At 45.2% G+C, this 126,736-nt stretch overlaps 4 protein-coding genes across 4 annotated transcripts; 2 read left to right on the top strand and 2 right to left on the bottom strand.

Moving 5' to 3' along the window:
- Positions 1-5,599: 5,599 nt before the first annotated feature.
- On the bottom strand, positions 5,600-7,929 carry LOC142467679 (TLR adapter interacting with SLC15A4 on the lysosome-like). Its single transcript, XM_075573607.1, has 2 exons — positions 7,860-7,929; positions 5,600-6,867 (listed from the first exon to the last, which is right to left on the bottom strand). Exon 2 carries the CDS (start codon positions 6,840-6,842, stop codon positions 5,913-5,915), a length of 930 nt encoding a protein of 309 aa, XP_075429722.1. The 5' UTR covers positions 6,843-6,867; positions 7,860-7,929; the 3' UTR covers positions 5,600-5,912.
- A 21,777-nt stretch (positions 7,930-29,706) lies between these two features.
- Positions 29,707-39,636, top strand: LOC142467680 (SH3 domain-binding glutamic acid-rich-like protein 3). Its single transcript, XM_075573609.1, has 3 exons — positions 29,707-29,751; positions 30,696-30,863; positions 39,310-39,636. Exons 1-3 carry the CDS (start codon positions 29,707-29,709, stop codon positions 39,430-39,432), a joined length of 336 nt encoding a protein of 111 aa, XP_075429724.1. The 3' UTR covers positions 39,433-39,636.
- A 4,782-nt stretch (positions 39,637-44,418) lies between these two features.
- SH3BGRL (SH3 domain binding glutamate rich protein like) lies at positions 44,419-90,206 on the bottom strand. The gene is made up of 4 exons (XM_075572892.1): positions 90,086-90,206; positions 50,411-50,596; positions 49,741-49,821; positions 44,419-46,971 (listed from the first exon to the last, which is right to left on the bottom strand). The coding sequence occupies exons 1-4, from the start codon at positions 90,128-90,130 to the stop codon at positions 46,939-46,941; spliced, it is 345 nt and encodes a 114-aa protein (XP_075429007.1). The 5' UTR covers positions 90,131-90,206; the 3' UTR covers positions 44,419-46,938.
- A 24,255-nt stretch (positions 90,207-114,461) lies between these two features.
- LOC142467336 (bromodomain and WD repeat-containing protein 3-like) lies at positions 114,462-124,805 on the top strand. The gene is made up of 8 exons (XM_075572895.1): positions 114,462-114,682; positions 114,797-114,855; positions 116,880-116,909; positions 117,519-117,578; positions 120,493-120,643; positions 121,517-121,615; positions 123,245-123,405; positions 124,472-124,805. The coding sequence occupies exons 1-8, from the start codon at positions 114,673-114,675 to the stop codon at positions 124,769-124,771; spliced, it is 870 nt and encodes a 289-aa protein (XP_075429010.1). The 5' UTR covers positions 114,462-114,672; the 3' UTR covers positions 124,772-124,805.
- Positions 124,806-126,736: the final 1,931 nt, after the last annotated feature.

A 126,736-nucleotide genomic window follows, 5' to 3' on the forward strand; every position in this document is an offset into this window, starting at 1 on the left:
AGCAGGGAAAGGGGACGAGATCAGTAGGAGAGCAGGGAGTGTAGTGTGCACAGAGAGGAGCAGACACAGTAAGGCCTCGACCAGGGTTCCCTCTGGCGTGCTGCTTCGCGCTGGGGCTCAGGGAAAGCGGGTGCTTTCCCTGGCCTTGCAGTTGCTTTCCCTGCGCGCCATCAGGGGGCGGGCCGGGGGAGGGCTTGGGGCAGGCCGTGGGAGGGTTTGGGGCGGGCCGGGGGTGGCCAGTGACGTCACGGAGCTGATTCGCCCTCATTGGGCGAACCGCTCACGTGACCGGCCCTGCACGCCGGCAAGCGGGGAAATTTTACATTCTGGTAAGACCTGCGCTTCCGCGCGCTTGCGGAAGCGTAGGCGAGCCCCCTACTAAAGCCGTTCTAACTGCGGCTGTAGGGGCTCAGTGCTGAGGGTGACCGAGCGTCAGCACGGTTCAGCGAGTAAGCGCTTACCATGGCCGAGGCCTAACGCAGGGAGTGCAAAGAGGAGCAATGCATGAAGGAGGAGAGAGTGGGGTGGGGAAGAGGGGACAAGGGACAGGAAGGCGTTACAGGGAAGGATGAAAACAAAGAGTAATGTTTGATTAATAACCTGTAAGATCAGCTAGTATTGAATAATTACGCCCCATTGGGGTCCTATTGCTACAAGCCTGGTTAGTGACACAAATGTTGTGTTTATTTAGCAATGTTTAGTATAGGTGTGGCCAAATCCAGTCCTCCAGCCCCGGCAACAGGTCAGGTTTTAGAATCTCCCTACTTCAGCACAGGTGGGTCAGTCGAAGACTGAGCCATTGATTGAGCAACCAGTGCTGAAGCAGGGATATCCTAAAAACTTGACCTGCTGCTGGCCCTTGAGGACAGGAGCTGTCCACCCCTGGTTTAGTTAAACTGAGAAATATGATGGGACTTGCCTAGAAAGATACACATTAAATTAGTACTCAACAGCATAGTTACTAGGATTCAATTGTGAAAGGGTAGACTTTCACAGGAATTACTCTTACGCCCTACTCAGCCGACACGTGTTTCGCGTGTATGACACACTTCATCGGGGGGGAGTACTGTACACGCGAAACACGTGTCGGCTGAGAAGGGCGAAGCAGGAGTGACGTCAGGGAGGGAGCTGCAGACTGCCTCACAGCACCCCTTACCCAAACGGCTTGTATACGGACGTGATCTTTTTCTATGCATGGGAGTTATTTTGCTGCCTGGCGGCTGTCCGTCCCAAGGGGATTGTTTCATGTTGCATTGCCATTTGCTACAATAAGTCTTACTTCGCTAGGTAACTTAGTAATACAGTGCCTGGTGATAATGGCTAGCCCTCGTTTGTAGTATACATATGGCTATGATGTTGTGATCCTCTATATACTACAGGAGGTTACCACCTTTGTTTTTATATATATATATATATATATATATATATATATATATATATATATACTACCTCATCTACCCGTGATTTTGTATTGATATGGGACACGAGGGAGACATAGTATGTAATTGTCTGTTGTTTGATACTTATGTACCTCACAGGGGGTTAATATTATATGCTGGTTGCAAATAGATTCAAAGTGTATTGTACCATATGGGATGCGTGGCTAATTTTTTCTATGCCATGCTAACACACTTTTTCTGGCATGGTGACCTACTTTGCTGGTATAATGGAACTCAATGTATTGCCCTAATACAGGCATACCCCGGTTTATGGACACTCACTTTAAGTACACTCGCGAGTAAGTACATCTCGCCCAATAGGCAAAAAGCAGCTCACGCATGCGCCTGGCAGCACATCTTGCACAGTAATACCGGCTCCCTACCTGTACCGAAGCTGTGCGCAAACGGGGAGACTATAGAGCCTGTTACAAATGCCTTATTTCCATCAGTTATGCACGTATATAATGATTGCATTGCAGTACATGCATCGATAAGTGGGAAAAAGGGAGTGCTTCACTTTAAGTACATTTTCACTTTACATACATGCTCCGGTCCCATTGCGTACATTAATGCGGGGTATGCCTGTACTGTGTTACCTCTGGTGAGGCTCAACAATTCACTCACACATACTCTGCCGTTGGCGACGTTGACGTTGCCATGGCGACGCGTCTCCAGATGCCGGCTGAATCCCGGTAAGTATTGTTTACAGAGGCCCTGCAGCTTCCCCCCGGCACGCCTTCGGGAAGCGCGCGGGGGCTCTGTAAACCCCGCGCCTCCGGTGGTAACCTCGCGCCCCCCACTTTGCTGCTCTAGAGGACCCAATACCTATTAAGGAATAATCATTAAACCATCTTGGGTCCTTTCTACTCCACTATGAGGATCTTTTAATGGTTTTTAACATTTGAATGTTTAAGTACATTGATGAAATGAAACTTTTTTGTTTTCAATTTTAAGCTCTTCTCTCTCGTACAACGGTATACCACATAGCAGAATAACCAGTTCAGGCTATTTATGCCGTACACTATATAACTGGCATTGAGTGCATATTTAGGGGGTGCTTTTGACCCTACCTCTTGGAGTTCCTTTTTGTCATATATGTTTTACCCTTTTGCACCTGCATCTTTAAGAACCTTTCACATAGGAGAGCAGTCTGATTCATCAGTTTTTTTTGTTCAAATAAGGAGCAACCCAGATAGCAGGCCATAAAGTAGCTTTATACGCGGACAATGTAATGTTGACACTATCTAAACCTCTCACCTCATTGCCCAACCTATTCAATCTCCTAGGGAAATTCAATAGAATTTCTGGATTCAAATGTAACCTGTCATGGAACCAGAACTACCTTTCTGACTCACCTCCCTCTCTCCTTTGCAGCGTCTGCCTGTCAGAGCTTATTCCCAGCTGCATGGAGCTTGCACACACATACTGTGCCTTTGTAACTTGCAACAATGTTGCATTTCTTGCCTCTGGGCATGGAATCAATGAGCTGCTACTACCGTCTCTGAGATACTCACCAGAATGGGCTAGTCTGCCCCCCCCTCCTGTTTGTTCAGAGATAGTCTGCCCCTAGACTATTCCTTTACCCACACTGCCCCTCACTTCCTTTTCCACCCTGGAGACAGTGAGTACAAGACCCTTCTCTGTTCATCCCCCATGGTGAGGCCATCTCTTTTTACCGGTTGCTAACTAATAATCACCACTACACACCATCCACAAGTATCTGTGTTCTGGTGCTTTTCCCAATAAAGTGGAGGAAATATTACAGGGCTTAGAGTGATTTAAAAGGGAACTGTGTTAATGCTATCGGGAGCCATTCACACATCAAACGTAACCCTGGCTTCAGAAAATAACCAAACTAAATCTGAAGCCCTAAATCTAAATTTACCCAAAGAAGCAGAGAAATTATTAGGATTAAACTTTAATTTTAATTGGCAACCAACAGCAATTAAGAACCTGGAAGTATACATCACAAAAAACTATAAATCTCTATATAAAGCCACATTTCCCAAACTCCTTCATGCCCTCAGAGGCAACATAGGTCTGTGGTCCACATACAATATTCCTTGGATGGGAAAGATTTATTGTATTAAAATGAACCTTGTGCTCCATCTATTATATTTGTTTCAGACTCTTCCATTACCGGTGGTCCGGAAGGACATTCTCTCCATGCAGGCGTTGATTTCAAAGTTTATATGGAGACATAAGCGTCCTAGAATTACGGCGACTGTACTAAAAAGACCAACAGTGGATGGGGGGCTAGCGGTACCTTGCTTGTTGTCATATTATAAGGTGGCCCAATTATGCCAAATTGTACAGTCTCACATGGATCGTGGTTTCAGGAGATGGGTGGAGCTGGAAAGCGAAGTCTGTGCCCCTATGGGGCTACAAAATCTAATCTGCTACCCAAAAAGATGCTTAGGCTAAGGCCCCGGAAACTCCGCTGCAACGCGCGCCCACGAGATTGGCGGCGCGTGCAGCCGATTCCCTGGTCAGCAGCTCACTGCAGGAAGAGACCGGGGGGCGTGGCGGGGGAGCAACGGGGCGCGGCCATAACATCACCCGGCAGATTTGCCCTCATTGCCTGAACCGCCGGGGGGCGTGCCGTATCGCTCGTCGCGAGTCCTGCTCTCAATTCTATTGAGTCCAGGAGCAACTCTCGCCCCAGCGCTGCGGCCCCCCCTCGCAGCGGGCCCGGCGCCATTGAGGGGAGGGCTCTCGTCCGTGCTGTAGTAGGCAGGGGGGTCAAGGTCTTAGGTCAGTTAGAGAGCTGTTACAGGCGATGTCCAACACAATTGCAGTCTGGAAGGCCACTAAATTTAGATGTGCATTAACTACTAAACACACTCTAATGACCCCATTGTTTGACAACTCTGAGTTTGCTCCGGGCCTGGATAGCAAGAACTTTAGAGTCGGGAAGCAAAAACAGTTCGGGAGACTTAAGGATCTGGAGGGTAGATATACCATTAACACATTCGAACAAATTAAGTCGGATAAGGACATCCCTAACACTGAATTTTTTAGATACCTCCAAATTCGGGCATTTTATATCAAACAAACTTTCCGTCCAGCATTGATGAATTTTGAAACGATCTTTGTGTTGGGGAATGACACACGGGGACTAACCTCTCGGATGTACAGAGAAGTGATCTGTTCTGGGGCACACTACCCTAGGAAACCAAGTTACATGTCTCAGTGGGAAAGGGATCTAGGGTCCAGTTTGGACAATGAAGAATGGGGGAAGATAGTCCTAGCAGCAGCCAAAAGCTCTATTTGTACGACGTTAATGGAGAACGCATATAAGGTAATGATGAGGTGGTACCTCACCCCATTAAAACTCTCAAAATGTATACGGGGTTACTCCCCCTTGTGCCCCAAACAATGTGGAGAGCCGGCATATCTGTTACACATGCTGTGGCCCTGCCCTCGGATAGCCCCAATTTGGGAGCAAATTGGAGATTGGCTAAAGAGGATTTTGGGCCTCAAAATTCCCTGGGACCCCTGGCTTTTCCTGCTAAATAAAGCAGCACATGAACTAGCCAGAGTGAAAAAGAAATTAGTTGCACATTTTGCAACAGCAACGAGGTGCGAGATCGCAGCATTATGGAAACAAAATTAAATTCCATCTATTGATAAAATTAGAAATAGAATTTGGTTTGTTTGTCAGATGGAAAAATGAACGAGTTTAGTTAATGACACTGACACAACATTTCAAAAAGTCTGGCTGCCTTGGTTGGCCCAGACCGAGATCCCAGGGGTGCGCAATGCCACCGCTTGGCTATGATAGTGTTAGATGCGTTCTCCTCTTATGGGTGGATAGTTCCTGTGAGGAAGGGATTTAGACCAAGAAAATGGACAGTTGTAGATGAGGGCCTAGCCACACTCCAGACGAGACTTCATGTAAAAAAACTGAAGGAATATCTCAACTCTGTGGCACAGAGTTAAAACACAGACAAGACCTCTGCTACTCTCCTCCTCTCCCCCTCCCTCCCTATCTTACCCTCCCAATGGGATGTTCTATGTTTTATGTTATCGTTGAAAATAGTTTTTGTGCCGTTTAGTCAGGCATTAAGTTGTGGTTAAACGCCGCTGCGTTGGAGTTAAGACGATGCAAAGACCTTGTTGTTTGCTTGACTTTATTAAAACTCAATAAAAAATGTAAGTTGAAAAAAAAATATGTTTATTAAACATTGAAATTTACAATTGATGTTACATTGACCCCAGATAATATAATGGCCTTGTAATGGTATTCTTTCAACTGTCCACAAATGCTGTTATGTAATGGATAAAAGAGTAAATTTCTTTCAACATAAGGCACTTTATTCATATTCTATACTTTTCCCCTTGCATAGTCTTCTTGATAAGAGTGACCTGTTTCCCCACTAATTAAGTACATTAGGGGATACTTTGCAGGGGTAATTACCATAATACCTTCCCAGGTTTTTGTTTTGTAAAGCAGTAATGCATTAATGGAAATTACATTTTTGGAGCAGTCTGCGACTCTTTACGAAGACGGAATGTCTTGTTTGATGATGTTTCGGAGTTCTTTTTGCTTTCTAGATTTGAGATATGTAGAACAGGTGTGACAAATTCAGAGCTGTTTCCGCTGTTTGCACTATACAAGAAGTGCAGAATAGCCTTCCTCGCCTTGGACTGTTCCACTTTTTGTTCGTGTGTTAGTTGCATACTTATTCGATTGACATTGTTCATTAGCATGCTTGAAAATAACAGCGAGGTTGAAGAATCACAGGTCGTCATATTTTCTTCAAGAAACTGTTTATAAAGCTCATGCATCTTACTGTCCACGTAGCCGTTGAGAATGGAGTTGGAGAAGGGAGCATTGCAGAGTGTGATGCTCCTGTCTTGGTTTTCTTCCCCATGTAAAACACTTAGAACTGAAGGTTTCTCCAAAACCTGGTCAGCAGGAGGAGTACCTGTTGCTATATCCACAGAAAGCAAAACTGGACCATCCTGAAATTCACACTCCAGGTCTAGAACACAGCCAGAATCCTTTTTATTGAGAATGTGATCCCCTCCGATGTGCAGATCAGGATAATTTTTATAAATACTTGCATACATGCTTGACCACGATGTATACAAGTCTAATGGGTTGTCATTGTTTTGGTCTCTCTTTGGTATATATAGGGGCTCTGAGGCATGTCCTATTGTATCCCCATGATCTTTTGTACACAACTTTTCCTTAGACCTGACAAAGTGTTGATCCTTATTATGGCTTGTTGCTTCTGCTCTTGGATTTAACGCATTCTGGGCCTCTCTTCCCAGCTGAACTCCCTGTGCATCTTCAAGGTGGTTGTCACGAGAGCCAGTATTCTCATGGGCATTGTTGATTCCTTGGTACATACTTTCCTTATACATAAGTCTACTTAGAGAAGCTTCTGACAACATTTCAATGAATGTAAAAGTTCCTTCTCTGTGGGGACAAAAAAAAAAAGACATTTAGGAATGACATACTGTGTGATAAATCTGAACAAAGAAGTTACACAGCTGTCAACACGTCTTTTATGGAAGCCTTTCATCAGAATTGGTACACAGCAACAAATTCTGAGGAAAGGGTTGTCTCTTAGTATTTATTGTCAGATATTTTCCAATTTGATGAGACCGTTTCTTTGTATAAATGTGTCCAATGCTATAAGAAGAACTAGTAAGGCTCACAATGCTCAGTGCTATATACAGTCACAATATTACACAAGCACTTTCCATCAGTGTCACTTTCCAGGCTTGGAAAGGGGAACTCATTGTGTAAGAGATGTGTCTCATCCATTGTTGCCTACTATTGTGTTGTAATGATAAAAACAGTCACATTACAGGCAAGTTGTATTGAAATTGAGGTGTATGTATAGCTTTATTTTTATAGCAGCATCCCTGTACAGTACATAGCATTTCACAGAAGTAATAGATGCAACAAAATAATATGGGGTGTAATAAATGCTTCAAATGCAAAAGTAAACATTTTCTTTTAAACATTCTCCTTCTCTAACCGTACACCCCAAAACTGGAACAACCTACCGGAGACTCTCACATCCACCACCAGTTTAAGTTCTTTCCAATCTAAGGCTGTCTCACATTTTAATCTGGTCTGTAACTGTTTCATACGCCCATCTATATCTATATTTTTGAAACCATTGTATGTCCGTGTCTAGGGGCAATCTGATTGGTCCGTCAGTCTGTCACTCAGCCTCCGGCCAATCAGATTGCTCCCTTGGCCCGCCTGCCCCCGCACACCTCTCATTGGTCACACTCACCAGCCACTGACACCGCTACCCACAGGCATCGCCGCACGCTCCTCGGTGCCACCGCCTCACCTATCCCCACTCCCCCTCACAGCAAACCCCAGCCTACCCGGCGCCTCCAGCAACACTACCCACGAGCAGAAGCGCCCGCTCCTCGGCGCCGCCACCTCACCTGCACGAGGGACCCCCCACATGCCTTCTGCAGCTCTCCGGGCTCAGCTCTCCGGGCTCAGCTCTCCGTGCAGCTCCCCCCCCTCTCCCTCCACATGCCCTCTGTGCTCTCTGTGCAGCTTCCCCCCCCCCCCCCCCTCTCTCCCTCCACATGCCCTCTGTGCTCTCCGTCCGGCTCCCCCCCTCTCTCCCTCCACATGCCCTCTGTGCTCTCCGTCCGGCTCCCGTCCGATCCACGCCCCTCCCTAGCAGATGACTTGAGCTAGGGTACGACTCCCCCCGGGCTGCAGGAGGAAGCTGCTGCTGGCTGTATGCTGTAAGGTAAGCAGCTCCCCCCCACACACATTCCCTCCTCTCTGGCCTCATCCCTCCGTCCCTCCTCCAACACACACACACACACGTACACACACACGTACACACACATGTACACACACACACACACACATGTACACACACACACGTAGACACACACATGTACACACACACACATGTAGACACACACACACATGTAGACACACACACATGTAGACACACACACACATGTAGACACACACACATGTAGACACACGCACACACATGTAGACACACACACACACACACACATGTAGACACACACACACCACATGTAGACACACACACACGTAGACACACACACACATGTAGACACACACACATGTAGACACACACACGTAGACACACACACGCACATAGACACACACACACACATAGACACACACACACACACACACGTAGACACACACACACACACACACATGTAGACACACACATACACACATATGTAGACACACACACACACATATGTAGACACACACACACTGACTGACTGACACGCGCACACACACCCTGACTGACGCACACACACACACACTGACTGACGCACACATACACTGACTGGCTGACACACACTGCCTGACGCGCACACATACTGACTGCTGCACACACACACACACACACACACTGACTGACGCACACACACACACACACACACACACACACACACACACACACACACACTGACTGACGCACACATACACTGACTGGCTGACACACACTGCCTGACACGCACACACTGACTGCCGCACACACACACCGACTGACGCGCACACACACACACACTCTGACTGACGCGCACACACACACACAGACTGACGTGCACAAACACTCACTGCCTGCCACACACTGCCTGACGCACACACACCCGGACGCGCGCACACACACTGACTGACGCGCGCGCACACACACACTGACTGACGCGTGCACACACACACTGACTGACGCGCGCGCACACACACAGTGACTGGTGCGCGTGCACACACACACACACTGACTGACACACACACTCTGACTGACACACACACACACTGACTGACACACACACTCTGACTGACACACACACACACTGACTGACACACACTGACTGACACACACGCTGACACACACACGCTGACACACACACACGCTTACACACACACACACGCTGACACACACACACACGCACACACACTGACTAACTGACACACACACACACACACTGACTAACTGACGCACACACACACACACACACACACACACACACACACACACACACACACACACTGACTAACTGACACACGCACACAGACTAACTGACGCACACACACACACACACACACACACTGACTAACTGACGCACACACACACACACACACACTGACTAACGGACACACACACACACACACACACACACTGACTGACACACACACACGCGCGCACACACACACTAACTGACGCGTGCACACACACACACTGACTGACGCGCGCACACACACACACACACACACACACACACACACACTGACTGACACACACACGCTGACACACACACGCTGACACACACACACGCTGACACACACACACTGACTGACTGACGCACACACACGCACACACACTGACTGACGCACACACACACACACACTGACTAACTGACGCGCGCACGCACACACACACACACACACACACACACACTGACTAACTGACGCACACACACACACACTGACTAACTGACGCACACACACACACACACACTGACAAACTGACGCACACACACACACACTGACGCACACACACACACACACACTGACTGACTCGCGCACACACACACACTGACTGACTGATGCACACACACACACTGACTGACTGACGCGCACACACACACTGACTGACTGACGCACACACACACACTGACTGACTGACGCACACACACACACTGACTAACTGACGCGCACACACACACACACACTGACTAACTGACTCGCACACACACTGACTGACTGATGCACACACACACACACTGACTGACTGACGCACACACACACTGACTGACTAACGCACACACACACACACTGACTGACTGACGCACACACACACACACACTGACTGACTGACGCACACACTGACTGACTGACGCACACACACACACTGACTGACTGACGCACACACGCACTGACTGACGCACACGCACTGACTGACTGACGCACACACATTGACTGACGCACACGCACACACACTGACTGACGCACACGCACACACACACACACTGACTGACTGATGCACGCACACACACACACACTGACTGCCGCGGGCACACACACACGCACACTGACTGACTGATGCACACACACACACACACACACACACTGACTGACGCGGGCACGCACACACTGACTGACGCGCACACGCACACACTGACAGACGCGCACACACACACTGACTGAAGCGCACACACTGACTGAGGCGCATACGCACGCACACACTGAGGCACGCACACACTGACTGTGTGTGTGTGCGTCAGTCTGTGTGTGTGTGTTTTTGTTTGTGTGTCAGACTGACTGACGCACGCACACACACACTGACTGCCGCGGGCACACACACACACACACACGCACACTGACTGACTGATGCACACACACACACACACACACACACACACTGACTGACGCGGGCACGCACCCACTGACTGACGCGCACACGCACACACTGACTGACGCGCACACACACACTGACTGAAGCGCACACACTGACTGAGGCGCATACGCACGCACACACTGAGGCACGCACACACTGACTGTGTGTGTGTGCGTCAGTCTGTGTGTGTGTTTTTTTGTTTGTGTGTCAGACTGACTGACGCACGCACACACACATACACAGAGACGGACTGACGCACACACAATGACTGACGCACACACACACACACACACACTGCATGAAGCTGTAAAGGGGGGGGAACGGAGCTGTAAAGGAGGGAGGGGGGGGACTGGATTGATGTGAACGGGGGACAAACAGAGAGGGGGGAGACGGGAAGAGAGAGAGGGGGGAGGAGAGAGGAGAGAGAGAGAGAGAGGAGCGGGAACATTACATCCCGGGCAACGCCGGGTCTCTCAGCTAGTAATATATATTATCTGTAACTGTGCATGCAATGTCTTGTATATAATGTATACCCTGCTCATTTATGTAACTGTATTTGTAACCATGTATAATTTATCTTAACTCTGTGCCCAGGACATGCGTGAAAACGAGAGGTAACTCTCAATGTATTACTTCCTGGTAACACATTTTATAAATACATAAACATTAGGAAAAGGAGTCCCTACCCCAAAGAGCTTGCAATCTAAAGGAAGTAGATGGTGTTATGGTGTTATGGAGCTCACATGATGTTACTATAAACATGTCCTTATGAAATCATATATACATATATTTGTATACGGAGGAAAAGATTGAGAATAAATGAATACAACTGTATTTGTGGATGTCCTGTATTAAACCATGCTAGTGTCATGTATTGAACCATGCTAGTGTCATGTATTAAACCATGCTAGTGTCATGTATTAAACCATGCTAGTGTCCTGTATTAAACCATGCTAGTGTCGTGTATTAAACCATGCCAGTGTCATGTATTAAACCATGCTAGTGTCCTGTATTAAACCATGCTAGTGTCATGTATTAAACCATGCCAGTGTCGTGTATTAAACCATGCTAGTGTCCTGTATTTAACCATGCTAGTGTCATGTATTAAACCATGCTAGTGTCCTGTATTAAACCATGCTAGTGTCATGTATTAAACCATGCTAGTGTCCTGTATTAAACCATGCTAGTGTCCTGTATTAAACCATGCTAATGTCATGTATTAAACCATGCCAGTGTCATGTATTAAACCATGCTAGTGTCCTGTATTAAACCATGCTAGTGTCATGTATTAAACCATGCCAGTGTCATGTATTAAACCATGCTAGTGTCCTGTATTAAACCATGCTAGTGTCATGTATTAAACCATGCTAGTGTCCTGTATTAAACCATGCTAGTGTCGTGTATTAAACCATGCCAGTGTCATGTATTAAACCATGCTAGTGTCCTGTATTAAACCATGCTAGTGTCATGTATTAAACCATGCCAGTGTCGTGTATTAAACCATGCTAGTGTCCTGTATTTAACCATGCTAGTGTCATGTATTAAACCATGCTAGTGTCCTGTATTAAACCATGCTAGTGTCATGTATTAAACCATGCTAGTGTCCTGTATTAAACCATGCTAGTGTCCTGTATTAAACCATGCTAATGTCATGTATTAAACCATGCCAGTGTCATGTATTAAACCATGCTAGTGTCCTGTATTAAACCATGCTAGTGTCATGTATTAAACCATGCCAGTGTCATGTATTAAACCATGCTAGTGTCCTGTATTAAACCATGCTAGTGTCATGTATTAAACCATGCTAGTGTCCTGTATTAAACCATGCTAGTGTCCTGTATTAAACCATGCTAGTGTCATGTATTAAACCATGCTAGTGTCATGTATTAAACCATGCTAGTGTCCTGTATTAAACCATGCTAGTGTCCTGTATTAAACCATGCTAGTGTCCTGTATTAAACCATGCTAGTGTCATGTATTAAACCATGCTAGTGTCCTGTATTAAACCATGCTAGTGTCCTGTATTAAACCATGCTAGTGTCCTGTATTAAACCATGCTAGTGTCCTGTATTAAACCATGCTAGTGTCCTGTATTAAACCATGCTAGTGTCCTGTATTAAACCATGCTAGTGTCCTGTATTAAACCATGCTAGTGTCCTGTATTAAACCATGCTAGTGTCCTGTATTAAACCATGCTAGTGTCATGTATTAAACCATGCTAGTGTCATGTATTAAACCATGCTAGTGTCCTGTATTAAACCATGCTAGTGTCCTGTATTAAACCATGCTAGTGTCATGTATTAAACCATGCTAGTGTCCTGTATTAAACCATGCTAGTGTCATGTATTAAACCATGCTAGTGTCCTGTATTAAACCATGCTAGTGTCATGTATTAAACCATGCTAGTGGCGTGTATTAAACCATGCTAGTGTCCTGTATTAAACCATGCTAGTGTCATGTATTAAACCATGCTAGTGTCCTGTATTAAACCATGCTAGTGTCATGTATTAAACCATGCTAGTGTCCTGTATTAAACCATGCTAGTGTCATGTATTAAACCATGCTAGTGTCCTGTATTAAACCATGCTAGTGTCATGTATTAAACCATGCTAGTGTCCTGTATTAAACCATGCTAGTGTCCTGTATTAAACCATGCTAGTGGCGTAACTCTGAGCATCACTGAAGTCCATGGACCTCACGCAGTGAATGAGTGCAAGGCACACAGTACATTTCTTACATGTGGGGAAGCAACATAAATTGCATTTCTATTCTTTTGAAGATTGGATGAAAAGCTCCCTGCTTTCATTTCACTTATACTGCCCATAGAGTCCTTCCCAACAATGGTTTTAGTTCCTCAAATATCATAAGTATCTTAAAATAGTTTTTTTTTTAAATTTAATCGTAAAAGGGCTTCTGCTTTCTTTTCTTATTTGAACTCGTGCTTGTTCTATTGAATCATTAACACCCTGTACAGGAGTCATGTGCATGCATAGAATCAGCAATAAATCATATGATTTTACTGGAGGAACCATATACTCATCATGGAATTATACAGTATGCAGAGTCAAAGTTTGTGATCTCAAGTCAGCCACAGCTGCAGCCATAGGGACGAGTAGCTGGTTGATTACGGCAAGATAAACACACTGACTTATTCAGCCTCTTTCCACACAAGAAAACAGCCTGCATGTTACCTTCTTTTCATCTTGTCAGTAACATCAACATTCATTTTAAAGACATAATGTTTGTTTGCAATGGCAGAGAAAGAACATTGTTTGCTTACTTTAGGCTTTCAAAATAACTGAAGTGAACAAATGTCATGACATTTAGATTCACAAACCTCAAGCTCTGTGTCAGATTGTGCGAAATGTTGGCCTGCCTGTTATCAGCATCCAAAACTCTAATGTAACTCTTCCTGCCTACATTTGATTTCTAATTGCCTTTCAGTTTGCTTGGCATGCTTGAAATTTCTCGGTAACTATACAAATAGTTTTCATTCAATTACACAGTCACAATGACATGCAGTCAGGGGTTTACATCTACTAGCATCTATCGTACAGATATGGTACGCTTCCAGAAAGCGCCTGGGACTGTATAACATCACAATAGAAATAACAAACTTCATTTTCTGCAAAATGCACATTTTGGGACACCTAAGGACATTTAGCGCTGCACAAGCAAAGCTTAAGATCTACAAGATAAACTTAAAATGTACAGCAAGATATATATCTAATATATATATATATATATATATATATATATTTTTTTTACGTTATGGTGGGTGAAAAAGGCAACAAGAAATCTCCACCGTATTGCATATAGCAAATAAAAAGATCACTTGTGAGCACATTCACATGTCTTAGGCAGGTCTTTTGCCTAAGCCTTTTGCTTCAAACCCATATAACATGGATATATATATATATATATATATATATATATATATATATATATATATATATATATATATATATATATACACACACACACACATCCCCCACAAAGATGGGATTTCAGCCTGCAGATACTTTTGGGGACCGCAGGAGCCACTCACAGAGACAGTGACTAAATGCATCAAATTTATTCTGACCCATAACTACTTCACATTTGGAAATGACACATACCTCCAGACAACCGGGACCGCTATGGCACTCGGATGACGCCACAGTATGTCAATCTATTCTGCGCAAAACTGGAAAGTGACTTTCTTTCCACCTGTCACTTGAAACCCCTTACATACCTTCGGTACATCAATGGCATCCTCCTGATTTGGACCTCTGGTGAACAGGACCTCCTACAGTTCCATGAGAACTTCAATATGTTCCACCCGACTATCAACCTCAAACTCATCCATTCCCTGGATGAAATATATTTCCTAGATACCACCATTACAATAAAGAACAACCAACTACAGACTTCTGTATACCGCAAACCTACAGACAGGACGATAGCTTTCACCCCACACACACTAAGCATGCAACCATCTACAGTCAAGCAATACGATACAACCGGATATGCTCCGACACAGCAGATGGAGGCCAGCGGAGTACAGCCTTGAGATCGGATTTCATAAACTGTGGCTATAACCACAGAATTGTAGACCAGCAAATCCACAAAGCCACCAGAATACCAAGAAGTGGTCTCCTTGAATACAGACAGAAAGAGACAAGTGACAGGGTACCTTTGGTGGTCACATATAACCCACACCTAGAAGCCTTACGCAAGATTGCCAGGGAACTACAACCCATTCTTCAGGAAGATACAAGACTGCAACAGGTCTTCCCTGAAACACCCTTATTATCATACCGACATACATACAGAAAATTATTGTGACGAGTAAAGTATTCAACAATACAACTGACTGCGGGACAAGACCATGCCAGGATGCAAGATGCACACAGGAATCTGGAGTACAAAATCAGAGGAAGGTTCACCTGTTCCTCCAGCAATGTTGTGTACCTCATCATGTGCATGAAATGTTCAGGGGGCTGCTACTATATAGGTGAGACGGGACAGGGGCTAAGCAAGAGAATGAATCTGCATCGCCACAGCAACACACGTGGAACAAGAGACAGTCCTGTCGGCGAACATTTCTCTGACTCTGGTCATAAGATGAAAAATCTGAAGGTGGCCATACTCAAAGGTAATCTTAGAACACGAAAGAGACGGTTGCATGGGACAGGAGAACTCTCTTCCCATGAGTTGCTTTATCCATTGTAACATCGCCGGAAGAAGAGAACAGTGTATCTCGAAAGCTCGCACAAATAAAAGCATTTAGGGGCTTATGCAGAGAGGTACGTTAAGTTAAATTTCGCCAGCTTAGAGGCAAAAATGTCCGCATTTAGGCAGTTAGTGGCGAGAACTTGGCGGGCCAATTCAAATTCGCCAGACGTGTGGCGAGAAGCGTGATTTCGCCAATGCGAAAACACGCACGTTTCCAGTAGCTCCGATGCGTATGAATGCGCCAATCGGAGCTACTAAATGGCGCGTTCAGGGGAAATTTTGCCCGCCAACAAAAGTTGGCTGTATTGTGGTCAAATACCGCGCGGCTCTGAATGGCGTGAAACTCGCCTAATTAGCAATTTCATGTACACCGCGCTACCGGAGTACCCTGCATAGCACAACATTAAATGCCAATCCTGCAGCGAATTTAAGCCTTCTTTGAACAGTACCTCTCTGCATAAGCCCCTTAGTTAGCCACAGAACGGTATCGTCTATTCGTTTTTGATTATTAAGCTCGGCTAACACGGTACAGATACCTCTACATCTACATCTCTATATATATATATATACCATACACGTTTTAAGTTATGGTGGGTGAAAAAGGCGACAAGAAACCTCCACCATATAGCAAGGGCAGGGTTGCAGACCTGTCTAAGACATGTGAATGTGCTCACAAGTGATCTTTTTATTTGCTATATATATATATATATAATCCTGATTAGAAGATTGTAACATTGACAATAACATATAATGGTTGTTGTAGCAGGACTGTAACTCTCTTCTATTTTTTTATTTTATTTATTTCTTTACCATTTTCAAGCAATACTGACTCTTCCAGCCCTGAGGGGGTTAAATCTACATAAGTAATATGAAAATCCCCAGATTAACAAGGAAGTGTAATCTTACCTCCTGCGACTATTGTTACTCATGAGTTACTTATGAGCCCTGGCTAAAAAATGCAGCCACATCTTGTGCTGTATTCTGCTTCTCATACCATTGCCCGCCTTGTTCTGTGTGCTCAGTCTCTCCGGCTTGTCTCTCTCCTGCAGACTGAGTGGGCCACACAGAATCGTTCCCTTTTTTTCAACCCTTTGTAAGAAAGGAGAAGTCCGTCAGCCACCGCCTCTTACACAAGACTTAAGTAAGGGTAACAGTGTTTCCCCCACCCAATCGCAGATAGGGGCCATTGCAGGGTGTATGGTGCATATGCCTGCTGGCAACAAGAGGGCTGATCGTCCGCCGATGGTAGTGGGGACACAGAAACAGGCCTCTGGGGTTCATACCCCACATATATCTTTAGCAGTGCAGAGCCTCCATCTGCCGTAGGCTCAAGGAACTGGAGTGCAGTACCAAAAGGAAGGGGGAAAACCCCATACCAACTACTGGCAACCTGATAGTACCAGGGTGTACTGCAAGCCCTAGGGCAGGACAGTAGTCAGGGGTGGCCCTGCTACACTCTCCATCTGGTGGATTCCCAACGACCCCGCTTGGTTCCTAATTTTTCGGGTGCCATTGTTAAATGAACCTGAACAAAAACAAGATAACAGTTCACATGATCATCACATTAGTATGCATGATATACATTTCTCTGTGAAAACAGCACGTCAATGTATTTGAATATACACATACAAACGGCTGTCATAATAACATAGGTTCCTCCAACATGGAGAACCTTTTCTTAGGAGGGTCATCTCATGCCATGATCCACTCTCTCTAAAGCGAGAGCAGAACGATATTCTGGTAACATACTGGGCACCCACATATCTCTTTGTCCCAGAGCAGTTTGGGCATGGTCTATGGGCCATTACATATTTCTGATACCGGGCCAGAAAAGCAAAAGTCAGAACACCCGGCCACACCGAAGGACTATCGGTCTCAGGGGCCAAGGCCGTATCAGCCACGGCTGCGGCTGCTTGTTTACGGGCCAAATGTTCAGTCATGGATTGGATAAATCCTTTCACCAAGAGCTATAGCTGTACTCACTGGGAATCGAAGGCTTCTCATCCGCCCCAGCGACCACCGTAGCAGTGGCTTCATCGTCAGAAGATATCGCAGGATCCGGTTGCAAGGGGGGGTTCTGAGAGCTTGCTGGGTATCTGTGTGTTTTGTTAACTTTGTCCAGCTGGCCTCAGCTGTTTTGGAGGTTAGTGGTTCCTCCCACCCAAGATTTAAGCTCGCCCCTCCCCACTTTCCAAGTAAGCAGGTTTTCTTTTCATGCAGCTGGTTGTGACAGGTTCAATGTCAGGACCATCCTGTCTCTAATTATAGAGGTAAATAAGGATTTTAATCAGTTAGTGTTAGGACCTGCGAACTGGTCATGCCTTGTAAGAGGCTCGCAGGCTTATACACTTTGGCCAAAGGGTTAACTAAATTACCCTTTTTCAAGAGATATATAGGTATTTCACTGTGTATTTTTGTCACATTGGATGTTGCTCTGGACTTCTTTGTTTCTTGTTTTATATAATTAGCCACACCCAGCAGCACTCCTTTTGACACTTTATACATTATATATATAATGTATAATGTATAATGTATATATATATGTATATATATATATATAATGTATAATGGTTATATATATATTGTGGTAATGTTGGGGGCTTTCTGAGAGCTTGCTGGGTATCTGTGTGTTTGTTAACCTCCCTTGTTCTCCAGAGTCATTAGGCAGTGGTCATCAGTGCCCCACCTCCCTCTGGTGGAGGTTAGAGGGGCAACCAGTGACATGGACGGGGCGTGACTCTGACTCAAGCTTGAACCAGTCACATCGCTTGGGTGGGGTCCTGGCTTTCTCGCCAGACCCTTGTAGAACTTTGCGAAAAGTGTACCCCAGGCTAGCAAAGCTCCATCTCGATACGCTGCACACGATTACAGTCCATTACAAGCACTCTGTGGTTCCATAGTCTGGCTACTGGCTAGTAGTACTCTGGGCTTCTTCCCTATTAGTACCCTAACGCCGCCCCACTTGGCTGCCAGCATCACGACCCTCTCCAGAGGTCTTTGGGACTCAGTTAACCAAAAAAAACCTTTAGGCGTCCCGACTACTCACCTCAGGGTGACTTAGAACAGCAATAGCCCTTGTGTCTCCAGACCATTCACCCGATAGGGCCGTTTAGGTCGTTCTTTGTGAGGTTACGAGGATACGTGGTACACCCTCCCAGTGACTACACCTAGGCTTCCTCCGTCTTTCAGCACTTGTTCTGAAAGCATTCCTTGTTACTTCCAGCTTTGCTTCGCTGAAAGCCTGTCCCGTTACAGATCTCAGCAGCGCCTCCAAATGTAACGGTGTTTCCCCCACCCAATTACAGATAGAGGCCATTACAGGGTGTAGGATGCATATACCTGCTGGCAACAGGAGGGCTGAGTCGTCCGCTGATGTAGTGGGGACACAGGAACAGGCCTGTGGGGTTCATACCCCACATATCACTTTAGCAGTGCAGCGCCTCCATCTGCCATAGGCTCCAGGAACTGAAGATGATCTCCCATGGTAGAATTTATTACCTCTCCCCCCAGTAAGGTCACACACCAGGCAGGAGGTATATTGCAAAACAGGAATGGGTTTATTACTACACTCTGCAGTAACAGTTACACAGCAGTCTTCTGCCGGATGCAGTCTGTCAGATCAGCTATGACTGAATATGGTCCCTGGACCGTCACTACAGGTCAAGGGCACCTGCAGCTGTCCTAGCTCTTCCCCATCTCCCTAGCAGAGGGAGAGGTAAGGTATACACTCACTCTCCCCCGGAGGGAAGAGCACATGGGAAGGCCCCAATCTCAGGCTCCCAGTTATGTGACTTGCCTTCCTCAGAGGGGAAGGAACACCTAACTTTAGGGCGGTCCTGCCCTTAAGTACAGCCAGAAGGCGGGCACCCCGTTGTCCCAGCTACAACAGGATGTACCACCCTCTGCTGTCACTCAAGTGCAGTACCAAGGTGAGAGGGAAAACCCTATACCAACTACTGGCAACCTGATAGTACCAGGGTTTACTGCCAGCCCTAGAGCAGAATAGTAGTCAGGGGTGGCCCTGTTACATAAGCAATGCAACTATTTTAGTAATAGCGTCAAAAGGAAGAATTGCTACACTTTAGTAAAGGTCAGTAACAAATAAATTATCAGGTGCATCAACTCTGCAATTAATGCCATGGCCTAACTAAAACTAAACTACTTTGGCTTTTCTGCTGCTGGTAATGTCAGGTCTTGATATGTGTCATGTTTTTTGTATTCATGGACCTCTTAAAATGTTACATTTGATGTAGTATGCATAGTCCCTGCTCCACAAAGGATATTTTACGGAATAGATGTTTATGAAGGATTACGAATAATTGTACAATTAGAACCCGCGATTCTTTAAAACAGTGGCACGTGATCCCAAATTAGGGATAGCATCTCACTGGAAAAAAGCAACGATTCGGTCACTAAGACAAATAAGAGAGAGAGAATCTGGTTTTCATGTCAGATGGAAAAATGAACAGCCCTAGTGAATGACACACTCCCAATCCTGGCAGCCATGGCTCCAGTATTGCAGAAATTCAGGCGCCTCCTGCTCCTAACTACTGAGCCTCTCGATCCCCTCCCACACATAAAGCGAGAGACTAACAACCAAATGTAGTGCTACAGGCCAACTCTGACAGACCTCCAAGATCCAAAGTATGCTCCCCCTCCGCCTCCCCCCCCCCCCCTCAAAAAAAAGTGAGTTCACATACACGGAGGAAGGGACAGAGATATCAACGCCTAACAGTATCCTTAATAAGTGGTAGAAAAATGATGTTGAAATGGAAACACGTAAATAAATGTATTTACTAAACCTGAGTTATTCATTATGTTAAGCCGAAAATCCACAATAAAGTCAATGGAGGTTTTCAGCAGAAATTGGCTCGAACGGCTGCTTTGGAGTACATTTTACCCCCAAGTCATCAGGGCCACAGACAGATTTCCCAAGTTCTAAGAACGCGGCCAAGTTCTGAGCTATGATCCTACGGCGGGTACTCTGCATAGAGGTGCCGGAGCAGCCCAGCTAAGTGGAGGATAAGTGCTGGGAGCAAGTTCTCGTGCCCAAGTTCTCAGGGGCAAGTTCTCGCGTCCAAGTTCTCAGGACCAAGTTCTGAGAATTGGACAGAGCTGAAACCAGGGGGGAGAGCGTGGTGGCTCTCCCGAAAAGAGTACTGTGTGTTCCTGGACGTAGAGCAGACAGGGTAAACCAGCCTGAAGGAGGCGCCCTACACCTAGTTGAGGCTAGTGTCTCCCCCCAGAGCCCCAGTTGGTATGTGTTCTTTGTATTTGTGCAACTTTTGTGTGTCTGCGGGCTTGCCCGAATAAACCCCATTTTATTCAAAAATGTTGTCCTGCCTACTGAATTGATTTCGGAAGGTAAAAGGTATTGAAAGTACTTGTCCCCCATGACACCCTCACCCCCCAAATACATATAACCCCCCAAATACACGTTTTAAAAAATCCCACCCCCCAAATACATAAACAAGAAGCCCCCCCCACCCAAATACTGTACATCTAAAAGAAGACCTTCTCCCCCCAAATACATCTTTAAAAAAAACACCCCTGAAATACAGATAAAAGAAGTCCCCCACCCCCAAAATACATATAAAAGAAGACCCCAACTCCCCAAATATATATAAAAGAACCCTCACCCCCAAAAACATATTCTAAAAACATTCCGCCCCACAAATACAGATAAAAGAGGCCCCCCGCCCTCCCACATACATATAAAAGAACCCCCCACCCCCAAATACATATATCTACCTTGGGGATGACCGGGCCTCGTGGCTGAGGGGGGCCCGTCTGGCACTGCAAGTTGGGCCCGACCCCTCGCCCGCTATTGAGTCCCTGCCAATCAGTAATGGCAATACCATTGGTCACCCTTACTGGTCATCTTGCCTGTAACTACTCTTCGGCATCTATATCTTTCCCCACTAATATGGAGGACATTCAGCAAGTGAGGGGCAAATAATTTCCAAGTAGGGGCATTAAAACATTGTTGTTTTAAAATGTAGTATTTTGCATCCTGAAAAATCCTATACCTACTGTACTGACCTCAGTAATATCTCAGATCATTATTGATTACAGCCAAACACACACAGACCGTATATTAACAAGTAAGCTTTATTTCTGCTAAATAGTGCCAAAGGGTGTCAAAGTCTTCTCCCTTATCAATACATGCTAAACATAAATCACATTATTCATGAAACTGTGATAGTGCTGGCTAGGGCACAACTGTAAGGAAACTTCAATTAAAGTCAGTGAGAGTTGTTGTGCCCCAAATGGCACTATCGCAGATTAATATGAATAATCCACTTAGTCACTTTGAGGCAATTTATTTTCTGCTTCACAAATCCTTAAAGATAAAATAAGTTGTTTCTACTTCTCATTTGTGCTCGGCTTCTGCAGCTTCTCTTCCAACTCACCCCGTGAAACATTTTTTCTGAGCTGGGTATCTCAAGTAACGGGCAAAAGATGCCAAAGGCCTCGGCCAGGTTGGCGCTAAGCGGGCGGGTGCGCTCTCGCTGTCCGCGATGAAACACATTGAGGCAATGTGTGGGGCCAGCGTGAGCGAGCACCTGGGCCTGCTCGGCGCTCAGCCATTTGCAGAGCAAGCAAATTTGAATTTGCCGCCTGCAAGCGCGTCACGTGAGCGGTTCGCCCAATAGGGGCGAACCAGCTCCGTGATTTCGTGGTCGCACCCCCAAATCGCACCCCCTACGTGCGCCCTAATGCCGGCCACAAATCTCCCGGCCGAGCAGGGAGCGTGACGGCACCACGCATGAGCGCCAGCGTGCTCGCTCCCTGCCTGCCCGCAGCCAAACACTTGGTTGAACAGACGGCCTGGCAGTTGGGAAATGTACCAAAAATGTTTCTTTTTTATTGGAGTAGCATAGAGTGCATTGAATGTTTTATTTGCACAAAAGTTTATATTTTAGTGTTGTACCGGTTTTTAGCTTGTGAGGCGTAGTTCCTTCTTTATTCTAAAGAGGAAAGAGATTGAGGAACTGGATGTCAAGAGCATCCTACGGCTTACATAGAGGTCATCTGATTGTCTTGCATTTCGAGTCATGGTTACGTTCCGACTCGACTTGTGATGTTTGTAACACAAACAGACACTATGGAAAGGGATAGTGGGTTTGAGGAAGTTCTCATTTGGGAACGGAACATGCAACATGCTTAATGATGCAACTACTCCCAACTCTATTTCCAGACTATGGGCAAGATAGGTATTCTAAAGGTGAGGATCTCTGTGTGACATCATTATGGAAGGGTGACTATTAAATACCAGATGGGCCCCATTGCAAATATAATTGATATAGTGCTGCCTTCTCTAGTAGGATGTTCGCTAAGCACAATGTATGGCCATATCATTAACCTAATGATATTCTTATGGGAGCAGTAAATGGGGCTCAACAGAGATAGTATTAATGCCATGAGATGACCTTGTGCCACACAGTAAGGAAGGAGACAGGCAGGTTCAGATCTCACTCAGATATCTCAGCCGAATTCCACATTTTCAGATACGAGCCTCAGATTAGTTTTGTTTTTGGTTGTTTTGTTTTAAATGGGGTAACTTTAGAGCTTGCAAGCAGGAAGCTCTCAAGTTCAAATATCCCCCCATTTTAATTAATAATTGTTTGTAAATCTTTTTCTGGCTATTTTGTGGGCGGGGGGTTCATAATGTTTGGGACCAAAACCCCAGAGAAAGTTCCACCCTAACGCTACGACCCCAGTGGGTGCGCTGCACGTGCTGCAGGGGGAAAGACGGGGGTGGGGCATGATGGGTGCGCGGCCATGACGTCACCCGGCAGGGTCGCCCTCATTGGCTGAACCACCTGGGGGTGTGGCCTAGCGATCTGTCGCCTGTGTCCATCTCAATTTTCAGGTCTGGAAGAAAAACTCGCCGCGCAGCACGGCAGCCGCCCCTCGCAGCGGGGCCGGCCCCATTAAGAGGCAGCTCTTGTCCCCGCAGCACCCGCCATAGCGAGCGCTGCAGCAGCCAGTGGGGACCAAGCCTTAGTAAGGATGAGGAGATTTGGTTTGACCAATATAATTGTAGATTGAGGAGCCAGTAGCCTGCAAAAATTACTCAGCTGCCTCCAGCAATCATAATAAAAAGTGGTTGTGAAATATACCATTTGGACAGGAATTGATGTGAAATCAAGTATAACAATCCAAACTAAATCCAATTTGTGAATCCGCGCTCGTGCTGTCTTGAATGAACTCTGGAAACCAATCCCTTTGCTGCTAGGTGCACAGGAGTCACTCCCCGTAATCTCCTAAAAAGAGTCAACCCCTAAGGGAAATCTCCAAACGCACAAAAAGAATACGCACAGCGCACCAGGGATTACAGCAGCTCATTCAATATTTAATCATTAATAACATCACAATGGATCATCTGGTTAAAATACCAGTTAGAATCTCAATAAACAGTGAATATAATAAAACACCAAATGTAAATCACCAATTGTGAAACAAGTGAATAATAAATACAACTGATTAAGATTGCATACAGTGAAAAAGAACCGTGAATTAATACAAAACAGTATATCCTAACATGATGCACTACGCAATGTGTGTAATACATCAATTTTATCTTTCTCAGACTACGGTTTAAGCATTCAGCATTGATACTTACCTCAGTAGATAACAGATATCTCTGCGTATATATTATAGTATCCTTGTAGCAGGCAACCACAGAGGTAAGTACCCACACTTTGATTTCTTCGTCACAGTATTTAAACTGCTAATGGCTACTGACACAACCCTGCATTAATAAAATATTTCTGCATTTTGTATCTAAGGCTGTATAATTGGTTATCTTAGGATCATATGGGACAGGAGAGACACACTAGCCGTTATCTTTACTCCAACGAGGCTATAACTGGATGCGAACCGCACCTCTAGGTTTAATCACACATTGGGTGTGTCTGTGTGTAAGTACACATTGCTAGTGCTGATTGACTCTTACATGTCCGGACCAGATTAGCCATATACAGCTTTCTGCAAACGCGTTCACCATCTAAATATTCCAATGGTCATTTTTGGGACTCTCAATCGCAGAATGATGCAGCGAATTGCTGGCAAGCAGCATAATTCTATGGCTGCCTAACTGGTCAATACAAGACCCCACAGCTGCAATACATTTAGGCTGTGGTTAAGCTCTGCACGTGTTTTACTTTTTTTAATAGTTTTTGTCTGTTCCCATATTGGGGATTTAGTGCTCTGGGTTGAAATTTTCACCCCAGAGTTTTTGAGATAAATGTATTAATTTGATCAATGAATGTATATGGACCTAATGGAGTGTATACCACTGGTTCTATATGTAACATTGGTAAATCCATTCTACCTATCTCTTCGACTGTTATGTAAGTGCAGGGCAGTAACAGGTTAATTCTGTGGGTATTACACCCCCTGTATCCTTCTCTGTGATGGACAGAAGTGAGTTGGTGACTCATGACCTGTGGGGGCCTACAGGTCCTATCAGGATGTGTACAGCAGATCATGAGCCCGTCCCTTCTGGAATAATCCTAATCAGAGGAGTGTCCCAAGTTAGTTTTGCTCTGCCTTCCAAGGTAGGAGCATGGGCTGTCAGACTTTCCCATTGCGATGATGAGCTGGCCCACTTTAGGCCTACGGGCCTAAAGAGCATAAAGACTCAAGGCCCCATACTATCGGGGCAGCACCATCTGAAGTCCTGGGATGTTGCACAGCATCATTTATGCTGTATGTGAGCTGTGCAGCATGTCCAATAAAGCAACCTGTTCCTTCTACCTCTGCCTGGGTGTCAGTTCCTGGGCAGGAGGTGTAAGGAGTGCAGTGGTGGGGACTGACATCCATACACCAAGGATCCCATCACCGCTGGAGGTGCTGACACCAGGAACCAGAACCCAGAGACCACCCAAAAGCCTGTCCAGGTGCCCCTTACCACCGCGGCAGACTCAGCTCTTCTGTACTAGCAGGTATGCCTCAGCACCACACTCAGTTAGTAATTCAGTCCTTATCCCAGAGGGGGGGAGAAACATGGGTTACATACATATTATGACTTTCAGGAATATTCCTACTTTTCATTGAAGGTGTACATATATATATATAATATACCAAGGGTCAGCAACTATTTACACTGCCCCATCTCATCTTATTCTATGTGTTTATGACTAGTTTGTTGCGTATCAAGATTGCTCACGGATTTATCACTACCAATCCTACTATACTCATTTTTAATATTACCATTAAAGGGTTTTAAAATTACAACTTATCATACTATACTGCGAGTGCATTCAAAAGGGATTTCTTCTTTTCTTTTTGTATTAGACATCTGTATGTCCAAAGATAGGGACATGAAAGACAACCTCAGTGTTCATCGCCAAATGTAATCAGTCTGCATATGGTATTAAAACATTCTGAGGGTATTTTAGCCTGCACTCCTAACCTTAAACAATATATCCCCCAACTTCCCAACATCGTTTTCTAAATGCTAAAAGGTAGTAAGAATGTGTTAATAGCTGATTGAAACTGTCAGTGGCTTACTCGTAGACCATTTGGTAGCTTTAAATGTGGCATAAAGGTGTGTGTACGATTTTTATTAAAAATAACCAAAATAATCAATAACATCCTAATTAATACTAATAGGGACACCTTCCAAGCAAAGGGTTTTATTAATTGTAACGGTGGTTTATGTTAACCCAGCGGTGTGCAAACAAGGGGGCGGACCCCCGAACTTTATTGGGGGGAGGCGCGGGCCGCGTGGCAGTTACAGAGGCCCCGCGCTAAGAGCATGAGCCCTCTGTAAATTTACTTACCGGCTTCTTGTCCACGCGTCTCCATGGCAATGTGGCGTCAAATGATGCCTGTTACCATGGAGACATGACTTCAAATGACGCTGTGGGGCACGGGACATCACATGACCTCACAGCGTCATTTGACGCATTATTAGAGGCGAGGGGGGGCACAACCGCGGAGGCAGTAGGTAAGGGGGGCGCAGGTAAGGGGAGTTTGCACACCGCTGTGTTAACCGATGAATGTGGTCGTCAATTTTGGAAGGACCAGCCTGAACCAGCCTGAAAGTCAGATTTAGTGAACATAAAAGAAATATTAAGAGGGGATTTCCGTCCCATGGTGAATCTAAACATATTTTTAATCACCTTCATGCAAAATGATATCCAATCATATTTGAACAACCTAAGGGGCTTGCAAAGCAGCAAAGAACGTTTTTCTCTTGGCACTGAAGATATTGAACATAATCTTTCCTTACTTGAATTGCAAGTGTTTGTTCAAGAAAACTAAACACATTTTGGTAAACATATTCCCACAAATGTGTCTGCAATTCTATCCCCACCAAAAGAGGAAGTCTTCTTTGTGACCACATTATTTTAACACTTTGCACGACCGAAGTTTCCCTTCCCTACCACCTTTGACCATCGGTACCATCGGTAGGGTTTACCAATGTGCCAGAGATCATGAACCAGGTGAAATGTGCTGTTTTTTTAACGGATGATTTGACTCCAACTTTCAAAAGTTTCTGAAACCTTGAAACACATTTTCCAGGTCACAGGACTCTAAATTCAGGTCACATAACCCTTTATATACGGACATTGTCACGAAATTCTCTAGTAGGAATGTTAATTCTCTGCAGTAGGAAGTTCTGCCATCCGATTTATAGCATTGCTGATATTAGTCAGGCTTATCATTCTTTAAAATGCAACGACGGACCCTTCCAGCGATATCGCCTGAAAAGTAATCTCGCCATATTCATTAGGAATCACCTGTATGTGCAAACAGTGCGAAGAGTGTTATTAAGGTACCAAATGTCTGGTCTTTGGAATTGCACGTAATGGGGAAATTTAGTATGCAAATAGGCAAATTAAGCACTGAAATTGTATTCAATTTCTCAACTAAACCCTGCTGGCGACATTGATAATTCTGGTGTGTGTATGTGTATATCCCATCACATTTTAAGTTATCCTGCCTTTCCCCATTATCACCTAGCATACAGCGCATCCACTGCAGCAAGGGATTCTGGGTAACGACATGCATGTATGCTAGATAATAATGGTGAAAGGCAGGGTTGCAAACCTAAGACATGTGAATGTGCTCACAAGTGATCTTTTTATTTGATATACAGGTAGTCCACGCTATCCGACGTTTCACTTTACAACGAATGGCATATCCAACAAATGCAACCCTATGGGCCATTTTTCGACGCCAGAATGTGTTATCCGATGCCTGAATGCGCTATCCAATGCTCACCGCCACTAATTAACACGGGACTCACTTTACAATGGTTTCACTATCCAACGCTACTTCCAGAACGGATTCCGTTGGATAACCGAAGAACGTCTGTATGTATATATATATATATATATATATATATATATATGTATGTATGTGTGTCCAGTCCAAATAGGTTTCCAGTGTTGCTGCTGAGTTAGAGAAACCAAACGAAGGCAAACAATGTAAAACATATTGCATTTTAAATAAATGCTGCACACACGAGTTTGGTAGCAGTGATATTTTTGCATAGATAATTCTTATTAACCATGCACAGAACGTCAGACTCTCTACAAACATTTTTAGGTTTTGTTCGGGTGATTTTGTCTTGATTTTCTCTAGAATATTAAAGCACCAATACCCCAAAATGAAAATCCGTTTCCCGACTTCCAGGGACCCCTTATGCCACAGATATTAGTAGATTGTGTGCTGGCTTCTGACTAAAATAAAGAGAGGGTCACCAACAGAAAGCGGCATCATCATGTTCCAATGACCATCCAATGGCCGGCTGCATGGGGCAGACCTCGGCTTCCATATTGTGTGCACTGGACAAGTATTGTTATCCAGTGGGTGCACTGGTGAATATCTCGGAAACGAGGACCATGGATTGCTACTTTATTTAGTAGGTTCCCAGGCCTAAGGTTTCTCATGGTGTTATTGTGCTTCTTGCAGCTGGTGGGCAAAGTTACATAGTTACATAGTAGATGAGGTTGAAAAAGTTCTTACATTTCTTTTTTTATTGGGTATCATGAAGTAAACTTTTAATAATAGACACATTTTAGACACCTTGTTCAATGTATCCTCTTTGCATAGGTAACGTGAGAACGATGAGAATGGACATTGATTAAAAGAGGAGAGAGAGGGAAATTGCCTCACCCCCCCACCCCCACCATCCTACACAATATTTCCTCCTAAGTGCAGAAGCCCACCCCCCACCCCTCTGCTCTTCCTCATCTCCTACCAAGTCTTCTCTGGCACTGAAAAACAGGGACATGAGAGATGTTATATGGATATAATAGAGGGGCAGGGTATCAGGGACAGAGATGGGGGTAAAGCGAGTGGGACAGGATGGGAAGAATAACACAGGAGAGAGAAAGAGAGAAAGAAATGAAGGACACACAGGGGGAGTACAGAGTTGGACATTGGAGGAATTGTTGGGATATGATTGAAAAGAAGTTGCTCCAACTGTGAATAATCCAGTGACATCCATGTCCGTGTGTATTGCTGGAAGCGGTCATCCATTCCATGGTGAAATGCGTTTCCAAGCAACACAGAAACATTCTGTTGTTTACATCCAGTGTCACAGAGGAAAGTTATACTTTTCACCAGATTGGCCCAGCAATTGATTGATCCTGCACTGCTTTTAGCACCGTCAATACCCACCTTTCACATCAAGTTTAAAAACCATGAATATCAAAGTGTACTACAGCAGTGTTACTGGATCCCGAGATGTAAGTGGGCACATTCCTTCTCATGTTTAACGCTGAGATCTCCCGTTTTGTTGTGGTATATTTCGATTTACAAACCTACTCTACCTCTTCCATTTTTAAAGAGAAATTGCATTTATATTAAAATAGCTCCCTCCTTTTCAGTTGCTAAAGAAAAGTTAGCAGAACTAGTATATAGATCTTTCTAAAATGAGCTCATACTAGTATTTGCCCAGTCTTTAGCTTTTCTTGAAAAAAAAGTTTTCAAATTTGCTTTGCGAGTCAATCTTTAGTTTCACGTTTTTCGCAAAAAGTTCACATTGCTGGAGAATACACAAAAATAGACTTAAATGTGATATTTTCGCCAAATCAATACAAAGTTCCACAAAAATGGCAGGACGTAAAGCGCAATGTGGCCTGCTGAGCTGTGCGAGGGTGTTCTTCAAGAAAAAATATGTTCGAAAATGACATTTGTCAATGGTCGTTCACTAAAGATATATTAATACTAAAAGGTGCAAGAATGAAAATTTGTTTTATTGTGGGAACATTTCCTTTAACATTGCCTTGGTAAACGGACCTCGTGTATACTCTGACCCAGCGCGGCACTATCGGCTAAAGCTTTCAAAACACTGGAAACCAAATTTGGCAAGCGCGATCCGGGGCAGCCAATAGAAAGAAGCAACATTGACATTCCAGCCTTCTATTGGTGACCCGGCGGCCATGTTTGTAGTTTTGTGTGTCAAACACCAGCACAAAAAACTACAAACATCGTGGAAACTGGGGTGTTGGGGGACCACAGATCAGCTCCTGGGGACCCCTGGATCAGGTGTTATGTTGGGGGGGTAGAATTTCTGCTTTATGGTCATACTTGTGAAGTGTCCCCTAAAACTCTGTTATATAATTACACCTCCAACTTCACTAAATATTATGACATGAACTTTGTGCCTTTTTTTTTTTTGCTTGTAAAGGTCAGAAACAGACAGGCAGAAGTCACTCGCATCTTGGATGCAAACCTGATAAAGTATGAACTAGTAGACGTAGCCGTAAGTGAAAGGTTACTTCAAGAAATGAGAGAGAAGGCCACCAATCCAAGTGCCGTACCGCCTCAGATATTCCGTGGAGACGCCTACTGTGGAGTAAGAGATCCTATCCATATAGAAGTTATTGTAGTATATATTGTTATAGTGTGTGTATAGCAAGGTGGGCAACTCCCACCTGATTGATCCACCTGAGCTGAAGCAGGGATATCCTGAAAGCCTGGCCTGGAACTGGTGGCCCTTGAGGACTGGAGTTGCCCACCCCTGGTGTCTAGTCTAGGCTTGTTTAAATCCCTCCTAAAGTGAACTAATTCGAGTGACATGTTAAAGGGTCTCATCTGTGTAGTTGATACTTTTCTACCCACATCTGACACCTATAAGTATTTTTAATTTATATTTTAAAGTTAGATTTGGGAGAGGTATGAGTTTCTCTGGCTGCTCCCTTGTGTGATGTCACTGTGTGATCACGAGCGCTCTTACAGCCAGAGTCCCCCCTCCCTACCTTATCTTGATTGGTTCTCTGATCAATCATGGGGGAAGAGGGAGGAGGCGGAACCACTCTGCCAAAAACTTGTTTTAATATATCAGGGGGTAAGACCTAAATGTGGAAGGGGGGAAGGTGGTCTCGCCATCATCTTTCTACTCAGCCAACTATAAAGAGATAGGAGGTCCTCTCTTTGCTGTTTAGGATCAGGAAATCACCCAGCTCTACACCCATCCAACTCCTCACTTCTCCTTAGGTCCTATCCTCATTAACTAGGGTTAGAAAATATCCTATCTATATGTAAGCCATGGGTCCCATATTTTGTAGTGTGTCTTTGTTGTATGTCTAAGGCTGGGGCCATGGGGCCTTCGCCCGTGCGGAGGCGTGCAAGGCCGTGACATCACCCGCGTGAAGCGGGTGCGTTTTGTGGCCAGTGGAGACGTGCTGCGCCGTGGGGGGCGTGCCTAGGGGCGTCACGGAGCTGGTTCGCCATCATTGGGCAAACCACCCACGTGACCAGCCTATCGCACCAAGAAATCAGTTTCAACTGATTTCTTGCGCAACGTGTGCCCTCTCCCGCTTCTGCCCGCACGCCGACTCAATCACTGCCATAAGGCAATCTGATCGCTCAGCGTGCGCACGGTCTGCGGCACCATGGCCAAAGCCTTAGGCATGCTGTAAGTTCATCCATCTTCATGACCTCGTTTGTCCTTTTTTAAATCGTTTTCGTGGAAGGAGTTTGCACATCTAGCGGCTGTGAGACTGTTGGAGCTAAGTTTGTGTTGCTGTGGTGGTTCAGTGATTTGATTGGTCTGGCTATGAGAAACGCCAAAGGATCCAGGGATATCCTGACCTCCAACATCTCCTCAAGCCAATCTTTTATTCTGGACCACATGTTCGCTATTTTTGGACATGTCCACCAAATATGGATCATATCTCTCACACCTCCACAACCCCTCCAACACAGATCTGGATAACCAGGATAGATCTTGCTTAGGCTTTGTGGGGTCAAGTGCCATCTAAATAGAATCTTATATGCATTTTCCATTGTTCTAGTGCAAATAGATTACTTGACCACTCCTTCCCAAATATCCCCCCATTCTTTGTTCGAGATTTCTGTTTGCAAATCATATTACATATCCCTCCATATAATTAAAAATGATTAATTCGGTCTCTGACACTAACACTTTATATATAGAGGATATGAGGCCTTTCTGACCTTTTCTGTTACTAAATAGCTGTTCAAACCCGGTCAATTCTTTATAAAGCAGATCGGACAAGGATTTTTTTTTTAAAGTGTCTCACTTGGAAATACCGAAATAGATCTTGAGTGGGGATCAAATTTTTGGACTATATCCGCGAACTCCACTATGTCCCCCTTAACTAAAACATCCCCTATTTCTTTTATATCTTTTCCCCCCCCCCCCCCCATTGTTTAAAATTATTATTTCCCATTCCAGGAAGAAAATTTGGGTTTCCCAATAGCGGGGTTAGTCTTGGGGGGTATGATATTAGTGTATATTTAACTTGAGCCAATCTCCATATCTTTAAAGTATATTCTATTGCATTACATGGGCGTCCATAGACAATGTTTTGTTCCTTTGTAAACCAGAGTCTCGCTTGGAGTGAGATATCCCCGGACAAAGCTCTTTCGATCCCTACCCACCTGTGGTGGTCCCTGTCTGAGTGCCACATTATTACTGTATTTGCTTCAAATGAGATGCTAAGTAATATTTCATTATGTTTGGAACCGCTACGCCCCTCTTTCTTTTGGTGACATAAGTATAGCCCTTGCTATTCTTGGTTTCTTGTTCTGCCAGATGAATTCAAAACACGTGTTTTGTATGTCCCTCAGAATCTTATAGGGATCAGGATCGAGAGGGTTTGAAAATAGTAGAGCAGTCGGGGAAGAATAATCGTTTTTAGTGAGCATACTCGGCCCAGCCATGATATTTGGAAATTGTCCCATGAGGTCAGGTCTCTTTTGATCTGTGTAATTAGTTCTGGGAAATTATATTTGTAAAGTGTTCTAGATGAGCTTGTCAGATAAATGCCCAGATATTTTAACCTTTCCTTCCATCTTTAGTTGAAATTCATTTTGATAAGTTGCAATTCGTTACTGGGGAGCATCAGGTTCAAAGCCTCTGATTTGTCTGAGTTTATCTTGTATCCTGAGAAGGAGCGAATTCTGTCAGCGATGAATGTAGATTTGGAAGGGTCGTCAGGGGCTGGGTAACTGTTATTATGATATCGTCGGCAAACAACGACATTTTGTACTCCTTCCCCTCTTTCTTTACAACCTTGATGTCTGGGTTCCTCCTTATGTCACAGGCCATGGGTTCAATTGTCAAAGCAAACAGAACGGCGAAAGAGGGCACCCCTGTCTTGTACCATTTTTAATTTGGAAGACTTTGGATGTTGCTCCCATATGTTTAAGGGAGGTTGAGGGGTTATGGTAAAGGGCCATAATTCCTTTCATGATGGGAACTCTAAACCAGAACCTCTCTAGAGTCTCCCTCAGAAAAGTCAAGTCTATTCTATCTAAGGTTTTTTGGCATCTAGACTCAGGAGCATGGCCTTGTCCCTTGTTTTTTGTACTTGATCAATAATATTAACAATTTTTCTAGTGTTGTCCGAGGCTTGCCTATTGGTTATAAAACCCACCTGGTCTGGGTTTATTACTCTCGGCAACACTATGTTAATTCTGTTTGCCAGGACCTTGCTGTAATTTGTTAGGTCGCAATTTAGTAGAAAAATGGGTCTATAACTCTTGCAGCTGAGAGGGTCTTTCCCTTCTTTGTGTATTGCCACAATATTTGCCGGTGAAATCGTTTTCGGGGCTTCCTCCCCTTTCATAAAGGAATTCATTATATTTACTAAATACGGGGCCAGGATCTTGAAATATTTCTTGTAGTAGATGTTAGATAGCCCACCGGGCCTGGGGCTTTTGATGTTTTGAGATTTTTAACTACCTTTCTGATCTCTTCTATTGTAATTTGTGCATTTAACCCCCCCCCCCAGCTTTTCTTCTGACAGCGCTGGGAGATTACAATTATTCAGGAAATCTATTATTTTGTTTTTATTGGGTTTGTTTTGGCCCTGTTCCTGCTTCAGATTATATAGATCAGTGTTGAAGAATCTAAGGTTTTTTTTTCAATTGATCATTTGTCAGTGTTGGGGGGCTCCCCTGTTGTCAGCTGACCCTCCTCCTGCTGTGTGTTCCTTCTTTCCTGCTGTGTGGATGGTCTCTTCTTGGGCTAACGCCAAGGCTCTCCATTGGCCCTCAGCTTCCTCCAGTGTCCGGAATGTTAGCTGCCTGTCCTCTCGCATTATGATTAGGTGGAAGGGGAACCCCCATCTATAACAGATTCCTTTTCTTCTGAGGGCTGATGTCAGTGGTCTCATTTCCCTCCTTCTTTCAATTGTGATTTGTGCAAGGTCACTGAAGATCTGAGTGGAGGCCCCCTGAAATGTAATATCTGTTCCTCCTCTCTGCCTACAGGCATTCAGGATCAGTTCCTTCGTTGCAAAGTAGTGCATCCTTATAATTACATCCCTGTTTCTCTTCGGGGTGTAACTTTGCGGGTCTAATGCCCTATGGGCCCTGTCATCATTAGTGTATCCTCTTTGAGGTAGGGATTTGAACAACCTGCAGATGTATGGTTGTAAGTCCTCCATTGGTACAGATTCTGGGATATTCCTGATCCTTAGGTTTTGACGTCTTTCCCTGTTCTCAAGGTCTTCTATATTGTCTTTGAACTGGGAGAATTCTGTTGAGATCCTAAAAACCTCTTCCTCCAGGTTGGTTTGTCTTTGGAGGGAATCCACCATTTTAACCTCCAGTTTTCCGGTTCTGGTCCCCAATGCCGCAATTTATTGCTTGAGGTCAGTGAAAGCCTTTTGAATTTCTCTTTGTATATTTAAAGTGTTTTTTTTTTTAAATAATGCTTCTAGGTCAGCTTTTGTTATCCCTGTCTCTTCATTTCTCATGTCTGGATTCGGTGGAGATCCCGAGAGTCTGTTCTGGGAGCCTCAATCTTCTTGATTTTCGCCTGGGATCTTATTCTTTGTGAAACATAAATCGCATATTGCACAGGGGGAGTGATAGGCTTCAGTCAGATACATTCAAAAATGCACTGTTTTTAAGTGAAACGGTACAGATACATATATATATATATACATATATATATATCTATATATATATATATATATAGATATATATATATACATGTAGAGGTATCAGTACCGTGTTAGCCGAGCTTCAATAATCAAAAAATAAATAGATGATACCGTTCTGTGGCTAACGAAATGCTTTTATATATATATATAACACAAGAAACAACCTGCAACAGACCAAAAGTAAGAAGTGCTATAACCAGTAAGGTGAAGTGTAAGATATAAACACTACTGGCGGTGCTAGGGATGATGAATATATGTGAACATGACAAAGAAAAAAGAATCGCAGATTAGCGCTCTAGCATACAAAAGATATCAAAATGTATTAAACACATATAACAAAATATATAATAAAAAGGATCCACAGTGTACCAAGGACTGATTGCTACTGAACACTAATGAATTGAAAATACATGAAGTTACAGACATAAGTATGAACACATTCAACAGATCACAAATAAGCTGGTATAAAAGCTGTAAGCTAATGTGTGAAAAACCAGAAGTAGTGAAGAGGTTCCAGCGCGAAACGTACGTCAGGTGACTCGACAGCATGATGTCACTCTGCGGCACCGGAGGATTCACCGGTGGATACACTCACTCCCCACACCGAAGTCGGAGCTGTACTCTGTAACATACAGGAAGTTCAGCTAGACTATGCCGACACACAGTTAAGTTAACTGTACCATTGTATCCCCTTTTTTAATACAATTGTGTCACCACATTTAGGTGTGGACCAATAGGGGGACCCTGGCTACTTGAAACATATGTTACCAGCAACAGTCACGAACACTGTTGCAGCTTCTCAACCACTGGTATCATTACTATGATTAGTTCAGACCCAGGATATCATACATGTTGTGGGTATTATTAAATTACTGAACTTACCTGACACCAGCATTTGGGTTAGCAGCAATCTTTGATTAACTACTCCCATTAGACAACATTAAACCAAGTGTTCTATATTTAATAATTTTTCGCCAGCCTGTGTGTCGGATTATCTGATTTGTGAGCTACGGCTCACTACAGTTCACCTACTTTGAATCTATCTCTGATCCATGTTTATTGTCAATTACATACTGTTCACAATAGACAGGAGGCTATAACTGGATACGGTCACTGAACTGTGCCTCTTGGCTTTATCTCTGCATATTTTATGCTAGCCCTTTATAGGATCCCTTCCTTTCAGGATGTTTTTCACCTATCTATCAGTTTTGTTATAATTATATATGTAGGTGAATATCTCTCACCGGCCTTAGTTCGCTTAGTGACCATATGTCGCACTACATTTGTACCATTACAACTCACTAGTCTTGTATCATACTGTAGGTCTGCCAATCTTGGTATAAACTTTTTGCAATTGATTATATCCTCTTGGATTCAGTACTGGTATTAGGTACTACAGTACCCTATCAGTTTTTTTAGATAATAGTATCGCGATATTTATTGCAGTTACTATTTCCTCAGGATTTAATCCTTTCATGTGATAGCCTACATATTATGAGGCATCATATAGACTAGTGTTTCCACAGGTTTTTCTTCCTCGTGAATTTTATGCGGAAGTATTAATTGGTGTGTCATAAGGGAGTGGTCTTGGATCATTTTACCACATCCCTCTGTACAAATTATATTTTACCATATGATATTTAATAAATAGTTATTTTAAGTTTCCATTCACCTCCACTTTATCATTCTGAGTGCATTCATTGGGGAATCTTTCTGTTTGTTTTGTGATTAGTTCCTTTAGCCCTATTTGCACATTATGATTTGTTTTATTGTTATTCATTACTTTATTGTTATTGAAGCTGATGCGGGAGCTTTCCCCTCTTTCACCCTTCCCCCCCGTTCTATCTAATGTGTGAAAAAACAGAAGTAGTGAAGAGGTTAATTGTGGCGATTTCACCTATCTGGACTCTCTACCAACTGGATCGCTGGTAGAGTCCAGATAGGTGAAATCGCCACAATGCACATACTCTTTTGTTTGTTCAGGATCCAGCGGTGACCCAGGCTGATTCATCTCTCCATGCTGCAATTTTCAATTTGGCGCTCTCACTGCTCATTTGAGCATGCGCATTGTGGCGATTTCACCTATCTGGACTCTCTACCAGCGCTCCAGTTGCAAACACCCAGCCACTATTAACCCTCACTTGGACCAGTGCTAAGTACTCCATTATACTTATTGTTGACATCTGTCTTTAGCTCTGCTGCTTATCTGTGTGTGCCAATTCAATGTGCAATACTCATACATGTTTGCTATATATTACCAACTGTCTGTGCACACATCAGCATATGCATCTATTCTGAGCTTTTATTATTGGTGATTCTGACCGGCCGGTCCAAGTGCTAGGAGGCAACTTAGTGTCCTTCACACTTTAGGGTTTGGGTCTCTGTGTGTGCATATGGCAGCCTATACATACAGTAGTTACTTCTGACACATTAACCTCTTCACTACTTCTGGTTTTTCACACATTAGCTTACAGCTTTTATACCAGTTTATTTGTGATCTGTTGAATGTGTTCATACTTATGTCTGTAACTTCATGTATGTTCAATTCATTAGTGTTCAGTAGCAATCAGTCCTTGGTACACTGTGGATCCTTTTTATTATATATTTTGTTATGTGTTTAATAAATTTTGATATCTCTTGTATGCTAGAGTGCTAATCTGGGATTCTTCTTTCTTTGTCATGTTTATATATATTATATATATAATATATATATATTTTATATATATGTATGTGTGTGTGTATGTATCTGTTATGGTTGTCACAGGGTGTTCCCCGGGCAGTGAGTAGGGGCAGGATCATTATACAGGAACAGGCTCTTATCACGGCAGGTTAGACCTCTAGTGGTGCTGCACCGTACATTTTCCAGGCATTGTTGTCCCTGGAAGCTGGTGACAGGCAGCCGGTGATAGGTAGCGGTCCTGGGTTCCGTGGGAGCCGGCCACAGCCAGTGCTCATGCGTGCTGATTTATGCACATGCACGGAGGGCTAAGTGTACAAGTATGCTTACGGTGGTAATGCCTTCAGCGCATGCGCACGATCCTACTACGTGCATGTCGTGCGCTCTCCCCAATCTCAAATCGCCCAGCTCCCACAGTGCTGCTGAGAACTTGTGCCTCCCTTCTGCAGCCTCACTCTACACATGCACAGCAGCTACTTCCGTTTCCTAGAAAGTCACAACTGAATTCATTTTACCCTATGAGGTTTTCCAATGAGCCACCGCCAGCTAAAAAGTTTCACTTCAAAATGACAAAACCCCTCGCAGCACGGCGGATGATTTTTGTCACTTTTGTACTTACCGTAACTTATTTTGAGTCTGATACACTATGTACAATACAAATCTCTAGGGAAATGAGGTAGATCCCTAGTAATTGATGTATCAGTCTTCCCTAGCTCCTCCAATCCTTCTATCTTAGAAGTGTCAAGTCGTGTGATACATTGATGCTGGAGAGTGATTATTTATTAAGTTCTGCGGCAAAACCTAAACCGTACTGGTGCCAAAAAACAAACAAGCATGGAAGAAATATAGATTTTCTGAGGAAAACTAACCATCACATTATTATTAATATTTCTTTGTGAAGCACCAACATATTCCGCCACATGGTAGAATGGCGGTACAGAGTTATGTATATTACATCAACAGTTACATACAAGTGACATGTTTCAGCCCAACCCCTAACATTATGAGGGACTCCTCTTCGGGTACAATTTCAGGTTGCTTTTAGAGAGCCAAGATCATGCACGGTCCTAAACGTGAGCCAAGAGGTTATTCAGAGAAAAAGTTACAAATCTGTGTAGTGTTGCAGGACGTTTCCCCCAATGACAGCACGATCTCGGTACACCCAGTGAGTTCGCATGTTGATCTGGTATCTATATTGCCTTTAGGATCATCAGATGCTGTGTGAAGCTGTAGAAAATTCCGATCTGCTCAAGTTCCTGAAGATGGCAAAAGCAGACCAGGGCAAAAAAAAAACCTCAATTCAGATTTCTGTTCCATGTGCTGATTAAATGTGACGTGTGTACAATCTCATCAGTTCAATCGAGACAAATGATGTCAATCAGAAGTATATTGTGCTAATATTGCTATCACTCTTACAGTTTCTGGCAATTCGTGACGGCTGCGGGAGAAGATAACATTAGCCGTGTCCCTGTAAACTACTTTCTATTTGATTTGCACCGTCTTTTTTTTTTTTAATTATTATTATTATTCAATTCAGGGTGATTTGGAATAGAAAACAACAGAGCAAAACATAAAGCAAAAATCAGTAATAAAAATGGTTTCCTAATATTATTAAACGCAGGCACATTCGTGTTTTTAGTTATTTCTTTTATTCTGCTGCCTTTTCTGGGGAATTTACTGTGACCTGGTAAACTCTTGGGCTTTATGATGTGCAAGTAATGGAAAGGCCTCCCTCGTTTTACTAAGGGTCGATCTAGCTGCATACAAAAAAATGTACTATAAAATATTGAGTTCCCAGCCATGCTGTTTGGAAAGTTGGCCGTAATTACAAAGAATGAAGATATTCCATCTAACACTGAGCCCTAACCTTAGCGTTACAACGAAGGGTTACTTCCTAGAAATCAGTGTTACTCGGCATTAGCCTGGCTAGTCCTATCTTGGAATCGGATATTCGGTCGCGGCCGTCTCGCCACGACTAAGTCTCCGAGGGCGTTCTGCCGCAGACGGACCTTCCACCGCCAGGCCACTTCGCCAAGGTAAGGGGATTTAAGGGTTAATTTTGCGGTATGGGTAAGGGATTAGGGTAAGGGGTTAAGGTTTTATGGGTAGGCGGTAGCGTTAGTTTTAGGGTAAAATTAGGGACTTGGTGGCGAAATGTCCCTGCGGCGAGGTGAGCAGCGGCTAAACTCCAGTGGTGATTTGGTTGCCGTGATTAAATGTGCTAGAGCAGTCCTATTTTACCTATAGATACATAGTGATAATTATATACATATGCAAGATCAGTTATTTCTTTACGGGAGCCCCTATATCGCCAGGTATAAAAGTTTAGTGAGTAGCATATGAATAGGTGATTAGCTGTTAGTTCTTCATTTACATGTTCATCCGCAATACTAGCGTTACATGTAACGCCATTGCATATGTAATTAGACAATGAATGCTAATTAGCGGTTCTGCTGTTAAATTTAATCCAAACTTATCTCTGCTATATAATGAGTTATTGCCATATTATTAGTATTATTTGACGTGCGTTGTCATGACGATGCGGCATGTCACATTACCAATAACGACACGTTGTCATGGCATTCATGAGCAGAAGCTGGCTGAATCCCGGTAAGTACAGGTTGCAGACCGCCTGCGACCCCAGTTTGCGTACTGCTGCCGTACGGTGTATAGATAATGATGGTGGGATTACTTTGGGGGTGCAGTACTGTGATTAGATAATATGACGGTGGGATTACTTTGGGGGTGCAGTACTGTGTATAGATAATGATGGTGTGATTACTTTGGGGGTGCAGTACTGTGTATAGATAATATGATGTGATTACTTTGGGGGTGCAGTACTGCGTATAGATAATATGATGGTGGGATTACTTTGGGGGTGCAGTACTGTGTATAGATAATATGATGGTGGGATTACTTTGGGGGTGCAGTGCTGCGTATAGATAATATGATGGTGGGATTACTTTGGGGGTGCAGTACTGTGAGTAGATAATATGATGGTGGGATTACTTTGGGGGTGCAGTACTGTGAATAGATAATATGATGGTGAGATTACTTTGGGGGTGCAGTACTGTGTATAGATAATATGATGGTGGGATTACTTTGGGGGTGCAGTACTGTGTATAGATAATATGATGGTGGGATTACTTTGGGGGTGCAGTACTGTGAATAGATAATATGATGGTGAGATTACTTTGGGGGTGCAGTACTGTGTATAGATAATGATGGTGGGATTACTTTGGGGGTGCAGTACTGTGTATAGATAATATGATGGTGGGATTACTTTGGGGGTGCAGTACTGTGTATAGATAATATGGTGGTGGGATTACTTTGGGGGTGCAGTACTGTGATTAGATAATATGATGGTGTGATTACTTTGGGGGTGGAGTACTGTGATTAGATAATATGATGGTGGGATTACTTTGGGGGTGCAGTACTGTGATTAGATAATATGATGGTGGGATTACTTTGGGGGTGCAGTACTGTGATTAGATAATGATGGTGAGGTTATTTTGGGGGTGCAGTACGGTGTATAGATAATGATGGTGGGATTACTTTGGGGGTGCAGTACTGTGTATAGATAATGATGGTGGGATTACTTTGGGGGTGCAGTACTGTGTATAGATGATGGTGGGATTACTTTGGGGGTGCAGTACTGTGTATAGATAATATGGTGGTGGGATGACTTTGGGGGTGCAGTACTGTGATTAGATAATATGATGGTGGGATTACTTTGGGGGTGCAGTACTGTGTATAGATAATATGATGGTGAGATTACTTTGGGGGTGCAGTATCGTGTATAGATAATATGATGGTGAGATTACTTTGGGGGTGCAGTACTGTGTATAGATAATGATGGTGGGATTACTTTGGGGGTGCAATACTGTGTATAGATAATGATGGTGGGATTACTTTGGGGGTGCAGTACTGTGTATAAATATGATGGTGTGATTACTTTGGGGGTGCAGTACGGTGTATAGATAATGATGGTGGGATGACTTTGGGGTGCACTACTGTGTATAGATAATATGATGGTGGGATTACTTTGGGGGTGCAGTACTGTGATTAGATAATATGATGGTGAGATTACTTTGGGGTGCAGTACTGTGTATAGATAATATGATGGTAAGATTACTTTGGGGGTGCAGTACTGTGTATAGATAATATGATGGTGTGATTACTTTGGGGGTGCAGTACTGTGATTAGATAATATGGTGGGATTATTTTGGGGTGCAGTACTGTGTATAGATAATGATGGTGTGATTACTTTGGGGGTGCAGTACTGTGTATAGATAATATGGTGTGATTACTTTGGGGGTGCAGTACTGTGATTAGATAATATGATGGTGTGATTACTTTGGGGTGCAGTACTGTGTATAGATAATATGATGGTGGGATTACTTTGGGGGTGCAGTACTGTGTATAGATAATATGATAGTGAGATTACTTTGGGGGTGCAGTACTGTGTATAGATAATATGATGGTGAGATTACTTTGGGGGTGCAGTACTGTGATTAGATAATATGATGGTGTGATTACTTTGGGGGTGCAGTACTGTGTATAGATAATATGATGGTGAGATTACTTTGGGGGTGCAGTACTGTGATTAGATAATATGATGGTGAGATTACTTTGAGGGTGCAGTACTGTGTATAGATAATATGATGGTGAGATAACTTTGGGGGTGCAGTACTGTGTATAGATAATGATGGTGTGATTACTTTGGGGGTGCAGTACTGTGTATAGATAATATGATGGTGGGATTACTTTGGGGGTGCAGTACTGTGATTAGATAATATGATGGTGTGATTACTTTGGGGGTGCAGTACTGTGTATAGATAATATGATGGTGGGATTACTTTGGGGGTGCAGTACTGTGTATAGATAATGATGGTGTGATTACTTTGGGGGTGCAGTACTGTGATTAGATAATATGATGGTGAGATTACTTTGGGGGTGCAGTACTGTGTATAGATAATATGATGGTGGGATTACTTTGGGGGTGCAGTACTGTGTATAGATAATGATGGTGAGATTACTTTGGGGGTGCAGTACTGTGATTAGATAATATGATGGTGAGATTACTTTGGGGGTGCAGTACTGTGTATAGATAATATGGTGTGATTACTTTGGGGGTGCAGTACTGTGATTAGATAATATGATGGTGAGATTACTTTGGGGGTGCAGTATTGTGAGTAGATAATATGATGGTGGGATTACTTTGGGGGTGCAGTACTGTGAGTAGATAATATGATGGTGGGATTACTTTGGGGGTGCCGTACTGTGTATAGATAATGATGGTGTGATTACTTTGGGGGTGCAGTACTGTGTATAGATAATATGGTGTGATTACTTTGGGGGTGCAGTACTGTGTATAGATAATGATGGTGTGATTACTTTGGGGGTGCAGTACTGTGTATAGATAATATGGTGGTGGGATTACTTTGGGGGTATAGTACTGTGATTAGATAATATGATGGGATTACTTTGGGGTGCAGTACTGCGTATAGATAATGATGGTGTGATTACTTTGGGGGTGCAGTACTGTGTATAGATAATATGATGTGATTACTTTGGGGGTGCAGTACTGCGTATAGATAATATGGTGGTGGGATTACTTTGGGGGTGCAGTACTGTGATTAGATAATATGATGGTGAGATTACTTTGGGGGTGCAGTACTGTGTATAGATAATATGATGGTGTGATTACTTTGGGGGTGCAGTACTGTGATTAGATAATATGATGGTGAGATTACTTTGGGGGTGCAGTACTGTGTATAGATAATATGATGGTGGGATTACTTTGGGGTGCAGTACTGTGTATAGATAATATGATGGTGTGATTACTTTGGGGGTGCAGTACTGTGATTAGATAATATGATGGTGGGATTACTTTGGGGGTGCAGTACTGTGTATAGATAATATGATGGTGTGATTACTTTGGGGGTGCAGTACTGTGATTAGATAATATGATGGTGGGATTACTTTGGGGGTGCAGTACGGTGAATAGATAATATGATGGTGGGATTACTTTGGGGGTGCAGTACTGTGTATAGATAATGATGGTGAGATTACGTTTTACATCGGTACATCACTGTGCATCCCAAAAATATGAAAGGACACAATTTTTTACACTGAAGGCGGCATGGTGCAGATTGACATTTTTCGCTTGTACAAAGACGCAATGTAAAATGTGTTTTCGGTGCAACAAAAAAGCCATTTGTGATGCTTAGGCCTCCAAAAGCCTGCACAGACTTGTACATTTACTGCGCATACAATGCAGGAGAAAAAACAAAGACAAATGAAAAACCATATTTTTGTAATGGTCGTTTTATTGAAGAATTTGTAAAACTAACATTTTTTATTAATTTTTTTTTTAAGACTGATGAATCTCTAAAATAAAAAAAAAACATTGAGGCAGATTGTAAAAGCGCCGTTCCCGGTTAGCGCGCCCAATTCAACGTTAATTCCTATGGAGTGGAATGTGACTTAACGGCGGATCGCGGGCACTACCTCAGCGGCGCTTGTTAAATCTGCCCCCATTGAATGCATTAGTGACACAGGATCTAGCAGCAATAGCAAGAAAATAACGGGCAGGAAACTGGTGAACGGCTGAGGAGATAAAAGACTGAAGACTTTATTCTACAACAGCGGAAATGTACGGACCACTGAAATGGGTTTGACTTGTTCCTAATAGTTTGTTATTAAACAGGTTTTCATAAATCAGCCTTTAACCCTTAAATTGCCAGAGGGCAGGGTTAATCACTTCTAAGTCTGCAGCAAATTACAGAGCACTGGAGTTCATATACTCAGATTGTAGCCCAGGGGTGGGAAACTCCTGTTCTCAAGGGCTACCAACAGGTCAGGTTTTCAGGATATCACTGCTTCAGCACAGGTGGCACAGTCTTCGACAACCATCTGTGCTGAAGCCAGGATAGAATAAAACCTGACCTGTTGGTGGCCCTTGAGGACCCACCCCTGCTGTAGGCTATAAAAAGTCAACCATATATATATTTTATACTAGTGAATTCATTTATGTTTAATACAACAGTATATAATATTTAGTATAAAGGAAACAACATGATAATTACAGCAAGTTTTTCAGTTCTGGGTTGAGCAGGGCAAATAGTCAAATATTTAACAAAGGCGATGGAATGGTTATTTATTTGGGGCTTATTCCCAGGCCTAAGCCGCTGTTTGAGCAGTTTTCGGACGATATCTCTATTGAAGTCAATGAGGATTTTATTTTTCCACCTTTTCTGCATTTGCCTTAAGAAAGACATAACGGTCATATGAAGTCGTATTTGTAATGTCATCGGGATGTAATTGATCGGCTTTCTTTTTTTTCAGCTTTAGGGCAAAATATTCAGAAAGCTAAAACCAAATCTTTTTTTTTTTCTGGCAGAAAATGGAAAGCTCGAAGTAAGAAAAAAAAAATATCAAATAAAAAGTCAGGGAAGTAAAACAGGAACAAGAACGACAACATATAATACATACTTTTAGACACCAGGGTGTCCCCGGAGCGGCGAGCCTCACGGATCTGCTCTGTGGGGGCACCCTGTCCTCGTAAGGCAAGAGAGAAATATATATGGTTTTCGGTGGATTGCTGCTTGAAGGGAGTTCAGAAATCCCCTGACGCAGACAGGAGTATTGCAATTCGGCAGTGCACATACAGAGCTACTAATATTGCAAATACAAGATTGGCAAGTTACTTGTTTTTTTGTTCCCACAAACGCAGACCCGGAATGCATTTCAACATAAGTTCATTAGCCACAAACGATATTAATGTGTAGGAAGCTTTGTTTGGCATTTACTTGTTCCCAGGAAAATATTGGATTCGCATTGGATGGATTCTCGCTGCATAACACATGATCGCTGTAAACCTTTCTGCCACTCAGGACGGCTTTCTTTGTTACTTCTACACCCGCAAAGCCATACGCATTTAAGAAAACACCCCCGCGGCGTTACATTCTGTGTCCGTTCCTATCTTCATACAAAACAAGCCACGTCACTATCCGTGGACGATTCTTTTGTTGACAACAAAAGATCTGAAAACGATTTGTATTTGTAGTGTTTTTAAAAAGGCGCAGATACACCAGTGCAGGGGTTCACAACTCCGGACCTCGAGACTCCAGTCCTCAGCACAGATAGCTTAATTTGTCCCTGCTTCAGCACAGGTGGCTCAGGCTTCAGTCGAGCCACTGAGTGCGCCACCTGTGCTGAAGCAGGGATATCATTAAAGCCGGACCTGTTAAGGAGGGGGTGGGGGGGGTTCTCGAGCACTGAAGTCGGGAACCCCTGCACTAGGACCATTAACTGTTTCAGTGCAAGGGAAGCATAGCCAAGCATTTCTGTTCCGTGGGTCAATGCAAACTCATCTAGCACTAAAGAGATTAATACAAAAATAACTGTGGGGTGTGACATGGCCAGCTGCCTTTTCTTCTAATAAACAAGGTTTCTACTTAACCCTTTCACCGCCAGAGGGTTAATTAATTCACCGTCAGGTCTCTGGCCGTGAAGGGTTAAAGGAACGCTGCTACAAAACATCTGATTGTTCCAAGTTCTTCTAATTCGTTCTGCGTTTCCCTAGTATTCACCCTAAAATGGTCCTATTTCCATGTCACACGAGACGTCATTTTGGCACACGCTGCGGCAGCGACATCAGTTGCGGAAACGCCAGTAACCCTTACACTGCCAGGGGTGCCGGCGAGACATCGCTGCGTTTCAGAGGGTAAAAAATTGAGAAGCTATTTTTGTTTTGTCGAAGCAGATTCTGAGACGCGTTGAAAAGCTCAGAAGAGTCTCACTGGGTTCAAGAGAAGGCACCTTGGGGTTTACGCACTCAGCTTTGCCAAAGCTAGAGCTTCCTGTGAAAACAACATGAAGATTTATGAGTAAATACACCGATATATTCAGTTACGTGCTACCTAATGATTTCGTCAAGCAACATCAACATCACGGCTCTATGTACCAAAGACAAAATGTAGCTGCAAAGTTGTTATTTTGTCACCACTGGCACTGGTATAAGGCTGCACGGCACTTATGTGCGGTAGTAATATTCGTTGCACCGTGTGGGTGTGTGCCACGAGATGAGGGACTGATGGTGGACGTGGGATGAGTTACATGTGCATATTGGCGCGGGTCTATGGGTTAAGGAACGTGCGGGCTCGCGTTACTTTTCTTGGCGGTTTTCTGCGTTGGTTTCCCAAGTCGTTTCTGTTAGCGCAAAATACTAGCGCGTCATGCAACAAGAACTACAACAGCAGAAATATCAGCAATAGGGCTTGTTTCAGGCTGAAAAAATGCTTTTTTTTTTTCCCCTTACTTTCGGTGTTTACCATATATTTAAGAATTTTTAGTGGGAAACACTTTGCGGGAGGTATTGCGGCAATCTTAGTGACAGTGACGTCGATGTATTAAAGCAGAAATCCCACCATTGTCACCTACCTTTTTTACAGGATTGGAACTGGGGGATGCTTCTGTTCCTAGGATACTTACCAGTGCAGTTACCAATGCTCTCCCTGCACATTTCAAAAGGTTATCCAATAGGAAGTTCAAACGCATGACACTGCAGATTTCTATTGGTCCGTAGGACACACAAGATTTGGCGGCCATGTTAAGCTGCCGAAAGGGTGGGACAAGATTGGTAACTACCCTGGGTATCGCAGGAACTAGGAGGTCCACACAGCTAAAAACCGTGCGGTTTATCCCCGGGGGACCCCTGGTTCAAATCCTGAAAAAATGTTAACAAAAATAAGGTAACACAACAAAAGTATTTCCTGCTGTATGAAGTTCCTCCATTTTGTAATCCATGCGAGTGAAATCCTACTGCCATTTCTTATATCACAACCTGTTCCCTGCATACTTATAGTTTGATATATCCCATTTGGTGAAAGTGATTGGTATCATGTTGGTCCTGTGAATTGGTTAAACATTTGCTTAACGATCTGCATAAAGTGTAAGAAACTTTCACTGGGTGTTTGTTTTAGAAACCGTTTACACTGTGGGCGTGAATACAGGTCTGTGCGAAATTCCACTTCCAAAAAGGCAACTTGTGCCCAGGTTTTTTTTTTTATTGGAAACACCCGGCAGTGATTACAAAGGCAAGCAAGTGTAACCCAGCGCTTTGATATGGATTAAATATTAACATGAGCCAGACACCATACCATTCTGTGACCTTTACACCTTGCTGTAATAATTGGAAAATTATGTTGACTAGTAGGATAAAGTTCACTGAAAACAGATGTTTGAGTGACATCACCCCAAAGGCCTTCCACTTGTCAACTACTTAGAGATAACTCTGCTGCTTAAATATTTGCTGTGACGTTAAGGGGTAAATTGGTATTGTATTATATGTTATGTATATATGTATGTCTTTGCTTGGTTCCAGCACCTCGGGAATCAGGGGTTAATATGTTTGCAGGAGAATTGTTGCAACTTGGTCTGTGACCTTTCCCTGTATCCTGGTTATGTTGCAGTTCTACCCACCAATCAGGGCCTGGGCAAGTAGGCAGCACCTGGCCCGGAGTGTTGCAATATTATGTTTTAAGTGTATAAAAAGGTGGGGAGGGAGACCCCTAGCAGACAGAGCCTGCACAGAGTTACAAAGGTGTGGCTGTGACAGGGAGAAACTGCAGTGTCCACTCCAGTGCTGGTCTCAGGCCTGAAAACCAGTCCTATAGGCACTGGGCAAGAAGACAAAACGGGGGAAATCTCTGCAAGGAGGTCCCTGCAACAAGGTATGCAGGGTATCCCCCAGTTGGGTATGTGTGATGTTTGTGTGTTTTGTATAGTTTTGGATATACTTTTCCAATAACTTAGTTTTGATAAACTCTCATGTTCTGTCTGGCCATATTGATCCCTGGTATTAGTCCTGGTCTCCTGTGACATTTGCCACCCTACACGTGCAGTCCTACATACTGACCTAGTGTTATATATTAAAAAGGGAAGAACTCTTAGTTGGCATTCCCCTTGTCAGCCTTTCTCAACTTCAATCCATCCCAAATGCTGCTGCCAGGCTTAACTACATCACTCACTGCTCCACTTCTACTGCTCCACCATGCATGTCCCTACACTGGCTTCCCATAGCCTCTAGACATTGTCCCCCTTACATTTCAGTCCTCATCCACAAATTTACAGCTGAAACGTTAGTTTCGTTTGGCACATTAAAATTCTATACTGTAGGTCCGTGTGCCTGTATCTCAGCTGGATATTTGTCATGCAATAAATCTGTTCCTTATCAATGGGATGGAGTAAACAAGACTGACAATCACACCCTCCTGCATAGTTCCCGTTGTATGTGAGAACAATCGCACATTTCCAGAATGTAAAAAATTATTTAAAGATACCTACAGTGTCTGATTTATTGAGTTAGTAACTTTCATTTAAATTGCATAATATATGAATAAATGAACATTCTAGAACATTAACAGATGGAATGCCCCAGAAATGCTACTAAAATGTGTCTTTGATAGTCTTTTTGTTCATAAAGATGTTGTTCTCCTAGACGAAACTGCTGATCAAGACATTTCAGCACCACCATGTTTTATGATGGATTGAGAGTACTGAATGAACAAGCAGGTGTGTATGCGCAGAGGTATGGGAAGTGCTCAATAAAATACAACACTATACTGTACCTTTGAACCCGGTGGAGCGGTCAGGCCCAGAAAGGCATAGACTGCATTATCCTCCCTGGCTTCAAAGAAAGCTTCGTAATCCTTTGGAAGAAAAAGAGAATATGATACAGTAACCAACTGCACCTAAAATGGAAACTCCACAAACCGTTAACACCAGGCATGGAAAAATCTTGGCCGACTAGCACCTAAAACTTTACGTCTGACGCATAGGATGTCAGTCATCGCTGCGGGAACAAGGTCTGCCCCTCAATGGGGCCTCAATCTTCCTGAGCGCGCGCGTGTATACATCGCGATGCGCAACCACATTTTATAAAGACAAGTATTTTGTCTTTACTAGTGGTGACGGAGCGCTGGCCACGTCGCAGCGGCAGTTCAGCCAATGAGGGCGGACCAGCCGCGTGACGTCATGGTCACGCCCCTGCCATGCCGCCTCCCCCCTGTTGCGATCTTGTCTTTTCCCTCACAGACCACAGATTGCAGCTTGACAAGGTGCACGCGCCGCCAGGCGCTCCGACCCCAGCGAGCACAGTGTGACTGGGGCCTTAGCCTTACACATAAAGCCGCTGACAGAGAGAGAAGGTGGGGACATCCAGGACAACCCTAGCAGGACCAAAATGGTGGCAGAACGGGAAGCCACACTTGCTGTATACACGTTTTTATGATTTCTTACCCCGCAGTATCGGCAGTCATTGAAGATCTGGGGGGGCAGTGGATTGCCACTTGTTGGCCGGCAATTTTCGGGAACATTTTCCCTCATCCATTTCCGGTTCTCTTCGTTGGCGGCAATATCTTTCTCTTCATATGGAATCTTGACAGCGTCAAAAAAGCCTACGACATCTTGCTGTTTCTTCTTTATCTGGAACAGAAATAGCAACAGTGACACAGAGTTTCACAACTTCCTGAGCTTTTTAAACCAAGTACCGTAAATCTTGGATAACATTTCTGCTCGGGGGAATTGAAGTGTAAAATAAAGTATTATAGGAGCGGTCATGTGATCGCGATTTGCCGGAAGAGATGTGGCCCCTCCGGCAACCAAAGGGTTAAGTGCACTGTAAATTGTTGCATGTGCAATCTTGGTATTAATTGTGAAATGCTATAGAATTGTGTGTGTGTGTGTGTGTGTGTGTGTCAAATAGAATAAAGGACCGCGCCTGGGTCAATTAGCAGTGGAATTAATTATTCTGTCTATTATCTTATAGTGACCCGAATGGTAAGATGTTTTGAAATAACTTAACTAACACTTTATAGGGTCTAAAATAAACTAAATTAACATGTGACAGCCATTTCTACTTTATTGAGACAAACTACACTTAGTCTGGCCTGTTTGATAACTGGTAATTAACACCCATAAATATAATAGTATATTATGTAATTTAAATCTAGCCAAGATGGATGATTTCCAGTTTTCATATAGGCCATATAATAGGAGCTAGATGTATACTGTATGTACACATGCATATCTACATCAATGGATGTGCAACTGTGTATGTACATCTATTTCTTCATGTCTTTGCTGTCCGTTCGAATCTCACCATATAATGGAGTTTGTGTATTTTGTTAAATGATATTTTATTATTCAATGTGTGTGTATGTGTATATATATATTATTTTTTTTGTGTGATGTTGATGTATTCCATTGTAATAATTGTACTAGTATATCCTCTTTACATGCAGCTAGATCCCATAATCTGATATAAATTAGATTAGAACAATATACAGGCATACCCCGCTTTAACATACGCAATGGGACCGGAGCATGTATGTAAAGTGAAAATGTACTTAAAGTGAAGCACTGCCTTTTTCCACTTTACAATGCATATACTGTACTGCAAACATCATATATGTGCATAACTGATGTAAATAATGCATTTGTAACCAAAATAAATACAGTAGGCTTTATTCAAATAAAATGAATGGGAGCAAGCAAGGAGGCGAGAGGGGCACACGCGGGTCAGTGCTGTATAGCAGCTCTCTCCTTCTTGCAGTCTCTCCCTCTCACTCAGCCAGTCTCTCTGTCTCTCTCTCTCACTCAGTCAGTCTCTCACTCAATCACTCAGTCTCTCTCTCTCACTCAGTCACACACACACACGGACTCAGTCACACACACACGCATTCAGTCACACACACACACGCACTCAGTCACACACACACACGCACTCAGTCACACACACTCAGTCACACACTGTCACTCAGTCACACACTGTCACACAGTCACACACACAGTCACTCAGTCACACACTCAGTCACACACTCACTCAGTCACACAGTCACTCAGTCACACACAGTCACACACAGTCACACACACTGTCACACACACTGTCACACACACACACACACACACACACACACACACACAAAGCAAAGATTGCAGCAGAAGATATTCTCCTTCCCCTCACTGTTGCTCCATAATTCACATCACATGCAAAGCTTCGCAGAGCTCTGAGGAGGGAGGGAGGAGGGGGGAGGAGGAGAGTGGAGGAAGCAGAGTCACGGGCGGAATCACTGGTTTAGCTGCTGCTTTATGGAGCGTGAGTGCAGGGGGAACGGAGACAGATGGGAGGGGGAACGCAGACAGATGGGAGGGCAGAGGGAACAGGGAGATCGAGCGCACCATAATGAAGACAAGCATGAAGGAGGTTGCAGGAGTGTTGAGGTGCGCACGCCGCCCCCTGGTGTCCGTACTCGCGAAGCACGCGTACGTACATGGGTATGGTGCAACTAAAAATAAATGTACGTACTTGTGAGTGTACGTAAAGCGGGTGTACGTAAAACGGGGTATGCCTGTACACCTGTTGTCCATCATATCGTCATCAATTGGACTTTGGGACTATATAAATCTTATTCGGACTGGGTAGCCATATCCCCTGATGAAATCAGCTAGCGCTGAAGAAACACGTAGGGCTAATTGCCAGTTGCCGGTTTACTGCACAACGCCAAATCCTACAACGCGGAGAAGGAGGCTGCGGGATGAGTCTGACTGGTTTTTCCGAGGCGGAACCTAGAACAGCAACCGCTTGTTGCCGGAGGACCCTTTTGTTGGGGAGGCACAGTGAGCGGAGGTTTCAAGGAGGTTAGCACAAGTCGGATTCGGCGGAGCAATGCCCGGGAGCATGAGTTTCACTCATACCATGCCTGATTTTAACAGATGTTTGTGAGTGCACATTTGTTGCTTGTCCAGACCATTAAATTATCCTTTTGATAATACACTAGGATTGGGCGCCTTTGCTTCTATTTTTTTCCATGTGTATATATATATATATATATATATTGTTTTCCGTATGACAGTGTACACAGTACTGTGACTGTTTCAGGCACAAAAAGACCTTACACTGTTGAGCTTACAATATCTGAGCAACATTCGAACCAATACAGGAAAGGCTCATCCTCCGATATCAGTGAACATTGAGAAAGAAGGCACAGAAGCGCAGCAAGGGTCAAGATACATGTATTAAACACATAAAACAATTGCAAGTAGTAACTTACATGTATAATAAAATTAATCCAGTAGAAGACAGTGCATGGACATCTGGCACAAGTAGATAGTAGACACAGGGGTAAACGCCGAGGCTCACGGATCAGTCCCGCGCGCTGGGACCAACTGGCTATCAAAAGACGCCTTGTCACCATCCCAAATGACCAAAATATCGTCGCTGTATCTCCTCCACAGTTTTAGCTGTGGAGGAGACACACCAGAATCCCAAATGTGCATTGACTCCCCCCATCCCATATAAAGATTGGCAAAAAATGGTGCAAAACAGCAGTACTCAGAGTGGTACTTCCGGGTTGCGTCCTCTCGCGATACCCGTATGGAGTAGTCCACCGCAATCGCCGTGTCTCTACAGCTACAGCACTACTCCCATTTGGAGTTAGCCGGATGGAAAAGGCTCTTAGTTCCGTGGGGAGGCTTTAAGCTGGACAGCTGAGTGTCTGATGTCTGTCTTTGCACTGAGTGAACTCCGCAACGCGTTTCACACACTCCGGTGCTTCATTAGGCTTGTAGCTTGGGACACCTATAGGGGACCTTAAGTACTATCACTCCACAGTAATTAGAAATGAGATAAATTGCCAATATACACTACTTGAAATTTAATATGGTATAAAAATTATTAAAATATAGGTGGAGATTTAAAATAAGCACTAAGAAAGGCCACCTATATAAGGTGATACAAACGTGCATATTCATTAATAATCAATAAAACAATCAAGCACAAATACAAAAAATCAATCACAGAAAGAAACAAGTGATAGACAAAAATGGGAGAAAAAGGGGGGGACAGGGTATTGGGAGGGAGGGAGTTTGGGGGGGGCAGATTCGTGGGGAATGGATGGGAAGGGAAAAAAGGGGAAAAAGAATAGAGTGGGTGATAACTGCACAATATTAACATTGAACCAGTACCCATCTATCTCAGGAAAGGGGTGAGCTCAATATAGTCATTGAGACCTCCCGGGTATTTGGATTGCAAGGTGTAAATCCAAAATTGATCTCTCTTGGCAATTTGGAGGTCCCGGTCTCCTACTCTAATGTTACTCATAATTCTCTCTATTCCCATATACTGTGTACCTACTGTATTACATTCATGTACATTTTTAAAATGAGCAAGTAGATGAGTATGTAAACTACATACGTGAACAGACAATCAATATAATTCGAGATCTTATACTCAAGCACAGTAACATATGATGTAAAGGTTTTGTGTGTTAACATCTTGGGGCAAATCTTACATCTAGCGCATCTATGGTTGCCCACCACTCCCAGTGTATCCCTCAAATCTTTTTTAGCAGGTTTATTAGTACCCTTTAATAGGCTTGGGGCAAGGATTGTTTTTAGAGTCTGTGATTTTCAAAAACAATGGATGGTTTCTTTGAAAGGAAGTTTTTTAGAATGGGATCCATAAGTAGGATGTGCCAATGTTTCGACAAAACCCTCCTAATGAAATTGTGTGACTTATTAAACTGAGTAATAAAATAAGGTGTCTCTTTTGATGTGTCTGTTTTGATGTGGTAGCACTTCCAAAAGAATTGGGCTCAACTGCAAGATTGTTATTTGCCCGATACCCTGTTTTTGTATGACATTTGGAGTTCTTTATTTTCCTTTTTAAGTAATGATTCCCTATTTTTATTAAATGCTCTTAGGTAGGAATCAATAATAAGCTCCTCTCGATATCCCTTTTGCCTAAAACGTTCAATAAGAACTTTTGACTGTTCCTTATAAATATCAATATTTACACAATTTCGTCTAATACGAAGAAATTGGCTATAGGGGATATTGTCAATGCATTTCCTCTCATGTCCACTTTTAGGGTGCAGATTTTAAAGTTTTTGTTAGAAGTAAATCCCCCTGGATGTAAATGACCAGATCCAGAATGTAATATGATCTTTCTGGATGTCACTTGTAAAAGTGAGATTAAATTCGTTAATATTAATCCGGTTAACAAAGCTATCAAAAGACACCTTGTCACCATCCCAAATGACCAAAATATCGTCGATGTATCTCCTCCACAGTTTTAGCTGTGGAGGAGACACACCAGAATCCCAAATGTGCATTGACTCCCACCATCCCATATAAAGATTGGCAAAAGATGGTGCAAAACGTGTCCCCATAGCAGTGCCACAGTGTTGTAAATAAAACTCATGTTGGAATAGAAAATAGTTGTGTTTGAGAATAAAATCAATGGAATCGTGAATGAAGTGACGTTGACTAAGTGGGAGTGTGTTGTGAAGTGCTAAATAAAAATCTATGGCATCCAATCCACCCTTGTGCGGTATGGAGGTATAGAGTGCATGTACATCTAAAGTAGCTAACTGATAAGTGTTGACCCAAGGAACTCCAGTGAGCAAAGTGAGAACTGAAGTAGTGTCTAATAAATGTGACGGACGTGTGTGCACTAGTGGTTGTAAAAATGTGTCAACATATTGTGAAAGGTTGGCTGTGAGAGAATTAATACCAGAAATAATAAATCTCCCAGGTGGATCCATAAGTGACTTGTGAATTTTAGGTAAGTGATATAGATTAGGGATGGTGGAAGCCGCACAGTAGAGATAATCAAACTTCACCCTGGTCAGTATACCCAGGTGACGTGCCCCCTCCAACAATATTTTTAAGTCCACTTGATACTGAGTAATTGGATCCTTAGATAGTTTACAATATGAATTTTGGTCAGATAACAATCTCATTGCTTCCCTACAGTAATCTGTTCTGTTTTGAAGGACTATTGCCCCGCCTTTGTCTGCCTCACGTACAATGACATCTTGGTTGGTATTTAATTTCCGTAATGCCAGCTTTTCTTGGGTAGATAAATTGTTTATAGATTTGTTATTCCCTTCTTGTGATTGACAGAGTTCCCAAAAATCCTTCTCTACCAATTTATTAAAAATCTCGATGTAATGACCCCGAGAATGGTAGGGATAGAAAACTGATCGGGGTTTGTATTTAGAGTGCATAATGGGCATCTCTTTACTAGGGTCCATATAGCCTTCATCAGCTAGATTTGAAAGGTCAACCAGGACTGCTTGTTCATCAATAGTGAAATCATCAATATTGGAACATACATTGTCAAATGACATTTCTGATTTAATAGGAGCAGTTGAGAAATGTCTGCCCAATGTGAGTTTCCTTGTAAATTTCTGGAGATCCACATATAATTAAAAATTTGGGGCTTTACATGTAGGGGCAAATGAGAGACCCTTGCTTAACAATGTCAAAACCATAGTAAGTGACGATAGATTAAAAATACCGTTATTAATTAATGTGGTGTTGTCTGGGTTGGTTTTTTGGACGGATGTGGTGATTCCTCCTCTCCCCCTTGCCCCTCTCCGGATCCTCTCTTTTTCTTGTTATCTTGTTTTTGATCTCTGGTGGGTGATTGGGATCCCAGGTTGGTTTTGTTTGTCTTGCTTGATTCAACCTGTTTAAAAAATCCTCATTATGTTTCTCTGGCAATTTATTTAAAACCTCATATTTATTTTACAAAGGGATTTGTGAATCTCCTTTACCTTTAATATCCTGTTGGGTTATGTAATCCCTTGGGTCCCTATATGGCTCTCTGGGATTATAATCCCGTGCATTGTGATGTTTAAAATGTTTCTTATTATTTTTGGATTTTTGATATTTCCAATTCGTAGAGGGCCCATCTTGGTGGCCCCATGTTGGTCTATATGAAGTATCTTCCCTATAATGTTGAGGTGTATATCTATTACTCTGTTCATTAGGAGGAAAGTAGTGGGGATTTTTGTGATAATAACTAGGGTCTTTGGGTGTTCTAGGTGGATATCTAAAATGCTTAGTATATTTATTGGGGTTTGTACTTCTATGCTCTGGTATAGCAATGGGAATAGGTGTTTTAGGATTTTGTTGAGGGTCTACCTCCTCATTTGGGTTTTTGATCTCTTAGGGTATCCCACGATCTCTGTTGGTTTAGAGAATAATCAAGTTTGTCCCTCAATAATTTTTTATTTTTGGAGGCCAATAATTGATTTTCAAATTTTTTCAATTTTGAACACATATCTTCTGTAAGTTGTGGTAATTGATCTAAACAAGACATAAGTAAGATCTCAGTTTTGATCTGAGTAATTTGGGAATCTAAGTCTGTCAATTCTTTTTTTCTCTATAAAATTAACAGTCTGATCAACTCAAATGAACAATGATCAAGGACTCTTTCCCACTCTTTAACAAAATCTTCCTTATTAGCACCATAGGTAGGTTTTTTTAGGAATCTCAAACCTCTGGGGATACGACCACACTTGGCATATTCTTCCAGTGTGATCATATCTAACCAGGACCGCAGGACCGAGTCTCTTTTTCTATTAGTTTATAGAGACTGGCCATTTGGGCAGGTAAACTGGGTACATTTTCCTCAATAAGAGGTTCATCAGAAAATAGTTTGCTAAGTATTTCAGTTTTTCTGTATCTATTATTGATACATTGAAGAAATTGACTGGTGTGTGGTTCATCCATTATCCGTCTAATCAGAGCAGGGGAGAGAGGGGGAACAGAAAGGGAGGGGGAGGATGAGGGAAGAGACAAGGGAGAGATGAGTGGCAAGGAAGAAGCCCCAGGAGACTGTTTCAGGCACAATAAGACCTTACACTGCTGAGCTAACAATATCTGAGCGACATTCGAACCAATACAGGAAAGGCTCATCCTCCGATACCAGTGAACATTGAGTTTGAGGTCGGAAACACATTCGTTACATTTTCAAACAATCTTTTTTTTTTTTTTTAAATGACGTTTCTGCTCATTTTAATCATCATTTTTAGAAACAAACCCCAAGCAACGCTGCTCAGGAAACACCAAATAAAGCCGCTCAAAAGGCAACCAGTATAAAAAAATATGCATAAAATAAATCAACATTTTTTTTATCATACTAGTGCTATTTAAAGCTATGTGTTAAAGTACAGTTTAATATGCCCTCTCTTGTCTACCAGAAATCTTTTATAACAGCAATAAATACAGTATCAGTGTAACCTAGTACACAAATACTCTAGTTACTGTAGTGTTTTTGGGGAGGGTAAAAGCCTTTGATACATAGCAGCACTAACTAGCATGTAATCACTGAGGACTTTGCCCATAACGGCCAATACTGCAGACATCCGCCTATACTCACACATATGCTATGCCAGAAGCACTACAGGCATACCCCGGTTTAAGTACACTCACTTTAAGTACACTTGCGAGTAAGTACATCTCGCTCAATAGGCAAACGGCAGCTCACGCATGCGCCTGTCATCACGTCCTGAACAGCAATACCGGCTCCCTACCTGTACCGAAGCTGTGCACAAGCGGGGAGACTATAGAGCCTGTTACAAATGCCTTATTTACATCAGTTATGCACGTATATGACGATTGCAATACAATACATGCATCGATAAGTGGGAAAAAGGTAGTGCTTCACTTTAAGTACATTTTCGCTTTACATACATGCTCCGGTCCCATTGCGTACGTTAATGTGGGGTATGCCTGTATATACTCACTAAGTATATCCGCCTATACTCACTAAGTATATGCTATGCCAGAAGCACTATATACTCACTAAGTATATGCTATGCCAGAATCACTATATACTCACTAAGTATATCCGCCTATACTCACTAAGTATATGCTATGCCAGAAGCACTATATACTCACTAAGTATATCCGCCTATACTCACTAAGTATATGCTATGCCAGAAGCACTATACTCCCTTAGTATATCTGCCTATACTCACTAAGTATATGCTATGCCAGAAGCACTATATACTCACTAAGTATATCCGCCTATACTCACTAAGTATATGCTATGCCAGAAGCACTATACTCCCTTAGTATATCTGCCTATACTCACTAAGTATATGCTATGCCAGAAGCACTATACTCCCTTAGTATATCTGCCTATAATCACTAAGTATAAGCTATGCCAGAAGCACTATACTGTACTCCCTTAATATATCCGCCTATACTCCCTTAGTATATCCGCCTATACTCCCTTAGTATATCCGCCTATACTCCCTTAGTATATCCGCCTATACTCACTAAGTATATCCGCCTATACTCCCTTAGTATATCCGCCTATACTCACTAAGTATAAGCTATGCCAGAAGCACTATACTCACCAAGTATATCTGCCTATACTCACTAAGTATAAGCTATGCCAGAAGCACTATACTCCCCAAGTATATCTGCCTATACTCACTAAGTATATCCGCCTATACTTACTAAGTATAAGCTATGCCAGAAGCACTATACTCACCAAGTATATCTGCCTATACTCACTAAGTATAAGCTATGCCAGAAGCACTATACTCAGTGAGTATAGGCGGATATACTTAGTGAGTATAGGCGGATATACTTAGTAAGTATATCCGCCTATACTCACTAAGTATATCTGCCTATACTCACTAAGTATATCCGCCTATACTCACTAAGTATATGCTATGCCAGAAGCACTATACTCCCTTAGTATATCCGCCTATACTCACTAAGTATATCCGCCTATACTCACTAAGTATATCCACCTATACTCACTAAGTATATGCTATGCCAGAAGCACTATACTCCCTTAGTATATCTGCCTATACTCACTAAGTATATGCTATGCTAGAAGCACTATACTCCCTTAGTATATCTGCCTATACTCACTAAGTATAAGCTATGCCAGAAGCACTATACTCCCTTAGTATATCCGCCTATACTCACTAAGTATAAGCTATGCCAGAAGCACTATACTCCCTTAGTATATCCGCCTATACTCCCTTAGTATATCCGCCTATACTCCCTTAGTATATCCGCCTATACTCACTAAGTATATCCGCCTATACTCCCTTAGTATATCAGCCTATACTCACTAAGTATAAGCTATGCCAGAAACACTATACTCACCAAGTATATCTGCCTATACTCACTAAGTATATCTGCCTATACTCACTAAGTATAAGCTATGCCAGAAGCACTATACTAACTAAGTATATCCGCCTATACTCACTAAGTATATCCGCCTATACTCACTAAGTATAAGCTATGCCAGAAAACCCCTCCTGCCAACTGAAGACCTGTTACAGGGATTTCCTTTCCAATTGTCTGATTTTGCTGCACTTATTGTATAATTATAATTCCCTGTACTGTATTCTTTGTGAAGCGCTGAGTACACTTTTGGCGCTATATAAATAAAGACATACAATACAGCCATCAATTACAATGGGCCCCATAGGTGCCCTACGGAATAGCACTGTGTAGTAAATATGGGCCGTGATCACCCCTGCTGTCGCTGGCAGGTCCATTGTTTCAGCTTTCTATGGCTCTAATGTATATCTATGCAGATCGAACGCAATGTAGCAATATTGTTCAATGTGGCGGGTTGTGTGAACATTCGTCCTGTGGGGCGAGAGATGACGTTTGCCAGATTTGGCTGTTCTGCATATTGAGGAGACACAGTGACAAATGATCTGAATACTCTGTGGGCACAATACAGAGAGCCTTGCAGTGATCTCAATACAGAGAGCCTTACAGTGATCACAGCAGTGGGAGTCTGGCATTTTTATCAAAAGAAACAAGTAGCTCCACAGAGCGCTGAAGAAACGAGTCCAGTGTCTGCACTTTGTGGGCAGCTGCTAAAGGAAAGTAGGTTGGAATGTCAGTTACACTCCTAACTAAAATGTTTATTGTAAAGTCAGCTGGAAAATTCAGGTAACGAGGGCTCTGTATCCTGTCCCCTCCACTTGGACCTGTTGCATGGGCCCCCTCTAAGCCAGGGGCCACCAACAGGTCTTCATGATATCCCTGCTTCAGCACAGGTGGTGCAGTCATTGACTGAGCCCTTGATTGAGCCACCTCTGCTGAAGCAGGGATATCCTGAAAACCTGACCTGTTGGTGGCCCTTGAGAACTGAAAGTTGACCGCTCCCTGCTCTAAGCTAGAGAGATATTAGCTTTTGGGATCAATCAGGCAGATAGACGAACGTAATTAAACAGTTTAGTAGTATTTTATATACAGTATACAGTCGTGTTTTACACTATGGGGGTAATGCTATACTGAGCAGCAGTTCGGGTTGTTTTCGGACAATAAAGAAATTCACCATATAAAATGAAACATGACATAGTTTGTTACTACTGTAAGATGCGCGCCTGCAGTACCTAGCGTCAGTACAAGGGTCATGTCACAGACGTAGATAGCACTCCCACTATCAGGGCGACCTTAACCCCGAGATCTTAGAGAGTGCACATATAGCAATATCCGTGCACATATACTGCAGCAATATCCCTTCGCGTGAAAAATAAAAAGTACATTATTATAAATACATTAGATCTAGAAATAGGCAATTTAAGTGCACATTGTGTAGCAGGAGAGCTAGAGCAGTTGAGAAAACGTTGGCTGAGCAGGGGATTTTCGGCTCGGATATGAAAACAGAGCGCGCTTGTGCACACAATGCAAGGCATAGATAGGGAACCCTAAATAGTGCCGGATTCCAAGTGTAGAGGTTTGAAATGACCAGGTCCCTAAATCTGCACAGCTGTACAATATGAAATCACATTACAATGATACAGAAGGTTGCACGGATGACGGCTTCTTGGTTAATTCACTGTATCCTGGTTATCAGGGCTCAACCTTTAAATGTCTCATACAGTTTGAACAATCAATTTCCTTCCAGCAATCTCTGCCAAGACGTATTATGTGAGTAACACAGCTGTGCAGCATAGGAATATGTCAGCGTTATTAACAGAGGAAAGAAAACTGGGAAATATCAGAGGTCAAAACTATTTCTCTAGCATCATGTACACCTACCTGTACTTGTGATTGAGGGATGATAGGTAAAAAGTAAACGATTTCATAAAAACGGTTCAAATAAATCAACCAAGTCTAAAAAAGGGCCAGATCAGCAAACATTTAGGAGTAGAAGGGCCACTTATTGCGATGGGATTTTAGATACATTTGCAGTGGCGACGTGATCTGCATCTCCCCCACGCCACGCCGCTGGCCTCTTCTCCCCCACGCCACGCCGCCGGCCTCTTCTCCCCCACGCCACGCCGCCGGCCTCTTCTTCTGCCGCCCCACAGCCGGCCTCTTCTCCTGCCGCCCCACAGCCGGCCTCTTCTCCTGCCGCCCCACAGCCGGCCTCTTCTCCTGCCGCCCCACAGCCGGCCTCTTCTCCTGCCGCCCCACAGCCGGCCTCTTCTCCTGCCGCCCCACAGCCGGCCTCTTCTCCTGCCGCCCCACAGCCGGCCTCTTCTCCTGCCGCCCCACAGCCGGCCTCTTCTCCTGCCGCCCCACAGCCGGCCTCTTCTCCTGCCGCCCCACAGCCGGCCTCTTCTCCGGCCGCCCCACAGCCGGCCTCTTCTTCTGCCGCCCCACAGCCGGCCTCTTCTCAACCCGCCCCACAGCCGGCCTCTTCTCAACCCGCCCCACAGCCGGCCTCTTCTCAACCCGCCCCACAGCCGGCCTCTTCTTCTGCCGCCCCACAGCCGGCCTCTTCTCCTGCCGCCACTTGGGCTTTGTGTGCGATGGGAAGAGATTGTGTGTGCTGGAATGGGATTGTGTGTGTGCTGGAATGGGATTGTGTGTGTGCTGGGAAGGGATTGTGTGTGTGCTGGGAAGGGATTGTGTGTGTGCTGGGAAGGGATTGTGTGTGTGCTGGGAAGGGATTGTGTGTGTGCTGGGAAGGGATTGTGTGTGTGATGGGAAGGGATTGTGTGTGCTCGGAAGGGATTGTGTGTGCTGGGAAGGGATTGTGTATGCTGGGAAGGGATTGTGTGTGATGGGGGGGATTGTGTGTGATGGGAAGGGATTGTGTGATGGGGGGATTGTGTGTAATGGGAAGGGATTGTGTGTAATGGGGGGGATTGTGTGTGCTGGGAAGGGATTGTGTGTGTGATGGGAAGGGATTGTGTGTGTGATGGGAAGGGATTGTGTGTGATGGGAAGGGATTGTGTGTGTGCTGGGAAGGGATTGTGTGTGTGCTGGGAAGGGATTGTGTGTGCTGGGAAGGGATTGTGTGTGTGCTGGGAAGGGACTGTGTGTGTGCTGGGAAGGGATTGTGTGTGTGCTGGGAAGGGATTGTGTGTGTGCTGGGAAGGGATTGTGTGTGTGATGGGAAGGGATTGTGTGTGCTGGGAAGGGATTGTGTGTGCTGGGAAGGGATTGTGTATGCTGTGAAGGGATTGTGTGTGATGGGGGGGATTGTGTGTGATGGGAAGGGATTGTGTGATGGGGGGATTGTGTGTAATGGGAAGGGATTGTGTGTAATGGGGGGGATTGTGTGTGCTGGGAAGGGATTGTGTGTGTGATGGGAAGGGATTGTGTGTGTGATGGGAAGGGATTGTGTGTGATGGGAAGGGATTGTGTGTGTGCTGGGAAGGGATTGTGTGTGTGCTGGGAAGGGATTGTGTGTGTGCTGGGAAGGGATTGTGTGTGTGCTGGGAAGGGATTGTGTGTGTGCTGGGAAGGGATTGTGTGTGTGATGGGAAGGGATTGTGTGTGCTGGGAAGGGATTGTGTGTGCTGGGAAGGGATTGTGTGTGATGGGGGGGATTGTGTGTGATGGGAAGGGATTGTGTGATGGGGGGATTGTGTGTAATGGAAAGGGATTGTGTGTGCTGGGAAGGGATTGTGTGATGGGGGGATTGTGTGTAATGGAAAGGGATTGTGTGTGCTGGGAAGGGATTGTGTGATGGGGGGATTGTGTGTAATGGGGGGGATTGTGTGTGTGCTGGGAAGGGATTGTGTGTGTGATGGGAAGGGATTGTGTGTGATGGGAAGGGATTGTGTGTGATGGAAGGGATTGTGTGTGATGGGAAGGGATTGTGTGTGATGGGATTGTGTGTAATGGGGGGGATTGTGTGTGCTGGGAAGGGATTGTGTGTAATGGGGGGGATTGTGTGTGATGGGAAGGGATTGTGTGTGATGGGAAAGGATTGTGTAATGGGAAGGGATTGTGTGTGATGGGGGGGATTGTGTGTAATGGGAAGGGATTGTGTGTGCTGGGAAGGGATTGTGTGTGTGAAGGGATTGTGTGTGTGATGGGAAGGGATTGTGTGTGATGGGAAGGGATTGTGTGTGCTGGGAAGGGATTGTGTGTGCTGGGAAGGGATTGTGTGTGCTGGGAAGGGATTGTGTGTGATGGGAAGGGATTGTGTGTGATGGGAAGGGATTGTGAGTAATGGGAAGGGATTGTGTGCGATGGGAAGGGATTGTGTGTGTGCGATGGGAAGGGATTGTGTGTGCTGGGAAGGGATTATGTGTGTGCGATGGGAAGGGATTATGTGTGTGCTAGGAAAGGATTGTGTGTGTGATGGGAAGGGATTGTGTGTGTAGATTATGTGCGATGGGAAGGGATTGTCTGCGATGGGAAGGGATTGTGTGCGATGGGAAGGGATTGTGTGTGTGCGATGTGAAGGGATTGTGTGTGCTGGGAAGGGATTATGTGTGTGCTAGGAAAGGATTGTGTGTGTGATGGGAAGGGATTGTGTGTGTAGATTATGTGCGATGGGAAGGGATTGTGTGCGATGGGAAGGGATTGTGTGCGATGGGAAGGGATTGTGTGTGATGGGAAGGATTTGTGTGTGATGGGAAGGGATTGTGTGTGCTGGGAAGGGATTGTGTGTGATGCGAAGGGATTGTGTGATGGAAAGGAATTGTGTGTAATGGAAAGGAATTGTGTGTAATGGGAAGGGATTGTGTGTGCTGGGAAGGGATTGTGTGTGTGATGGGAAGGGATTGTGTGTGATGGGAAGGGATTGTGTGTGATGAGAAGGGATTATGTGTGTGATGGGAAGGGATTGTGTGTGATGGGATGGAATTGTGTGTAATGGGGGGGATTGTGTGTGCTGGGAAGGGATTGTGTGTGATGGGAAGGGATTGTGTGTGATGGGAAAGGATTGTGTAATGGGAAGGGATTGTGTGTGATGGGGGGATTGTGTGTAATGGGAAGGGATGGTGTGTGTGAAGGGATTGTGTGTCTGATGGGAAGGGATTGTGTGTGATGGGAAGGGATTGTGTGTGCTGGGAAGGGATTGTGTGTGATGGGAAGGAATTGTGAGTAATGGGAAGGGATTGTGTGCGATGGGAAGGGATTGTGTGTGTGCGATGGGAAGGGATTGTGTGTGCTGGGAAGGGATTATGTGTGTGCTAGGAAGGGAGTGTGTGTGTGATGGGAAGGGATTGTGTGTGTAGATTATGTGCGATGGGAAGGGATTGTGTGTGTGATGGGAAGGGATTGTGAGTGTGATGCGAAGGGATTGTGTGTGATGGGAAGGGATTGTGTGTGCTGGGAAGGGATTGTGTGTGATGGGAAGGGATTGTGTGTGATGGGAAGGGATTGTGTGTGCTGGGAAGGGATTGTGTGTGATGCGAAGGGATTGTGTGTGATGGGGGGATTGTGTGTAATGGGAAGGGATTGTGTGTAATGGGAAGGGATTGTGTGTGCTGGGAAGGGATTGTGTGTGTGAAGGGAAGGGATTGTGTGTGATATGGGAAGGGATTGTGTGTGCTGGGAAGGGATTGTGTGTGCTGGGAAGGGATTGTGTGTGCTGGGAAGGGATTGTGTGTGCTGGGAAGGGATTGTGTGTGCTGGGAAGGGATTGTGTGTGATGGAAAGGGATTGTGTGTGCTGGGAAGGGATTGTGTGTGCTGGGAAGGGATTGTGTGTGATGGGAAGGAATTGTGAGTAATGGGAAGGGATTGTGTGCGATGGGAAGGGATTGTGTGTGTGCGATGGGAAGGGATTGTGTGTGCTGGGAAGGGATTATGTGTGTGCTAGGAAGGGAGTGTGTGTGTGATGGGAAGGGATTGTGTGTGTAGATTATGTGCGATGGGAAGGGATTGTGTGTGTGATGGGAAGGGATTGTGAGTGTGATGCGAAGGGATTGTGTGTGATGGGAAGGGATTGTGTGTGCTGGGAAGGGATTGTGTGTGATGGGAAGGGATTGTGTGTGATGGGAAGGGATTGTGTGTGCTGGGAAGGGATTGTGTGTGATGCGAAGGGATTGTGTGTGATGGGGGGATTGTGTGTAATGGGAAGGGATTGTGTGTAATGGGAAGGGATTGTGTGTGCTGGGAAGGGATTGTGTGTGTGAAGGGAAGGGATTGTGTGTGATATGGGAAGGGATTGTGTGTGATATGGGAAGGGATTGTGTGTGCTGGGAAGGGATTGTGTGTGCTGGGAAGGGATTGTGTGTGCTGGGAAGGGATTGTGTGTGCTGGGAAGGGATTGTGTGTGCTGGGAAGGGATTGTGTGTGCTGGGAAGGGATTGTGTGTGATGGAAAGGGATTGTGTGTGCTGGGAAGGGATTGTGTGTGCTGGGAAGGGATTGTGTGTAATGGGGGGGATTGTGTGTGCTGGGAAGGGATTGTGTGTGCTGGGAAGGGATTGTGTGTAATGGGGGGGATTGTGTGTGCTGGGAAGGGATTGTGTGTGATGGGAAGGGATTGTGTGTGATGGGAAGAGATTGTGTGTGATGGGAAGGGATTGTGTGTGCTGGGAAGGGATTGTGTGTGCTGGGAAGGGATTGTGTGTGCTGGGAAGGGATTGTGTGTGCTGGGAAGGATTGTGTGTAATGGGGGGGATTGTGTGTGATGGGAAGGGATTGTGTGTAATGGGAAGGGATTGTGTGTGCTGGGAAGGGAATGTGTGTGTGATGGGAAGGGATTGTGTGTGATGGGAAGGGATTGTGTGTGCTGGGAAGGGATTGTGTGTGATGGGAAGGGATTGTGTGTGATGGGAAGGTATTGTATGTGATGGGAAGGGATTGTGAGTAATGGGGGGGATTGTGTGTGATGGGAAGGGATTGTGTGTGATTGTGTGTAATGGGAAGGGATTGTGTGTAATGGGGGGATTGTGTGTGCTGGGAAGGGATTGTGTGTGTGTGAAGGGAAGGGATTGTGTGTGTGATGGGAAGGGATTGTGTGTGATGGGAAGGGATTGTGTGTGCTGGGAAGGGATTGTGTGTGCTGGGAAGGGATTGTGTGTGATGGGAAGGGATTGTGTGTGATGGGAAGGGATTGTGAGTAATGGGGGGGTTGTGTGTGATGGGAAGGGATTGTGTGTGATGGGAAGGGATTGTGTATGCCCCCCCTCCCAAATGTTTTCCCCTTTATTCGCACACCTGGAAAAAAAAAAGTTGGCCACCTCTGGTATACGTGCTGGCAAAATGTATCCTCTGTACTATATATATTTACATTACCTTTAGTTACAAGTGAGTTTGTGGGAAAGTTGCACGTTGCTCCTTCTAATTTTATACTGGTTGCTTAGCCAGCTGAGTCAAAGGGCCACCTCAAGGCCCCTTTGCCGGCCACATGTGGCCAGCTGGCTGCCAGTTAACAGCCCGGCAGTGGGATTGAGTGTCAAGTGATTATGATAAATGAAGCCCTTTCTGAAGAGGTGGATTCTAATTCAGGTTGGGAAACAGCTTTTCCCTTATATGGGCAAGTAAAAAACACACAAGTCCTCAAACAAGCCTTCCTGCGGCAAGCAGCACGGCATAGGAGCACCAAATATGGTGCGTGTCTAACCTCCCTGCCTGCAACACATGGTTACAGCCACCACATCCAGCTGCTTTCCAAGAGCGCTGCACAAATGCAGAAAGGAACGCAGTATAAGAATAACATCTATGGGGAGCCTAAAAGTAAACCGCAGTACCACATTTACATGTGTTTTAATGCAGCAATCCCACCTATTATGTACACCGTGCTCATGATAAATGGGACCCCTTTTATTTTGTCATATCTTGCAGAATAATCACTCAATGTTCATGAATATTTGAGCAATTATAGCTCTGTCACAGGAGATTACTACCTTTAAAAATTATTTGATAATCTAATATTCTTTTGAATTGGTGATGGCGTGATGACCTCATCAAGAGCATAGATTCAAAATGTTGTTTAATGAAGAAGATAAGCGCGTTATAAAGTGCTGGGAGACAGAGCAAAAATAAAGGACGGTCGCTAGGAGGACTGAAAAAACGAATGAGTAAAATAACGTGTCGCGCGGGAGTAGGAGCAGCTGGGTCAGCGCGTTATCGATAATGCAATCAGACAGCGTTGTTCTCGTCTTTGGGCGTTTCAGCAGGAGGACATTGTAAACACACTTTGATCTCACACCTTACAGTAATCTTAGTGTTCCAGATTAGATTGCAACAGTTTAACAAATTTACGAGCTCGTTTAATGAACATGAAGCTCTCGCAGTGTACCTGGTGCTTGTTGACAGAATACAGTGTCATCAATTTAGTTAACATCAGTTCTTTGTCTACATTGTGCTTGTTATATAGTGTTAATCTACAGAACAGACCGACAATGGTGTACATTTTCATGGGGATTGAGTGAGAAATATATAGGATATGATGGAAAACACGGTGTATATATTGAAGCGGGGTGCCGACGGTGCTAAACCTCGTTATTTTTAGCTCCGGACACCCACCGTTATTTGCAGATTTAATTCCCGGTGTACCTTCCTGGATTTTTAAAGATGGCACCTGCGGTCATCCAATGGGATGACGTTGTGGCTCCCTATTGGCTAGCAACACTCGCGGGATTTGGCGGCCATTTTGAGTATTCATGTGGGAGCAGAAACGCCTAAATTAGTACCTCAGGAACTGGGGTGTCCCCAGGAGATAAAAATGGCGTATTTTAGGGGGGTGTATGTACATACACATTTATATCAGAACTGGACTGAGGATAGGATAGTGACAAGTACAGTATAATAGGTTCATTGACGCTGATTGTTTAAAAAAAAAAAATGACTTGAAACTTCTCCATGATAAGATAATGTTTAGTAGGGTTTTTACAGTCTTATCGAGTTTGCCGATAGGACCGTTTGTCAATCGTGAAATGTAGAGGTGATTTTGTGCCTTTCCCTGTCCATTGTTCGTATAGTAATTATGGCGCCATTATCAATAAAACCGATAAGCACAAACAGCCGATATCCAATCTTTCCTCGGGTCACTATTTCATGGTTATGAAGCAGGTGGTGCTGCCCGGAGATGGGCTGCGTTAATTTCAGCTCTGGGGACACCCCGCTTCCTGAGATATCTCTGAGTTTAGGCCTAAATCTCCCGCGGTCAATGGGTAGCTGGGACCAACGATATTGCGGCTTCCCATTTGTCCACGTGCCGTGGGAGATTAAACCTCCATTTTGTTTCCCCTGCAGGGCATGGTACTGGGGGCACCTTCTGTGGCAAGTATCTTAATAACCAGAGGGACCCCGGAGCTGAAATTAAAGCGGTTCCGCTCTAGAGCCCTCCTGCTGCCACCTAAGCGCACAAGTGCACCTTTAAATTCAGCGGAGAAAAAGAACGTATATTCATTTTTAGCAGCAAGCCGAAAAGTTAATCTACTAATGTGATTTAATGTGTAAAGAAACGTTTGCGCTTATAACGCGTTCCATTTGCTGCGGACAGCGCCTACAATGTATCGCAAATCAGGGTTACCGGTCATTTGGTCAGATATAGGGTTAAACACATGAAACATTACACATGTAGCAGTGTTACCGAGTCAGAACATGTGTGAGATTGGGGGGAAAGCCCTTGAGAATATGTCACGAACTCCAGATTCAGCAAAACTCCTTTTCCGACCAATCACACGTCCCCTGCCTGCGGTAACCAGCTGTAAAAGAACTCGGAAAGCTGACACAGCAGCCTGTGTACCAAACGCCGCAAATACCATTTTTTGGGCGCACTTTTAAACTGTGTTGGTGCTAACCGGACACTTCTCAATCTGCACCATCCGTGTAAAAAATGGTGTATTTCCATATTTTTGTGCACAGAAATGGGACTGCGCTTGGCGCACAGAATGTTAATGGCATCGTCCCCCGAGTATGAAGCCTTTATACACAGGATACGTTATATGAAGGTTTGTAAGACCTTTTAGTACTAAAGTGTTGATCGTAGTACATGGGCCCAACGAGTTATGAATGACTCAGTTGTTCTATTTATGGCGGAGAGGTTAGCCTCAAAGCTTCCAGATAATTAAACTATGGGCCGCCTTAGCTAAGAAATGACATTTAAATGCAAACGAATTGACCCCTATAAATAAGTCAGTGGGACTGTGGGTTCTGGCTCCATGTCAGATGATAGTGTCTGCTTAACCTTTTGGGTGCCCTAAGTCACTATAGTATGGGGTCTGGCACTCCAGGGGTTACGTCATGCTCAGGGAGTGTTTTGTGTTCAAGCTTGAATCGCATCCTGCGTTGCCATGAAGCATAGGCAAACCGCAGAGGTCTCCTACTCTTCCGCTTCTGGGATAATGGCCTCTGCGGTCATGTGACCCCACGGTGCCATAGCACTCTGGTATTGCGGTCCTTTCAGCACTCAAAGGGTTAACACATAGCATGGTATGTTTTCACCATACAGTAAATCTGAGCGCATACACCAAAGTCAAACTAGCAGTTTTACCTACTTGTTGCCGGTAAGTTAGTGGATGAATGTTTGTGCCCATTACATGTACAGTGCCGGGTGTTTGGCGGCACCTTTATGATACCAGACTTCCTGCAGCAATCACACAATGCCGGAAACAGAAGTGGGGTTTCTCCTCTTCCATTTGGATCAGGGTTGGTCACTGTGGCAGGACGGCCTGTAGGCGAGGTCAGACAATAGTCCACACGTGTAGTTTCAGGTTAAAGCAAATGTTAAGTGGTTTTATTTCTCCACAGTAGAAAGAAACATTTGGGCACATGTCCCTTTAAGGCAACGCAAAACATAGCAGCAAAATAACATCTACTCCACATTGGGAGAACTTACTCACAATCCAAGCCCTATCTATCAGGCTGGCTGGCTATGTCCAGTTACCAAACCTTTAACAGTCAGGAAAACAATAGTAACAGTTCTTACTGTGTTTGTGAATCCATCTGCATAGCAGCTTGTCTAGGATAGCTCTGTAGTATGAGGCAGCCACTTGCTTACAAGCAATGGCTTCCTTATATCTCATCATGCTGGTTGTCAGGTGTGTCTGCTTCCTCCTGATTACCCAACCATTCCTCCTGGGTTAACCCTCTGAGTGCTGGATGAAGTACTCAGACGTATGTCTCCCAGGCATAACTATTAGTAGCTGACCCTGTCACAGTCACTCTGTCAGAGAGGTCAGCTTGACCTGCCCTGAGAAAACTAGCACCTGCCCATAATGTAACCCGGTCAGCACTTTTTGGCTTTGCGTGGTTTTGTAAACCAGTAACATGTGGTGTGAATGTGGCATACAAAAAGGTGAATGAACGAGACTGTAAGGCAGGGGTGGCCAACTCCAGTCCTCAAGGGCCACCACCAGGTCAGGTTTTAAGGATACCCCTGCTTCAGCAGGTGGCTCAATCAGTGCTGAAGCAGGAATAGTCTTAAAACCTGACCTGTTGGTGGCCCTTGAGGACTGGAGTTTGCCAACCCTGCTGTAGGGAGACCAAATATGTGACTCAATAAATAAGAGCCGTCCACAGAGTGTGAGAATTCATGCATGAGTAACACAGCAGGAAATGTGTTCCAAGTAGTGACTTTGTAAATGATTTGTGCAGAAAAAGTAATGCCAATGGTTTGCGAATGAAGTACAGTAGCAGGTGAGTAAACACACGACGATGGATGAGTAAATAAGGAGGAGTTTGTGGCAGCAGGTCTTGGAAAGAAAGAAGGAAGGAAGGAAGGAAAGGACTGTTTGACAGTGAAGAAGTCGGACATGTGCTGATGGGCCAATTACAGTATCAGTACATAGCAAAGACTATGCTGTTAATCAATGGAAGTGAGTGATCGTGTGAATATGAATGGCCGGCAGAATGAGCGGGGAGTAAAGGGATCAATGAGAAGATGAGTGAATGAGATGATGCAAACGGAGTCTCTCACACCTTCTGTCTCTTTACATCAAAAATGTATCAAGGTGTTTGCTGTGATTTCTGTCTCGTGCATCACTGTGAGTGTCCGTGAAAGCAGTTAGGGAGGCGTTACATGGCGCACAGATTGAAATGAGATGGACCACACCCTTCGTCTCACTTTTTTGCTTTTTGTCAAAAAATTCTGCCAAGTCTGAAATGTTGCGTATCGCTGGCTAACGCTTTTATTTCACGCAAATCCCGGCACAAAGTGAAGCATTGAGTCAAAACCAAATCTCTCTCATTACCTCTATTGTTTTATACATTTCTGTCTCAAACCCTTTATTTCAGGCCCATGTTTCAGACGCTTGGAGACCACTTCCCAATGCACGCTAAGGTCCGGGTCATGGTGCCTTCGCCCGCGCGGAGGCTGTGAAGTGACCCGCGTGAAGCGGGTGCTTTCCCTGGCCATGGGGGGCGTGCCTAGGAGCGTCACGGATCTGGTCCGCTCAGGTGACCAGCCTGTCGCATCTAGAAATCAGTTTCAACTGATTTCTTGCGCAACGCGCGCCCCCTCCCACCTCCACCCGCTCACCACATGGATGCAATCACTGCCTTAAGGCAGTCAGTTCACTCAGCGTGCGGACGCCTCCGCGCGGTCTGCAGCACCATGGCCCCAGCCTAAGAGTTCAGCTCTATTGAAATGAGTGGGACTAAAATCACGTTCAACTCCTGAAAGCAGCTTTGCGGCAGAAAGAATAAAGGCCTTTGCACTTGTACGTTATTGTTGTTCCAATACCTCCTGTTGCCCCTGCCAGTCACCAAATATTTTTGGCATCAACTCAGGTCCAATTTAGATTTCTCTGAGTACAATCATGTGAAAGCAAAGAAGGAAAAACAACAAATAAATTATCTGCCTGAAACCCGACTTCTACCAAACATCATGGTCCTTTCGGAAAATGTCACAGGGGTAATGTTTAAAAAGAAGTTGCCTTTTCAGGGAGCAGAGCAACACAAACTATTCCAAGTGTGTGCCAAAACAAATTAATTTACCATTGGGAAGAAAGCCAGCCTGAAATCTTGGCTGCCTGTATGTTATACCCTTGTCCCACATTCCAAAGAATCGTATGAATGTACTCGCAGGTCCTCGTTACTAAGGCATATTCAAAGCAGGCCAACTCCGCACAACTCCTGTGATGAAGAATCTTCTTGTTGAGCAGACCATATTTTAGGATTAACCAGTGTGTCTCATTGACAAGTATGGGCTGAAGAGGTGCAGTTGGTATCCAAAGGCTATTAATCCTGACAGTCAGGTTTAATTTTTTTCCCTAAAATGATCACATTTTGCAAAATAAGGCATAGTATTAAATATAAACATCATTTCATTGTATATATTTTTCCTATAAATGTGACAGATTTGCATCTTTTTGAGAGTCAAAGATTTCTGAAGCCATGCATTTGTCTGCTTCAAAATGTACGAAAGTCAACAGGCTTGGGTTAGCGGGACAGGGATATGTCAGGCTTGGGTTAGCGGGACAGGGATATGTCAGGCTTGGGTTAGCGGGACAGGGATATGTCAGGCTTGTGTTAGCGGAACAGGGATATGTCAGGCTTGGGTTAGCGGCACAGGGATATGACAGGCTTGGGTTAGCGGGACAGGGATATGTCAGCCATGGGTTAGCGGGACAGTGATATGTCAGGCTTGGGTTAGCGGGACAGGGGTATGTCAGGCTTGGGTTAGCGGGACAGGGGTATGTCAGGCTTGGGTTAGCGGGACAGGGATATGACAGGCTTGGGTTAGCGGGACAGGGATCTGTCAGGCTTGGGTTAGCGGCATAGGGATATGTCAGGCTTGGGTTAGCGGGACAGGGATATGTCAGGCTTGGGTTAGCGGGACAGGGATATGTCAGGCTTGGTTTAGCGGGACAGGGATATGTCAGGCTTGGGTTAGCGGGACAGGGATATGTCAGGCTTGGGTTAGCGGGACAGGGATATGTCAGGCTTGGGTTAGCGGGACAGGGATATGTCAGGCTTGGGTTAGCGGGACAGGGATATGTCAGGCTTGGGTTAGCGGGACAGGGATATGTCAGGCTTGGGTTAGCGGGACAGGGATATGTCAGGCTTGGGTTAGCGGGACAGGGATATGTCAGGCTTGGGTTAGCGGGACAGGGATATGTCAGGCTTGGGTTAGCGGGACAGGGATATGTCAGGCTTGGGTTAGCGGGACAGGGATATGTCAGGCATGGGTTAGCGGGACAGGGATATGTCAGGCTTGGGTTAGCGGAACAGGGATATGTCAGGCTTGGGTTAGCGGGACAGGGATATGTCAGGCTTGGGTTAGCGGGACAGGGATATGTCAGGTTTGGGTTAGCGGGACAGGGATATGACAGGCTTGGGTTAGCGGGACAGGGATATGTCAGGCTTGGGTTAGCGGGACAGGGATATGTCAGGCTTGGGTTAGCGGGACAGAGATATGACAGGCTTTGGTTAGCGGGACAGGGATATGACAGGCTTGGGTTAGCGGGACAGGGATATGACAGGCTTGGGTTAGCGGGACAGGGATATGTCAGGCTTGGGTTAGCGGGATAGGGATATGTCAGGCTTTGGTTAGCGGGACAGGGATATGTCAGGCTTGGGTTAGCGGGACAGGGATATGACAGGCTTGGGTTAGTGGGACAGGGATATGTCAGGCTTGGGTTAGCCGGACAGGTATATGACAGGCTTTGGTTAGCAGGACAGGGATATGACAGGCTTGGGTTAGCGGGACAGGGATATGTCAGGCTTGGGTTAGCGGGATAGGGATATGTCAGGCTTGGGTTAGCGGGACAGGGATATGTCAGGCCTGGGTTAGCGGGACAGGGATATGACAGGCTTGGGTTAGCGAGACAGGGATATGTCAGGCTTGTGTTAGCGGGACAGGGATCTGTCAGGCTTGGGTTAGCGGGACAGGGATATGTCAGGCTTGGGTTAGCGGGACAAGGACATGTCAGGCTTGGGTTAGCGGGACAGGGATATGTCAGGCTTGGGTTAGCGGGACAAGGACATGTCAGACTAGACTGATTTATTCACGAACAAAAAAAAAGAGAAAAAAAGTATTTACAACATTTGATATTGTCCACTAATTGCAGGTGCCTCTGTCTGCGGAGTTTTATAAATATATAATCACGGGAAGCATCGACCAATCTAAGGCTGCGCTTATAGTGACGGCGACGCGGCGGCAAAACAAATGTATTGCAGCTGTCGCGTGCGCTTATACTAAGCGCGACGAAGCGACGTGGCGGCGCGAAATTTGGGAGCCAGTCAAATTTGATTTTTCAGAGGCGGTCGCCACATGTGACATCCTCTGAACCAATCAATGGCCAGATCGCTTGCAACGTCGCTGCAAAGCGAAATACAACTTTCGCGGGTGGCGACGGCATCCGTCGCGTCGCCGTCCCGTGCATTATAAGCGCAGCCTAAGACCGCTCCGTTGTCATAACATCACAACTAAAGTTGCAATCCTGATTCCTGTTTGTTAGAATGTAACAATGTATTTGAAAACCTTTTACACATAGAATACAATGCAAGCATCCAACACGGACATCATGCTATATGATCTACTCGTAAACCTATGTTTTTGTTCTTTAACACGGCACTGAATATTAATTACATTATTTATAAATAGGGGCTCTTATGGTTTATAGGGGTAAGATATAGTGTGCCATGATAATATCATGAAATATTAACTATTTTGATCAATCCGACACACGAGGAGTTAATGTGTGTTACAGATTGTCTTAAATTGCTTTTATGCACTGTTTCTGTGCTGATCTAGAAAGGGGGGCTTAGCCTGGGGGTTATCACTGATAACTGAAAGTGAAATGTGCATAGTTTGGAAGCCTGTAAGCCTGTATGTGTAGATGATACACAGATCCTGGTCTGTCGGCCTCAAAGAAAACCTTACATTCTTGAGCTATCCCCTATGCATCACAGAGAGGTGACGAGCAGGTCACCACTTAGTTTGAGGGCTATATTAATTATTGGCCTGACTGCAATTTGCAGAACGAGTAAATATTCGTAAATGTTGCGATTAGACAAATGACATGATGCCAAACATTTCATTATTAAGAGCTGCCATATATTTTGCTCCTGCAAAAATAGACATTATGTGTTCATATTTTATGTTGAGGCGTGTATGTGGAGCGCACAGTGAAGATGGCGTGTCTATGTATTATAGAAACAAATTTATGAAGCTATTTAGATATTGAGGCAAACTTTAAAGAAACAAAACTTCCTGTTGAATCTTTAAAGTCGTAAATGTCAGCCAGAGCTGATTGACAATAGGGGTGGGCTTATGTTGTTTTCAATGGGGAAGAATAGTACATACAGTACATCTTACCAAGGAGTTATGAAATTAGAATACAACTGGGGTGTGTTTTGGGATCAGACGCGTGAATTCTCATCTTTCCTACACCAGTGACCTCTCTGGGAAGAACCTATGACACGTGACGCATGTTCTGTATAGGGATTTCTGCTTATGTTTATCCTGTTATTTTAAGGAACAGTTTGCTTAGATTACAGAAAAATATTATTACAAGAACATACAGTTATAATAAATGCACTGTACTTTTGAATATTAAAGCCAAACTTTGATAAGTAGTCCTTTGGGCTCCGATTGAACTGTTGTATGCTTTATGGAGAGTAAATTACATTTTCAGACACATTCTTGCTACAATAGATGTTAAGTGCATAGTTTTCTTTAGTAAACAGTGACCGGAGACCCTGGCAAATATATATATTTGCGTTTATCTTTGGTGGTGGCAGCAGATATAGATTATAACAATAGTATGGGTAAATATTAACTCATCTGAAGTACCTTGCAAAGGAGAACGGTGGGGCAGCGAGTTGGCTGTGTGTATTAACCCTGATTGCATATACAGGTCACGTGGTCACAGGTGTGCCGTACGTGACACTGAGAATTTTCATATACAGTATGTACAAATGTAGCAACATGCAGTTGCATCTTAGTGGTGATGTCTCTGTCTTCTCAGCAGGTGAACCACGATTTAATCTCTGTGCCAGCTCCTTGGTATTAGAGGCAACTCAAGTTGGACCTGATTTAAAGATCAGAAAGTAGAACAAAGACAGAGTATCCATGAAAGTATCTGTAGGTTTTGAGATGTTGGCTGCACAGCACGAGCAGCAGTCAGGGATTATAGGCAAAGGGATCAGGAAATTCTTTACCCAAACTAAATCTAAATGTCGCTTTGAAATAATCACACTTGTGCACAGTGTGGGTGTAAAGGAGAGCAGGGAGTAACAAAAATGTTAAGAAACTATGCTGGTGCTAATTATGCATTAACGTAATTCTCCTTTTCTTGGTTACAGCAGCATTTCCGGTACAATAGACAAAGAAAAAGGCGGTGAAAGAGATACCTTTAATACAGAAGTGGCCAACTGCAGTCCTCAAGGGACACCAAAAAGGTCAGGTTTTAAGGATATCACTGCTTCAGCACAGGTGGCTCAGTCAATGACTGGAGCTGGCCACCCCTGCTTTAATAGCCAATTCGTGGTTAAAAAGAATGCAAGCTCTCAGGACCACAGATGTCCTTTTTAGGGAGATTTTTTTTTACCCGAAGAATGGATCTTTTGTGGTTCTGGAAGGTTTCACTCCTTGAGTTAGGCTGGGTTCAGACTGGCTACTGCGCGGTCGTGCCTCTGTCTGCTGGGCGATGTGTGCTCATCCCCAGCAAACAGAATGAACCAACTTGGAGGCGGGGCTACTCAGCCATTTAATTTTTTTTAAATGAAACAAAGTGTGTGTGTTTGTGATTGGCTGGCGAAGTGCACGTGACGCGGCTGCCGCTTGAAATCACAACTTCAGTTGTCTCCTTCAAGTGCAGCGGCGTCAACGCTGCACCTCGCCAGCGGGTGTCGTTTTCTGTTTGAAAACTCACGCACACCAAAAGCACAAGAGTGACGAACGTGCACACGCATGTATGCGTGCGCACGTCGCATTCTGATTGATCGCAGCCTTAGGCCGCGCCTATAATGCCGTCGATGGCGACACGACGGGTGACATCACCCGTCACCACCGGCGAAAGTTATATTTCGCCGGGCGAGCGTCGCAGGTTTCTGGGCATTTGATTGGTTCAAGGGCCGTCGCATGAGGCGACAGCCCTTGAAAAATCAAATTTTGCCGGCTACCAGTTTTTTACGACGGCTCAGTCGCCGTCGTGCTTACAATAAGCGCACGCGGCGGCAATGCATTTGTTTTCGGGCGACGTCGCATCACCGGCACAATAAGCGCGGCCTTAGATATTAACGGTATCACTTCTACCTTACTTTTGTGGCAATAGACAATAATAAAGTACAGAACTACATGCATTTGCCACAATTTATAGCGTGTTCATCTGCGGATATCCCCTCGCCCTTCAATAACTGCAGTCACAGCGCTCCTTGGGTGAGCCCAATGACCACTAGCCAATTTCATAAACCAACAGACAAACCAATATGGGGGAAAGATGCTCCATGGAGGTTGTTACTAGAGACAAGCAAAAAAAAAATCACACAATCAGAAATAACTAACAGGAAAGAGTTAACTATAATGAATTGTAGTACCACTATGGAGGCTCAGGGCTGGTGAAAGGAAATAGATGTGGTTATCAAGTTCTGTCTACACCACTACTAGTCATCATTAATATACCATTTGCTGGTCCCCATGGACGACAAGGCTGAAGAAACACTGTTGGAGACAACGAGATGTCCTGACACTCTTTATAGTGCGACTTTAACCCATTTGTGGTTAGTGGGGGAGATACAGTATATCACAAGTCACACTAACGGCAAATACATTGCGTTCTATTTTATGTGAAAAGGAGGAATTTTTGGATCTTGAAGAGATTAATAGTACCACTATATAGTGCAGTATACTTGGATTCAATCATCGGCTTTTATGATAGAACTGCATTTGGATTTTAGATCTTTGGAGGTATAAATTAATTTGTAAAGTTAAGTACTGCACATCTCAAAATAGGTTCTGTTTCAAATCTGGGGTAAAGGAAAAATTGATTATTTGCATTAAAAATGAATTATGATGGTTTTCTGGCAGGAAGCATCCAACAGCTGTTATAAAACTCAAGGGTAAATGACTCAGTATAGCAGCAGAATAACCCATATTAAAGCTTTAGCTCATGCAATAAAATGTAAACAAGTCTGATGAAGTTTCCATTCTGAAATGTGGAAATTCTACAGTGATGTCCTAACTCGTTACTCTAACTGTTATTGCAGAACCAGACACGGGAAACGGGGTTCTTGCAGTTGCCTTATTGCCAATTGTGACATGGTTCCTTTTAATGCCTAAACTTATTTTAGAGGTATGAATTCGAGACAATTCACACTATGAGACCAGCTCTAATTTAATGGCACAATGCATAGTATGAAAAGGTATGTCAATTCCAGAGCAGATGGGGTGACTATATTTTAAGCAACAAACTTCATTGATCCCAAAAAGTAAACCACATTTACATTACTTGTAGCTGTGTAAAATAATGTTTGCAGCTGCCCCTGATGTTTGTCCCCCTCTTCCCTCACTAATATATCACAGGAACGGCTGCAACGTTTTGCACTCTTTTGAAAGTTCAAGTGAAATTGGACACGTTTGCACATCTCTAGTGATCAGTTTGTCCGTGAAAGCAGCGCTGTGTGCATCGCCTCTGGCGATTTCCCATTATCCTTCAATCTTGCATTGTGATTTTTCAATTAGACATAATCCCCCCAACAAAAATAGTATGTAATATTGCTTGTGTTAACTGTTTGAGTGTATTTTGGCACAAAATGAAAAGAGCTACTAAACAGCTTAAATTGTGGAACCAAGGCACCCACACAACTCAGAAGTACTTGGGTAGGATATGAACCCTTTGGCAGAGTAAAGGCCAATAATGAAACAGAACATTAAAACAGCAGTTCCCCGTTGCAGAGGTTAACCGCGGGACCCCCCTGATTCTGGCAGCAGCGCGGATCACAAGCTGTGGCAATGCCGTGGGCAGCCAGGCCAGGCCATCTAGTTATGGATATAAAAGGAAATCTCTCCCAGCGGGGAGCGTATAGGCGGTGCACTGCGTGTCAATACATACGTGATGCGTTCCAAGTCAAGGAAATCTGACGGATGCTGGATCTCAGTATCAAAAAGAAATGTATTGAGCGTTTAACAGCATATGGGTAAAAACAAGAATCCTGAAGGGAACCTCTGACGCGTTTCATGCATTGGGTGCACTTTGTCAAAGTGTTTAGTTATGGATATAATTTAATAAAGCTGAGGCCTTGTTTCCCCAAAGAAGCGTTGTGTGTTTATTTAATTCATAGGAAGGCCGGGGGGACTCGAAGGCCTGCACACGTGGTGTGTATGTACTGTACTAGTATATCAAGAGAGGTGTGTGTGTGTGTATGATATATATATTATATATATCTCAAGAGGTTGGTATGCACGTGTGTATGTATATCAGGAGGTGGGTGTGTATGTATGTTTATCAAGAGGTGTGTGTGTGTATGTATATCAAGAGGTGGGTATGCATGTGTGTATATATATCAGGAGGTGCATATGTATGTATATCAGCAGATGGGTATGTATTTATGCATGTCAGGATGTGGGTATGTTTGTATGTATGTATGTATGTATGTCAGGAGGTATGTATGTATGTATGTAATGAGGTGTGTGTGTATGTATGTATGTATGTATGTATATCAGGAGTTGGTTATGTATGTATGTATATCAAGAGGTGTGTGTACTGTATGTATATCAGGAGGTGGTTATGTATGTATGTATGTATGTCAGTAGGTGCGTCTGTATATCAGGAGGTGTGTGTGTATATCAGGAGGTGTGTATGTATGTTTATATATCAGGGAGGTGTGTATGTATGTGTTTATATATCAGAAGGTGTGTATGTATGTATGTTTATATATCAGGAGGTGTGTATGTATATTAGGAGGTATGTGTATGTATGAATTAATGTATGTATGCATGTATGTATGTCAGGAGGTGTGTATGTATGTATGTATGTCAGGAGGTGTGTATGTATGTATGTATGCATGTATATCAGGAGGTATGTATGCATGTATGTATGTCAGGAGGTGTGTATGTATGTATGTCAGGAGGTGTGTATGTATGTATGTATGTATGTATGTATGTATATCAGGAGGTATGTATGTGTGTATATAAGGACATATGTATGTGTGTATGTATGTCAGGAGGTGTGTATGTATGTATATCAGGAGGTGTGTATGTATGTATGTATGTCAGGAGGTATGTATGTATATATGTCAGGAGGGAAGGTGGTGTGCTGTATACGTGAACAGTGAAAAAAGTGAAATAACTGCGCTCAGTGATAGGTGATGTATATATATAATATACCAATGCCCTGATTAGGTGTAGATATATTGTAATCAGTTAAACAATATAGTGATATCTTAACCAAATAGTGTTACATTTAAAACAGACCAAAGGAATTAATTAAACCTGTTCCGTTCACGGGTGTATAGATGAGGTAACTGCAGCTGTTCAAATAGGATGGCTCCGCAACCATTACTAGAACAAAAAACAAAAGGAGAGAACAGCGCAAGGCCTCATTGTGTAGTATTACAAAAATTGTATTCAATTCATTCAGCAGGTGAGTATTGCACGTACATTAAAATTAAATAATAAATTAAATATTTTAATGTACGTGCAATACTCACCTGCTGAATTAAATTTTTATATTACTACACAATGAGGTCTTGCGCTGTTCTCTCTTTTTGTTTTTTGTACAATATGTGCCTGCTATCGTATCTAGAAATAACTTGTATTTTTTGCCTCAGGCAGGAAAATGGTGCAGACCAACAAATCTAGAAAGCTCATTTGAAAATGGATACTGTCCCAACATACTGTATCTAACATTGTAGGTTAATCACACTGCGTCCAGTTTAACGTATCTTGACTGCTATCTGTGCATTTTTCAGATGTTGATAAAATGCTAAAGTTACACAAACAGTAGTTCACAATAATTCGTTATCCCAGAAATACGGTAAAAAGAAATAGAGCTGCGCTACATCTTGAGGTTATCAGATTTGGCAGATCACACTGAGACTCCTTTCAATAAGAGGCATTACATTTCATAGCGTATAAACAACAAAACATTGCGTTCTAAGCAGCATAATCTCAGTCTTTGTTGTTGTCAGATATATTACGTAACGACATACAAAGAAAACATGCAGACTACTTTTATATAGCAGAAATGCCTTTCGTCTTTTTACATATTGTTTTTTCGGTGCAGAATTTATCAATATGTCCGAGCTGAACAATATGTAGCAAATATTACTGATTATTTTGGGAAGCAGGATTACAGAAAGTGGTCTGTGAGACAACCTAGATTCATTTTTGTGCATGTAACCAGCGTAAAACGGGTCACTTGTGACTCTTTTCAGAACTGACTGTATAATGAAGCGTTTGTAAAAAAAAAAAAAAAAAAAAAAAAAAAAAAAAAAAAAAAAAAACAGAAGGTTAAGGGCTCTGGTTTATTGCTTATTGATAGGCAAACATTTCATTTTACGGATGTCTGTAGAGAGAACCGGAACATTCATAATTGTCTCTGCTTAGAAAGAACCGCATCCTGTATAAATAAAGAATACCCATTAACGTTTTCAAGATCCAGACGCTCTTACAAGTCACTTCTGCAATCAAATCTTCCACATGGCAACAAAATGTCTGTTAATATTTAATCATGTTAAAAAAAAAGTGGGCTTGTGATTGAGGTATTTCCATGGTTACTTCGGATGTTTAGCTCCAGTTCCAGAGGATACAAAGTTACAAAGAAGATGAGGTTAAAAAAAAAAATACATCCATCAAGTTCAACCGATGCTAAATGTAGATGACAGATACTTTATCCTATGTCCGTAATTAGAGTATATTGATCCAGAGACAAGCAAACAAAACACCCCAGAGTCATATCATCCAATGATATCTCATAAGGGGAAAAATAAATTCCTTCCTGACATCAAGAATTGGCAATCAGATTTCTCCCTGGATCAACATCCTTCCCATGTATACTTATTTGGTATATCCCTTTCCTTTCTAAAAAGATGTCCAGCCTTTTTTCTTTTTAACAAATCTATTGTATCTGCCATCACAGTCTCCATGGTTCTTGCCACATCTGTGGCCACGGAACCTCCAGCACAGTACAACCACGTGAACGCTTCCCGTTCCATTAAGACTGCAGCTGGCGCCTCTGTGGAGCGCCGATTGCGAACGCTCCCTAGAAACCCATAAGGGTATTTTCATGATGCCACCCTTCATCACATAAGTTGTACGTCTTTATAGCACTGAACACATCAGTGTTCATTAATGGGGTACTCCCTCCTAGGTGCAAAGTGCACTAATGGCAGAGACATACGGATAACCACAGAAAAAGGGGATATCATTGCACAATGTGATCCAATAATGGATTCACCCATCAATAGAGATATAGATACATGGCCCAGAAGTGTCCAGGAATTAACTCAGGACGACCCGCTTCGAAACGAGATACTGTAGCATCAGCTGCAAGAAAAAGTCAGAATCCCTGGGAAACGTGCCACGTCTGTGAAGGCTCTCCGTGGTTTGTTTAAAGACGGTGAGCAGAGATGTGGGAAGGGTTGGGTTTCCTCTGGCTCTACCCTTCTGCATTCAACAAACTTTTGCACAGACCAGCCTCCCTCCTCTTATTTTTACGGGCTGTCTGATAAGGGCACGGGGAGGCTTCCCTAAAAGGAAACAAATGACAAACACTCCCCCATTCAGGGGCCCCTAAAATATGCAATTTGTAAATCATTTCCAGATAAACAAAACAAGCCAAATTGTTTTTTGTTGTTGTTTTTTTTTTACCATCGTTACATGCTCAATTATTTACGCGAGATCGCACCTTTAACTCTATGAGTGCTGGAGGGTTCGTGGTGCCTGAGTAACACGACCCCTCCGGCACAATACGGTCCTGGAGCCCCCCGGAGTGCCACTCCGCATAGTGTAGCGATTATGTCTGGGGGCACTCTGTATGGGTTCCGGTCCTGGCTTTGGCTGAAACTGACGCTTAGGCTAAGGCCCCGCTCCCTCAGTCAGCGCGGCCGCACTGCAGACAGGCGGCGCGCTGACAGACACAGACCGCGATATGCGGTCTGTAGGGAGCCGGGCGGGAGTAGGAAGGGGGGCGTGATTTGAGCGGAGGGACCCGCTAATCCCCCCCCTCCCTCCACGGGCTGCAGGAGGGAGCTGCTGCTGAAAGGTAAGCAGCTCCCGCTCCCTCCCACTTCCCCCACAAATGCCCTCCTCACACACGCTGATACACACACACCACCCCCTACCTTGTGGAGGAAGCTGTCTCACAGCTCCCGCTCCCGCCCCTGATAGGCTCATCAGCGCACCACGTGATGCGTCACCGCTCGGGATCACAATTTTCTTGCATCCCCTGGCGGGTGACGCGTCACAGCGCGTAGTGAGCCGTGCAGCGAGGGGGGACTGGGACCGGTTAGGAAAGGATACCCCTGCTGGTGAGGAACGCGCGCGCCTCCGGACGCAGCGGGACCAAAGCCTTACAGGGCTATAGAGCTTCCAGGCAAAGCCCTCCCTGTACTGGGCAATTGGAGTCACCTTGTTCTGAACTCACACTGGTCTGCTTCACGCAGCTCTATCCCTATTGGCTGCCCGTGCTATTTAGGTTCAGCCCTTCCATCAGGAAGTGGCTAAGCATAATTTTGTAATCGCTGTATTCCTGGTAACCTGTGCTTGCTACAAACATCTGCCTGGCCTACCTGCTCCTGTGCTGAAGCGCTGGATCCCCAGCACCAAAGCATCAGTGTTTTTGTGGCCTGTCTGCATACTCTGCTTCCAGAGGCCTTCAACACTTCCTGCCCTGTATCTGTGCTTGTCACAAGCACCCCAGCTTGGCCCGTCTGACCTTCTTGTGCTGAAGCGCCTACGCTGAAGCTTCCAGTCTCCTTGTTTCCTGTTCCACAGGTCCTCCCGTGCTGGAGCATCGGCGCTGGATCCCCTGCGCTGTAGCTGCTCTGTTCACTTTCCTTTGCGCTGAAGCGCCTATGCTGAAGCTCTACACTGAAGTCTTCCTGATGCCGAACCCAGCCTGTGACCTCGACCATCGCTCCTGTGCCGCCTGCCTTGACCCCAGCCTGAATAACGTTTACCCTGCCTTCTCCAACCCCGACGACGGAATCCGCAGTCCGGACCCGGGTTTGTGGTCTCAGGTCGGGGCTTTCATATCCCCACCTCAGCCCTGCGGACCGGTCCTGGTTTGTGGCGAGCACGCCCGTTACACACTCAAAAGGGTTAAACCAGGCCAAAACATGAATGCAAATCGCCCCCCAGGAGCCTATGAGTTTAACGGCTACAATGTTAGTATTTTGTCCGCTGAGCAAGTCCTTTTTTTTTAATAAGGTTAAAAGTCAACATTTTTGTCGTCTGTAGTATCTGGTTACCACGGTAACCTTTGGACTGCGCTGGGCTCTGGGGAGAGCTCCGTTTTAACCTCCTGGACACTTCATATTTCAAACGCTTATTTCTCCTGAACGGAGCACCGGATTTTAAAAATAAAACCGCGTTGGAAAGAAAGAGATCTCTTCAAATCAGTAAACAATGCAAATAAAAACCTTGTTCACTATGGGCAACAGCGTCAAAGACTTCACGACCCGAGCCACAAAGACCTAATCCAAGGATTGAACACCATATTTATTGGCAAATAATTTGAGAGCAATTCAAATCTTTCGTTCTTATACGGCTAATATAATATTTTATAGGGCAATATTATATCACAAAGACAACTAACTTGCTAAAACCTCTTATTTGTACACATTATAATATTGACCTAATAACAAACAATTGGCATCAGCTTGTTACAGAAAACTGTCTCTATGCGTCTCTACTTTATAAGATAAATGCATGTACAGTATATGCATGTATCTAAATAAAGCAGGCAGAATGTATGCTTTTAGAAATGTAAAGAATCAATACAAAATGACACATTAAAGCAACGTTATATTGCTACCTAAATGATACAAACCACTATTCATTGCTGCTGTACTCAAAGAATATATATTTGCTGACATTTGCATTAATATACACTGAATGATTGGTTTCCAAACACCTGGCTTCCATTATTTGCACATGGTGTGTGTGATTATGCCACAACGAAGGCACTGGCATGTGACACATAAAAGTATTATAAGCGATTCCACTCTGCGTGGTAAAGGAAGTTGGAATGACATGTGGCCAGGACACGGTTACTGGTTAGAACTCACAGAACACTGCTTGGAATTAGAATGCTCTCCCACTAATGGAAGTTCAGAAGACAAGAACCTTTTGTGTCGAACAAATAAATAAAAAACCCAAGTCAAACAACTCACTTCCCTAAATAATCACAGTTTGAGGAAGATGAATCTCAACGCTTCAACGTGCCACGTGATATGTTTATACTGTAGTGTCCAGATGTTTTACCTTTTTGACGTTCTATTATACAACACAGAAATTCATTCTCATTAATAAAGCCCCCACCCCCAGGAAGCAAATTTATGCTCTGTTACCCATGCATGTAAACATCAATAAACCCTTAAAACGAATTAATACACAGGAAAATGATACAGTGATTAATTCAACAGAATACTGCGATTAGCAAATGCTAGAAATGCCGGTTTCCTTTGCCAGTGAAATCTTAAATATATTTAGGTATAATATAAATGCTATAGGGATTTTTGTCCTAAAACAGCTGATTTGGAGTACATAGAACTTGGAAAAACCTATTTCGTGTCGCCCTCTCGGATTTCATCATTTTAGAACGAATAACATAATACAGAGCTTTAGATGGTGGTAAAAATCCTAGTTATTTCAACCTAAAGTCACACAACAAATATTATTGGAAAGGAAATCCTTTTATCTATACAAAAGCGTAGAAGATTTATACGCAACAGGCTGCTGAATCTGCCCGTACCCGCACACAGCATCATCGCTAAAGTCCTCCGCTGGTGGGAACAGTTTATTATATCTGCACAATGACCCATACAGGCAAGGTAGGCCTGAAACTGAACCCTGACATGAGACGGGACCATAACACTCCTCTCTACACAGGACGGTCTTGGATAGGAAAATGGCATGCATGTTTCCTGTAGGTCGGGAGAAGAAGTGTAAGAGCGAGATGCAAGAGACAACCACTCTGTGTAAGTAGTGTGCAGTTTATGGTATATTTTCTGTAACTGTATACCAAGAAAACATGGACAATGCATTTCCAGTTCTATTCCCACCAGAGTGCAGCTGGGCGCAAGGCAGATATAAAGCACAGCACAGTTCCTGTGTGTGTGTGGTGATGTGTAATAGTGGGGCCTGGATTGTCAGATAAATCAATTACAGATGTTACCTAATACAACGCGACTCACCTTACCTGCACTCGCAGGTAGAACAGCTGTATGGTTTATACTCATCTTATAAGTGCCCTGCGGAGAGACAGCATTACTGGTTCAATCCACTTCTAGAGCAAAACAGCCTCTACTTTTCTTTATTTGTTTTTACCATGGGATCCCCAGCAAGGAAGCACAATATTTACAGCTCGTGACCGCCTGACTCCAGAGATACAGAACTTACCGGGTAAACCAGTGGGGGGGGGGGGGGGGGGGGGGAGGGGGGTAAAGACACCTTGCAATTAACCAGGGTGTTTGTTAGAAACCTCGGTAAATATATTTTTCAGAGATCTTTGCCAACTCATTGCATGTTCCATTCATTTCAAACAAAGTCACAGTGCTGCAATTTCAAAATCTACATTTTGAACAATTTGGGCTATTTCACTAGAATTTTGAGTGCCAAAAGTTCCATGTGCATTTTCTGCAGGCTTTTCCAACTTCTTGGAAAGTTCGATGGAAATAGTGAATTTTGGCCGCTTCGCACATTTTAAATCCCAATACGTGCTTTTTAAGAATGACATTTAAAAACGGTATAAATGAGTGAAACAGTGCAATTAATTGTATTGCTTGTAGTCACAAAGATGACCTAGTACAGTCTATACATACACACACGCGTTACAGCCAGACATGCAGTATGCAAAGTGAATAATGAGTCCTGCAATACTGTACAGCATAAAGGAAACCACTTTGTGTCTATATGTATAAGGGGAAAATGCACGTCTGAGCAAGCAGGCGTCTGGAGTAATCCCCGCGGTGTGGTCAGTTTACATTACTTGTCAATGGTTTGCAGGCTCCTCTGAGAGCAAAACATTCCAACACAGACTTCCAAATCAGCTGCACGTGTATTAGGCAGTATTCTGCAATAAGGCACCTTCCACAACGGCCTGTAATGTGTCCTCCAGGGGAGACGGGACTGTGTGCCTGTACACTGCTAAATGAATATGGCCCATAATGTGTTGGCAGCTTGTCTGGCAATAAATGGGTTAAAAACAACCTAGTGAGACTGTACCGTGCTCTAAATGACGGAGACTCCTTTTGAATAGTGGGGGAAAGCGGAGATCATTGAAAAAATGTATACATTATTATAAAAATATAATGGGAGGTGTCATTTGTTTAAAAAAAAGTCTTCTGTAAAAATAGAAAAAGTTGTACTACATACAGTAACCCCTCCATGTCATCACATTCCCGTTTTCATGAGATGGATATATAATTTATATATGCAGCTATATCAACATATCATGCTATGTGTGGTGTATCTAAATTTGTGCACATACAACACACATATATATATATATATACATATATATATATATATATATATATATATATACACACATACACATATATACATACACACACACACACATCAGTATATTTAGATTTAATGTCTATAGATATATACATGTGTATTATATTATCATAAATTGTTATTATAAGGCCACCACAAAATATTGGCACTCACATCACTAATACATCTGCTATACAACACACAGATCTTCTGCTGCAAACCAACATTCCTTAAATGGTTTGCAATTGTGCAAGTCAGCCCTTTCATCTACAGGACCCCCAGAGCACACGCTGCATGACCCCCATAATACAGGGTACAGGACCCCCAGAGCACACGATGCAGGACACCCATAATACAGGGTACAGGACCCCCAGAGCGACACTGCAGGAGCCCAAGAGCACAAGTTGCAGGACCCCCGTCATACAAGGTACAGGACCTCCATCATACAAAGTTGCACGACCCCACAATACAGGGTACAGGACCCCAGAGCGCACATTGCAGGAGCCCAAGAGCACAAGTTGCAGGACCCTCATAATAATACAAGTTGCAGGACCCTCATAATAAAAGTTGCAGGACCCTCATAATAATACAAGTTGCAGGACCCCCATAACACAAGTTGCAGGACCCCCATAATACAAGTTGCAGGACCCTCATAATAATACAAGTTGCAGGACCCTCATAATACAAGTTGCAGGACCCCCATAATAATACAAGTTGCAGGACCCCCATAATACAAGTTGCAGGACCCTCATAATACAAGTTGCAGGACCCCCATAATAATACAAGTTGCAGGACCCCCATAATAATACAAGTTGCAGGACCCCCATAATAATACAAGTTGCAGGACCCTCATAATACAAGTTGCAGGACTCTCATAATAATACAAGTTGCAGGACCCACATAATAATACAAGTTGCAGGACCCTCATAATACAAGTTGCAGGACCCTCATAATAATACAAGTTGCAGGACCCTCATAATACAAGTAGCAGAACCCCCATAACACAAGTTGCAGGACCCCCATAATAATACATGTTGCAGGACCCCCATAATACAAGTTGCAGGACCCTCATAACACAAGTTGCAGGATCCCCATAACACAAGTTGCAGGACCCCCATAATAATACAAGTTGCAGGACCCCCATAACACAAGTTGCAGGACCCCCATAATAATACAAGTTGCAGGACCCCCATAATACAAGTTGCAGGACCCTCACAACACAAGTTGCAGGACCCCATAATACAAGTTGCACGACCCTCATAATAATACAAGTTGCAGGACCCCCATAATACAAGTTGCAGGACCCCCATAATACAAGTTGCAGGACCCCCAGAGAGCAGAATGCATTACCCCCCATCACTGCCCCAATCCTTACCGATGTAGACCCAGAGGAGGTTGCAATATACACTTTGATAACCATCCTGCACAGCTGGACTGTTACTGCTGCTGCTCCCTGCACTGTAGCTTTCCACTGGGGAGGTGCTCTCTCTTTTTTCTTCTTCTTTTTTTTTTATCAACAAACTTTATTCAATGTACAAAACAAACTTAGAATTGTACCATGCACATGCAGGCTATCACAGGACAAACCTCTTGCATCTATTTTCCTACATTATCTCTTTTACCATTTTAAAGCGTTTCAATGAATTTGGTTATTTAGTACATTTGTTTTTCGGGGAAAGCATGAATATTTGCATACACAAAACGATTAGTAAATGCAAATACCACATATTTGTCACGCACCGCACACCGCTGAGCATATGACCTGCATATGAGACAAAGGTTAATACCCACAGCTACTTTGCTGCCCCAATCTTCTCCCGCCATTAGGCTGCGTCCATAGAGGGGGGAGTCGCGCTCCTCCGCGCTGACGCTGAGGCTCGTCTGCGCACTCAGGAGCGATTGCATGAACTAGCAGACGAGCCAGCGTGCGCGATCGGGAGGCGGGGCCCTGACATCACTGGGCCAATAGCCCGCGAAGCGCCGACGTCAAGGCGCCATGACGTTGACGCTGCTTCGCTCTGATTGGAAGTTTTCAGCCGACAGCGCGCTCAGAAACAGGTTCTGCTGTCGGCTGAAAATCCCTGCGCCTCAGCACGCCTGCGGACGCTCGCGGGAGCCCCCTCTCAGGACATCTTCACTGAGGATGACGGGGCTCATCGCGGAGCGTCCGCACGGCTCAGCGCTGACTGTCCTTCCATGGACTCAGCCTTAGTGATATCTCCCCTCAATCCATCACCATGTATATCTATAATCGCTGCCATCACCAAAGACAAAACAAGAATTATAATCGCCATGGTTACTAAAATAACGCACACATCTGTTGTAGCAAAAGATGTCAGAAAATTTCATTTACTCTCTACAAAGCGTGAAACAGTTCAATCAGAGCCCAAAGTGGTTGCTTATTAAAGTTAGCTTTAATATACAAAAAGTACAGTGCTTAGGTTACAGAAAAATATTATTTTCAAGAACATACCGTATAAAATGCACACCGTTTCTTCAAATAATAAGGATAAAATAGATAAAATGACAACAGAGGGTTGTCATAAATGGAACTTTTTCAGGTTGGGCTAAAGTTGTGAGTGGAGTACCTCAGGGATCGGTACTGGGACCCCTGCTTTTTAACTTGTTTATTAATGACCTTGAGGTTGGCATAGAGAGCAAAGTCTCCATCTTTGCTGATGACACTAAATTGCGTAAGGTAGTAGAATAAGAGCAGGGTGTAATTTCTCTCCAGAAAGACTTGGAGAGACTGGAAACGTGGGCAGGTACGTGGCAGATGAGGTTTAATACAGATAAATGTAAGGTTATGCATTTGGGAAGCAAAAATAAACAGGCGACTTACAAATTAAATGGGGATAAATTAGGGGAATCCTTGATGGAGAAGGATTTAGGAGTGCTTGTAGACAGCAGGCTTAGGCTAAGGCCCCGCTCCCAGAGTCAGCGCGCCCGCACTGCAGACAGGCGGTGCGCTGACACTACACAGACCGCGATATGCGGTCTGTAGGGAGCGGGAGCCGGAGCGGGAGGTGGGCGGGAGTGGGAGGATTGACAGGGAGGGGGGCGTGGCTTGAGCGGAGGGACCCGCTACTCTCCCCCCCCCCCTCCCTCCCTCCACGGGCTGCAGGAGGGAGCTGCTGATGGTAAGTAAAACACACACACACGCAGGCACTCATACATACACACACACATACGCAGGCACTCACGCACTCATACACACACACACACACGCGCGCACACACAGGCAGGCACTCACGCACTCATACACATACACACACACACACACACACACACACACACAGACAGAGGCAGGCACTCACGCACTCAGGCACACACATACACACACACAGACAGGCACGCACGCACTCAGACACACACACAGACAGGCACTCACGCTTTCACTCCACACTCCTCCCCGCTCCCCGAAGCCTCCCCTCCCCATTGGCTCACAGCCACACCATGTGACGCGTCAACGCTAGACATCACCATTTTCTTGTGTCCCCTAGCGGCTGACGCGCCACAGCGTGTAGTAAGCCGTGCCGCCAGGGGGGACCGGGACCAGCTCGTGAGGATTCCCCTGCTGGTGGGGAACTCGCGTGTGGCCGCCCACGCCAACGAGCGCAGCGGGACCGAGGCCTTAGCAATAGTGCCCAAAGTCATGCAGTAGCTGCAAAGGCAAACAAGATCTTATCTTGCATTAAACGGGCAATAGATGGGAGGAAAGTAAACATAATTATGCCCCTTTATAAAGCATTAGTAAGACCACACCTTGAATATGGAGTACAATTTTGGGCACCACTCCTTAGAAAAGACATTATGGAACTAGAGAGAGTGCAGAGTAGAGCCACCAAATTAATAAAGGGGATGGACAATCTAACTTATGAGGAGAGGCTAGCTAAATTAGATTTATTTACATTAGAAAATAGACATCTAAGAAGGGATAGGGGAGCAGGGGAGGAGAGCAGGCAGGGGGGCACAGGGGGGGAAACTTTGCACACCCATGCCTTAGATGATATTTCACAGGGGTTTTGATTTTTCCTTCCTCTGAATCAATATACTGTAAGTACGGCTATAAGATAAAGTATTTGATGGACGTGTGTCTTTTCAACCTCATCTACTATGTAACTATGTAATATGTAACTATGTTAACTGGTTTAGAATGTTATTAAATCTGCCAGATTGCCACTAATTTAAGGCATAATTAACACTGTTACAATATAAGGTTATAAACGTCCTATAGTTTTATCTGAATTGTTTTTTTTTTACAACAATGACTGCTGCTCTTTTAGGTTGTTTTACCCTGACCCCTCCGGCATTCAAAGGGTTAAGAGAATTCTTCTTCCCTTTCCGATGCTGTTTTTATTCTTAACCATCGGAACTATTAAATGCCGGGGAGGTTGAAATGAAGCCCACTGCAGTGTATAGGTTTTTGTTTTATTTTAAAGATCAGGATACACACATTATATACGTTAACCGTATTTAGGCTTCTTGGGGGGGATTGCTACTTTAAACCTTTGAGTGGCAGTGGGTCTCACAACGTGTTGCAGATACAGAGCAATGTATTGAAGGGCCCTCTGGCACTCAAAGAGTTAACACAAAATCCTTAAATTAATGTTAAGAATGTTAATAGTTTGCAACAGCACTGTATGATCGCTACCCTGTGGCACTACACCAGAAGTGCAGGGACAATATCTTATGTAGGAGTGCTGTACATACAGAATCAGTAACATACATACATTACCCTCATGGGAAGATGTATAAACCCAGGAGGGCTGCAGCACCACAACTTCCAGACCACTACACCCAAACATCCAGTCCCCTACACCCAGGCCCGCACCCCTACTTCCAATCCCCCTCCCGCACCCCTACTCCCAGTGCCCCTGCATCCCTTCTCCCAGTCCCCCCCCCAACCCTACTCCCAGCCCCCCCCCCACACCCCTACTCCCAGCCCCCCCCCACACCCTACTCCCAGCCCCCCCCACACCCCTACTCCCAGCTACCTCCACACCCTTACTCCCAGCCCCCACACCCTTACTCCTAGCAGCAACCCTACTCCCCCACACCCCAACTCCCAGATCCCCCTGCACCCCTACTACCCTACTACCAGCTCCCCCCTGCACCCCTACTCCCAGCTCCCCTACTCCCAGCCCCCCATGACCCTTACTTTCAGCTACCTGCACACCCCTTCTTCCAGCCCCCCACAACCTAACATCCAGCCCCCCACATGCCTACTACCAGCTCCCCCCCTACTCCCAGCTCCCCCACACCCCTACTCCCTGTGCTGAACAGGTGGCTCAATCAGTGGCTCAGTCTTCAACTGCACCACCTGTGCTGAAGCAGGGATATCCTGAAAACCTGACCTATTGAAAGGTCTTGAGGACTGGAGTTGCTGCCCCTGCTTTAATGTACAGTAATGTTTCTCACTTATGACTCTCCCCTGAAATTCATTCGGCCACTGAATAAATCTAGCTGCTCCCAGGGGAAATCCAATCAAATGCGCAGTTGTTTTGGAAGTAGCCGCCAAAAGTGGGAGATAGTGTCGCCACTTTATAGTATTGTAAGACCAAACCTGGTGTAATAAAGGACTTCAGCGTGTATGGGGTTAAAGACAGGAGGGAGACAGGGGATACAGTATGAGGATCTTTCAGGGAAAGATGAAGTCCGAGGTTGGTAAACTCCGGGATTGATACATGTAGAGGGTCTTTAGAGGAGGGGCCAGATGTGGAAGATTGATGGAGATCCAATAGGGGTTTTCAAGACCCTGAAAATGTATTAAAAATCTATAGATTCACATTGTGTTCTAATACTATAGAAATGAAGGTTTATGGCACGGAGAGACGTGAATGTGTTAAAATTCCAGAGCTGCAGATTCTTCGCGGGTTTTTATAACACAATTCTATGAGCAGACGGATATTTGTATTATCCTATTTCCTCAATTCTAAGACGCACCTTTTTTTCAATTTTCACATGTCTGAAATCGGGGTGCGTCTTAGAATCGATGTATTCCAGATGGTTGAAGGACAGGTTGGCGGCGGCAGGACAGGTTCCAAGTCTGCAGGTGAATGAAGATAAGAAGACAGCGGGCGGGCGTGCGGTGGCGGAGGCGGTTAATAGATCATAATAGCAGGAGCAGAGCGGTGTAGGGGAATGGCTTGGGAGGTGCACACTGTAACACCGGAAGTTGACAGGTGTCTGACTTCCGGTTACAGTGTGCACCTCCCAAGCCGTTCCCCTATGCCGCTCTGCTCCTGCTCAGCTTTCCTGCTATTATGATTTCCTGCCGCCACACCCCACCGCATTCCCGCTGTCTTCTTATCTTCATTCACCTGCAGACTTTGGACCTGTCCTGCTGCAGCACACCCACCCGCTGTCCATCTTCAACCATCTGCAGACATGGGACCTCTCCTGCCGCTGCTGCCCGCTTCATCCTCCACTGACATGGGACCTCTCCTGAAACATGGTAAGTGAAAAAGTTATTTTCCTGGATTGTAAGGGCCAAATCGATGGTGCGTCTTACAATCGAAGGCGTCTTACAATCGAGGAAATACGGTATTTGCTATTTATATAATTGTCATGTGTATTACAGCTGTGAAGCGCTATGTACATTAATGGCACTATACAGCAGGGCCCCGCTTTTCGGCGATCCGCCGATACGGCGGCACCGAGAAGTGGGCCGGCATGTTGAATACTAAATAGCACATGTGCAGAACGGGCGGGTGCGCCCAGCGCGCATGCGCAGAACGGACGGTTGCGTGCGCAGACCCGGTCCCGCAGAACGGCAAAAATGCCGGTATGCGCATGCGCAGAACTGAAAATAGCCAGATCCGCTTTCCGCCGATTTTCACTATACGGCGGGCCCCTGGAACGGAACCCGCCGTATACCAAGGCCCTACTGTATAAATAAAGACATACATACATACATACCCGTAAAGCTGGGGCCGTAGCCTTACAATGCCATTTTGGTACCTGGGGATACAAATAGGGAGATTACAGATGAATATGGTCTAGTTTGTACACCCCACACTCTATGTAAGATTACACTACTGGTTAGTACACCATTGCATTTAGCAAGAACTAACATACTTCAGCCAACATGTGTTAGGTTGTCACCCTTGTGAGTACACAGCATGCTTTTATACACAACCTATTCTGTCTTCTGCATGGCAGAACGGGTTTCTGCAGCTACCGGGTTTGTGCACAAGAAAAGCAAGGTCCTTTTTTTTGTTCTGTGCGATTTTATTTCAGTCAGTTGAACAAAGTAACCTTAAAGTTGGAAGAAAAGACGGGCGGTAAGGACTCGTTTTAACCATCTGCGGTTTTTCTTTCTTTCTGGGGAAAGGATTTCAAATATTACAACTAATATCCCCCGAATTTTGTGAAGCACGAAATGTAGGATAGAATATTATGGTACAGGAAAGTGGTGGGGATAAAAAGGAGGAGGTATTCTATTTCTAATGAACATGTGTTATATATTTCTAACTCCAGCATGGACCATGATGTAACTGATTCTGTAGAGGAGACTAATTAAAGTGCAAGTAAAGAAAATGAAGTTTCATCCTTATGGTCTGTTCATTGCATTCCAATTAAAGCTTTTTTTTTAAACTAAAATACCAGTGGTTAGCAGCTCATTTCCCATAGTAAGAGCTTTATAGTAAGTATCCAGAAAATACATTTAATAATAAAACAAACCAGAAATAAATCAAATGTGTTTGCAGAAACCAGTACCACAAATGGGCATGTCACAAAGTGAGGGGTGGGGGAAAGGGGAAAAAACATGAAACACAAGGAATATACACAAAAAACAGAGAACGGAAAGTATGCTAGGGGCCCCCCTAGCATACCTTCCGTTCTCTGTTTTTTGTGTATATTCCTTGTGTTTCATGTTTTTCCCCTATTCCTTTCCCCCCTCCCCCCCCCCCCCCCACCCCTCACTTTGTGACATGCCCATTTGTGATACTGGTTTCTGCAAACACATTTGATTTATTTCTGGTTTGTTTTATTATTAAATGTATTTTCTGCATTACAACTGTTTTCATCATTTAGCTATTAGATAGTGAGTGCTGGTACTTACGTAGATTTGTTAGTACTATACAGGGGAATAAGGGTCCCCTTTTGTTCCGTGCACCCTGCAATTGCATAAATTTAACACTATCAGAGTGCTGTCTATCGTCCCCTTTTACCCTGAGCTTTATAGTGTGTGCATATGAATTGTTCCTACAAGCGTGTAAAACACCAATGCTCTCTTCACACCACCTCGCTTTTGCAAACTATGGGTATGAAACATTTGAAATGACTGGCTTTCCTATTAGCTATAAAAGGAAGTGAAAAACAAACAAACATATTATTACTACTATGTGAGTTATAGTTCCTGAAATGTTTAAATTATACTCGTTTCTCTTTCATTCTGTATAGGACAGGAACGTCCAAGAAAGGGTGTCACTTCAGTCTAGTCCAGCGGTGCGCAAACTGGGGGGCGCGAGATTACCGGCGGGGGGCGTGGGGTTTACAGAGGCCCCGCGCGCTTCCTGAAGGCACTTAAATTAAGTGCTAGGGGAGCTGCAGGGCCTCTATAAACAATTCTTACCTTGATTCAGCCGGCATCTGGAGATGCGTCGCCATGGCAACGTGGCGTCAAATGACGCCGCGAGGTCATGTGACGTCACGTTGCTATGGCCACGTGACGTCATGATGCCCAGACGCCGGGAATCAAGGTAAGGAGGAAGGGGGGCGCACGGAGAGGAGGACATCCGGCAGGGGGCGCAGGGGAAAAAGCTTGCGCCCCCCCGGTCTGGTCTATTAAGGCAGATCTGGAGAAGCCTTTTTCATCTTGTGTCTCTTTGGTCACTGTATCGCTATACTTTGCCTCTGTGTGACAGCTTGCTATTTGGGGACCATCAATAGCAGGAGATTGTTCAAGGGTAGGTAACTCCAGTCCTCAAGGGCCAACAACAGGTCAGCTTTTCAGACTCGAAGACTGAGCCACTGATTGAGCCACCTGTGCTGAAACAGGGATATCCTGAAAACCTGACCTGTTGGTGGCCCTTGAGAACTGGAGTTGCCCACTTCTGAGCTACTTACTAACAGGTTAGGGAGGAGTGGGTGCTATGCTGCCTGTTATCGAACCTTGCCCAGAAAGCACATGAGCTCACAAGTCAGATGAAACAAAAATCATTCGATGTGACTTACTGCATGTGTCAGATGTGCTCTCTGGGTACCCTTCTTTGCAAGCTTGTGATAGCTTGGCCAGTGGATAACTTACAGGGTTCTGCATAACGTATGGTAGAAGTACAGAAATATAATGCATGTATACAGTATTGTAGAGAAATGGTATCTAGTTACACTGGAGGATGTGAGATATGACTGGGGGGATGCTGGCAGAATAGTGTGAAAATGAACAGGAGGACGCTTAGAAGTCTATTCTATTGTAATGTAATACAAATAAAAAATACCACTTGTGAGCAGAGCCGCCGACAGGGGGAAGTGTAAGGATTCTTCTCGATCCGTGACGGGTTTTGCTGCGGTTCGGGTTTTCCAACTCACCTGCCCTTTCTGCTCACTGTGGCCATTTTGGGTACTGGCAGCCTGCTATATAAGGCTGCAGTTCCTAGTAGGAGTCGCCGAGCAAAGTTCTAACGTTTGCAGCTCTTCTTGGTCTTTGCAGTCATGCTTTACCCTTTTGCCTGTTTTGATCCCCCTGTTAATGACCCCGGACCGTGACCCCGACCTCGCTGCTTTCTGCCTGTCCTGACCTCTGTCTCCTGGACTTTGCAACACTGCTGCCAGCCCTGACCCCTGTCTGCTTACCGACTACGGATACTCTTACAGGACTCTGTCCCTGGGATCTGGTCGGTTTATTTGCATCCCTACCTCAGCCCTGCAGGTCCGCTTCCTGATTTGAGACGAGCACCGCCACATTTTGCTCGGCCCAACTTGGACACCGCTGAGGTAGTGCGAGCCGTATCTCTCCAAGAGGAACTACTCGGAGATCATGAGACATGCCTTGTCCAGCAAAACCAACAGATGCCACTCATTTCTAGCCTACTTCAGGACATTATCATCCAACTGGATACACTCCGGGGGGGTTCTACCCCTGCACTGCCATTGCTGGCAGCATCTCCAGCACCAGCTCCGTCAGCCCCTACACCCAGGGAACCACGAATCCTGACGCCTCTACGTGATGGAGGGGACCCTATGACTTGTAGAGGATTTTGACCTAATGTTCGATTCAGTTCGAACTCCAGCCCTCCATGTTCTGCACTCATTGATCAAGGGTAGCCTATGTCATTTCCCTACTGACAGATGAGGCTTTGGCCTGGGCCTCCCCTCTCTGGGAAAAGGAATCCCCACTGGTTAACGACGCCGCTGCCTTTCTCCAAGCATTCAAAAGAGTTTTTGATGCTCCCGGTCGCGGGTCTTCTGCTTCGCTCCTTCGAACCCAGCAAGGAACCGGTACTGTTGGCCAGTATGCCATTTCAATTCCGAGCCCTTGCTGCAGAGACAGACTGGAACAATGAAGCAGCATTTTGGCAGGGGCTTTCTGAGGGTTTAAAAGGACAAACTGACTTGCCGGGACACCCCCAAGGATCTGGAGGAATTCATTGATCTCAAATGGATCTCCGGATGCAAGAACAACAGACCAAGCGAGCCAGGCCCTCAAAACCCCAATAATCCGTCTTGCCCCCCACTTTCAGACCCCAATTTCTACACCTCTCTCTGTGGAGGAACCAATGCAATTAGGTGATATCAAATCACCTGAGCAGGAGAGAACTAGGAGACGTGTCTGTACTGTGGACTCAAAGGTAATCTTGTCCGAAATTGTCAGAAAATCGGGAAACCCCAGTGCCCAGTGAAGATAGAGGAATATTCTCTGGGCATTTCTTCTATTCCTTCTCCGTCACAATCTTCACGACCCTCCTGCCAGTTTCACTCTCCTGGGGACAGCCTCCATCTTCATTGACCATGCTTTACGGAACTTCACTCCATTCCTCTCCGTACTAGGGAGATTCCGTTAGCAGTAGTGACCATTGATGGAAGACCCCTGATACCTGGGAACATCACACTCAAGACTAATACGTTGCTGGTTTCAGTTGGGGCACTTCACAAGGAGACACTTTCCTTCTATGTCATTTGCTCTTCCTCGACTCCAGTGGTCCTAGAACTTCCTTGGTTGTGGCACCACAACCCCAAGATCGATTGGGCGACCAATCAAGTGACAGCCTGGGGACAACATTGCCATGGATCTTGCCTTCCGGTGTCTCGCACCATCTCCGAGGTTTGGCTACCTACAGAGACTTCCTCGTCATGCCTTCCATTTTTTTACCAGGATTTTGACGTTGTATTCGACAAACAGACAGAAGAATTACCGCCACACGGACCTTATGATTGTGCCATCGATTTTCTCCCAGGGCCCATCCCTCCTCTAGGCCGCACTTACTCCCTTTCGGAACCAGAAACCAAGGCAATGCGGGAATAAATTTCGCAGATCCTCCAGCAAGGATTTATTCGCAAATCAAGTTCCCTCGCTGGTGCAAGTTTCTTCTTTGTTTCCAAAAAAGACGGGTCTTTCAGGTCATGTATCGATTACAGAGGCCTAAATAAAATCACCGTAAAAAAATCGGTATCCTCTACCCCTCATTCCTGAACTTTTCGACCGCTTACACAAGGCTACGATCTTCACCAAACTGGATCTTCGTGGAGCTTACAATTTAATTTGGATCAGAGAGGGTGATGAGTGAAAAACCGCCTTTAATACCTGTAATGGTCACTATGAATACCTGGTCATGCCATTCGAGTTATGCAACGCACCAGCCATATTTCAAAATTTCATCAATGAGATTTTCCGGGATCTACTTGACCAATTTCCTGTGGTCTATCTGGACGATATCCTTATCTTTTCCCATTCTTTGTCCGAACATCGGGCACAGGTTAGACTGGTCCTCCAGAGACATCGGGACAACTCCCTCTCTGCCAAGCTCGATGTGCCCATTCGAACAGAAGAAGATTTCTTTCCTTGAGTATTTCATCTCTTCCCTTGGGTTTGAGATGGATTGTGTGAAAGTATCGGCAGTGCTGGATTGGCCCTTACTGTTAGGCCTCAAACCGACACAACAATTTCTTGGGTTCGCCAAGTACTCCCAACGATTTATCAGGAATTTCTCCAAGGTGGTTGCACCCATTACGGCTCTTACAAAGAATGGGGCGAATCCTGAGATATGGCCCTCTGAGGCTCTTCTGGCTTTCGAGAAGCTCAAGTCCGCCTTTTCTTCCGCACTTGTGCTGGTCCATCCATATCGTACGAAACCCTTTGTGCTTGAAGTGGACACATCTGATCTGGCAGCCGGAGCCGTTCTTTCTCAAAGGAAGGATTTTCATGGGAAACTCCACCCCTGTGCCTTCTTTTCTAAAAAAATTCTGGCGCGTAAAGGAATTATGATGTTGGAAATGGGAACCTTTGGCTATGAAAATAGCCCTAGAAGAACATTTTCTTGAGGGCAAAACTTCTCCGATTACAATCCTTACAGACCACAAGAACCTCAAATACATTGAAGGAGCAAAGAGACTCGGGACGGCTCAGGCGAGGTAGGCTCTCGTCTTCACTCGGTTCAACTTTGTGATCTCGTATCGTCCAGGATCCAAGAACATCAAAGCAGATGCTCTATCCCGACAATTCTCTCCTTCCGAAGAGGTGGAGCAGGGACCCATCATTCCATCTTCACAGATCATCTCTGCCGTATCATCATCACTTCTGCAACAGATTTCACAGGCTCAGGTAGAGGTTTCTAGGTCAACGTCCACACGTTTGTCTAAATTATTTGTTCTCCCCCTCAATTCCGAAGTGAGGTGTTGCAATGGGGTCATAACTCCAAGACGGCTGGCAACCCGGGGGTAGGAAGACTTGCGATTTCCTCGAACGGATCTTTTGGTGGCCTGAGAGCCGCAAAGACGTGATGGAGTTTTTGGCAGCCTGCGTTGTATGCGCTCAGATGAAGGTGCCAAGGACGTTACCCTGTGGGTTGCTCCAACCCTTACCATTCCCACCCGCCCGTGGACCCACTTATCCTTGGATTTTATAGTGGAACTGCCTCCCTCCAGGGGTATGACTACCATACTGGTAGTAGTCGATCACTTTACTCGTCAAGCTCATTTTGTTCCTCTCAAGAAACTACCTACAGCGTCGGAACTATCTGAAATCTTTTTTAAGGAAATATTTTGCCCTCATGGAGTCCCGACGGATATAGTCTCGGACCGCGGATTCCAATTTGTTTTAAGATTTTGGAAGGCCTGCTGCCAAAGAATGGGAATCTCTCTTCACTTGTCTTCTTCCTACCATCCCCAGTCCAATGGACTCACGTAAAGGGCCAAAGTGTAGTCCTGGCCCCAAGGAAAGCTGTCTGCGGACCTGCTTGTGGGTGCATTCACATGTCTCAGACAGGTCTGCAACCCTGTCTTTCCCCATTATCTCTTAGAATGCCGTCCTTCCACTGCAGCCAGGGATTCTGGGTAATGACATGCAAATGAGCACTCACAGTATGTCAGTTTTTGCTTCTTGTCCATTTTAACATGGACCCCTGTAAGCTTAGGCCTGCCGCATTACACAGCTTCTCCACATTGCATGAATGTCAAATAATAGTGAGCATATTAAAGCTGCAGTTCAGGCAATATCCTGCATGTGTGGGTTTTTTTTTAATAAATCAGTTCTGTAGTAAGAAAAAATACTTTTAGCATTTTATGTTTTAAAAAAAACAACTTTGAAAGACCAATTTTCTTGTATTCTATTTTAACAAGCCTGCTTGTTCCTATAGCAACGATTTACATTCCCCGTATTTAAAGATGTCGCCAAACTTTGCCGATCAATAGACGGAGAACGAATTGACCGGCAGCTATGCAGTTCTTTAGGTAAGTAGAGATTGCCCACATGAAACTATTGAAGTAAAAAAAAAAAAAAAACGGGAGCCTGAACTGCAGCTTTAACTAAAAATAAAACAGGGTAATAATGATCATGCATAATGTAAAAGAACAAATTAATAAGAATACATATAATACATAATAATATAAAACCATATTTATGTGTGTGTGTGTGTGTGTGTGTGTGTGTGTGTGTGTGTGCACATGCTCACATGATTGCACACATATATACACAGACCAAACTAAACACATTAAAAAAAAAAAATGATAAAGGGCCTGGAAATAAATTCCCTATAAAAATATATATTAATATACTAATTCATGAAAACATGTTGATATGTATACACATGAACATATACATATCACAGGTCACCCATCATTCTATATTTACAAAGGTAAAAAAATTATTAAAATATATAGTGAAATATATACATGCACACCCATGTATAAAAAAGGAAAATGATCAAATCAACAAAACCACATAATTAAATATATTGGAAAATAACCTAAATACAATTTACCAAAATAACATAAGTATAGCAAACAATGACACATGATCATGACACCCCCCAAAAAAAGGGGGCTATAGTACCAACATTAAAATGATTATGATATTAAAGTCTTATCGATTTGATCATTGATTCAGACCTCAAGGACTAAAACTGTATAAAAAATTGTAGGCTTAAAGGATGAGAAGGGGGAAATGGGAGGAAGGGGAAGGGAAAAAGGGGGGGGATGGAAAAAAGGAAGGATGTATGGCCTGTATCCCCTGTATGGCCTGTATCCCCTGTATGGCCTGTGTCCCCTGTATGGCCTGTGTCCCCTGTATAGCCGGTAAACCCCTGTATGGCCGGTATCCCATGTATGGCCGGTATCCCATGTATGGCCTGTATCCCCTGTATGGCCTGTATCCCCTGTATGGCCTGTATCCCCTGTATGGCCTGTATCCCCTGTATGGCCTGTATCCCCTGTATGGCCTGTATCCCCTGTATGGCCTGTATCCCCTGTATGGCCTGTGTCCCCTGTATAGCCGGTAAACCCCTGTATGGCCGGTATCCCATGTATGGCCGGTATCCCCTGTATGGCCTGTATCCCCTGTATGGCCTGTATCCCCTGTATGGCCTATATCCCCTGTATGGCCTGTATCCCCTGTATGGCCTGTATCCCCTGTATGGCCTATATCCCCTGTATGGCCTATATCCCCTGTATGGCCTGTATCCCCTGTATGGCCTGTATCCCCTGTATGGCCTGTATCCCCTGTATGGCCTGTATCCCCTGTATAGCCGGTATCCCCTGTATAACCGGTATCCCCTGTATGGCCTGTATCCCTGTATGGCCTATATCCCCTGTATGGCCTGTATCACCTGTATGGCCTGTATCCCCTGTATGGCCTGTATGGCCTGTATCCCCTGTATGGCCTGTATCCCCTGTATGGCCTGTGTCCCCTGTATAGCCGGTAAACCCCTGTATGGCCTGTATCCCCTGTATGGCCTGTATGGCCTGTATCCCCTGTATGGCCTGTATCCCCTGTATGGCCTGTGTCCCCTGTATAGCCGGTAAACCCCTGTATGGCCTGTATCCCGTGTATAGCCGGTATCCCATGTATGGCCGGTATCCCATCTATGGCCGGTATCCCCTGTATGGCCTGTATCCCCTGTATGGCCGGTATCCCCTGTATGGCCTGTATCCCCTGTATGGCCTATATCCCCTGTATGGCCTGTATCCCCTGTATGGCCTGTATCCCCTGTATGGCCTGTATCCCCTGTATGGCCTGTATCCCCTGTATGGCCGGTATCCCATGTATGGCCGGTATCCCCTGTATGGCCTGTATCCCCTGTATGGCCTGTATCCCCTGTATGGCCTATATCCCCTGTATGGCCTGTATCCCCTGTATGGCCTGTATCCCCTGTATGGCCTATATCCCCTGTATGGCCTGTATCCCCTGTATGGCCTGTATCCCCTGTATGGCCTGTATGGCCTGTATCCCGTGTATAGCCGGTATCCCATGTATGGCCTGTATGGCCTATATCCCCTGTATGGCCTGTATCCCCTGTATGGCCTGTATGGCCTGTATGGCCTGTATCCCCTGTATGGCCTGTATCCCCTGTATGGCCGGTATCCCATGTATGGCCGGTATCCCATCTATGGCCGGTATCCCCTGTATGGCGGTATCCCCTGTATGGCCTGTATCCCCTGTATGGCATGTATCCCCTGTATGGCCTGTATCCCCTGTATGGCCTGTATCCCCTGTATGGCCTGTATCCCCTGTATGGCCTGTATCCCCTGTATGGCCGGTATCCCCTGTATGGCCTGTATCCCCTGTATGGCCTGTATCCCCTGTATGGCCGGTATCCCGTATAGCCGATATTCCCTGTATGGCCGGTATCCCCTGTATGGCCTGTATCCCCTTTATAGCCGGTATCCCCTGTATGGCCTGTATCCCCTGTATGGCCTGTATCCCCTATATGGCCTGTATCCCCTGTATGGCATGTATCCCCTGTATGGCCTGTATCCCCTGTATGGCCTATATCCCCTGTATGGCCTGTATCCCCTGTATGGCCGGTATCCCCTGTATAGCCTGTATCCCCTTTATAGCCGGTATCCCCTGTATGGCCTGTATCCCCTGTATGGCCTGTATCCCCTGTATGGCCGGTATCCCCTGTATGGCCGGTATCCCCTGTATAGCCGGTATCCCCTGTATGGCCGGTATCCCCTGTATGACCTGTATCCCCTGTATGGCCTGTATCCCCTGTATGGCCTGTATCCCCTGTATGGCCTGTATCCCCTGTATGGCCGGTATCCCGTATAGCCGATATTCCCTGTATGGCCTGTATGGCCGGTATCCCCTGTATAGCCGGTATCCCCTGTATGGCCTGTATCCCCTGTATGGCCTGTATCCCCTGTATGGCCGGTATCCCCTGTATGGCCTGTATCCCCTGTATGGCCGGTATCCCCTGTATGGCCTGTATCCCCTGTATGGCCTGTATCCCCTGTATGGCCTGTATCCCCTGTATGGCATGTATCCCCTGTATGGCCTGTATCCCCTGTATGGCATGTATCCCCTGTATGGCCTGTATCCCCTGTATGGCCTGTATCCCCTGTATGGCCTGTATCCCCTGTATGGCCTGTATCCCCTGTATGGCATGTATCCCCTGTATGGCCTGTATCCCCTGTATGGCATGTATCCCCTGTATGGCCTGTATCCCCTGTATGGCCTGTATCCCCTGTATGGCCTGTATCCCCTGTATGGCCTGTATCCCCTGTATGGCCTGTATCCCCTGTATGGCCTGTATCCCCTGTATGGCCTGTATCCCCTGTATGGCCTGTATCCCCTGTATGGCATGTATCCCCTGTATGGCCTGTATCCCCTGTATGACCTGTATCCCCTGTATGGCCGGTATCCCCTGTATGGCCGGTATCCCCTGTATGGCCTGTATCCCCTGTATGGCCTGTATCCCCTGTATGACCTGTATCCCCTGTATGGCCTGTATCCCCTGTATGGCCTGTATCCCCTGTATGGCCTGTATCCCCTGTATGGCCTGTATCCCCTGTATGGCCGGTATCCCGTATAGCCGATATTCCCTGTATGGCCTGTATCCCCTGTATCCCCTGTATGGCCTGTATCCCCTGTATGGCCTGTATCCCCTGTATGGCCGGTATCCCCTGTATGGCCGGTATCCCCTGTATGGCCTGTATCCCCTGTATGGCCTGTATCCCCTGTATGGCATGTATCCCCTGTATGGCCTGTATCCCCTGTATGGCCGGTATCCCGTATAGCCGATATTCCCTGTATGGCCTGTATGGCCTGTATCCCCTGTATAGCCGGTATCCCCTGTATGGCATGTATCCCCTGTATGGCCTGTATCCCCTGTATGGCCGGTATCCCATGTATAGCCTGTATCCCCTGTATGGCCTATATCCCCTGTATGGCCTGTATCCCCTGTATGGCCTGTGTCCCCTGTATAGCCGGTAAACCCCTGTATGGCCTGTATCCCCTGTATGGCGGTATCCCCTGTATGGCCTGTATCCCCTGTATGGCCTGTATCCCCTGTATGACCTGTATCCCCTGTATGGCCTGTATCGCCGGTATCCCCTGTATAGCCTGTATCCCCTGTATGGCCTGTATCCCCTGTATGGCCTGTATCCCCTGTATGGCCTGTATCCCCTGTATGGCCTGTATCCCCTGTATGGCCTGTATCCCCTGTATGGCCTGTATCCCCTGTATGGCCTGTATCCCCTGTATGACCTGTATCCCCTGTATGGCCTATATCGCCGGTATCCCCTGTATAGCCTGTATCCCATGTATGGCCTGTATCCCCTGTATGGCCTGTATCCCCTGTATGGCCTGTATCCCCTGTATGGCCTGTATCCCCTGTATGGCCTGTATCCCATGTATGGCCGGTATCCCATGTATGGCCTGTATCCCCTGTATGGCCTGTATCCCCTGTATGGCGGTATCCCCTGTATGGCCTGTATCCCCTGTATGGCCTGTATCCCCTGTATGACCTGTATCCCCTGTATGGCCTGTATCGCCGGTATCCCCTGTATAGCCTGTATCCCCTGTATGGCCTGTATCCCCTGTATGGCCTGTATCCCCTGTATGGCCTGTATCCCCTGTATGGCCGATATCCCCTGTATGGCCTGTATCCCCTGTATGGCCTGTATCCCCTGTATGGCCGGTATCCCGTATAGCCGATATTCCCTGTATGGCCTGTATCCCCTGTATGGCCGGTATCCCGTATAGCCGATATTCCCTGTATGGCCTGTATCCCCTGTATGGCCGGTATCCCGTATAGCCGATATTCCCTGTATGGCCTGTATCCCCTTTATAGCCGGTATCCCCTGTATGGCCTGTATCCCCTGTATGGCCTGTATCCCCTATATGGCCTGTATCCCCTGTATGGCATGTATCCCCTGTATGGCATGTATCCCCTGTATAACCGGTATCCCCTGTATGGCCGGTATCCCCTGTATGGCCTGTATCCCCTGTATGGCCGGTATCCCCTGTATGGCCTGTATCCCCTGTATGGCCGGTATCCCCTGTATGACCTGTATCCCCTGTATGGCCTGTATCCCCTGTATGGCCGGTATCCCCTGTATGACCTGTATCCCCTGTATCCCCTGTATGGCCTGTATCCCCTGTATGGCCTGTATCCCCTGTATGGCCGGTATCCCCTGTATGACCTGTATCCCCTGTATGGCCTGTATCCCCTGTATGGCCTGTATCCCCTGTATGGCCTGTATCCCCTGTATGGCCTGTATCCCCTGTATGGCCGGTATCCCGTATAGCCGATATTCCCTGTATGGCCTGTATGGCCTGTATCCCCTGTATAGCCGGTATCCCCTGTATGGCCTGTATCCCCTGTATGGCCGGTATCCCCTGTATGGCCTGTATCCCCTGTATGGCCGGTATCCCCTGTATGGCCTGTATCCTCTGTATAGCCTGTATCCCCTGTATGGCCTGTATCCCCTGTATGGCCTGTATCCCCTGTATGGCCTGTATCCCCTGTATGGCATGTATCCCCTGTATGGCCTGTATCCCCTGTATGGCATGTATCCCCTGTATGGCATGTATCCCCTGTATGGCCTGTATCCCCTGTATGGCCTGTATCCCCTGTATGGCCTGTATCCCCTGTATGGCCGGTATCCCGTATAGCCGATATTCCCTGTATGGCCTGTATCCCCTGTATCCCCTGTATGGCCTGTATCCCCTGTATGGCCTGTATCCCCTGTATGGCCGGTATCCCCTGTATGGCCTGTATCCCCTGTATGGCCTGTATCCCCTGTATGGCCTGTATCCCCTGTATGGCCTGTGTCCCCTGTATGGCCTGTATCCCCTGTATGGCCGGTATCCCCTGTATGGCCTGTATCCCCTGTATGGCCTGTATCCCCTGTAAGGCCTGTATCCCCTGTATGGCATGTATCCCCTGTATGGCCTGTATCCCCTGTATGGCCGGTATCCCGTATAGCCGATATTCCCTGTATGGCCTGTATGGCCTGTATCCCCTGTATAGCCGTATCCCCTGTATGGCCTGTATCCCCTGTATGGCCTGTATCCCCTGTATGGCATGTATCCCCTGTATAGCCGGTAAACCCCTGTATGGCCTGTATCCCCTGTATGGCCGGTATCCCATGTATAGCCTGTATCCCCTGTATGGCCTATATCCCCTGTATGGCCTGTATCCCCTGTATGGCCTGTGTCCCCTGTATAGCCGGTAAACCCCTGTATGGCCTGTATCCCATGTATGGCCGGTATCCCATGTATGGCCGGTATCCCCTGTATGGCGGTATCCCCTGTATGGCCTGTATCCCCTGTATGGCCTGTATCCCCTGTATGGCCTGTATCCCCTGTATGGCCTGTATCCCCTGTATGGCCTGTATCCCCTGTATGGCCTGTATCCCCTGTATGGCCTGTATCCCCTGTATGACCTGTATCCCCTGTATGACCTGTATCCCCTGTATGACCTGTATCCCCTGTATGGCCTGTATCCCCTGTATCCCCTGTATAGCCGGTAAACCCCTGTATGGCCTGTATCCCCTGTATGGCCTGTATCCCCTGTATGGCCTGTATCCCCTGTATGGCGGTATCCCCTGTATCCCCTGTATCCCCTGTATGGCCTGTATCCCCTGTATGGCCTGTATCCCCTGTATGACATGTATGGCCTGTATCCCCTGTATAGCCTGTATCCCCTGTATGGCCTGTATCCCCTGTATGGCCGGTATCCCCTGTATGGCCTGTATCCCCTGTATGGCCTGTATCCCCTGTATAGCCTGTATCCCCTGTATCCCCTGTATGGCCGGTATCCCCTGTATGGCGGTATCCCCTGTATGGCCTGTATCCCCTGTATGGCCTGTATCCCCTGTATGGCCTGTATCCCCTGTATGGCCTGTATCCCCTGTATGGCCTGTATCCCCTGTATGGCCGGTATCCCCTGTATGGCCGGTATCCCCTGTATGGCCTGTATCCCCTGTATCCCCTGTATGGCCTGTATCCCCTGTATGGCCGGTATCCCCTGTATGGCCTGTATCCCCTGTATGGCCTGTATCCCCTGTATGGCCTGTATCCCCTGTATGGCCTGTATCCCCTGTATGGCCGGTATCCCCTGTATGGCCTGTATCCCCTGTATGGCCTGTATCCCCTGTATGGCCTGTATCCCCTGTATGGCCTGTATCCCCTGTATGGCCTGTATGGCCTGTATCCCCTGTATGGCCGGTATCCCCTGTATGGCCTGTATCCCCTGTATGGCCTGTATCCCCTGTATGGCCTGTATCCCCTGTATGGCCTGTATCCCCTGTATGGCCTGTATCCCCTGTATGGCCTGTATGGCCTGTATCCCCTGTATGGCCGCTGTCACCAATGTAATGTAACAAATGCTGTGTGTTCACTTCTTGCAAGAAACCGGACGTACCTTATACCGATGAATGGCTGCCACCGGCTCCTGTGAGACGGCGCATTATTTGCAGTAACACGCGGCACTGCGTGCAGATTGTGTTTTACGTTTCTCCGGAGGGAATTTTGATACAATCCTGAAATATTGTTTTTTTCTATATCTTCCTACTTTTATAATAGTTTAAATGGAATAAAAGAGACCGACTAAAACACAATGAGTTAAACTGATGGTGACACCGCAGTGACTATGCGCCTCCGCTGGATAGAAGTTTAAAGTAATCTGGCAGATCAACGTAACTTATTGCTGAAAACTTGTCGTGAGTGTGAATGCATAGAAAGTTGTGTCCGTCTTCTGCTGTTGGTAACTGAATTAACGAAGGTTTCAGGCCCTGGTTTTTGGCCCCATCTAGGGGAAACACACTGTACTCTTAGTGCCTTCCCAACCTTTTATACACTGTGCTCCCTCTGCTAGAAAGGATTTGTTCTGCTAACTCGCTTTAATAAGGCCCCAAGCTGCCCCGCAGTATGTGCAGGTAGTAAAGGTGGTAAGGCCGTCAGTCATCGCAGAGCCTTCCAAAGGCATGCCCCACAATGCCTTGCATCGGCTGACACAAAGAACTATGACACAAGTGGCCAGCTCCAGTCCTCACGGGCCACCAGCAGGTCAGGTTTTCAGGATATCCCTGCTTCAGCACAGGTGGCTCAGTCAACGACTGCATTACCCGTGCTTAAGCAAGGATATCCTGAAAACCTGACCTTTTGGTGGCCCGTGGGGACGGGAGTTGGCCACTCCTGCACTATGGGGCACGACTTCGAAGCTCCCACTGTAATAACCACTTTCCCACGGGCTCGGGAACGCATTAAACTGCCTGGGAGACGCCATTACCTATTTTCTTTTGGCAAACACCTTGGAGACACCTCACAAACCCCCGAGAGGTTCCCGAACCCCCTGTTGGGGATCACGGTCTTAAAACAACGGTGTCGTCGTGCTGTGTGTCCAGCTCTCAGGGAGGGTTATTCCCACGAACACGAACCGATACTTTTATTTTCGTGGGACGGAAAATACGGTCAGAATATGGCAACATGACAAAAAGTATTCACATCTTAGTAATGGCAAACACATAAACGAGTCACTGAAACTGAATTGTGTGAGGATACTTGGGGATCTGGGGCACCATTACTCTTCCCACCGCCCCCCAATTTATAAACATACTTTAAAATTATTATTTTTCTATAATGATGTTTATTTTCTAAAAGGTTTCCATTCCTGCTTTCATTTTAAATCAAGAATATTTCTTAAAATATATGTGCACAGCCCTTTGCCTCAATGTTTCACGGTTTGCGAATTCATGTATTCAGCACCAGTATGACCACGTTTTCACGCCCTTTAGCCAGTGCATTTAAAGCAGCGTTTCCCCCTGCAGCATGTATCAGTTAAACGCAAATTACTATTTTTCTTTTGCAGTGTTAATTCGCCTGCTTCTGAGGTTCCCAGGGTAACCTTTAGACTGCACTGGGCTCTGGGGAGAGCTCCATTTTATCCTCCCGGGCACTTAATATCTCTCTGGATTTTTCAAATCTGATGCCACGTTCAATCCGTGTTGGAGAGGATGAGAGGTCTTTTCAAGCAGCAACCCCCTGCATACCTTTTTTTCTATACATGTTTGAAGCAGGGGGTCTCCGCACCGGATCGTTTCACCGCTTCCTATTGGTCTGCAGGGAAACGGGAGATTTGAAAAACAGCCATAATGTGAACCCTGGAGCAGCTACCCGCACCCACTACAGAGGTAAGTACCTTCGGAAGGAGGGGGTCCCCAGAACTGAAATTTTCTTGGTTCAGCTGCGAAGACCCCCTGCTTCACACCTATTTAAAAAAAATACAACGTTTTGCTGCTTTAAAGCAAGTAAAAATGACGATTGGCGTGAGTGCCTGCTTTAAGGATTGCTGCTTGGGCTTGTCATGCAGAATTGGATCTATTAACAGCAATGGCTGTAACCATGTGCAGCTTCGCTCACGTGGCTCGCAATGTGTTTATTTTTGTATTTACCTGAACCAGGGAGTCCCACGAAGATAGTTCATGGTACCCCGTCTATTCCCAAATAGGTTTGTCCACTGGAAATGAATAATTGCCCGGCGGACACAGAAGAGCCGCAGGGTCACGTTCCGGCAGCCAATAGAAAGGTCCAACAGCATCAGGAGACTTTATATTCGTTATTCTTGGGTATCAAAAGGGGACCAAAAAAAAGAATCGCTATTTCAGGGGGGCCACGGATGAGCTCCCGTGGTTCAGGTATTATTATTATTTGTTTTTAGGGGAGGTAATGCTGCTTTAAAGTGGCATCTACAACCACCAAGAATGATCCTCTACACTGTAGAGTCTACAGCAAAGGGTGTGACTGTTGGCACCAATATATCGCAATTTGCAGCACCATATAAGGTCCGTTTTGCAGGCAAGACTGCACAAGTGCAGCATTTTGCTCATTTTGTAGAGGAAAAATCTGCTACTTTCTTAGTTATTGGCAAATGTGTGCAAGTTGAAGTTGAACTCCCATGCTCCCCCTATAACAGCCACCATTTTACTCCCCCCCCCCCCCCATAATTAGCCTCTTGCCAACTTTCCCACCTCCAAATAACCTTGGATAACAAATTCTCTCTGTTTAGGCATTACAAATTTGAATTGCTTTACATACAGAACATTCTTTTATTTATAGAGCTGTCAGTAAAACCTGTTTTATACATTTGTTTCTAGCAAATAATATTAGAAGAAGTCCAGTAGATTACATCTTAAACTCTTTAGGGTAGGAACTCCTTTACCTAATGTCCGCTTTAATGTATGAAGCACTTATTTCTATTATTGTCACGTGTATTACTGCTGTAAACCACTATACACATGAAGATATACATGAAACATAATCATTTATTGAGCCTTTTCTCCAACATCTTTACTTTGGACTATTTCACTCATTAACACAAAAATGTCTCGCTAGACTTTAATGGTCTCTCGCCTCCTAACCCCCTGGCATTTTAATAGAATACTTATTTTTAGCAGTGAGACATTATGGAAGTGTTTGAGACTGCTTCTGCTAAGAATCACTCAGACCAACAAATTCTGTCAGACAGCAATTCAGGGACAGGTGGCAAGTCTACTATAATTTATAAGGCGTCACCATGTTCCACAAAGCATTACAAAAGGCGCAGCCATAACAACAACGCAACATAGAACAATATTAGAATATATGTGATATAATAATACACTGGCAGAGAAGGTAAACAGGCCCCTGATCTTAGAATATATAGGTTTACTCATTGTTGCCATAAGGGAGGAAAAAAGGTTTCAAATATTACTTTTATTGACAGGTATCAATGTATGTATAATTGTATTTATATAGTGCCAGACATGTACGTAGACATGTACAGTGTTACAATAGGAGGCAATTACCTTAGGCTGTGCTTATAGTGGCGCGACGCTGACGTCAGACTGCAGTTGTTGGGAAAATCTAATTGAGATGACTTCCAGCGATCGCGACCAAGCGCCAATGCATTTATTTTGACACGACGTTGCGTCGCTGTCACCGGCACTATAAGCGCAGCCTTACAAACACTGGGAATAAGAACATACAGGCGACCCTATTCCAAAGAGCGTACACTATAATAACATTGCATTACAAGCGCCCCTGTGCCAAAGAGCTTACACTCTAATAACATTGCATTACATGCGCCCCTATCCCAAAGAGCTCACACTCTAATAACATTGCTTACAATCACCCCTGTGCCAGAGCTTACACTCTAATAACATTGCATTACATGCGCCCCTATCCCAAAAAACTCACTCTAATAACATTGCATTACAAGCACCCCTATGCCAAAGAGCTTACACTCAAATAACATTGCATTACATGCGCCCCTATCCCAAAGAGCTTACACTCTAATAACATTGCATTACAAGCACCCCTGTGCCAAAGAGCTTACACTCTAATAACATTGCATTACATGCGCCCCTATCCCAAGGAGCTTACACTCTAATAACATTGCATTACAGGGACTGTAACATGGTTCATTGTTATGTTAACAGCCACACACCGACACTGCTGTTCATGAAGCCGCATGGACACTGTAACCAGTACTAGAAGTAATGACAGTATTGATGCTACAGGTTTAACGCTGTGAGTCTGTGACCATGGGGCAGATTCACGACTACTTCCTTATCATAGTGTTCCGCCTGGCGGCCCAGACACGTCTCAGCGACCCCCGGCGGCCGGAGGACCGCAGTGCCCCTCCCCCCGCAGATCGCAGCGGCCGACGCCCCCAGGCAGCCGGATGACCGCAGTGCAACCCCAGGCAGATCGCAGCGCCCCCCCCGGTGGCCGGAGGACCGCAGTGCACCCCCCCCCGCAGATCGCAGCCCGCCCCCAGGCGGCCGGATGACCGCAGTGCACCCTGCTCTTGTCTCGGATTCTCAGGCCGGTAACACAGAGAGAAGGGGAGAGGGGGAGAAAGAGAGAAGGGGAGAGGGGGAGAAAGAGAGAAGGGGGAGAGAGGTCTCTTACATCTCAGGGGGGCCGGCGGCGGCACGATGCGGTGAGGAAGAAGCAGCCTCCATGGGGGCTCCAGCGCAGTAATAACCGGAGGGGGGAGGCGGCCGGTAACGGAAGCCCCGGCACGGAGCGGGATGGAAGCCGGTGCGTTACTCCCGGGGTGGGGAGCGTTACTCCCGGGGGTGGGGGTGGAGGAAGGGGGTGTCTCACTCCGCACGGACCCTACGCTTCGGTAATAACCGTGTCTCTCCTCCTCAGAGCTTTACTTCCTCATCGCCAGGTTCCTGCAGTCCGGACCGTGCCGGAGATCCGCGCAGGTGAGCGCCTATACCCCCGCCCCCCTATATCACCCCCCCATATCACCCCATCTCCCCCCCCGTATCGCCCCATCTCCCCCCCGTATCGCCCCATCTCCCCCCGTATCGCCCCATCTCCCCCCGTATCGCCCCATCTCCCCCCGTATCGCCCCATCTCCCCCCGTATCGCCCCATCTCCCCCCCGTATCGCCCCATCTCCCCCCCGTATCGCCCCATCTCCCCCCCGTATCGCCCCATCTCCCCCCGTATCGCCCCAACTCCCCCCGTATCGCCCCATCTCCCCCCGTATCGCCCCATCTCCCCCCGTATCGCCCCATCTCCCCCCGTATCGCCCCATCTCCCCCCGTATCGCCCCATCTCCCCCCGTATCGCCCCATCTCCCCCCCGTATCGCCCCATCTCCCCCCCGTATCGCCCCATCTCCCCCCCGTATCGCCCCATCTCCCCCCCGTATCGCCCCATCTCCCCCCCGTATCGCCCCATCTCCCCCCCGTATCGCCCCATCTCCCCCCCGTATCGCCCCATCTCCCCCCCGTATCGCCCCATCTCCCCCCCGTATCGCCCCATCTCCCCCCCGTATCGCCCCATCTCCCCCCCGTATCGCCCCATCTCCCCCCCGTATCGCCCCATCTCCCCCCCGTATCGCCCCATCTCCCCCCCGTATCGCCCCATCTCCCCCCCGTATCGCCCCATCTCCCCCCGTATCGCCCCATCTCCCCCCCGTATCGCCCCATCTCCCCCCGTATCGCCCCATCTCCCCCCCGTATCGCCCCATCTCCCCCCCGTATCGCCCCATCTCCCCCCCGTATCGCCCCATCTCCCCCCCGTATCGCCCCATCTCCCCCCCGTATCGCCCCATCTCCCCCCCGTATCGCCCCATCTCCCCCCCGTATCGCCCCATCTCCCCCCCGTATCGCCCCATCTCCCCCCCGTATCGCCCCATCTCCCCCCCGTATCGCCCCATCTCCCCCCCGTATCGCCCCATCTCCCCCCCGTATCGCCCCATCTCCCCCCCGTATCGCCCCATCTCCCCCCCGTATCGCCCCATCTCCCCCCCGTATCGCCCCATCTCCCCCCCGTATCGCCCCATCTCCCCCCCGTATCGCCCCATCTCCCCCCCGTATCGCCCCATCTCCCCCCCGTATCGCCCCATCTCCCCCCCGTATCGCCCCATCTCCCCCCCGTATCGCCCCATCTCCCCCCCGTATCGCCCCATCTCCCCCCCGTATCGCCCCATCTCCCCCCCGTATCGCCCCATCTCCCCCCCGTATCGCCCCATCTCCCCCCCGTATCGCCCCATCTCCCCCCCGTATCGCCCCATCTCCCCCCCGTATCGCCCCATCTCCCCCCCGTATCGCCCCATCTCCCCCCCGTATCGCCCCATCTCCCCCCCGTATCGCCCCATCTCCCCCCCGTATCGCCCCATCTCCCCCCCGTATCGCCCCATCTCCCCCCCGTATCGCCCCATCTCCCCCCCGTATCGCCCCATCCCCCCCTCCTTCCCCCCTATCTCTCCCTCCTTCCCCCCCCTATATCTCCCTCCTTCCCCCCCCTATATCTCCCTCCTTCCCTCCCCCTATATCTCCCTCCTTCCCCCCCCTATATCTCCCTCCTTCCCCCCCCTATATCTCCCTCCTTCCCTCCCCCAATATCTCCCTCCTTCCCCCCCAATATCTCCCTCCTTCCCCCCCCAATATCTATATCCCCCCTATATCTATATCCCCCCGTCGTCGTCCCGGGGGCTCCCACGTCGTCGTCCCGGGGGCTCCCACGTCGTCGTCCCGGGGGCTCCCATGTCGTCGTCCCGGGGGCTCCCATGTCGTCGTCCCGGGGGCTCCCATGTCTTCGTCCCGGGGGCTCCCATGTTGTCGTCCCGTGGCTCCCATGTCGTCGTCCCGGGGTCTCCCATGTTGTCTCCCCGGGGCTCCCATGTCGTCTCCCCGGGGGCTCCCATCGTCCCCCGGTCTCCTTCCCCGCGTTATAGTATGCCCCGGTCCCTCACTAAGGTTCATTATTTACCTACAGGTCCTGGCTGAGGAGCTGGAGGAATACCAGGTAACCCGGGGCTGCTCCCCCTCCCTCCCCCCCAACCCCTGCTATTTGGGGGGTGGGGTTCTATCACTGCCCCGCTCTCCCTGTTGGATGTGTTGGGGGGGATGTATGGTGTCTGTGGGGAACCTGTGTTTGAGCATGTATGGGGGTCTGTGGGTGGGGGGGTGCGACTTGTGTTTGGGGCGGTGTATGGGGGCTTGTGTGGGTGGGACGGGGGATGGATGGCATAGGGGTCTGTGGGTAGGACCTGTGTGTGTGGGGATGTATGAAGCTCTGTAGGGGGGACTTGTGTGTGTGTGTGTGTGTGTGGGGGGGAGGGGGGAGGGGTGGTGTATGGAGGTTCTGTTGGGGGGGGACTTGTGTTTGCGGTGGGATGTATGGTGTCTCTGTGGGACCAGGGGGTGGGGGGTGGGGGGTGGATTGAGGTCTGTGTGGGGGACTTGTGTTTGGAGGGGATGGATGGGGTCTGTGGGGGGGGGGGGGGCTTGTGTTTGGAGGGGTGGATGGGGGTCTTTGTAGTGGGCTTGTGTGTGGGGGACTTGTCTGTGTGGGGGACTTGTGTTTGGGGGTCTGTGTGGGACCTGACCGCCTCCCTGTGTATAAACCCCACAGCTGATCCCCCCACGCCGGGACTGGGAGGGGAAGGAGCACAGGAGAAGTTTCCAAGCGCTGGTAAGTTTCTCACTGACCTTCCCAATATATATATATATATATATATATATATATATATATATAATACATCCCCCCACACACTTCTATATATGTATATATATATCCATACATACACACCTACACCCTCTGATTACTGGGGTACACTTTAGGTATTAGATACTTGGGGCATTGAGCACCTTATTACTAAAGGGTCGGTGTGTGGTTCTGATCGGACCTGGCCGGGTGTGTGGTTCTGATCGGACCTGGCCGAGTGTGTGGTTCTGATCGGACCTGGCCGGGTGTGTGGTTCTGATCGGACCTGGCCGGGTGTGTGGTTCTGATCGGACCTGGCCGAGTGTGTGGTTCTGATCGGACCTGGCGAATTTAATGTTGTTTCGGTGAACTGTCTATTGTGAGAACTGGGGGTTATCCGAGGGCACATGCAAGGAGGGTCGCCTCTAACCAATAGGAGTGCGGCTTACACTTTGCAGGAGGCGGGGCAGGGGTGAGAGCGCCGCGCTGATTGGGCCTCACCTAATAATACAGGAACTCCTCTCTCCCTGCACGTACTCAATACAAAGCAAGCAGCTATACCTATATATATCTATACATCTCCCCCTGCACATACTCTACGCAAAGCAAGCAGCTATACCTATATATACATCTCCCTGCACATACTCTACGCAAAGCAAGCAGCTATACCTATATATATCTATACATCTCCCTGCACATACTCTACGCAAAGCAAGCAGCTATACCTATATATATATCTATACATCTCCCCCTGCACATACTCTACACAAAGCAAGCAGCTATACCTATATATACATCTCTCCCGGCACATACTCTACGCAAAGCAAGCAGCTATACATATACACCTATACATCTCTCCCGGTGCATACTCTGGTCTATGCAAAGCAAGCAGGGTATAATTATATATATATATATATATATTTGTATCAGGCTGGCTTTGGTAGGCCCTTATTTAATTATATTATTTAGAATACAATATTTTTTTCTGATTTTACTGTGAAATAACCATTTGTTTGTGTGGTGCAATGTAATAGATGTTTTTGAATTGGACAACTATTCTGTCAAATGTTCCTTTAACAGATGAATTAAATGTCCTAGTCACTTATCACTCTCACTGTGTTGTGTTAAATCACGTACGCCTTAATATGTTCCCTATATTATTATTAAAATGCATTATTTTAAATAATATCTCATATATAATGTTTAGGGTGTGTTCATTGTGATAACAGAATCAAATTTTGAGTATCCAAAATGTAGTTTCCCATTAAATGTGCAGATACCAGGACACCGTTTACTAACTAGTAAATCTGCTATTGACATTACAATACGGTTTTGGTAACAAGTTCAGGATTTGCTTAAGGCCGCATATTTCTGAAGCTGGTGTTGAATCTTGATTTCCAACTTGCTATGGGAATATATCACCCCATAAAGACGGGCAGGGTAGAAGGACCAGGAAAGATCCTTACATAGTGTATTACAGTAAGGCAGAATTATGTAACATGGAGAGTTGAACAATGTGTGTGCTCTATAGGGAGAAAAGTGAACAGACGCTCTAATAAGTGGACCACTTGCCACAAACACTGCCAGAGACCAATTAAAGTGAAATAATAAATCATTTTACTGCATTGATATATAGACTCAAGGAATTCAGTCCAAATGCAGCCTACAGGTCCCAGGATTCTCGCAGGTAACCCAAATTTATAGCTCGTTGCAACGGTCGGCTTTTCGTGAGGCACTTGGTTTATCTCATATGAAATCAAGAGCACAAAAATATTCAATAGTGTACTAAGCTCTAACACACTTGAGCCAGGCTGGAAAACCCCTGTGCACACAGAGTTACTCCTTTCAGGCCCCAGAACTTCCACCGTTGCAAAGATCTATAGTGAGATATGCCATCTTTGTCCTTTTTCTGTTCAGTTCATGCTTTTTTTTATATTTTTGAAACTGTTATTTTTGTATGTTAAATGCTTTAACACACCAGTCTTCTTCTTCTGTTGCATGTTTAATGACAAAATACACCTTACTGCGCTTAGTTAACTTGATATATTGTCTTTGTAGATGTAAAAATCATTAACTACATTCTTTGTGTACTGAGGAAAGGGCGATTTTAAATGTTCTTTTTGAAAGGAAAATTCTGTATTTAAAAAGGGAAGGTATTTTGATAGGACAAGTTCTGAAGATTAGGCGTCTTTAATTAGTTTTTCAGTAGAAATATCTAGAAATTCGAAGTCAGGAAAGTGCATCGAGTGAGTTTTTGCCAAAAATGCATTTAATGAGGTTTACCTCTAAAAGACGATATGATATATTTGCTCTTCGTGGGTTGAGCAAATGTGACACATTTTTGAAGACTTTGGGGAAATGAGATTATCCTTCAGTTAAAATATGAGGAAGACCCCCGGTTAAAAGATTGGCGTCTGTATGAATGTGAGTAACCAATTCCTGTTTTTATTTGATATGCTGCTTCCTTTGTACTTTTTTTTTTTTTAAACAAAATAGGGGACTGTGTAAATATTTCTTAGAATAGCAGAATTGTTGAATCGTGTATTATGTTTACTTTTGCTGACGGTGTACACAGCGCGGTACACAGAATGTCCCAGGCCTGTAGAGTTTACAATCTAATTTTGGTGCCAGACACACCGGGGAGATGGAGTGATTTACCCAAGGTCATAGGGAGCTAACCCACGTGACACTCAAACCGGCTCCATGAGAATTACTTCAACCTCTTAACCTGCATTTTATTCCTAAATGCCCGTGTATGGTGTTCTGGCCCTTCCCATCCTTGCTGGGACATGGCTCTGTGTGTCCACTCACCATTCAGTAGTAGTGCCTTCGCTTGAGCCTGGCCTCTTCCATTTTGCTTGTGTAAAGTCCATGATTATAAGTACGTACGTGTTGTTTTTAGGTGGCGGCGAATGCGCACATCCCTCCAGACTACCTGCTTAAAATTTGTGAGCGCATTGGCCCCATTTTAGACAAGGAGATCCCACAGAGTGTACCTGGGGTGCAGACTCTGCTGGGCCTGGGAAGACAGTCTCTGTTGAGAAGCGCCAAAGGTAACATCTTAAAGTAATGATGCAAGTGTTTGGGAAACTGACCCGTGGCTGCTTACATGGAGTCAGAACGATTGTTTTACTTGATTTTCTGAATCTCCTAAAGATAGTAAAATGGAGTCACTAGCAGTTTGTGGGAATCCTTCTGACTTCTGCTGCTTCTGTAACTGCACAACCTTTTCTGCCTCTCTGCTCCTCCCGGGGAGGAGAACAAGCGGTGAAGAGGACAGGTTTGTGCTGTTTCAGAAGTAGCAGAGGAGGATTAGAAATATATTGCACTGCACTTCAGCCTTACTGATACTTCCAGTTTCATTAATGACCTCACAAATGGAAGATTGCTGATTTCTGTACAGGGTGTAACCTGCTTGGATTTATAATAAAGATGATTTGATGATTAAAATAAGATGATTGATTATTAAAAACCTATGGACATATGTGTATAGTAGGCCTGGGCCCCCAGTGTTTTCTAACAGGCTCTTAAGAATAGGAACCTTATCTGCAAGGCTGGATTATAATGTTATGGAAGAATAAAATGGCCATTTGTGGGGAAAAAGAAGGATACATTCTATGCCTGTACAAACAACTCCCCCAGCACAAGGGTGTATCAAAACATTAAAAAAGAGCACAGGCACAGAAATAATTGTAAATAACTATTATTTACATTAAAAAATTGACCGTTTCGGTGCCCTCATGGGACTGTCTTAAGTGGACCCAAACGTTTAGTCCATTTCTACATGTAAATGTTGGTTCTTTACAATTATTACTGTGCCTGTTCTCCTTTTTTCTGGATTCTAATGTTTAAAGAAATAGTAAAAGGGATTTTGCATGAGTAGTGATAACGCTGCATTTCACTCAGGCCTCGTTCTTTTGTCCCAGGTTGCAGGCATACACCATGGAAAGGATCAGCTTTTGCAGCTTTGCACAGGGGGAGGCCACCAGAACTTCCCATCAATCATGGAAAACCTCCCAACGTCGGTATGTTGTTGTATTGACTTGGAGTTTTGATTTATCTACCATCTTTTTCTAGTAGAACACATCCACCAATTCCTATGCCGTTTGTCACGCGGGCTTGGGTGGTCGTCATCACGCACAGGCTTGAGCGGTCGCCACCAGGCACGGCCTCAGGCGGTCGCCACCACCCACCAGGGCTTGGGCGGTCGTCGCCACACACGGGTTTGGGCGGTCGTCATCAATTACAGGGCAGTATTACTCCGAAATCCAGACGCATAATTGTTTTCTAGGCTAGAAATCATTTCAGTATCCAAGTTACAGGTTTTTTTTTGGTGTTCTGTGATCCAAAAATCATCAGTGACATCTATTTGATCCACGTGTTGCTACTTTATTTTGTCTCCGTTCTATTTTTTTTCTTCCAATTATTGGAATTGTATAAATGTTTGTAGCAGATTGCTAAAGACTAATAATATTTACGGTTATGTAGAAGGCTCCTTGCTTATTTATTTACCAGCTCATGATCTGAGGAACTATCTGAGCAAGCAGTTGATGGGAAAAATATTTCTACAGCATAACTTGTACAAAAAAATAAAATAAATGACTTTAATTATAGCATTTCTAGGGTCTTACGCAGTAGTCATCGATTATTCAAGGTTTGCTTTTTGTCCAAGATAACCATATTCGATCCTATTACTGTCGGGTTATGTCCTTCCATATACAAATACCTCTGTGCTAGTTTCCTCTTTGTAATGAAACGTTATAACTGTGCTATAGTACTATAGTACCTGTGACTGACTGCAGTAGTAGGGAACATTCTGTCACCCTGATGTGTTTAGAAAAATTAACATAAATAGGCTGAAATTATGTTTTGTCCAAGACAACAATATAATAATCTCATGAAAAACTGCATAGTATCAAATGTTCCTTTTGAAATTTGCATTTTTTAACAAAACAGATATCGAAGTTGGGTGACTTTTAGTTACATAAATTAATAAAAATATAACTGACGCTAGCACCATTGTTTAGAAGGAGGGAGAGTGAGAGACGTGGGGAGAAATACATGGGGACAGATGGGGTGTAAGGCCTCGTCCAGAGTGGACGCGGTGGCACTCCAGCGCTCTGTCCTACTCGGCCGGGCAATTCCTGGCCGGCTAGGTGTGCGCGCGTGACGCGCTTGCGATCGGCAAAATCAATTTTGCTTGCTCAGCAAGCGACTGAGCGCCGAGCAGGCGCGCCCGCTCACGCAGGCCACGTGCATTGTCGCAACGTGTTCAGCGTGAGCGAGCAACGCGCCCGCTCAGCACCACCCTGGCCGAGGCCTAAGAGAGGAAGGTCACTGACGGGGGGTGAATGTCACTGAGGGAGTGTGTCACTTATAATTTGGGGTATGAAGCCTGACTCCGGAGTACCGCAGCCCGTGCCGGGTACTTGAGCTAGTTGTTTATAAAATACAGGTGTTTTGGTCTTTAGTTGAGTTTCTATGTAACATTGTTCTTTTAGAGGAATTAAATCTGCTTTCTTTCAGTAACAACTTGTACCTGTATTGCTTCATATTGGCATACTGTGCAGTCTTCGTGAATCCATTTACTGACAAATAATGAGAATATTTTGCTATGTCCTGCTGACAGTAATATTCATATTTGTACTTTTTAGTCAATGTCACCTCTGCCAGACTATTGACTGGATGTGGACGTTTCCACCACATATTTCCATCTTCAACTTACCAGCAAATGAAAATGCACAAGAGGATTCTGGGCCATTTATCGTCTGTATACTGCGTGGCTTTCGATCGTAGCGGGAGGCGGATTTTTACGGTGAGTTTCTTAATCCAACATCCTACAAACAAATCTGTTGTTTTGCAGTCGTTTGCATATACTTTTGATGCTTCTAAATTGGTGATTACTACATAGTTCATTTTAAACTCGCTCTGCTAATTGTATATTTCCTTCATGTACCAATTGTCTTCTGAAAGAGACTGCACTTTGCAGTATTTGTGTGGGGCTGTCCAGGTTTCCTGGAAGAGAAGTTACTGATGCATCTATTTAACTGAGAAACAATCTCTATAAACCAGTAGGCTTTGTAATCTATTTAGACCCTTACACACATGCTTTTGTGCGTGGCCAAAGGTTTTGGCCATTACTAGCACTTCATTCCACGTGGGGTTCATACCTTAGTTTCGCATAATAAAAAGTAAATAAAAATCCCACTTCTGACACAGTCACATGTCTCATACAGGTCTGCAGCCCTGCCTTTCCCCATTATCTCTTGGCATACAGTGTTTCCACTGCAGCCAGGGATTCTGGGAAATGACATGTAAATGAGCACAGTGTGTCACTCTTCACTTCTTATCCATGTTAACATGGAGCCCTATAAACGTATGCCTGCCGCATTACACAGCGTTGGGTCAAGGAAGTACATGGCCAGTAAAACCTAGTCCCTGAGATAATAAAAACAAACTGTAGCCACCGGTCTTTGTAGAAGCTGCTCTGTATTTGTTAATGCCCGTGTAGTAAGTGGAAACTGGAAAATATTTGCATTGTACATAAAGCAGAGGTTTGAACTAACACTATGGATAGTTTTTTTTATATATATTTTATATCCTATTAATATGGAGATTGTTTTTTTTCTCCCTTAGCCCTCTTGCTCCTAGAGTTACATATTACTCTATAGAAGGGTGGCCAAATCAGGGGCCACCAACAGGTCAGGTTTTACCTCTATCCCTGCTTCACACAGGTGGCTCAATCAGTGGCTCAGTGATTGACTGAGCCATCTGTGCTGAAGCAGGGATATGGTTAAAACCAGCCCTGTTGATGGCCCTCGAGTTGCCCCCCCCCCCCTGCTCTGTATCATTTTCCCTTTATCCTTTCTCATATATTTTAGGGTTCAGATGACTGTTTAGTGAAAATATGGTCTAGTGATGATGGCCGCCTCCTCTCCACGTTACGGGGACACTCGGCTGAGATTTCTGACATGGCTGTGAGTTATGAGAACACCCTGATTGCTGCTGGTAGCTGTGACAAGGAGGTGCGAGTGTGGTGTCTGCGTACCTGTGCGCCCGTAGCAGTGCTGCAGGGTCACACAGCTTCCATTACTTCCATACAGGTAATAGCATATTACTGCTTCCATTACTTCCATACAGGTAATAGCATATTACTGCTTCCATTACTTCCATACAGGTAATAGCATATTACTGCTTCCATTACTTCCATACAGGTAATAGCATATTACAGCGTCCATTACTTCCATACAGGTAATAGCATATTACAGCTTCCATTACTTCCATACAGGTAATAGCATATTACAGCTTCCATTACTTCCATACAGGTAATAGCATATTACAGCTTCCATTACTTCCATACAGGTAATAGCATATTACTGCTTCCATTACTTCCATACAGGTAATAGCGTATTACAGCTTCCATTACTTCCATACAGGTAAAAGCATATTACAGCTTCCATTACTTCCATACAGGTAATAGCATATTACAGCTTCCATTACTTCCATACAGGTAATAGCATATTACAGGTAATAGCATATTACAGCTTCCATTACTTCCATACAGGTAATAGCATATTACTGCTTCCATTACTTCCATACAGGTAATAGCATATTACTGCTTCCATTACTTCCATACAGGTAAAAGCATATTACAGCGTCCATTACTTCCATACAGGTAATAGCATATTACTGCTTCCATTACTTCCATACGGGTAATAGCATATTACAGGTAATAGCATATTACAGCTTCCATTACTTCCGTACAGGTAATAGCATATTACAGCTTCCATTACTTCCGTACAGGTAATAGCACCATTACATCGCATATTACATTGCACTTACTGTATTTCTAGTGCTTTTTATTGCACCGATATGATATCGCATCAGATCTACTTTTTTTTCACAAGCTTTTACAAGTCTGTGCTGTTCCTTTAGATGACAACGGGTCATATTTTCTAAGTGGGTTTAAACATTAAAGCACCTTGTGTCCTATTGAAGTGAATGGGATATAGTGAGCCTCTTGGCTTATCGCTTATTACATATTGCCCAAAATGTGTAACCATCTTTTGTGAAGTGTTCGGTGAATCACAAGCAGCAGACACTTTTTATCCGGTTGTATATAGATTATTTCATGTATTTTTCTGCTGCAGCTCTTCACAGATACATTAGGTTTCTTATTTGATGATAATATGTTTGTGGTTACGGCAGCTTTATCCTTATATTTGCTTTGCATCAGTCTGATCACTGATGGACCACTAGTTACGCAAATATAGAGCTTTAAATTCCCAGAGCTGCAGGGAAATAGGAGTCTGCCAGCTCAGCAGCAGCGCCATGCTGGACATCCAATGAATACATTGCTAGGACTCATTTCCCTTAATCATTGGCGCCTGGTATTAATTGTGCACCCCCACACCGTCAAACAGTTTCATTTCTTAGGGGCCTCTGAATGGGGGAAGTGTTGGCCAATCAAGTTTTTTCTTTCCCCTTATCCCCCCTGCCCTGATCAGAGAACCAATAAAGATCAGAGGAGGCCGGATTCTGGCTGTACAAGTACGCGCTCATCACACAAAAGGGAGCAGCCAGAGGAAATCACACGCTTCCCAAATTGAACTTTTAAAAAATAAATAAAAAGTATTTATAGGTGTCAGATTTAGCCAAAAAAGGTATCAATTACCCATTTAAAAAAACCTTCAACATGTTACTGGATTTTGTTCTCTTTGGTTCTAGGAGGGATTACCCTTTTCAGGCCAATATGGTCCTCCTCCACTTGTTCAATATAGATCTCAAATAAAGATTACGCATGGAAAAGTTGTGGGATGTTGTTCTTAATCCAGGAAGTTAGAGATCTTTTTCTGTGTGACTTCTTTGTGACACAGACATGATCAAAGTGTGTGTGTGTGTGTGTGTGTGTGTGTGTGTGTGTGTGTGTGTGTGTGTGTGTGTGTGTGTGTGTGTATGTATATGTGTGTGTATGTATATGTGTGTGTATATATATATATATATATATATATATATATATATATATATATATATATATGCGATAGGTCAGAATAAATGAGTTCTTCAGTATTAGGTGATACCTTTTTTATTTCCACTAACAATTCATGTCATAGGACAAGGTTTTCGAGAGTTCTCCTCCCTTCCTC

Source organism: Ascaphus truei, chromosome 16 (assembly GCF_040206685.1).
Source record: "Ascaphus truei isolate aAscTru1 chromosome 16, aAscTru1.hap1, whole genome shotgun sequence".
NCBI classification, from domain to species: Eukaryota; Metazoa; Chordata; class Amphibia; order Anura; family Ascaphidae; genus Ascaphus; species Ascaphus truei.

Bases quoted from the DNA above. Each gene is read 5' to 3' on its own strand.
- LOC142467679 (XM_075573607.1), bottom strand. From the start codon at position 6,842: ATGTTGTCAGAAGCTTCTCTAAGTAGACTTATGTATAAGGAAAGTATG.
- LOC142467680 (XM_075573609.1), top strand. From the start codon at position 29,707: ATGAATATCAAAGTGTACTACAGCAGTGTTACTGGATCCCGAGAT. The intron at 29,752-30,695 runs GTAAGTGGGCAC...TTGCTTGTAAAG, and splicing joins GTGTTACTGGATCCCGAGAT to GTCAGAAACAGACAGGCAGA. The intron at 30,864-39,309 runs GTAAGAGATCCT...TATTGCCTTTAG, and splicing joins GTGGAGACGCCTACTGTGGA to GATCATCAGATGCTGTGTGA.
- SH3BGRL (XM_075572892.1), bottom strand. From the start codon at position 90,130: ATGGTTATCAAAGTGTATATTGCAACCTCCTCTGGGTCTACATCG. The intron at 50,597-90,085 runs GTAAGGATTGGG...TTTCTGTTCCAG, and splicing joins CCTCCTCTGGGTCTACATCG to ATAAAGAAGAAACAGCAAGA. The intron at 49,822-50,410 runs GTAAGAAATCAT...TTTCTTCCAAAG, and splicing joins ATGACTGCCGATACTGCGGG to GATTACGAAGCTTTCTTTGA.
- LOC142467336 (XM_075572895.1), top strand. The intron at 114,856-116,879 runs GTGAGCGCCTAT...ATTTACCTACAG, and splicing joins CGTGCCGGAGATCCGCGCAG to GTCCTGGCTGAGGAGCTGGA. The intron at 117,579-120,492 runs GTAAGTTTCTCA...TGTTGTTTTTAG, and splicing joins GGAGAAGTTTCCAAGCGCTG to GTGGCGGCGAATGCGCACAT.